General features: G+C 38.5%; 2 protein-coding genes across 7 annotated transcripts; one reads left to right on the top strand and one right to left on the bottom strand.

Annotated features, from left to right (window-relative positions):
* Window positions 1-8,213: 8,213 nt before the first annotated feature.
* DEUP1 (deuterosome assembly protein 1) lies at window positions 8,214-49,956 on the top strand. Its single transcript, XM_027895428.1, is given in 14 exon segments — window positions 8,214-8,502; window positions 9,250-9,314; window positions 13,201-13,372; window positions 14,706-14,801; window positions 20,019-20,153; window positions 22,863-22,970; window positions 25,412-25,624; window positions 30,221-30,366; window positions 30,967-31,072; window positions 32,730-32,927; window positions 33,933-34,019; window positions 36,584-36,783; window positions 43,070-43,388; window positions 49,481-49,956. Coding segments are annotated over 14 exon segments (2,196 nt in total). The 5' UTR covers window positions 8,214-8,322; the 3' UTR covers window positions 49,652-49,956.
* Window positions 49,957-57,388: 7,432 nt separating this feature from the next.
* Window positions 57,389-85,782, bottom strand: SMCO4 (single-pass membrane protein with coiled-coil domains 4). 6 transcript variants are annotated; one of them, XM_027895423.1, is made up of 3 exons: window positions 71,484-71,619; window positions 71,067-71,178; window positions 57,389-58,479 (listed from the first exon to the last, which is right to left on the bottom strand). In XM_027895423.1, exon 3 carries the CDS (start codon window positions 58,345-58,347, stop codon window positions 58,168-58,170), a length of 180 nt encoding a protein of 59 aa, XP_027751224.1. In that variant the 5' UTR covers window positions 58,348-58,479; window positions 71,067-71,178; window positions 71,484-71,619; the 3' UTR covers window positions 57,389-58,167. The 6 variants fall into 6 exon arrangements, with proteins under 6 accessions (XP_027751224.1, XP_027751223.1, XP_027751225.1 ...); XM_027895422.1 differs by lacking the exons at window positions 71,067-71,178; window positions 71,484-71,619 and adding an exon at window positions 85,647-85,782; XM_027895424.1 differs by lacking the exons at window positions 71,067-71,178; window positions 71,484-71,619 and adding an exon at window positions 85,597-85,782.
* Between the last annotated feature and the right edge of the window lie 23,487 nt (window positions 85,783-109,269).

Here is a 109,269-nt window from a genome sequence, read left to right on the forward strand (position 1 = left end):
AAGCTATTTTTAGTCTGCAGTTTTATATTTGGTTTTTCAATTTAAACTACTGGGAATGTGGAGGGCTGAAAATATTGCTTTAATATCTCCCCAGCTGTGGACTTTCTCTGATAAGATGGAAAATACTAATATCACCTTATATGTATGCAGCTGCTTTCATCCCAGAGGATCGTAGGACATCAACAAGCTATTCATAAAGAAAAGTATATTCACTCAATCATAGATTGCAGCAATCAGGTATTTTTCAGGAATACAAAACCAGTTAGAACAGGAGACTAAACAAGGACATTTGGGGCACTGATTTCATGCACAAACCCCTGCACTTATGGCGCATGATTAGGCAACTCTAAAAGTCAATAATTTATTATTCAACAGTTGAATTTGATAAGTAAGCAGCACCAGAAAGGGAACAAAAATGGAGCCTTTCCTGAGATGGTAGAGGATACAGATTACACCATTTCTAGTCAAAGGTAATTTTTTTTATCTGAATGGTCCTAAACAAGAAAGAGCAAGACAGCTGTGAATGATACAGAAGATTTTAAAGAGATGAATTGGAATTGTTTTAAGGCAGAGAAAGAATATTCAAGATCATGAAGGGATCACTAAAGAACAATTCCACAGTGGCTCTAACATTACTCAGTAGTCATGTTATTTAATGACATGGTAATAATCATGTCATTAAATAAATAAATTACTAATTACTAAGTCATTAGTAATAATTTAGTGATTAATAATAACCATCTTATTTAGTTATTCAGAAATCAGTTAAGTTCCTGCTGAGCCAAAATCTTCTCTGCAGATCTTTGTTCACAGTACATCTGGTTTTAGTACCACGTTACGAGAGTAGCTAATAAAGTTCTGAAATTCCATTCAAACTTTCTCCTTCATACCTGTTGCAAAGCTTTGAAAGGAAGATTGATTCTCCTTTTTTTTTTTTTTGTCCATTCCTCTGTGACCTGTAATCCTTTCCTGCTCCAGAAGCAAGGGAGCCATAAATGGCAGTGTGCTTGCATGTAGGATGGACTCGATAATCAATTAAGGAACACTGGTATGTCATAAAATTGGACCAGAAAGCATAAATGTTGTATTATGGATACAACTTCTCCATCAAATGCTCTTTTACCCAACATCAGCAAGCAACTGGCATCCCAAACAGCTCCAAATATACAAAGGTGATATGGGTCCTCACTGTGAGAATCTCCTTCCTCTTAACTGTTCTCCCAACTCCTTTCCCCATGTGCTCTGTATCTACTTTGCCTTCTTCATCTACCTAGTCCTTCCTCAGCCTCTCTCAGCTCTTTCTTTAATTCTGGTGTTTCTCACACACCACAGTGGTGTCTGTAATGGACTGCTTCATTCACAAGTCTCATGTTTCAGGTAGGAGAAAGCAAAGACAAAATACAACTCATTTTTCAAAGGCCAGAGACACAAGTAAAGCCAGGGCTGACTTCTTTCCTACTTTCTTGTCACCACTTCACATCAGTGGTATCAGCTTCTAAAGTATGCACATCACAAACAAACAAAAAACCCCATATCTAATGGCGGTTTCCTAGAAAGAGCAATGCAAAGGATGATTTGTTGGAGGTTGAAGTTCATGAAATTCGACAGTGATGTTTCCTGTTTTCTTTTTTTGAAAAACAGGCTCAAACTCTGGCCAGTTATTAACTGGAAAAACATAAAATATGACAATGTCCAGAAGAATCAGAAAACCCTTCCCTGGATATACACTTTCCTGTTGGTACCTTCGTTGCTTTGTCTTAAGACCTGATCAGGATCATGCTGGAACCAGCGAGTAGCAGAAGGCAGCAGGTTTGAATGTACCAGTGGAGAAAAACTAAGCCCTCAGTCCCAAACTGACTTAACCAAGTTTGGGCAGGGAGGCCAGGAAGAGCCACTGCTTTGAAGAGAACTCTCACTTACGGCCCAGAAATGTGCAGCAGCAACTTGGCCAAGCTATCCCAAAACCATAAAAGAGCAAAGGCCTGAGTCAGTCAGCTGCTGTATTTTTCTTGCTGCACCTACTGAGCTGAGAGATTGAACACTTCAAGAATACCTGTCCAAGAATATTTTGCCCTGGCCAGTCAAACATTCAAAACTAGTGTAATTCAGACCAAACATTTGTGTTTCTGCATGTTTGTATTACATGTGCCTAGGTCTTTCCCCACGGGTCCTACACATTTTTCCCCACTAATTTGATCAGCTACCCTAAATAAAAAATAACCTGACCATGGCTTATATCTCTCTGACCAGTTAACCTTTTGGATAATAGAATAGTACTTATACTAGTATTATTTACAATAATTAGCGATGCCTGCAATAAAATTGTAATGTAGTCTTATGAGGTGGTTGTGTCCAGGTTGGGAGGGAAAGTCAAGGATTAAGGCTCCACCCTTAGAAGTAATCCAGTTACTCTGAAGAAGAATGGGAGAGCACTCCAACCCTCATTTTCAGCTTGTAGAAAATATTTCTGCTGGCTCAAATTCCATAGGAAAGCTTTGCTTGCTTTTGCTTTTACCAGAAGCTGAAGCAAAGTTTCCATGGCTGCTGTTGCTGTTATATATCTGGATGCAGTTGGCCTTGCAAGAAGCATTCACACTTATTGAAATTTCATCACTGTAAGATGCCAATTGTTAAGCAGAACTTGATGTTCAAGTAGGTGCAGTATTTGCTTAGCCCAAAGTCTGCCTTGAGCATGTAAATGCTCAGAGCAAGTGTCTGCACAAGGCAAAGACAGCAAGCAAATGTTGTGATGCTGTTATTTGCTCTCTAAATAGAATTACCACTCTCAAGGTCAGAAGGTTAAGTTTAAATGTTAGACTGATAAAAAGCTGTTTTCTGTTTATAGAGAAAAGCCAGACAGTGACATAGCCAGTATCCTATGTGCCTCTGAGCCTCCAGCCGGACTGACCAGATACCTCTTCACAGTCAAGTTAAAATAGGAGCTTCACCTTGCCGGGCAAGCCAAATAGCTCAGGCCTCATAACGAATTTCTGTAAAAGGCAACACAGCAACACTTTTTAATTGCTCTACCACTGTACTTCAATACTAATTCTAAAAATTAGTACATGAGTAGAAAACTAAACAGTGAACCCAAAGGTAAAAAAAATAAAGTTATTTATGTCAGAGTACCTGATCACCCAAGCATAACCTGAAAATACCATCTTAACATAACCAATACAGTGCTGCATTCTATATGAACACATTCTTATGCAAGTGAGCAACATGGACTCCCATGACATCTCCTCAGTTGCTAACTCCGAAACCCCGGCTGACACCTTAAATGTCAGCACTGTTAATTATTTCTCTGCAAGTTATTTCAGCAGAATATTTACCTAATGTGCTTGCTTCAAAAAAGAAAATCTTCAATCTATGCAAGATTACAAAACTTCCAATTATCTACTCTTCAGTCATCACATTTAAATGTGACCAAAAGTAGCTTCTATAGTTGTTCACACATTTTGTGCCACTGAAAATTAAATTTTAGACCAATCATAATTTAAATTCGGGATGAAAACAAAGCACAGTTTGTGTCCTATAATCCCTTCAGATGGTACAAAATTAAATTCATGCTTCTAGAGAGCTTATGTTTTTTCTATAACGTGCCTATTTTAACCAGGATAATTTTTCATAAATCCTTATGCTGATGTGGCACAAAATAGCAACTGAAACAACTGTGGCAGGATATATAGCAACAGATGAAATGCACAATCTGAAGAGTTTTTTCTCTTTTTTTAATTGAACATAAGATCACAGACAACAGACTATTTCATTTTATAAGTAAAAAGAAGTTAAGGCAGAAATATTCTTGGCTATAGAGCACTAGAAACCATTCACAGGTTGTTAAACCATAGAATATTTTTATGCTTCAGTAGCAATAACTACAAAGGAAAGACTATGCCGTGCTAAAAGACGTTGCAGTAACGCTATTATGAGTTTCCAGAAAAACATAGGCAGCAAACTTTAAAAAACAGATTGTTATTTCGTGCATACAATAACTAGCATTATATAGGTAAGATTCAACAAAAATCTTGTGTCACAACAACCCCACGCAACATCCCAGGCAGAGTGGCCGGAAAGCTGCTGAGTGGAAAAGCACCCTGGGATGCTGGTTGACAGCAGCGAGTCCATGTGGCCAGGAAGGCCATTGGCATCCTGGCCTGTATCAGCAATAGTGTGGCCAGCAGGACCAGGGCAGTGATTGTCCTCCTGCACTTGGCACTGGTGAGGCAGCACCTCGAATACTGTGTCCAGCTCTGAGCCCCTCACTCCACGAAATACATTGAGGTGCTGAAGTGTGCCCAGAGAAGGGCAACAGATCTGGTGAAGGGTCTGGAGCACAATTTGATGGGGAGTGGCTGAGGGAACTGGGAGTGTTTAGTCTGGTGAAAAGGAGTATAAGGGGTAGAGACCTTCTCGCTCTCTACAACCACCTGAAGGGAGTCTATAACTAGGTGGGAGTTGGCCTCTTCTTCCAAGTAACGAGCAATAGGAGAGGAAATGGCCTTATGTTGTGTCAGGAGTGATTAAAACTGGGTATTAGGCAAAATGTCTTCCTGGAAAGGGTTGTCAAGCACTGGAACAGGCTACACACAGAAGTGGGGGATACGATGCTTAGGGACTTGGCAGTGCTAGGTTAGAAGTTGGACCCAATGAACTTTAAGGGCCTTTGCCAAGCTAAATGATTCTGTGATTATATTTTGTTATCCTTAGAGATTTACACAGAAACACTAACTTGTAACTGTCACAAAAAGAGGTCTAATAGCACTTTTATCTCCTTTCTGCATTCTCCCAGAGCATTACCCTTAATTTTCAGGTTTCCTCTAACAAGATTCTTACAATTCTCCACTTTTAGACTAGGTTCCAGCCTACAGCATGACATTTCAATTGGTTTACTTGACAAATCCTACTAAATCCAAACTGTTTCTCTTCTTCCCTTCAGTGATTTCATAGACTGCTTAAGAAAAGAGTAGTTTTCAGTTTAAACTAGAAACAAAATATTTAGAAACACTGCTTTTCCTCAGTGTTTGTATTATGTCAGATTTATCAACTCCTGGCAGTAAATTAGTTAGGTCCTTTCAGAATCTTCAGGCACATTTTACACCCGTCTAATTCTCACAAGCAGAAATCTCTCTTGCAAAGGTTCTTTTTAAAATGTCATTCTTCTCTTTTTGCTTATGTCTTAAGTATTTTTTACTTAGATTTAATCATGTCTCAGTTACTTCTGCACCACTGTTGATGGATGGCTTATACTGAACTATTCCTTTTCCTTTCTCTAAATTTTGTAAATTAGGTTGGTATGTTCATAAACATTCAAACTAACATAGAGAATGCAATCAATAAACTATCATAGAGTTGATATGAGTCAATCACATAAATATCACTATACCCATGTGGTTTCTATGTTAAAGAAATCAGTGTTTCTTACGAGAGCAACACTGAGCTTACTGCAACAAAATGTTCAATCAAATCTGTCATCTGAGATTGCAAAGTAAGGTGTGAATATATCCTGTAAATATAAACTGAATTTAAAGCTAAATACACGAATGCATTTAGTTTTTACCTGCCATTATGTATCACGCTACAAAACCAACGCACATCTTTAAGAATTAAAGCGACAAATATCTAGGAAGGATAACCGGTAGGCATATAATCATTTATCACTTAGATTACATCTACATTATGCTACCCTTTTAATGCCACCACTTTCATTCTACTCTAAAAATATGCTACATTAAATTGTGTATTATTGCTTTAGTATTAGAAATGTACCAATCTCTCACCACCCTAAGTAAAGAATCTGGCATTTTGACTTCTTAAATTTCATCCTATTAATCATTGCCCAATACTCCAATCTGTCTAGATCTCTCTGCAAGGCATCTTCCTAGCTAATGCCTAGTCCCCCTTGTTTTTATAAATGTATCGGAGTTGTACCTTGTCTTTTTTTGAAATTTGTTCACACTCTGTTAAGTTCCTTACCTGCCCTCATCTACTTTCTTCTTTTTTTCTGCAGAAATGCACTTATAGCTTTTCATTTATTTCAATCTATAAAGTGTTTTGAAAATAACCTGGGCTCGTTTTGTTGTTTTTTATGGGGTCTTGGAACTTGTAATGCATATGTAAATCATGTTCTTTAAAGTCACAAATAAAAGTTTTGAGTCTCATAAGGCAAGGTCTAGCCAAGAGATGATGTGGATAAGCCAAAGCAAATAGGAAAGGTCATCAATTTGATATCAGATTTTTCTAATATAGTGAATGAGGTATTTGAATGTACATCAGAGAGTTAGAAGCGCAACTCTGGCTAGTGGCAGTGGAATTGTCCTTCTAAAAAGCTTTGAAATGCAGATAGGTAATTTAAAGATTATTTTTCTGTACTTTTTAAGTTGCCCTCCTCCCAGTTCTATTTGTACATGATAGATGAAAGTTAAACTTCTAAATACTTCCTTGTCCCCAGTCTGCTCTTCTGGCTAGGTGCTATGGGACTGGGTTGTGTTGGTGACAGCACTGCCCTTCACCTCACCACTGCTCTCAGCTCTGCGCTCACCTGCCTTCACTCAGCAGCTTCTAAGAATCACAGAATATGCTGAGTTGGAAAGGACACAAAGTTCATTGAGTCCAACTCCTGGTCTTGCGCAGGAGACCATCCCCAAGAGTCACACCATGTGCCTGAAAGTATTGTCCAAACACTTCCTGAACTCCGTCAGGCTTGGTGCACTCCACTTCCCTGGGCAGCCTGTTCCAGCACCCAACCACCCTCAGGGTGAAGAATCTTTTTCTAATATCCAACCTAAACTTGCCCTGACACAACTTCAGACCATTCCCTCAGGTTCTGTCACTGGGCAGAGAAGAGATCAGTATTCCTAGAATACTCCTGAAATGACACAAAGACATGAAAGAAGTGCAAATCAAAAATAAAAATATTCTAGTCATCTTTCAGAAAGGCTGCAAGGGAAAATTGTCTGTTATTTTCCAGAGCGAGTAAGCAAGCTTTCTCATAAGTTCCTGTGTCACCTGCTCTACATGACCTTGCCTTGGCAGAATGATTGGACTAGATCATCTCCAGAGGTCCCTTCCAACCAGTTCTGTGATCCTGTGACTTTCTTGAAACTCTGCATATAATTTTATTTTAGTCTCTCATTTATAAAAGGTATTTTTCATATTTCATAGCTTGAAACAGCGTTTCTGCTGGCATGAAAACCATCTCCCTCAGCACAGTATGTAGAAACCAAATAAAATAAATTATTCCTTAAAACTGATATTAAAAATGTCGCTCACTTGCCTAATTTCAGTAAACATATTAGATAAAACAGAACCAAAGCCCAAAATTTAGTGTACAGAAGTAGACTTGCAGCTCCCAAAAATGCTTCATGCAATTTCAGAACAGTAAGTGCAAAGTAAATAGTACAATCCTGGTAGAAAAACTCACTGCTGTTTGAGGAGATCTAAAAACCCGAAATTATTCCTGTAAAAAGCTGAAGCAGCTATGATTCCTGAAAGCATTTTGTTGTTGAATAAGACAGACTGAAGGCCACAAGTATGTAAAGAGAAATGTCATCAGGTCGAGGTCGTTTGCAAAATAATCTGAAAATCATTTGAAGCCCTTTTATAAGAGCATAGTTAGTCATTCAGGAAGGAAAGGATAATGTTCAGCCTTTTCAATATCTAGTAATAACAGTGTTTTAAGAGGAGGGAGAGGGGAAAGAAAAAAAAAAAAAGAAGAAGAAGAAGAAGGGGAGAAAAAACCCGAACCACCTTGCCTACTGATTTCTTAAATTATGTTGAAGTATATATTCTCTACCCCAGGTGGTATTTCCAGAGGTGAAATTCACGCCAGCTTCCTTCACATCGATGGGCTGGCTGCTGGAGGGACGCCGGGCCCTGCCAAAGTCACCGGGAGTGGCACCGGGCGTGACACCGGGATACCCTGGGCTCCCCCTGCTCCCTGCTGGAGCCGGTGCCCGCCTTGTCCCTGCCCTGTCCCGGCCGCATTCCCGCCTCGCCCGCCGCCCTCCGCGTTACCGCGGCGACGGCAGCGGGGAGCGGCGGGACGGGCGGCAGCTGCGGCGGGACGGGACGGGACGGGACGGGACGGGACGGGACGGGATGGGGCGGGACGGTGCGGGTGGCCGGGCTGCGGGGCTGGTACCGAGGCCATAGCGACAGCGGGTGCGGAAGGAGCGCAGGGGGAACGCGGCAGGTAACGGGAGGGGAGGGGGCGGCCGCGGCGACCCGGGGGGATGCCGTCGGTGTCCCGGTCTCCTCAGGTGTCCGAGGACCCGGGGGGCGCTGGCAGTGCCCCGGTCTCCTCAGGTGCCCGGCACAGCCATGGTTGCCCGTGTGCCTGTGTCACCTCAGGTGTGGGTCTCCTGTGGTGTCATGGGTGCTGGTCCTGTGGCAGTGTCACCTCAGGTGCTGGTCCTTGTGCAGCCAGTGCCCCTGTGCCTGTGTCACCTCAGGTGCCCGGTCCCTGCTGGAGCCAGTGACCCTGTGGCAGTGTCGCCTCAGGTGCGTGGTCCTTGTGGAGCCAAGGCTGCGGTGCCCTGTGGCAGTGCCCGCACACCCGTGTGTACTGGTGGTACCTGCGCTCTTGAAAGCCCGCACTGCTCACTCCCACGAGAAATTAGAGCTGCTTCATGCTACCCCATCACCCAGAGCGTGGCTGGCTCCCGTTCTTGCATGCAAGCAGGCTTGCCCCCAGATCCTCCTGTCCTGCTGGACCCACAGAACCTGTAACTGGTCCCAGTAACAGCCTTGTCCCATTCGATCTGTCTGCTGAGGTACTTCAGGGCTGTTTGTTTCAGACCTCATCTGCCAAGCAAGGGAGTAAATAATCAATAGGAGTCCAAAACTGTGTTTGAGAGCAATTATAGACTGGGTGTAGGTTAATTACGGTGCTCAAAGGGACAGAAATGTTTGAGGCGAGCAGCCATGGATCTATGGCAAATTTAGGTTTATGTGTCTCAGAGTGTCCTTCATGGAAATCCAGGGCTATGCTCAGGCTAGCACCACCTCTACTATGTCAGTGCTGCACCAAATGCGAGAGCTGCTGTCTCAGAGCTGAGCTTATTCCAGAAGTCTTTGTCTTGCCCACTCCAGCCTGTAACTAGAGCTGCATTCCCCCATCCTTGTTGTTTGCAATGGAAAATTACAGAGATTTAAAGGAAAGTGTAGTACTATCCAGTATGCACTACTTGGCTGCGTAAATGCATGCATTTAAGAATCTGAATTACTTGATTTTTGGTGTTTTAACAGGTTAAAACGACGATCAGTATTATGGAGGAGGCCTTAGAATTGTTCCAGGAACAAGCTGTCACTAAGTAAGTAATGACTTAGTGTCTTGGGAGTTGAGAATATGATGGAATTGAATTATGTAGGTTTTTGAAAAATGCAAAACAAAATATTAATGATTTTAGAAGCAAACTTGACTCCCAATTTCTTTTTATTTCCATGCAAACTGGAGAGGTTACTGATAATTAAGACAAGGCATCTTACTGCTTTAGCTAATACTCTACTCACTGTTTCTGTTAGTTACTTTAATTTTTAAAATATTCATACCTGAACAAAAGGGAAGGAAATGAAAGCTATGTAGGGTTTTATTAAGATGTTAAGAAATGTTATTTCAAACTGTTTTAAAAAACAGTTGAAGTTGCTAGGCTACAGCAGCATAAACTTACATATCACAGTTCCTAAAACATTAAAGATCTTTTAAAAAAAGACTATTAATTGCTAAAGCCCTAGTCTTATTTTGCACAGATAATAATCACAATTGTTCTCCCCTAGTATGAGGTGCACTTTTCACCACAATTCATCTTTTTTTTTTTTTTACACAATCCAAGTTTAGTTCCTTTAATGTTAGTCTAAAAAAATATGTTTGTACAGCATAAAGTCTTTCTAAAGAAGTGAAAACACTAGTGAGATTTGATGTAGGACCTCATCCCATCCAGCTTCTTCAGGGAAAATAGAAATACAGAAAGTATTTCCCCATATTAGAAGTTAAACAGAATATTTATATATCATAATTTCAAAATAAACTTGTTACCTATTTTTCAAATTAACATATTTATTCTATCATTAATACCAATAAACAGTCCAAGGAAATACGATATATATTATGTGTAAAAGTATTTCTTAAAATGATAGAAACAGGCATAATCTATCACACCTTTTTCTGGCCCAAAAAAGTTTTTAATAGGATTTGAAAGTGGCCTTGTTGTACTAATGAATAATGAGTGCACTTTTCAGGACAGATAAAAATTGCTGTAGTAAAATATTATATTCTGAGCAGTGTGGCCCTTTACTTCAAGTGGCATGCTTTTTGTTAGTTATATGATTGGTAAATGTAGTCATATAAAAACCTTAGTTAAAAAAATCAAGGTATTACTACTCTTTGGATACTGTTTTACAAATCAGATTACTACTCTTTGGATACTGTTTTACAATTCAGAAGCCTATTTAAAGAGGTCAGATTCTTCCTTGACTGTGTTTTAATCACCATATATGAAATTTTAGGCTATTGCAGATGAATCTAGAGTGATATATCCCATCATCAACCAGAATTCTTGGTAGTTATTTATTTCCATTAACTATACAAAGAATCTGGAAGAGTAGTTTAGGATATATATTCAATGAAAGGAGACATTCATTTCAGTCTATGCTGACAGTATTCCAGAGATAACACAGAAGCTGTAAAATTTGGGAAGATGACTGAGTAATGGTGGTGGAAAACATGACAACTACATTCCACCTGCAAGGACTCATAAATAACAAATAATCCATCCACGTCTAGATTTGTGTGCGGCTGTATAGTTGAAAATTGTTAACTAAATTAGTTTTAGTTCTTAAAATGGAACTTTGGGGTAGAAGATTCTAATGGACCATTTACAACTGATGTACATATTTCCTATTTTTAAAGCAAGCTTTGTGATAATAAAATGAATTATTATCAGCTCTACAATCTGGGTTAAATGCCAAAAACTAATGAATGTTCTGCGTAAAATGGAAATATTTGTTAACTGCATAGGTTTTGCTTATGTTTGTATAATTATGGCCATACTTATTTTCCTATTTGTGAGCAAACCTGAATAATAAGGGAAGAAGGCATGAAGCAGAGACAGACAGCCAAGACATTTCTTAAAATGTCAGTTTCTAAATTACAACATTATTCTAAAGTGTATGGGCAATAATATTCTTTCTATGTCTACTAGGAAACAGTGAGAAAAATACAGACCTGTGCAGAACTCCAAAGCAAAAGACAGATAAATAGGGCTAGAAAGGTCTAATGAGTGAGTCATTTGTGATAAAGGCCTGGAGTGGGTAAAACTTTTTATCTAGATTTTGGTTTGTCTAAAGTTGGAAACATTTAGTTTTACATGAGGATAAATAGTGATTAATGACAGCAGAATATGAATCATGTCTATTTTCACCTATATGGAAAGGGAATAAAAGAAGATTAAGAACTTGCCTACATCGCTTTAAAAAGAGTTACCTTTAAGTGTTTTGAGCTGTTTCAAAGTAAATGAATCCAAAAAAAAAAAAAAAAAAAGCTGCCATTTGCTCAAGTACAAGTCATTACTTCCCTGTATGATGATCCATTTGGTGTATGCATTCTACAAAGCGGGAATGCCGTATCCATATGGGTAAAAAACCCCATGCATACTTCTTTGCTTAATGAGAAAATTTATTCTCTGTGTGTTTGTTTACCTGATGGCATATTACACAAAAGAAACCACTGCATTCCACATCCAGTGATAAAATAAATTCTCATGACTATGACACAACATGGCATTGATTTGCTGTATTTTGAAGGGGCTAGTTAGCATTCTTTTCAAAACACTCAGTGGACTAAAATATTAGTTACAGCAGCAAGTAGTACCTCTCTGCTAGTAGGTGGGGATAACTGCAGGACTGTCTGCAATACCAGTGCCATGGTACAGACTAGTTTTAATAGTGGAACAGAAGCAGTAATCTGCAGTTTCTTCACATACAGCTTTCTTTTTGCAGCTGCAAGTGTACTTAGAAGATCCATGTAACGAGTTAGAGAAAGTTAGATAGACAGAGAAACTGTTTCAGAAGGGATTTTTCTTTCATCATCTCCCTTTTATGTATTGGTGGGTCTAGGTTCAAGAAGCATGCAAGCATCATTGAGAAAAAAATTTCTAACAGGGGCTGCAGAATTTGCCTTTTGTAGAATGATTTGAAAGAGAGAGGTGAAATTTAAAAGGGAAAGGTGTCAGCCAGGATCTGAAAGGGTAATCTAGGATTATCTAGGATAATCATAAGGATGATCTAGGCTAGAAGTTGCTTTTTCATTTGCATCATAATATTTAGATGATCCATGTAATGCACAATAAAGAAAGTACCTATTTCTGAAGGCTGAAATAAGATGTCTGAGTCATTGCTGTTGGTTCACCAATGTGTTGCCACATGACATTACATGAGTCTGGAAGGGCACAGGTCCTTACAGCAGTATCAAAGAAGGGGTAGTATGGCTTTTCTTCCTGTTTTCAAAATCTTGTTTTATATTCCACCCAGAGGGGATCAAAGTTTACTGTATCATTAATGCTACTTTTGAGATGAGTTTCAGGCACTTGAAAGGGGGATAGTTTTATTTAGAAACATGAACATCACAGTGTACTACTTGCTTGGGCTTTGTTTATTATCATCCTATGTTTCATATTAAATTTCAAAATGATATTGTGGCATTGCAAACAGTTTTAACATTAGTGCCTTTTGGCATTAAGATTTATGTCTGTATTTAAAAAGTGTTTCCAAGCTTAATATTGATGATGTTATAGTTTCAAGGATTTGTTGATGTAAAAGAAGTTTTAGAGAATTTGACTTTGAAAAATCAGGTAGACTTTTAATTATGACATTACAAATATAACAAATTTGCTCCAATTTCCTCTAATAATTATCAAAGCAAAGGATATGCACAATTTAGGCACCAGATAACAGACCTTTTATAAACACATATCCATACTAAGAAGCTGTTTTTTCAGTTTAGTGCAGTCAAAACTTGAGCATGCAAGTAAACTTAAGATGGATGAAGTTAGGTTCCACCTACATTTGAAGGCATCATTTACCTTTTCTTTCAGATGTTGAAAAGTGGTTAATCCCATTAGAATTAAAATAAAGTCTTAGCAATGTAAAGAAAAATCTGTTTTCTCTCTTGAAAAAATAAATCTCTTCTTTTTATGTTTTTAGACTTTCTCCATGTGAAGCTGAACTTCAGGAATTAGTGCATCAAATTGACGTCATGGTAAACAGAAAACAAGTGGAATGGGAAAGAAAGATGAGAGCTTTAGAAACAAAGATGGATATCCAGGATCAAGAATTAGCAAGCGCCCAAAGCAAACTGGATCAAAAAGGTCAAGAGGTATTTAAGAATATCACATTCTATAAAGAAAGTATTTATTCTGGTACTTATTAGTATGCTTTAAATTCTCTATAAGGAGACCCGTTTGTTCTATTATGTAAAAATGCCAAACACCCTTTAAAGGTCACTAATTATCCTTAGTGTTTTGTTTTAAAGTGTGTTTCTGTTCTGAAAAGTGATTGTAAAAATGTCATTGAAAATCTCATATTTCTTCTGTTTCCCTAAAGTCTAAATCAAATATCCTCAGTTTAACTGTAAAAAAGATAATTTTATGGATCTTTTCTAAATGCCAGCACTTCTAGTTTCATCAGAAATTTTAGATGGAAGTATACAGTTCAAAAAGGTTCACAAAACTATGTCTTTGTAGTTCCTTTTTATACTGATTTTCATCATTTTACATCATATACTGTCCTTGTACGATAATTTTATTCATCATGAAGATTCAAATTGTATTATTACTACTTTGACTTTCTTATGAAACTGAAAGCCCCCCTGTACCTGGTGTTGTCTGTACTTCCCAGTCTTGTCTGCTGAACTCAGAAGCATCAAGAAATCCTTGCACAGCATTCAGTTCTAGTTCAAGGCAGCTGAATTTAGGTGTCTACACAAGGGCATTGCTGTGTGAGCTAGGTGTCTAAACTGCCAGTGGCAGTTCTGAAAATGGAGTAACTCTCCCTAATGAGCAATTAGGAACTTGCCCTTAGTCATCGCGGTCAGAGGAGCCCAGAGAATAATTCAGGTAGCCAGTCCTCAAAGCCTCAATTTATTTGCCTGTACAGAGACATTATCTGAAATACTTTAGCATATTCTGCCTAGCTTCCAACTGTCCCTCCAGAAAAGCATAAGTGTCATGTATGCACCGTGAAACTCGGTAATAATTCAAGTTATCTCAAATGGCACTGTACTTAGGGAGCTGAAATGAGTCTACAGTGTCTTCCTATAATTTGTACATAAGTAGTGGAAAGTCTCTTCTATGATTTATTAGCCATTCAAGGAAATTTTTCACAATGGGGCACAGCAGTTCATTCACATAGCTGGGTCAGAAAAGCTTTCAGAAATTATCTTTTATGACAGCCTTGTACAATATTATCATTAAATCGTAACGTAAGCATACACTAAAACTTTTTATTATAAAATCCCCAATTTGATGTTGATACCACAACCTGGGTTTCTGGTATCCAGTTTTATTATTAAGTTACTGCATTAAAATATATTTTTAATATCTCTCCCTTAAGCAATGGTCTTCTTTTAAAGTTTAAAATTACTTTTCCAAAAATGACCTACTTTGAAACACTTCAGAAAAGGTACATTTGAGTGCTTATTCTAACTGTAGGTGGAACTACTTCAACAAAAATTGGATGACTTACAGAAAACTAAATATGAAATGGCTCAAAGCTATGAAACTCAGCTTCAAGCACTGAAATCTCAAGTAAGAAAAATGTCACTTTCATTATTTTGTGATTGTATTATAAAAAGCTTATACATGCCAAATGGTATAGATGTAGTATTATGGATTTGGGAAAGATGAATCGTGTCATACAAATGATGACGACTACAGCTTCCTCCCAGACTCCATTATAATTTCTGTACTGTCATGTCCAAAATCGGATGGATTTTGATGTGATTGTGACATCTGTTATGAAAACAGATACATGATTTCCTGACTTCAGACTAACAAAACCTGAGAATGAATAAAATAGATTCATGCTGTTAAGACTCTGATACACATTAGGAATTTTAAGATTTAAACTGTTCTTATGTTTTTGCTGTACATTTTTCTGCTTTTAAGGGACTATTAAAGTGATCTGACAGCTTTCCTTAATGTATAGGTTTCCATAGTATCAAAATGGGAGTAAGCCAAATTAATGATACTGGGAATTTGTTTGAGCTTTATTTATTTCAGAGCGTGCTCACAGCCCAGAAAGGCAGTTGTATCCTGGGCTGCATAGAAAGAAATGTGGCCAGCAGGTCGAGGGAGTTGATTCTCACCTTCCACTCGGCTCTGGTGAGACCCTGTGTGAAGTGCTGTATTCAGCTCTGCAGCAGCTGGTACAGGAAAGACATGGACCTGTTGGAGCGAGTCAAGAGGAGGCAACAAAGATGAGAAGAGATATGGAGCGCCTCTCCAGTGAAGAAAGGCTTGGAGAGCTGGAGAAGAAAAGGCTCCAGGGAGAGCTTAGTGCAGCCCTTCAGTAGTTAGAAGGGGCTTATTAGAAAGATGGGGACAGACTTCCTATCAGGGCCTGTAGTACCAGGAGAAGACACAAGGGTTTTAAACTGAAAGCTGAGGAACAATTTGGGCTTTTTTCAGTGAGGGTGGTGAAACACTGGAACAGATTGCCCAGAGAAGTTGTGGATGCTCCATTCCAAGGCCAGGTTGGGTGGGGCTTTGACCAACCTGGTCTAGTGAAAGGTCTCCCTTTTCATGGCAGGGAAGTTGGTCTAGATGATCTTTTAAAGGTCCTTGTCAACCCAAACCATCCTGTAATTTCATGATTCTGTTTGGCTGTGTTTGCTCTGCCACCTGCATTTTTGTTTCTTCACTATTTTCTGCTTCAATCATAAATCAACATTTTTTATGAAACTTCAGTTGATTCTATTTCTCACATTCGAAGAAGTTAACGTACACAATTCTGTATTGTTTTTCCTGCCATTTTTCTGTTCCCTTCACTGGGTTCTCGTACCAGAGACTTGGTGTTGTAATTTCCAGTCATCACACTTACTATATAATCATCTTAGATTGCATAAATTTGCTATCATTATTTTCATTTAGAAATGATAACACCACCTGAATACATCAAACAAATAAATGCATTACTTATTTTTAATGTTATGTTGTCTTTAATTTATATTTTCTTTTATATATGAAAATTGATTTGGCAAACAGTTCTGTAAGTAAGCAGTGAATGCTTTGGTTGTTTTGTAATTAACACTTCTAATCATTTGGGAAAGTAGGTAGAAATAAAAACTGTTTTATAATTTACACAAATTACATAAAAAGAAACATTTTAGCATGATTATTGAGAAGATAAACATCACACAGTGAAAAACAGTGTGGTGTGACTTTTTACGTATAAGATGTAAGCTACCTTTAGCAATGCAGAACTATCCTCCAAAATATAGTATATCTCTCTCTTGTCCTATTCTTTTTCACATTTGTTGTAGTATTTTTCACTTTTTAATTAATTTTTTTAATCACATGCTAAAAATTATTGGGTTTATGTTACATGTTATTGTTAAGATCTTCAATGAAATTGAAATTTTTATTTTTAAAAAGAAGAAGTTGATGTTTCCTACCTACAAGTTTTTTCTTTAAGCCTGGTTATATTTTTTGTCCAGCTCCTCCTCTTTAGTTACCACTTAGATCACCTAACCTTTCTTTGAGTTTCTTGATTGCTTCTTCTATTACCTTTATTCAAGAAGTTTAAGATTTCTAGCTCTTTAGAATATACATCATTTTCCCAGTCCATGTCTCCAAACATTTCCTTCTCTCTCAGTCATCCTGCTTATTTTGACCAAGGTTTCAGCACTGATACTCTTTCCATTTTATTTTCTGATCCTCATTCTTTTCCTTTTGCCACACCATATTTCTTCATGAAGTGCCCATCTGGTACACACTGACTGAAGAAGCAAACTGTTGAATGCCTATGTTAGGAGGTCTGCCTGGATTCTCTGTGATAAACAGAATTCTGCCTGTCAGAACAATTCCAAGCCCCTATGCTAGACAGGACTATCCTACTCTTCATCTCTAGCTTTTACCAGTCTCCTTATTAAGTTTCTTTCCTGAATTACAGTGCTGCAGTGTCTACAACAAAATTACTTTAATGTCCCCAGTTTTCAGCTACACAAACTCATATGTAAAAAATATAGAGCTTCCTTGACAATACTAATCTTTGCCCTATCTCCTTTGACTCCCTTCTCTTTTGGTTCTTATCATCACTTGGAAGTTATACCACCTTCTAAACTGTATAATCTTAAGAGCTACACTTTAGTTTTGCACAAATGGTATGTTACTATTTACCAATAGCATTGTAGCTTTCTCTGCAGATGTATTCTAAAAATTACTCCCAAGATTTGTTCCTCCCTAATCTCACCAGAAATAGAAAGGATCACTTTTTCTAGTTATCAGAAAGCTAGGCTATTCCAAACAAATTTCCCTTCTGTGATTCTCTGTGCTTTTTTTCCTTAGTACTGCTGAAAGCAGCTGTTTAATGAGCAGTAGTCCCACTGAACTGATTATGTGCCGGTTGAACGCAGTAAAAACGATGCTTTTTTCCTGTATTAGGGAAATAATGCCTGGTATGTAACCTGAAACTCCTAGGCCACACTGTTGCACTCATTCAAATGTACAACATTTTGTCATAATTAAACAGCAAAACTTTAGAGGTTCATCTTCATTACTTGCTCCTTCCTTTTTTTATTTTTTATTAATGTCTCATAGTTATTCTCATTTTGAAAATGACAGAAATCTCTCAGCAAAAGAACAAGAATCTATTCTTGCTCCAAGCACTTGGCAACTAATTGCTTTGCTGAGACATTTAAAAGCTGGATGGCTATGTCTGAACAACCTCAGGCTCCCTTTAGAATCAACAGAGAGAAATGGACACCCCTAAAATACAACTCATGTCAGTGTATGACAAGAATTTAAGACAGCTGAAATGACTAAGCATTTGCAGGCAGCTTTTTCTAATGCAGAGTAGCTCAGGCTTGTATGTCTAACTTTCAGAAATCTGAACTTAGATTAATTCTACCCCAGTTAGTTAAAGTGCCTCATATTTTGGTCTTTTGTTTGTTTTTTTTTTTCCCTCCAACATGTATAACATGCAGAGAGAACAACTTGGACGTTTTAAAGTGAATATCTAGCATTAAATTGAATGATTTTTGGCTTTTAGTCTAGTTTCCAGTAATGATAACATCCAGACTCTAATCTGTCTGTAATACCCTACTGTCATTAAATACTCAGACTGAATTTTCTGATTTTGGCCATTCTGTGCCATTTTAGACTGATGTCCTGAATTGCTGGATCCTATATTTCCTAGTCTTTTTAGCATGAACATTCTAATAGCTGTCTTATCTGAGTTTGCTCTTCCCAGGCAGTTCACATATGCCATAATATATTCAAGAGCAAAACTGTTATTTGAAAAAGGGTGTCTTTCTTCCAAGGACAATGAGTTCCATGTTGTTTGAGCCTATATACTCTTGACTCATTTTAAATATTTCATCTTAACTGTGTTCTCTGGCAAGGTCAGTTTCAAATAGAGGCAGATACTCTGCAAGACTTTTGATTCGGTTTTGAAGGTGGTATCTCAGCTCTGTAAATCCGTGTTACAGAATTGCTATTCAGACATTCCAAGCTGGTCAGATCTATCCCCAGGCCTCCCCATTTCATGAAACTTTCTAGTCCAGGACAATCTATCTTCTTGTCATCTTTTCAATTAGTTTTTGCTAATTATGATTCCCAACTTCATCTCAAATGTCTCTAGGAAGTTTCCAGATGATTTTTTAACTTCAGTTTCTGTATCTTTTCTAGACTTCTTTGGCCATCTTTGTTATCTGCACAAACCTCAATTGTTCACTCTATGTTGATTCAACAGGATTCCATTCCATTTCCAATTACTTCCTTGGAAGTAATTTCTTTTCCAAACAGTAGTTCACTTTGAGCAGTTAACAAAAGTATGAGATTTTATGGTTTTTGTTTGGTTATACAAAGAACTTTATGTTAGAGTCAGAATTTTTAAAGTCATATATACCTAAATTTAAAGGAACTTAACAACAAGAGACAAGTTCAGTAGTTGTAGTTATAAGGTTCTTTTCTACTCAACATTCTTCACGAAGTTCTTTTGCTCAGCCTTTCTTAAGACCATATTTTTAGTGTTTCCTTTGTCAATATCCTTGAGTTTGCTTGTGTTTTTTTTTTTCCTACATAAACATATTCCTACCAGACGTCAGTTTTCTGTATCAAACCTGTGACAGCCACTAGAGAGACACTTTGCTTTAGTACAGTAGAATGAATTGTTGATCAGACCAGCTGTTTTTCTGAAGAGGCTGGTGGTACTTCCTTGGTGCCTTCCCTTCTCTGCCTCTATCTCCTTTCCTCTGAGTCCTAAGCCGGGTTTTCATGGTAAGATCAAGAGTCAGTGTCCTTTGTCTATTTAGTGTCTAATTCTATGAGACACTCTGTGGTAGTTAACAATTCCAGCAGGATGCAATCATCACACATCACAACATTTCCACAATTTTCATCATAAGAAAGAAACATGCAAGTTTAAAGTACATTAATGATTATCTGTCATTCTTACTGGTGGAACATCCTTTAAAAATGTCAACACAAGATGGCAGTAAACAAGTACAGAACATTCCATATAAATATTGTAAAGGAAGTGCCTCTAAGGATAACAGCTATGAAGACTTCAGCAGGGTTAAGTAGCGATCAAATGAGCCCATTCCAACAGTTAGTTAATATTTATGTGAGAGCTTAGTCTTGTTCATCTATAATAGATTAACTTTATTAATTGATTTTTTTGTTACATTGATTAAACATTCAGAATGCTGAAGCTGTAGTTGGTGTTTCTAGTTTAAAGAAAACTTTTGCCATGTGGTCATCTTTGATAGATTTTTGCATGTTCAACTCTGCTTTTGTTTTTAGTTTTCAAAGTTGACACATAGTTATGAAAAGCTACAATTACATCAGTTTAAACAAAAAAAGGGTAACAGTAGAGAAAAATGTGAGGAAAGCCTAGTGACATCATCTGACCCAAGAAATTTATACAAGAAACTGAAGGTAAGAATACTTTGTTATTATATTCTAATTTTAATATGCCTTTAGAACTAATCTGTGATTTATAGTTGTAAGCTTTACTTTTCTCATAATTTTACAAAAAAATTATATTATTTTCTTGCTCTGGCAAGAAAGATGCATAGTTTAATATTAATATTATTTTTTTCTAAGTGTAGCTATAAATAAATGTTACTATTTTCCTGATCAGTATATGTGTACTGGATTATATGATCTCTTGAGGCATCAGACCTTTTACATATGCAGGGTACTGTCACATAATACCTACCATTCATTCAAGTTTTATAAACCTCAGGACAACCTTGACCATGTTGGGTTACATAGTTAAAAAAAGGATTTAGGGTTGGAAAACTGCTTGTTGCACATATATCTTAACAGCACCCATGTAGCTGAGACAATCCACAACCCTGACCTCAGTGCCTGGTTTCCCAAGGTAACGCCTGAGGAAAGATTAGGCACTTAAAAATACATTCCACAGAATCCAGTATACGGATTGGGGGACTAGATAATAGGTGCTGAGGACAGGATCCAGTCACATTTCCTATCCCTTTGGACACAGAATGGATTGTAGTGAACCTGTTCTTGGATACAGGACGATACTGATTTCTGATCATAATTCCAAGCCTTAACTTTTCAGAGTTGGAGTTTAATCCAATAAATTTGCTGGTGTTCTGTACAAAGTGAAGCAACTTCAAAAGGAAGAATCCCAGAGCCTGTTAAAAAATAACGTGTTTGTTGGGTAGAAAATGAACATGGGAAAATTCTACTTCAGATCCTGTCTGGAAGAATTATGAAATAGTCTTCCATATATGGGAAGAACAGTCTAATCTGTAATCTGATGAAGCATAGGAAGATCACAAAAAAAAAATTTATATTTTCTCTGGCCATCCTTTGTAAAAAGCATAATAAAGTAGTTTGTGCTTAGACTGCTTACTAAAATGGATCCTGTAGGCAAAACAAGCAGAGGAATATCAAAGTGAGAGCTAGTTGCCTAGCTGCTAAGCATTGGGAAGACTTACATGTTTATGATGTAGACTTATGATGTAGATGATGTGGACACTGAGAATTTGCGATCAACAAATTAAGCCCTAGTAGATTTTAAGTACTTTCGTACTTTAACTGTAATTAAGCGAAGCTTTAGAGTTTATTTTGGACCGGTCTGTCTTTTATATTCTTCTATAAAACACAGGATTAACTTCTGCAACCTTCAGGTGGCTGTACCTGCATAGATATCCTAGACACATTGTAGTTCTACATGATGTTGCTGTCTCTTCCACATGGAAGTTCTTACCATGGGAAAAGCTACTACACTTTGGACAGCAGCATAGCTGCCAACAGCTGCTACTGCAAGAATAATAAATGGGCTATACATCTATCACTGACTAAATATATCACTGCTGTAAAACTGTCTGATCCAGCTAATTTGAGAATAACCTTATTCAAGACTAAAATTTGAAAATAATGTAAGACAATGCTGTAATTTTATTAATTATGCAGTATGAAAAATGAGTGCTTGGAATATATTTAGCAAATTCTAGTATTCAGGAAATAATTACTGTGTTGAAAATCTACTATGCTCAGCAGTAAGGCTTTGAACCTGCAGTCCTCATTAAGTAGTCTGAAACTCCATTTGTATCATGTTTTATAAAATAGGAAGATATTTATTGTTTTAAATACCAAAGCAGATATTAAAAAAGCTATAAAAGAGGACTTGTATTAATCTATGTTGAAAAGCATTCAATTTTGTTTCTGTTGGAAAAAATCTTTATTTTTTTAAATTTGGGGAATATGCCAGTGTAAATTAATTATAAAACATCATCTGTCTTTTTAGAATAACATTTCCATTGTGAAAAAGGACATTCTCATAACAGTTTATTAGTTTTCATTGTATAAAGGATTATACTGTTATTTTGCTAACTTTTCAAACTAAAAGAGCAACAGTTCTAGTAATGGGAGTTCTCCTGCTTATTTTGTAGGGTACTGCCTTTAAAGTCTATTTGTGAACATATAAGACCTGGTATGATCCAAAAGCAAATTCGAATACACTATAAATATGACTATAAGAGCAAATACAAAATCAATATTAGATAAATTTGATGTAATAAAATTAAAGAGGTTTTTTGTTTAAACTAGGTGAACTCAGAACCCAAAGTAGCCATTGTAAAGAGGACAAGAAGTAAAATTTATTCAAAGGAGCTGCTGTTCCATCTGCTGTAGAAAAAAAAGAAGGCAAAAAGCAAGCACTCAAAATGTGTCTGAATATTAAGGGTTTGATTCCCTGTTGATTACTCTGATTGACATTGATATGGCTTTAAAGTCACAGGAACTACCATCCAATAAAACGAATATATTATGGTAGTAGTCTAATATCTACAGCAATTATTTAAAACATTTTATATATTTTATAGGTTTTATAGTGTTATAATATATTTTATAATTTTTATTCAGGGATTATGTTTATCATCCATTTTTGTCAGATTACTATCCCTTAAGACTGGATTTTTTCCTGATGGGTATGACTGGATGACTGGTTTATATAATTGTTCTTTTTTTCTTCTTTCCAAAATTATGGAAACATTATGTATTAATTTAAAATTCTTTTTTTTTTCAATCTATACAAATTGCAAAAATATTTTGATTTAGGAAAAGAGATATTTTCCCTATGTTTTCTAGTCTTGTTTTTCTGTCTTTCAGGAATTTAAATTGAGAGAAGGGGATAAGAATGGGACAATCTGCCAAAATTATCCTGTTTATTTGGATGCTCAACAAAAATTATTACCCAAAAAATATAATTCATTTCAGGTAAAAGTCTTACCTTCCTTCTCTAGGAAGAAAAAGAACTGTTTGCTCAGTTAGACTTTTTTTTAACTTAATTTTTAAAAATTAAGCTTACTGTGAATCTGATAAGGCATGTCTATATTGGCAGTGAATATATTGCATTAGGTAAGGCAGGCCCATACTGGAAGACCTAATGATACATACAGTTATTTTACTTCAGTTTTTCTCATGAAAATGAGAAAATTAAAAAGTATCATGATGAAAATTACAAAATTTCTAAAAAACAAACAAAAAATCAGTGAATATGCCTTTTTTTACTTTTTAAATATATTGTGGAGATACTTTTATCTTCTGTGCAGTTTACTGATATGCAATTAATTATGACAAGTTATTTAAAAAGTTTAAGAAGTTTCTTACCAAGTAGTATGTGCCATTACTAGGACTCAAATATAAAATTCCTTCAAATCTGTTAGCCTTCATTTTTTTGAAGGTCATAAATATATACTAATACTGATTATGCAGAAAAATGAATTTTCATATGCTACTCCAGAATCATATTTTTCAGCTTTCTTTATATGATTCAGTCCTTGGTTGACTTTGTGATTCTTTTTTACTTGCCAATTTGCTTATTACATTTTTATATCATGGCTAGGCTTCGCCTAGATATAGCCTATTGATCCAGCATATTTTAATCTTTTTAATTCCTTCCAATCCAGAAAAAAATGTTGATTTAATGATGTCTTGATGACCTATCCTGCAATAAAAAAAAATAAATAAAAAAAAATTTTAAAAAAGGAGAAAAAAAGAAAATAAGTCACAAATTGCCTGGGCACCTTGAAAATTAAGTAAGGGGAAGCCAATTATGTTGCTGACTGGTAATTCGCTTTTCCACTGTTACTAAGCTCATTGGATCTTAATCTAGTGAAGATTTCTCTTAACAATTTCTGTTAGACTCTACTCATATCCAGAGTTTCCAAGAATGGCAGTTAAGTTTTGGTTTTAGCTGCTGAGAGAGTTATATTCCAACTATTCAATTTCCATACAAATGTGTTAAAACCCCAAGTTGATGATTAGACAAAGATATAGACTGATATATACTGATTATATAGTTAGACAAGTCAAAATAGAGTACCTGGTGTGATCATTCGCATTTTTTTCTGTTGAGATTTTCATTGCCAAGAGTCACCTTTCTTTGAAGACAATTTTCTTCACAACTGTAACAGAACACCAACTATTTTTTGAAATAGAAGTCTGATGTTAGCCCTTAACTGTTTCAAAAGTGTTAATTGTTCCTGTGTCTTTGGCTCAAGCTGCTCTTTTGTGAGGTCTTTGCCAGTTGAAGCCTTGCACTATAATTTTCACAGGATGAATTGACACTTTGGTATATCAGACTCCATAACTTAGATGTTGAAGGGACCTTAATTTGTTATCTATAGGAATGAGACTTACCTGGAAATTTCTTTTGGCTTTTTATTTGATATGCAGCCAATGGTCCATTCTGCTTAGGTTCTCAGCCAACACAAATTCCAGGAACATAGTCAATAACATCAAAAACTGTCTAAAGCACGACTTCTTGCAGTCCTTGTCAGTGAAATATGGTATTTGTAACCCTAATTATTTTTACTATATATTTTCTTGCTTAGCCTGGTGTCTGCACATGATATATGATTTTCAGGTTATATTTTGTTGTCATTTTTCAACTAATTCTCAGTCTTCTGAAAGATTAGTACTGCTTTTAAATCTCCCAGTAGAGGGGTCCATGTGGATAGTTTTTTAAACAGCAAAAACGGTTACCATAGTAATTATGCTTCTTCACAACGCCCGTGAATTCAGAAATACTGGCAAAACCAGTTTTCTGAAGTTTTGGTTTTAGGAGTTTAATTAGTACAAGAAACTGAATGAAGTGTACGACTTTACAGAATGTGCAAATGATTCTTCCCCAGGTTTAAGGATAATGATCTCAAAAAAGTACAGTTCCTGTAGTAACTGAGCTGTTTATACATGAACTATGTAATGCTAGCCCCCTAGTCAAAGGTTAATATCTATCCTGAGGCGCGCACACACACAACTCCTACTGAGTTCAATGAATCAAAGAGGAACATTTCTCTCAAATTACTTTTTATAGGTAACTGCTTTGAGTAGGTCATCATAATCACCTTTTTCACATTTGAGGATTATTAACATTAAGTACTAGGAAAATACGCAGCACAGGAGGAAAAATCCTTGGAAAAATTCTATGCCCTTGAAGGTTTCTGAAACATTTTTTTACTGAGGGCAAGGAACATGAGACCAAAATAAGGGAAGTATCCATTAGAGGAGTAATTAAAACTGTTCCAGTTGTGCCATCTTTCTAAGCAAATCCTGGTGAAGATGTAAATAGCTTTATGATTTCAGTAGTAACGGTTTGGTCCCAGCAATTTACATATAATTATTGAATTCATTTAAAATATTCTCTTGTTTTATAGAAGCAGACCCAGAATTATCAATTCCAAATACACAATAAGAAAGAAAACCAAGAAGAGGTATTTACCTATGCCCAACCTGAAAGTGAAAAGGATGATTTGATTATTGAAAAACTAAAGGCAACTGTGAATGAAATAGCAAGGAACAAGAATAAACTTGAAGAGGAAAATCTGAAGCTCCATGAAGATCTAAAACTGTACCAAACCCAGTGCCAGGTAGTAATAGTTTATCATGATAACTGTGGAATTAATGCTGGAAAATTAATTACTTAGGAGTATACTTTAAAAAGTTGTACTGAGATGCCTAAGTAAAAGATCTGTACATCAGGTGTATTCTTTGCAGGAACACAGAATGATCTGTCAACAGTATGTTTATTTTACTTTTAGTAAATCAGAAATAGGTTTGATTATTAGTAGTATATTTTTTCTTGTCTGTTTATCTAGGGGTTTATAACTTTCCTTATCCATAGCATCTCCAGGAACGTACCCTAGTTCACTTGGTTCCTTGTATTCCGATGACTTCTATGAAATCTCTTTATCTGATTTATGCCTTGTTGCACACTGTGCCATCTAGCTAGTAAATAAGTATATAGAAAAGTGTACAGTATACTTTGTTATTTTTGAGGGGAGATTTTGCAGTCAATGAATTTTTAAGTTGCTCTCCATGTAAAGAACCATTAGTTTTTATCTTCCCCCTAGTTCACTGTTTTTCAGCATAGCACTGATCTATGAAGACAGCCATTTGTGCCTCTTCTTTTGGTCTTGGTATATGAGTTCTGACACGATTGAGATAATACAAGATCTTTACAGCCTTTTTTATTAGCTGTGTTTGAAACAGATCGGTAATGAGATTCTTGTTGCTATTGTTTTTCTGGTAGCATATATCATTTATGCTTTTGCTTATTTATTTAAGCACTTCTAGCTTCAGTAATATATATGGATGGCCTCTAGTAACTTCATCTCTTTCTGGAGAACCATTTCTGCTTACAGACAGCCTTGCAGAATTAAAACAGTGTATGCAATAAACCTTATAGGAATTAGTGTATATGTGGCAGAGGTTAATTTCAGGTGTTGTCAGAACAGCCAAGTCATATTGTTTGCACACTAGTTCACTTGAGTCTTTTCTCTGTATTCAAGTTATCAGTATACAAAGCAAACCTTCTGTTTTGGTGCTTGTTAAAAAGCCTGCCACCAAAACCAGCAGTACTAAAATACGGAGTGGAACAAACCATGGCAATTGGAGCAAGTGGATAGATGCTGTAAGATGGAGAGAGTAGTTGTCATGTGCTGTAGCCTTTAAGAAAATCTTCAAGCAGGAGGAACTTTGGAATCCTGAAGAAAATGCAGGAGATATAGGAAGCACTGAAAATGTTTTAAGTGGAGCTAGATGTACATAACATTATCACCTAAAGGGCAGAAAGTTGCAGCGTAACTGTGTTGGTGGTGTGGAACACTGCTGTATTAGAAAAACCACGTTTGGAAGTAGCTGCAGAAGGTAAACACTGATGTAACGTCAATTTATAGTGAAAAGAGGTAGCTCAGAGGAAATAATTTTTTTTAGGAATGTCTATATGAGAAAGAAGGAAGTGTAAAGGCTGCTGTCAGCCAGAAACAGTAAGCAGGTTTGCGTGAAGGAGAGTTAGGTGGAGGATGGGAATAGTTGATGTAGGTAAAGAAGGAAGCAGTAGATGAGAATTTTGGTGTGAAGAACTCTGATGGCAATGAAAGCAAAACTTGTACTGTGCCTCATATACCCTCTATGCCTATGACCGTCTTATGTGTGCTTCTAAATACTTCTTTCCTGCTATTAATTAGCAAGTGATAAACTGAAATGTATGGAAGACCAGTTCATTGGTTGTACAGAAAAAACAAAGCTTGGAAGATCCAAATGGACACTGCAGTCTATTTCTCTACCTTATGAATTATCTGACAAACTTATCTGCAGACATACATGGGAGGGAGCCTGGACACGTCACACAGGGGGCTTGGTTCTTGAAAAGCCTGCATTAAACTGATAAAAAGTAATTGACATAGAAACACATCATATTTAAAACATATTTAAAACACTGAACAGTGGGTTGGCGTTGGGCAGGGTTTGGTAGTTGGGGTGCTCCAGGGGTGGCCTTTGTGAGAAGCTTCTAGAAGCTTTCCCTGTGTCTGACAGAGCCAGTACCAGCTGGCTCCAGGATGGACCCACCACTGGGCAAGGCCAAGCCCATCAGTGACAAACACCTTGGGGATAACATATTTTAGGAGGGAAGAAAAGAGCCCTGTGCAACTGCAGTCAGGAGCAAGGAGGGAGAGTATACGAGAGAAAAAGCCCTGCAAACCCACGGTCAGTGCAGAAGGAGGGGGAGGAGGTGCCCCAGGTGCCAGAGCAGAGATTCCCCTGCAGCCCGTGGTGCAGGTCATGGGGAGGCAGCTGTGCCTCTGCAGCCCAGGGGGGCTCATGGTGGAGCAGAGATCCACCTGCAGCCCCTGGAGGACCCCACGCCAGAGTAGGTGGATATCCAAAGCAGGCTGTGGCACCATAGGAAACCTGTGCTAGAGTAATCTCCTGGCAGGATGTGTGACCCCATGGAGAGTGGAGTCCACACTGGAGCAGGTTTTCTGGCAGCACTTGTAACCCCACAGTGGGGGACTCACTCTGGAGCAGCCTGTTCCTGAAGAATTGCACCTCGTGGAAGGGACTCACATCGGAGCAGTTTGTGAAGAACTGCAGCCCATGGGAAGGACTCACATTGGAAAAGTTTGTGGAGGGCTGTCTCCTGTGGGAGGGATCCCACACTGGAGCGGGGGAAGAGTGTAAAGAGTCCTCCCCATGAGGAGGTTTAGTTTTTATTTCTTATTATCCTGCTCTGATTTGATTGTCAGTAAATTAATTTCCCCAAGTTGAGCCTGTTCTGCCCGTGGCAGTAACTGGTGAGTGATCTCTCCATGCCCTTATCTTGCTTCACCCACAGGCCTTTCTCTCATGTCTCTCCCCTGTCCAGCTGGGCAGGGCAGTGACAGAGTGGCTGTGGTGGGCACCTGGCGTCCAGGCAGGGTCAACCCGCCACAAAACAGCATCGAGGAGAACTAGAGCTGAGCAGGAAATTTTTGAGGCTCTTTATTAGTTGTATTTCATTTGATGTTCTCTAAACAAAACCTAAAGCTTTCTGATTCAAAATTAATTTTAGTTTTGGTGTTTTAACTAGATGCAATAAATATTTCCTAAAATAATAAGTGGTACGTATCTGTATATATTTAAGTGATATGTGAAAGGGTGAAACTCTTGACCTGAAGGACTGTTTCAATTATTATTGCAGCTGCTTCTGTGACTGCTGTTCTTCCTGCTACTATTATAATTCACAGAAGAAAATACAATTTATGTAAATATGTATGATGACTACAGTCCGCCACAGACAATATGACTTCTGCCACACAACTGTGCAAAATTCATTTTCCTTATCCACCCCAGAATGAAATCAGAGGGGTAACCGTCTCCCAGTTTCATATATTATAAAATAATTGTGGCTATTTCTTGAATGTTGAAGTCATGAAGATGATAATAAGCAAGTCTTGCAGACAATTTTAACAGTTCATTAAGCTTTATTTCACCTGAATATGCCCAAACTTGCTTTTCAGTGTTTAAAAAAGCTCTCTTGGCCTTAGTGTAACAAAGGATAAGATGAATTAATCCATATAAGCAACCCCTAAAAAAAAAAAAACAAAAAACACAAAAAAACAATGTAAAAGCACTTCATATCTGTCTTCAGCAACCCTTTCAGCCAGAAGAAAACCACAGGTGTCTTGGAAGGAAGGTCATTCTCATATGAGGCTCTAAGGGAAATAAACCTTTGAAGTTCTTGCTTGCAGTCATTTCTGGATTCCAGTTGTCTTTTGAAACTTTAAAGGCTTTATTTTTGCTTGTTAAGTTGGAAAATATGTACAAATAAAATTAAGAAATTATGAGAAATACTAATGTTTTCAGTGCAATGGTTTTAAAAGTAAAGGATCAACATAATCCTTTTTTTTTAACCTGGAACATGCTTTTCAATCTTAGGTGACAAGAAATAATATTCTCTGGATATTATTATTGCAAGAACTGATTATTACTGCTACTTTTGTTATTCATGGATTATATTTCCAAGTCCCTATCTTTATTATATTTTCAGTATATTTTTGTGGAATTCTAATTTTTTTTTTTAATCATATTTCATTATGCCAAATGTAGCATGTATTCAGATTGTCTATCACATCATCACTCAGAAATTAAAGGTAAAGCAAAGATATGATTTGTCGAGTCTCTAAGAAAAATCTTCTTGTGATTTTTTTGAAAATTTTGTGATGTTAATTTAAATAAGCAATTAACACCATGCAGATGGAACTAGTTTTGGAAATGATTTCTATAGCATTGTTACTTTCAGTGCTTATAAATTTGGAAATGCTGTTAAGAAAAAAAAAGTGGAATCTACTTATGGCACTAATTCCTACAAGTGAAACATGTTCTATGATGCAGAACCTGCTAATATAAGCAAACTATGTATTTTAGATGCATTTAGTACAATAAAGAACGTCTGAATTATGTTTCCTATGATAGTTTCAGAAACAGATGCATTGGAACATTGCAAGAGCTAAAGAATATTCAGCACCTGATTTTCAGATGAGATTTCTGAAGAAGGGAACTGACATGAAAGCACAACCTTTTTCAGAAATGAAAATCATGTATGTCCTTTCATTCAAATTATACAGGTCTCAAATGTGTTCCAATATAGCATTTTAAGCTGTCTGATTTTATTTAACTGTTTATGCATTTGCTTGTTTCTGTAGAACATGGAGGCAGACTTTTCAGAAATGAGATATGAGCTGCAGTCACGGGATGGTCTCTGGAGAAGGATGTAGCTGGAATGCCAGCAGTTGCACACAGAATTATTGAAAATCAAAGAGTACAAAAATACGCAGGAAATTCAAATAAAGTATGTATGTTGACCACAATATTAAAAGTAACAAGTACTTCTCAGCTAATAACTTTTTTCTTGCATTTTGTTTACATCAACTCTGGATTCAAATATCAGATCCTAAACAATTTTAGACTGAGCATTTTCACTGACAATTATATATGACAGGATTTCAGGCAGTGGATGCAAACTGTTAAAAGGTTGTAATGATGCCTAGATCTCTACAAATCAATGCATTTGATATATTTCTACCAATGTGTTTACAGTCTCTAATTTTCTCACCATTAAAATGCCATGGAAATAGCACAATTAAGACTCTCCCTAACCTCCTTTGAATAAAATGTTTGTGTTTTTATGGTTTGTCTAATCTGCTGTAGCCATTTGAGATTATATGAAATACCAGTGTACAAGAGCTTTCAGGATTATTCCTGTATATACTTGCAGTGTCCTGAACCTCTAGATGTCTCCCACCTGGTTTAGGCCAAATGTTGATTGTGGTTTGTTTCTTTTCATCAGCAAGCAGGTGTTCCACAGCATTACACTATGGAGAGGATCCTGTAAGATAAAGAGTATTAAAAGTTCTGCTTGTTTCATGTCTTATTTATTTCTTCTTTAAAGGCATCAGTCATCTCCTGTTCAACTTACTGAACCACTAGAAAATAAAAACACTGAGTTATTGCTGTTTTCAGAAAGTCAAGAACACCAACAAGAAGAGCTGAACAAGGTATTTCCAGATCTTAACTGCAGTATAGCATTTTTGGGTGAGAGGAGAATACTGACTGAGGGTATGTACATCTGTAGAAGAGAGCAGGAGAATACTCTGTAGGTTTAGGAGAGCACAGAGGTTTCATATATGAAAAAGATTTCATGTATGGTTGCATTTCTGGAGGTAGTTGTGTAGCTGTAAAATTGACATTCTGATTCCTGTGCAGTAGCTACCTACATCATTGGAATAATGGGAGAGAGCATGCCTAAGCATTACTATGATTCAGATAATGCCATGCAACTAATAAAGCCTGCAAGGCTATGAGTAATTAATAACCTGTAGAAGGTAAGTTGTAGCTTGTACGTGGTCTCAGAGGTAGGATATGCAAACACATCAACTGATACAAGTTAGTTCAGCAGATACTCACACAAGGTTAAGCTTAATCAGGAACCTGCTATGCAGTCTGGGGCAGAGCTCTTTAGTTTGAACCGTACATCACATTGCATTGCACGTTTCAGAAGCGCTGTGAGCAAGCAGCCGTGGCATGGCACTTGTGGAATGGCAGATGCCTCGGCAGGCCAAAATACTTTGGATGTAGAGGATGCCCAGAACTCGTCTAAGAGGCATGTCGCGGTTTTGCTGAGCAGCAATGTAAGCAAGAATTACAGAATCAGAATTGTTTGGGTTGAAAGGGGCCTCTGGAGATCATCTATTCCAACACCCCTGCCAAGGCAGGATCACTTAGAGTGGGCTACACAGGAATGCATCCAGGTGGGTTTGGAATGTCTCTGTTTGGATGCAGCTGACTTGGATGCAGGAATTTTGGCTTGACAGTCATGATCAAGCTCTTAGGGTTTTTGCATTTACATCTTTTTGTTTACGATTCTAATATTTCTGTGCAGTTTCCCATAAATAAAAATGAAATGCCATCTGTTGCTCATTGTGTACAGTACTGCAAGGAATTGTTAAAATGGGTTCAAAGCTTGTTAGTCTGGGGTTTGCAGTGTTGTTTCTTAGACAATAAAAAAAATCTATCAGCACTAAACTGTTGGTTATAGTAGAAGGATTATGAAAACAATCTTTGTGTTGATACTTTGGCGAACTCTGCACAGGAGATGGTACAGAAAGCTTGACCTTAAATTTTATATGTGATGGCAGGAAAAATTCTCATAAAGTGATTTACCATGTATACTCTTAATTTCTAATATAGTTTCTTATTAAAGAGTCTCTAGATCAATTTATTTACATCACTCCTTAGTTAATTTAGGCTTCACTAAACTTATTTTTAATTAACTTAGGAGCAATATAAAAAAATCATACTTAAGCTTATTGAATGGATATTTTCTTGGATATTTTCCATAAATTCCAATACTTTACATTATTTTTATTGCTTTATTTTAAAATGTTAATCGAAATGTGTTGTATTTTGTTCATTGCTAATACTAAATATGCAAATGAAAGTCCAAAAGAAGTGCTGAAAAAAGATGTAAAAATAAATAAAGCTCTGTGCACTGACTCATAAAGACATTTTATTTTACAATCTCAAAATCTCTGATTCAGTTAGAAGAGTTGGTGTCTTGGAAGCAACAGCAAAAAAAAGTCACTGATAAGTAGCAAGTGATGCAATGATATTTACTGCACAACATTTTTTCTTTTTGAAATGTATTTGCTATAGATAAGAAACCACATTTATCGAGAGGAGCAGTCCCATTGCTCTGAGCAGGAAAGAATGAAGACAGAAATCTCTGACCTGACAGAGGAGCTTCATCAGAAGGAGATCACTATAGCAACTATCATGGAAAAAGCTACTCTTCTGGAAAGACAGTTAAAAATGGAGTTAGAGACAAAAGACAAATTGTTGGCAAAACAACAGGTATGCAAGCAGGCAATAACAGTTTACATCATTTTACTCCACACTATTGATAATGACATTCATTATTGCTGAAAAAAAGGCATTACATTTTTCATGTAGTTTCCATCAGTAGTGCTGTAGTATCCGTGTAGTATTACTAAAGCAGGCAAATTGATACTGGAACATGAAAGCACTAGTAAATATCAACAGTACATCCAAATTGCAATTTTTCCTATTAGATTTCAACATGAAAAAGATCTTGAAAACTTCCAATTTGTGGTTATTGTATGTGCTTTATCACTAGAACTGCTTATTTGTTTATCTAGAAAATTCTAATTTTTAGTGTTTTATAAAGTTTTTGAAGGATCTTAAAAATCTGCACAGAAAATTCTTGTAATTTTAGAGCTAAAAACTCTTAAGATAACAGTGTTTTAATAGCAAATTACAGTTTTAAAAACAAATATATTATCTTCATTATTTAGTTTGTAAACCAAAAGGATTTTTAAATTTAGAGGTTTCTGGTTGAATCAGGGTTTTCTGAGAGGATCACTACATAATGAAAATTGTGGTTAATGTAATAGTTTACTTTTGACAACAGGAAAGTTAGTGTTTGGGGAAGATTAGAGATGTCTCCTACTGCGTGGCAGTCTTTACAAGGTCACGTTCCTGATCATATCACTAAAAGAATAGATGATGTTTCTAGACATCATGACTAGGATTTCATCTACTCTCTGTAGCCTGTAAAATCTGTCCCTCTTTGTATCTCATAACTGCATGCAAACTTTCTTTCTTTCATAAGTCATTACTTCTTTCAAGAAGGTAAATAAAATCAGAGGCACTGCATTTGTAAATCTTCTAAAGATGGCTTAATGCTTCTTTCTGCTTTATTGTTGCTCTATTTAAAAATATTATAGTAAGAATTGTTACTGTTTAATTAAATAAATTAAGATGAAATATCTATACTCAGTGTTATTCGAGTTAACAGTAATATTCTTGTATTTAACTAAGAATTTAATCTTTTCTTAGTTACTGGAATTCCAATACCAAGTTATCAAATCTGAAAACACACATCTAAAAGAGATGGTGGAAAACCAGGAGCATGAAAGTTGCATGGTAATTTTTTTTAATCTACGAAGTATGGAGAATATTTATATACACTTACTGTAAACATAGACTGAGACCATGGCAGATTTAGAGATTTCTGGCTTGCATAAAGTAAATAAATAAAAATAAGGTGTGCAACATAATTGGAACCAAGTGGTGTTCACACACAGGCTGAAGATGGCTATAGCTAGGAGTAATTTGTATTAATTGTATTAAACTAGAAATAAGCTAAATTTTTCAGTAACTGTCTAGACACTAAACAGTTTCTGGTAGTCTATTTTTTTGTAAGTGATGTCACTTGCTTAAGTTTAGACAGTCATCCTCACAGACACAAAAATACGTCCCTTTTTTAATATTTTACACCCTTGCTCATATGTTATTCACCTAACAGTGTAGAAAACTGACACATTTTGCTCCACCCAGCTTATTTTCAGAGTTTAGTATTTGTTTCTCTCCAAACAGGGGATGTTTAAAATTTAATTCATAAAAAGTGTGCCAAAAGGTTATGTAGAACTTTAGTTTATAAAGATACCTGCTGCCTACCACAAAAACTTCAAAACGCCTCCTGCTTACAGAACATCTGCAGTTACTGTATCTATCATTAAAAAAAAAAAAAGCAAAACACTGAAATGTTGTTTTTGTTGTTTAAGTACTGAGGTAAATACATTTTGGGGGGATTTGTAGCCTGTTAATTGTCTTCCTGTGTCTGACAAATGCATGAAAGAACGTCACATATATCCACACCCTTAAAATAGCATATATATTGGTCAGTGATTTCTTACCTATATATACATATACTCTACTATATATATATATATATATATATATATATATATATATATAAATGATATGTTATTGTGGAAACAAAGATGGATGTGTGCATGCATGTCCAGCTCTTCTCTACAGTGATACTCTCCTTGAAGATTGAGAAGAGCTGTCTGCTAAGAATTGTTGGACACCTCACGTGTTTTTTAAATTTTAGCAGTAAAATCCAGTTACTACATTTACCAAGGTCAATACACTTTTCAGTGGATTTGTGGATTTAATAATTCTTTCCTGCTTTACTAAGTATTGTGAGGATCTAGACATTAAAGATTGTGAAATATTTGATGTTCAGATTGTGAAATATTTGATATTCAGATTCCAGGAATTGGGGAGATTTTTATGGATGTGTTTGTGCTGTAGGGTGGAACACTACACAGACCTGTCAGACTTGTGTCAGCCTAAGTCAGTATGATGTAATGCATTATCAGGCAAGGTTACTTTCAGGGTGTAGATTTCAAAAGCAGTGTAGCTGTGCCAGCTCAGTTTTGGGGTTACATGCCATTGTAACTTAACTGCTGATTCTAGATCTATTAGGATGAGTTAGCGCTCTCCTTCTTCCTCTGTTCTTCCACTCCTCCCACTTGTAAGACATAGCTGAGCCCCTGCTCCCTCATCGTTGCACAAAATATTAAATTTTCTTACACTTTCTAGCATTTCCATTCCAGGTTGGCTCATAAGTTTCCCTTAAAGGCAGCTAAGCAAGGCAAGGTTCACAGGAAGAGGTGGCATCAAATCAGTTAGTGCAAGGAACAGACAAGGTTTGAGGTGCAGGAGCACAGTTGTGCTTAGCAATATACTAAGAACCAAACCTGTAATACTCATGAGTTACTGGGTTCCAAAAGAATAAGGTAAAGCTAGAAATATATGAAAAAATAGCTTAATAAAATGCAAGGGATTTTAATATATTGTGTGCAATCTGATAAACCATTTGAGAATTTCCTGTTGATGACAGTATACTGTTTTGGCAAATAGATTTGGCAATGCAGTACTCTGCAGAGAGACAGTTCCAAAATAGTTAGCTCAGGTGTGCAGTGTAGGCTTCATGGAATAAGTGATGGGAGAAAGAAAGAGCAGAGTGTCCCGGCTAGACAACTTCCAGAGCTAATATCCATCATTCCTTCTTGGTATCCTAGTGCATGGGCTCTAGCCCCTGGTCACAGTGCACATGGGGCTTGCACTTGGGGTATTTTGACGTGTATGCCATGTGGGCTGACTCAGTGAGAAGCGGGGTTTAGTAACAGAGCACTCTGTGCTAATGTGGCTTTACTTCACTGCCTCTGAAACTGAAGGTGACTTTCTCAACACAGGTATTAAATTGTGCCTGTGCACATACCCTCTATCTAGTATAGTAATGAGCTTCTATAATTTTTCTTGTTATTTTTGGAGGAATTGTTACTGGAGGGAGCAATACAGTCTGCAGCTATAGCTGTTATGGTTGCTTTTATGTCATCAGTTTTACAAAGCAAGCGATGAATTTACAACAATAATATTTTGAATGCATGTTTATTGAGGAATTTTAATTTGTTTTATTGTGTTATAGAGGCTGTTTTTCTTTCTTTTTCGTTTATCTACAGTGATTTTTTTTTCTGGAGGCAATTATCTTGGTTTGCTCTAAATGTTGCATGATTATATATGGTAGCTAGGTCTTTCTTTAGCGTGGAACATTGTTTTGTGTTTGCTTGTTAAAAATACAGCCATTTATTGTGGAAAAAATAACTACTTAATGATGGTTTTATCTCTTTTCACAGAATATAGATTTATGTAACAAAGAACATGGAAATTTCACAGCTTCTGTTCACAAAATGAAACATGAGAATTTAAGACTAGAAAATAGTGTTGCTAAACTACAAAATGACACAGAAATATCAATGCTGGGTTGCACAGATACATATGGAGAAACAGAGCACAGCTACCAAACCCATTCAAAGATGCAAGGAAAGGAAGAGAGGTAATATTTAGATTGTACACATATATCAAACTTCCTGTAAGTGTTAAGCTTTTTCTGGTTTTGTTCATTCAGAACTCCCACCAACATAAATATCGGACCTATTTAGTATATTTGTATGCAGTTCCTACAGTTTTCTGGGTGGCTGATGGAATTTGGCAATAAATGAAGTTCCAGAAATGTTTTATCCCTAATTTAGTATTTAGTACATGAAACAACTTCAAAAACTTTTTGTGTGCTGCTCAAGTTATTCTAAGTTCCAAGTTTTGCAAAACAGGACAGACTGTATTTTTACTGCCAAAAAAAAAAAAAAATAAAAAAAGACAAGGAAAGGATATAAAAACCTACACGAGAGGTAGACTGCTCCATGGGAGGTTATCTTAATAAGCAGTTTGAACTACAACCCCTGCTGGAAAGGATTGTGTCTTTCACTTTAATTTGTTCGAAGTTTCATTAAATGTATTTTAATGCCTTGTCTGGTTTTGGTGTTCTGGGGTGACCTGATTTTTAAAAGAAACATAATTTCAGATGCTCTGAGTAAGTCATTACTACAATAAACTCCTTGTTAGGGAAAAATAATGAGACTTAAGAATACTCACACTCAAAGAAAACCTTGTACTGATGACTTTCTTCTTATTTCCCTGTATTCAGTGAGGCACTGAACTACCTTCATGGCATTGCAGGAAAAAAAAAAAGAAAACAAAGTCCCTGCTAAGCAATATTTCACAGTACAGGAAAGTAAAAAATAAGAGGAAGCTAAAGGTTTTGATCAGTTGTAATAAAGAACTTGCATTATAGCACTAACGTAAAATAGCTCTGTGAAGCAAAGTTGAAAAGGTTGGAGCCAAAACTGTACATTTTAAGATTCCAAACTCATACATACAGTTTTTGGCAAAATTTAAAATTATTTTCTTTCTGCAAAATAGAGTAGCATCACAATATATTTTTTCCTAGAAGTTCCTTTTAAAGAATGTTGTTTAGTGTTAGACATAGTATTCATGTTTATATAAATAAATAGATATATTATATGTATGTATATATATGCATATACATAATGTGCATATGTATATATATATATATATATATATATATATATATACACACACAAGCAGAAGTGGCAGTTATGGCTGTTTTCCTATGAAGTTTCAAATGATGTTGAAGGTTTTGCAGGAACAAATAATTACAAACCAAAATACAGACTATTCTGCATCCGTAGGTCTCACAACTTCACCAAAATTGGTCAGTGCAATTTTAACACATGCTTCCACTCTTCTCAAGTGAGAAAAAATAGATTTTTTCCCATTTGCTCAGAATTTACACTTGTACATAAGGGACTGTGAAATTTCACTTATGAGAATGTGCATGTATTGGCAATAGAACTATGCACGTAATTTGCAGGATTTTGATTTCATAGCCATTGAAGACCAATGTTGAACCAAAACTGGGAGAGTTAACCTTTACCATAGCAGAAATCTTAGCCACACTACAAAACACAATATAAATTATAAATAATACAATGAAACAGATATATTGAGCCTGGTTTTCAGAGTCTAAACCACACATTGACATATTTGAATTCCTAAATGAAAAGCTATCTAGCTAAATAAATACATACACATACAGATTTCAAAAATGTGTAAATTTCACATGCACTGTACATGCACATCAGCCAGACAGTCTTTTTAAGATTGGGCCCTCTCTATACTATCAGTTCTCCGTTCCCAGACAGGGGCCTACCTCAAGATTTTCCCAGAAAACTAAAATTAAATTTTCAGTCATCAAATGTATGCAGATAAACCAGGGAATTGATGTTGGTTGAGTTAAAATCTGGGGTATGTTTATTTTATTGTGAGCATAAACCCTGTTATTTCTGGTTTAATTTGCAGTTCTGTTTCCATGGTAATTATGGCACTGGAGAAAGGGCACAAAAACTTTTTTTACATAGTAAAAAAATAGAAAACATGGTGTTTATGCAAGAGAGGGGTATACATATATATATATATATATATATCTTCAACAGTATTTTTCAGTCGTGTCTCTCAATCAGTACTGGAATCCTGGGTATGGGCACCATGATGACTTAAAAAGGACACCTCTAAAGAAAACACAGGAAATTCCAGGAAGTTATATTTGCAGTTTTAAAACCAATACGATTTCTTCTTTCTTTCAGCAGACAGTGAACTTCTAAACATTACGAAGTAAGATATGAAGGAATAGCATCTTTTTGATAAAAAAAGGACTGTGCCCATATTCTACCTATGACCACCTCCATTAAATACTGTTCTCTTATATGATAATTGCCTTACTTCTAATTGCCATTTACATAAGTTTTTCCCACCCTCAAGATTTCAATCCTTTATTTGGACCTTAGCCACATACAGCTGATGTAAATTTTGGCATAGTTGAAGAGGACTTTCTCTGATGAAGCTGATGTGTTTAGTTTATTTCTTCCAATATTAAAACACGCATGTGAGCTCCCAAATGAAAAGCTACCTATTTACCATAAAAATATGCACAAAATACATAATGGGTCAACCCGGAGTGCACTTTCATCATATGGCAAAAGTGAAGGGTAAAAGCAAGAACTGAATGGCTGCTAAGGTAGCTGGGGATCACTTAAATGATGTGTGTTGATGGTGAAGTATCTGTGCTGAGGAGGTTTTCACCACCCTTTGGATGTCACACTCTTAGTCACGCTCACCACTATATCAGCTATTGCAGCAGATGAAGTGGAAGCAGTGAAAACAATCTCTTAATGAAAATATTTTTTATCCATTTTTAAAATATAGCTAGCAGTTATACTTGCAAGGTAGAAGCATCAACACAAATTCTTGAAGACATTCTGGTCATTAAAGACCTGTTGTTTTCTTTCTCAAGACTAGTTATGTCAACCAGAACAAACCATGTAAGGAATTTATTTTGCATCACTTTAGTCATTGACCGCATAGGGACCAGGCTGATTTTATATATTACTCTGGAAAAGATGATGCCTGTCTACATAAATTCCCTTTGTGAGGACATAATTCTTTCTCTTCTTGTCCCATATGTCACCATGTCAACAGTGATATTATTTTTGTGAAGTATGTGTGCATGTTAAATACCCTATGAAGTAATCTCACTGAAAATTATTTATTTGCATTGCTAGTGTTAACAAGTGGACAGTTTTTTACAAATTTGCAGATATTTGCCTACATTTGCATTTGTATTCATAGTAGATCTCTGGTGTTAGATATTATTTTGCACTGAAATGGTAGAAGTTTAAACCCCAGATGTAAATACTGTCCAAAGTAAAGGCATAGTATCCGTATTGAAGCACCTCAGTGTAGGTGTCATGCTTTTCAAAAATACGAAGCAGCCCCAGCATGGATTACAGTAGGAAGTGGAGTTCCTTTAAGTAATCAGTCCTTTTTTGGGGGCAGGGGCAGGGGAGGGGGGCAAGGGAGCAATATCTATTTTCACTATCTACGGGCTAGCATAACTGTAGGCACTCAAGTCTGAAAATTCTGCTCTTAACGGAGTAAGCTATATGATAGCAGTAATAATTGTTATTAAATACATAGAGAAGCAGGGAAAAAAGAACATAGATCATATAGACTTTACTGTAGGTTTAGAGAGAAAATTACTTCCAAAAAGGTCAGAATACAAAATGAAGAAAACCAATCTGTGATTTTATTATTCATGCCATCTATCTTCAATTGTGGCAGGTTTTTTTTCACTGTGCCCTTCATCCAAACAATATCTGGAATGGACTTTAAAATGGGGGGGGGGGGGGAGGAAGCAAAACAGTATTCACCTGTGCCCAAGGAGCAGAGAGTGTTTATGTAAAGAGAACATGAAAGAAGAAAACTCTGCCTCCATAAAGGTAAACATTTTAGGTGATTTAGAAAACTGGAAGGTTTGGTGAATAGTCTCAGAGAGTTTTATGTTAGAATGTATAATAATATTATTATAGTAATAACAAAATTATAGTAATATTAATAATATAGCCCTGTGCTTATAATTTCCTTTCCTGTAGCATTCAGAGTATCTTAATCACTGCCTCTTTTATAATCAGAGAAAAAATATATTCTTCATTCGTTCTCTGAGTTGTTCTACACAGTCCATTTATTGAATACTCAGTTTCACACTTCAGGGCTGTCATGGCTTAACCTGGCAGGCAGGTAAACACCACACAGTGACTTGCTCACTCCCCCACCTCCAGGGAAAGAACTGGGATAAAATAAAGTAAAATTTGTGTGTTGAAATACAGTTTAATAGGACAGAAAAGGAGGAGGAAATAATAATAATAATAATTAATAATAATAATAACAATATAAGAATTAGAAGATACAAAACAAGTGGTACATGGTGCAACTGCTCACCACCCACCAACTGATGCCTAGTCAACCTTCTCCCAGCTTTTTATTGCTGATCATGACACCATATGGTCTGGAATATCCCTGTGGTCAGCTGGGATCAGCTGTCCCAGTTGAGTCCCTTCCCAGCTCCTTGTGCACCCCTACACTCCTTGCTGGTGGGGTGGAGTGAGGAGCAGAAAAGGCCTTGACTCCATGTAAGCACTGCTCAGCAGTAACTAAAACATCCCTCTGTTATCAACACGGTTTCCAGCACAAATCCAAAACACAGCCCCATACCAGCTACTTTGAAGAAAATTAACTCTACCCCAGACAAAACCAGCAAAAGGGCATGAGCAGGTCTGTTAAGGCTGCACAGCCACCCTCTTCCAACAGCAAAAAATTCAAATTAAGATTAGAAAATGATGTTATGATCTTTCTGCAGAAAACAGGCTTTTCCCTGCACTTGGTGAGTTCTTGTTTTTATTTAAAAAGAAAAAAAAAGTGTGCAGCACTGCATACTTTTGAATATTTATAATTATATTTTAGTGGTAGAGACCATGCTCTTTAAAAGTTTTTATAGCTGCATTTCAAATTAGTGAAGCGTTTTAGGATCTTTGCAATGATAGAATCTGTTCAGACAGCTATCATCTTTTACTAGTTACCTCTCAAGATTAAAATTTCATCATAAGCACAGGCCTCAGTACAACAAAAATTTTTACCTCTATCAGAAATATTGTAACAGAAATTTATTATTATCTGAAATTAATTTTTTTGCATGTTTTGACATATAATACAAGGAATTATGCCATTGATAATATTAGTGCAATTCAGCAGATATTGGGCCAAGCTAGTCTCAAAATTCTGCTTTGATCAATACAGTATCAGAATTGTTCAGTTAACTGTCAGAAAAAGAAGATATTTTGAATGGGAAGAAAATAGCTCTTTTTTTTCTAAGTTGCTGTTAACTGTAACAGTTCTAGCTTTACAGAACTCCAAATGAATGCAAATATATACATAATATATGTATATATACACATATGAATACATATATATATACATATATAATACCTTAATTCTGATCATTCTGATCACTCTAAAGGAGATACAAGAGTTATGGAACATCATAATAAAACACTGAAAAATTCTTTCTTAAGCTTAAAGATTTCACTTATAGCTGCAGAAGCATGTTCTTGTACAATTTTTTAGCAAGTATATTTTAAAAATCTAATTTTTTATATTAATCTCCAAAGTGTTGTCATTAAATTAGTGGCAAAATTAGCATTGCCATAAAACTGCAGGATCAAATATTCGTGTACTATTTTTATTTATTTATTCTAAACTCTAGCTATTTGAACACGTTTAAGGTGACATTACATCAACATTTACTAATAATTCAACCACTAATAACAGTTTTTGTCTCTCATCTCACACTTTCATATTTCATTTCCTCTATTTGTTTGGCTAAATTCACTCTAGTTTCTATCATACTATAAGCTAGGACATGGCTGAGGAGTGCTTCCACAGTTTGTTCTACTGAAAAGCTAAAGGAACGATAACCTTTAGCAGAGGATGGGTAACAAACACTTAAAGAGTATGGGCATCTTCAACACCTGAAGTGAGTTTGTGTTTTAGCTCTTGTCCTGCCACAGTTTATACCAGCCCAGGCAAGGTTCCTCAACTTATGCTCCAGCAAAAGGGTTTAAATTAGGGTGATTTAAGTCACAGCTGAAGCAGAAAGAGAATGAACACCCTGGCATTTACGGTAATTTAGGTGGAAAGTTGCTAAATTGCTGCAACTTGGTAATGCCCACAACTTCATGCATGAAGCAGTTGGAACAGCTAAATAACCAAAACTGTGGAAACAAAGAAAAGAAAAGCCTTTGGCTTTGCTGTGATAGCTTAATAGTTTTAACTGGTTTTCACACTTTGTTTTTGTTTTTTTTTTCTTTTAGATCATTCCAAAATAAAGATGCATGGGAAATGGAATGTCAACAGACTGCTATGCTTACTGCCAGTGGACACCACAGAAATTGTAGTCCTGCTTTATACGGCCAAGGCAATATCAGTGGGTCAAAAAGTGATAGCATTTTATCTTCTCATCCACTTCACAGATGTCACAAAAAGAAAACAGTTTATAAATCTCCATCATCACCATTGGGGTATCCTTTGGGCTTTGGTAGGCCATGTCCTAAAATGGGCAGAACAGGCACTTTACTGAGCCCTGCTTACAGTGGAGAAGAAATAAAATTATCAGAAGAAATCAATTTATCAGTAAGTAACTATTTTCCTCTAACACATATATTTTCAAAAATCCATCTGTGGACTAAGTGCAGCCTTGGAGGAGCCAAAAATTAGATAACCCTTGTTGTCATTATTATTTATACAGTGACAGCCCAGCAAGAATGGAAATACCTTACCCTAACAGAAATGTAGTTTTTCTGGAGATTAAACATCCCCTACTGAGCCATACCTCGAGTCTTCTAATAAGGATGATGATAATTACCTGCCATTATGTGTCTGTGAGAAAGATTTCTAAATTTTAGCTTATTGGCTTCTATATTGGGGCACTTTGCATCATATTGCTTCTGTAAGAGCACTCTGCTCTAAGTGTGTATTTCCATGATGCCTGGAAAGTTACTGCTCTAAGTGCTGCTAGACAAGTTTTACAGCATCTGACTGATGGATGAAATCAGAGGAATCACAGCAACTACTTTCTATATATTAGTTTTTTTATCTTAAAAGGAACAGAAATTATAACTGCTGTAATCCTAATTTTTCTTAAATGAAAGAGAAATAGCATAGCACTTTTTCTTTTAGTCTTCATAGGCTGGAGACTGTCAACCTCCATGACAAGTGGGACAAATCCCACTTTGCCTAGGACAACTTAAGAAAAACTTTCCATAGTTCTTTGGCATAAGATTTCTCTTTAAATTTGAGGTTTATCCTCTTCCTTAGTATCTGCTATTCTTCCTTAGGCCTCCACTACAGGCCACTATTTTTTTGCACTTGAAAACTTAGCACGCATTTTCCTGACCTCAAACCATGGAACTCTGCCATCATTAAGTATTGGAACTAACAAGGTAAGGAATGAACTGTCAGCATCCTTCTGTCCAGCTGTGATACATGGATCCTAGTAACCAGGAGATCCTCAGCTGCAGGGCTGTGGTTGAACCTGCAGAAGAGGGAAGACTTCAGCATTACTAGAGGAACTTACAGGCAATTTTCTTGCCACTTTTCACCTTAAGTAGGAGCGAAGAGGATTGTTGACACCAACAATCATCGTCAAGCAGTCTGTGTCTGTTGTATCCCGGTTCTGCTGTCCACTTTGGAAGAAAACAGACATCCTTCCTATCAGAGCCACAACTGCTGGAAGACTGTTTCCACATTCCAGAATCTCACTGATGATAGGAAGGACCACAGTAATGGCCTGCCTAGGAAGCAGGGATTGCAGTGCAGCCCTTTGCTGACTGTGGTCCCATCATCTGTGTCCCAGTAGCCTGAGAACAGTGAAAACCACCCAGTAGTTCTGGGTGTTTGACCTCACTTCCATTTTTTTATATTCTCATGTTCCACAGGAATTTTAAGTAAATGGCTTTTGGTTTCTCATGGCTTGAGAGTTTTCCTCTTTAAAGTGCTAATCATGAAAAGAGTTGTTTGGACTTTTTCAGAAGAGCCTGCTAAACACCAGTTCTTTTCTCTTCTGTCAGAAGTTTCAGAGATGTGAAACTGCTAAGCTTCTGTTTTCAGACAGCCTGGGAAAAATGTCCATTCTGAGACACTTCTTCAGTGAAACTATTTCCCAGCTGGCACTCAGGACAGGGTCAATGCTAAGGCAATTGACTAGGTTATAGGGAAAGCACTTTCCAGCTGGTGTGTGGGCAAAGTACATAACAAAACTATTAAGCAAGGGACATTTCCCATACAGAGACTAAGTCCAAATCAGTGGCATTGAAGCAGGTACAAGTTCAGACCACTGAAATAAAATCACCACTCAGATTGATGTTGGATACCACAGCTTTACTGCTGAAATCATTCAACAGTCTGTTACTCTAGAGTTCTGTGTTCAAATGGAAAGCCATTGCATCAAGGAGAAAGAGGGGAAAAAAAACATAGTATGTTGCAAACCAGAGTTCTTTGACAGAGTTTTCTGGACTTGTGGGGAAGAGGACACAGGGACAGGACCCAAGTGAAATCTCCAGTATGTTCAACACTTCTGAAAATGTTATAAGGCACTATTTTTCTGAAGCATATATGTAGCACAAATTGAAAACATTAGATTTCCAGGTGATGTCCTGATAAATACCAAAATTACTCTTGTGGTATTGAGGGAAGAGAGAAAACAGTCTTTTGGGCTTTAGACAAAGACTTACATCTCTCCTCCTGGTAGAGAGTGTTCAGACAAAGATTAGTAAATGTTCCACTGGAACATCTGCCCTTTCACATACTTACTTAGAGGTTGCATGTGTAGAGTAATTCTTGCCTTAGAATAAACTAGGGAGCTCAGCTAGAATTCACTGGAAATAACTCCACAAATTCTTGTTTCTGGGCTTTCCAAATCTAGGGAAATACTTTTTCTCTGAACAGTACTTTGGGTTGTGCTCTTTTACTGAAGTGAACAATTTCAAAAAATGATTGTCTCATCTTTTAGTCACAAATACCTTCTCATGTTTCTTTTCAGATGCTGGACAGATATTTTTTCTTGTTTTCAAGGCTTGGAAATAAAAAAAAAAAGAGTTGAGATGGAGCAATGAAAATTTAAATTAGGCATTAGGAAACTTTCTAGCGTTATTGTGGGAACTTGCTTAATAAATAGATTATAATGGAAAGTTGTGGAAATTCTACCACTGGACATTATTAGGAGTTATTCTGACAGTTGTGATCCTACCCTGAGGCATGCTGTAGTCCATGCCTCCCAGTCTTAGGTATTACTTTCACCTAGCTGATTAGGTACTTAGACCCTCTAAAACTCTTCCTAGCAATTTCCTAGCCATCTCAAATTTTATTTTCATATTTGAGCAGAAGCATGTTTAACACAGGCATCTGTACTTGCGGCTTAAGATGTATTCCAGTGTAGGGTTAGAGGAAACGACTCCCAAAAGCTGCAACATTTAGTCACAGTGAAACTAAAGTTAGCCAGACCAATTTCTACTTCCAGTATTACAAAATCTTTCCTGGAAAGTAGAAGCATTTAAGCATAAGAAGACTATGACACTGTGGTCTGACCACTCATAATTTGGAACCTAAATGTAAAAATATCCCAAGTGTTAAAACATTCTTGCTGCCCTGCTGAAGGTGCATGCAAGAATGCTGGGACAACTCACAGGGCAAATAAGAGATTAACTCTAGTCAAATTAATTAGGCAGTCTTTGAGAGAAAACAGCCCTTCCTGAAGGGCTTCTCCCTAGCAATTCAGAGTTAATTCATAACCATTGGGTAGTTCTTATTTAAGGAGAAGACATATTTCATATGTAGAAATACACATCTCTGTCAGGTGCCCTTCTTCATTTCCAGAAAATAATGAGGCAAAAAGGTGGTTCTCATTAATGGCATTCACCAAAGAAATATGAGATCAGCTGCAGTGTGGAAGTGAAAAAATAGAGGCCTTGTTGCCTAATTACCCAAACAAGTTAGATGGAAAGCTTACAATGAACCCATTTCTATCCAGATCCTGTTAGAAAACCAAAAAACATAAAAGCGGTGTCCAAGGAAAAGAAATTCAAAACCAGGGACCATGAATCTCACCTGAGGCATGGATTAAAGCAGCTTCTTTACGTTTTTTCTTCCTCAGACGCCAAAAGACAATAAAGAACATAATGAGAGAACAGACCAGAGGCTTGGAAAGCAAAGCGTAGTTGCTAACAAGGAATGTTGCCTTTTAGAACTGCTTAGATAAAACCTTCTCTCAAAGTGCAGGAAAACCAGTGCATTAGGGACGTATCTAAAATCATATTCTGTGATGTCTGACCCTCAGTGGGGAGCCATGACCTGCTTATTCTAAGTGATAAACATTCTTCTCTCAGCTGTGAGGGAATTCAGAAAAGTCTCATTAGGAGTTTACAGTGCATTTCAAGAAGAAACACATCAAAGTAAGTACCAGTTGAACCAAAGGACATCAGCAGTTTAGGAAGGTGGCTTGATCATGAGGCCAATCTGTTTCCAATGACAAGTCAGTAACTGTAAGCATTGTTATAATGAATCTCTAAGGATCTCTTGTAATTTGATGCAGTGTTTCTAAAGACTAACACCTGTGTAAACCTACTGTCCATATGGAAAAGTCCGACAAGACTCTTTTCTCTAGGTGATGACTCCTATTAAATTCATATTTCAGATGGAGATTTTCCCAGTTTCCCATGCTTCTCACTGCAAGTATTTGCTCAGTATGGAATTGGTGATTGCAGAGCTGGTATTCAGTAAGCGAAACACATTCCTTAAGTAAAGCCTCCAAATCCAGTGTCTTCTTCATAACACGAAAGCCTGTTTCAAATAATTTAAAACAGTACTGCCAACTCTATCAGTGAATCCTAACATCACAGGGAGATGTATTTGTGATCTAGCTCATGAAGGAATACATGTGCATATGGCCATGGCATTCAGAATCTCAGAAAAAACTCTTCATGTGAAAAACATTGATAATTTCTGGATGGGAAATCATGCACGTGTTAATGAAGAAAACCAGAAGACAGGTGATGTCCCTCCAGTTTCTCAAACTTCAGAAGACTGGCATTCTTTCTTATTCCTGCTAGTGCATAGATTGATAGAGGACTGTTGTGACACAAAATGATCCAATACTTTTGAGTTTCTTCTTCGTACATGGCAAATTTTTCTTCCCCAACCTTCTTCCAAAAAAGCAAGATTCTGCTTTATCTGTGAATTTCATTTTAGGAGCCCTATAAATCAGGAAGCCTGTCTCACTCTAGAAGGATGGTATTAAATTCAGAATTAATTTCCAGCTATCTCTTACTTGTTGTACTTTGAAAAGAAAAGGGGTTTCCTACAGGAAATCTCTAAATTTCATCTCAAAGTCTCCTGCAAAGAGTTTGAATAGAATGGTGCTTTAAAGCATTTCTCTACCTAGAATCTTTTGGACTTACAAGCTGCTAAAGGGTAGTTTTCATTGAAATTGAAAACAAAACCCAAATTTGTCTCTAGACAGAATACCTCATTTTGATACAATGGAGCCTAGAGTAAAAGCTTACAGGTGTAATAAAACTGGCCTTTAGCACAGAGCATTTGAATAGCTGAATTCTTATTTGATGTACTGAGATATTAACTCTCTAAATTCTAGAAAAAGCAAAACCCAAGATTCCAGACTAATAACTCAATCAGTAACTAAAACTATTTAAGATATGGTTTAATTTAGATTATTAATTATTTTTCTCAATATATGACCATATATAAAAAATAATATTTCTTTTAATATTAATGCAACTATACTAAGTTTTTTCCTTAGTCAAATTTTAAAAAGTCATGCCACAAAATTGTATTTATGTATACAAATAAGCATTGAATGTATTTAAAAAAGCATAGTATCTTTAGACAAACTATTTCATATTTCTTTTGATAAAGACATTCCAATGAATGCATCTTAAGCATTAGCAAAAGACTTAACAAAAATTGCTGCTTAAAAATTTAGAACTTGTTCCATCAAAGACTCACTTTGTTTCATACAAATCTGCATCCCATGACAACCATTTTAAGGCTGATTTTTGGTATGGTTTATGTCTGAGGCTACTAAATTCTCATTAAATGGAAAGAAGATTTTTCAGCTGAATTCCTTGCAGTGAATAAAATTTAGTAGATTTTTCAGCTGAATTCCTTGCAGTGAATAAAACTTAGTACATTCTCCAGGATGTCAGGGCTTGGAGTTAATAGTACTGGAATGAGCATAGGTTTTCTTCCTTTCCTCAGAAAGCATCACATCACAAAAGGAGAGAGCTAAAATTCCAGTAGGCAATCAGCAGTATCCAACACTAAATATATTTCGTAACTCCAAAAAAGGTTATTGTCCTCTGCATTGGTCTACATTATACAAATAACCAACATAACCTGTAGGCGATCCAAAGAATTTGGAGGTTCCGCAGCAGCCTAATCCTATCTAATGGAATATTTAAATTTTTAATCCTAAATCTACATTCTAATGCTGTGAATATCAGAAATAATCAAACATCATGTTCACTTTATGTCCTTTAGGCACATGGATGCCTTTAAAAATTTATGCTCAAATTCATGTGTGAGGTATAAAGTGCTACAGCATTATTAGCTGCTATAGGTCAAGATGTTCTTCCTATCTAGAATCTGATAATGCAAACATGTTGTAGTATTCGCTGGCTTTTACTAACCATGATTTTCTGTTCCTTGCTCAGTCTCCCCATGAGATGTCCTTCCTCGCAACAACAGAAAAGTTCCTTCAAGAGGAAGATAAACATGCAAGAGAGTTTGAAGAACGTTTAAATTCGCACCTTGAAGAGCTGCAAAGACACTCTGAAAATATTCTAAAAAAACATGCCAGGATACAGCAAAGCAGACATACTTAAGCCAGTCACACAATTAAGAAAAGAAAACCAGGTAATGACCCACGAGTTTCTTTAAACTAAAATCTGCAACTAGGTGTTTAATGTATTTAATCACATTGCCAATAGCATTTATTTTTAGTACCAAGTTTTCAATAAGATCATCATTATCCTATGGGTTTAAGTATATTGTAACTAGACTATATTACAAAATAAACTAAACATATTCTAAAATATGAAGGTTGGTTTTGCACAGTTAAATTGTGTGCAGCAGAGACCCTGTTGCAACTCTGTAAAATAAGTAAGATATTAAAATTCTGTAGTGTACAGAGGGCTAATAAGTGGAATTATTCCCTTGAAATTGGAATCAGCCAAGAGAAATTCTCTAGATTGTAGAGAAGAATAATAAGGGCCTTAAGCCATGTCACAGCTCCGGGCATGAAGAGCTTATCTATGCTCTGGTTATTCCTTGGCTGTGGAAGTAGCCCTTGGGACTTTGGAAATGAGAAGTTTGATCTCTTTCTTTATTACCCTCTAAGCCATGTCAGTCCATTAGAGGAACATGAATAGACAAATCACATATTTTAAAGACACCCATATTGCCCCTTTTACCAGACTTTTAGACTTCACCTGAGGCAGAGCCTGATCTTTTCATTAACATTTTACAATTTTTAAACCCTGTATTCAAAAGCATCTGTTTGGGTATTGATGTTTTGGCTCCTTGTTTAACTACATCGGAACAGGAAAAAAAACTTTCACTTCAGGCAACTTGTGATCTGTCTTAGGTAAGGGCCTAAATTCTTTACATTTTTCTACAACATGGGAAGAGTTATATAACTGAGCAGAGTTAATTCAACTCCATGTGCCGAAAAAATGCATAATGTTGAGATTCCTTTTATTTGCAATTCATACTGAATTCTACTGCTGTGCAAGCGAAACAGAAATTACAGACACTGTTGATGAACCACCAATTTTAGTGAATGAGATACTGAAGAACTGCTTTCTAGCATATACTGTTGCCAACTTCCTGGGAAAATCTGGATAAAAATAATACCAGGCTGTCAAACTGCTCCAGTTTGTGAGTAAAAGAAGTGTCATTAATATTCAAGACCATGGCTAAAATGTAAATTCTTTTTCGATGCGATATTTCCATTAAGACAAACTACACTACATCACACTTACACAAAATACCAAGATTTTAAATACCAGTTTGGCTCAGCTTGCAGTAAAATGAGTAATGAAGATGAGGACATCAAAGAACCTTTTACAGGAAAATTCAGGAAAATTACTAGACTCAGCTGGAGGAACAAGGACTGAATAAAAAGATGACGGAAGGACATCTGAACAAACTAAATATGTATGCATCCTCAACTTAAGGGGAAATGCATCTGGGAGATATAAAAGAACTAGTGAAGAAATTCAGGAACCTCTGAAAATGAAGTTAAATTTTAAGCCAGGCAAGATCTGTAGAAGCGAAAAGACAGCAACTTATTGTCTTTCAGAAGGATAAGAGAAAAAAAATTACCAGTTAGCCATTTAAACATACAAGACAACAGTATGCTCCATGTCCAGTCCAGGTATGAGGATACCTCTCAAGGTCTGAGTGATGATACAGAGTGAGTGAATGAAATTATCAAAAAATGAGTAAGATTTGTTTTTCCTAAAGCTTTTTAAGATCTTTCAAAGCTACTGATTTTGGCTAATGAAATAATAAGAGTTAATTTCACCTGGTTTTTGTGCAATGCCATATAATAAAGTCCCTCTAAAAAGCACTGAAAACTGCAAAGTACCTGTATCTGAACAGCCTACTTGTTAGCATTATTGCCTGCCCAGAGTATATTATGCCACAAATGGGCTTAGACAGTATGGATCAAAGTGCCATTTTTTGAACACCTACCTACCAGAAAGGTCACCCTTCTCTTTCCCAGCCAAACAGCCTACGTTGCTCATCTGACAATCCCCAATTTAAATGAGCCCTTTGCTGCCACAGTATGATTGGAGCCACAACACTGGTTTGAATACCTTAATTGTATTAAAAGGTAGAAACTTGACAGAGCTGGTGAGAGGTTGCTGAAGGAAGAGACATGTTTCTGATATTATCATGGCAAAAAAACTTTTTAAAGAATGATGTACAGTGAAAATAATAAAGACTGAGAAATGATACACCTTATAAACAGGGGTTGGGAATGTATGCATATTGACATAAAAAGGAATAACCAGAAGGGTCCAAGGCTATAAATGCATGAAAGTACAAACAAAAATGAAAAAAAAAATTTAAAAAGAATTATTAATCATTAAGTTTGACAGGATAAGGCATAATGTTCAGGAGCTATGGAATGCCCAAAACATACAGAAAATTTCTATTCTACTTCGTGAATAACGAGGCAATGGAAAATTTTTGTAAGCTGCTGGACTTTGATGATTTTTCAAAGCTTTACTGAAAAGCATTTTTTTTGGCTCCCAGTTGAAAGACTTGTTTTAAATACAAAGAACAATGGTTCAGGCTGCCACCAGCTTTTGCTGAAGGAAAAACAGAGGTCGTGCATGCAACTGCCAACATGTTTCATCAAGATGTAATTTTGAAATAGTTGGTGGCATAAGTGCTGCCAGAGCATTGCTGTCCAATTCACTCCCTGAAACTTACTCTGAGGGGCCTGAAATGACAGTAACTGAACAGAACCATTTAAAGGAGCCTCACATGAAAGTTGGGTATTTAGTGCATTTTCTTTCACGCCTTACTCTCTCCTTTTATCTCTGGGAAATTTTAGAGTGTAAGAATGGGAGTGTGTCAGATGATGGGTACTCAGAGCCACACAGAGAGGAGTGCAAACTGCAGCAGCAAAACACAAGTGCCAAATGAACACAAAAATGAACAACTAGAGGCACAGCTTTCTTGCTTTTTCCAGTAGGTAAACTTAAACTATGAGTTTAGCTTACCCAGTCAAAGGTTAATAAATCTCTGCTGTGATCAGAGGTACTACAGAAAGTGCCTGACCCTCCCAGTTTCACCGTTCTGGCTTTATTGTAGTGCAGCGGCTTATAATTCCTGGCTTAACGGTGGTACAACAGTGCCTAGAATCAAGCCCACCAGCAATTAATAATTCAAAGCTAGACTAAACACCAGCAGTGAGAATGAGAAGGTAGCCACCAACAGAGACTGCCTAATGAGGTGAGCCTCAGGTGACTTTACAGCTATGGTATATCATGCCAGTCATCAAAGCTTGGATCACACAGCCAGCTCAGGTATGTACTGGACCCCATTCAGTCCTGCTGCTTTCTGCTCCTGGGTCTCCCAGAGACTCAACACCTGGGAGAAAGCAGAGGGCACTGGCAGAAGGTCCTTGGCCTGTATTATAAGATTACATTCTTCTCTGGCTTTACTACCTATGAGAGCCAATTATAGCATTCATAAGCACATTTTCCCCCATTTAATTCCATTCAGAATAGCTATGCACTAGATCTTACACTAACTGCCTTGTGCTAGGGAAGTGTTTCGGTTTTTTCTTCTCAGACATAGCAGTCTGCTGAGAAAATGCAAGGCTAAGGATTGTTCAAAGCAGAGTTTGTTGGAACTGGCCAAACCAGTGTGGGAACTGTGTGCTGTTTCTTCCTCACTGTAGGGATCAGATCTCAAAGTTCACTGTGTTGGAGTTTCTATTTAATCACGTGGACACCCTCAAATCCATAAATAGGCTGTAATTTAATGTAGTGCATATAAATTTCTGCTAATGGGTTCAGCAGTGCCCCTAGACACTGATATTCTGCACTGCAGTGTCCCTTTCTAAATCAACAGACTGATCAGTTTGTTCTTCTGATCTACTCTTAACCAAACTACCAGGGACTTCAAAAGGGATTTATGAAGAAAAAATGCCCAGTTACCTTATGAGAACATGTTTGTATGCAAGGAACAGTCCTGAACCATTCTGTCACCAAATTTCTTGCAACAGATGAAGAATTTATTTGATGTTAACCCTTGTAAAATTACACATGGAGCAAGAAATCCTACAGAAGTCTTGGTCCTCAGCATCCCATGTAAGCACCATAGCAAAAACTTTTTTTGCTTGAAGCTTCACCAAATAAAGGTGGTGTGCAGAAGACAACATCAGCTAAGAGCTCCAACTGTAGTGATGATGAAGACGCTCAGCTAGGGCACGGATGGCAGAGCTTTGCTTCACTGGTGCATGGCGTGTGAACTGGAACCCCCTGCTCTGGTAAGAAAGTTCTCCTGGTAAGAATCATAGAATATCCTGAGTTGGAAGGGATCCACAAGGATCATCAAAGTCCAACTCCTGGCCCTGTGCAGGACACTCCAAGAATCACACCATGTGCCTGAAAGTATCATCAAAATGCTTCTTGAACTCTCGCAGGCTTGGTGCTGTGACCAGTTCCCTGGAGAGCCTGTTCCAGCGCCCAACCACCCTTGGTGTGAAGAACCTTTTCCTAATATCCAACCTAAACCTTCCCTGACACAACATCAGGCCATTCCCTTGGGTCCCATCACAGGTCACCACTGAGATCAGTGTCTGCCCCTCTTCTTCCCCTCACAAGGAAGCTGTAGACTGTAATGAGGTCTCCCCTCAGTATCCTCCAGGATGAACAGACCGTGCCCTCGGCCATTCCTCACACGGCTTCTCCTCCAGGCCCTTCACTATCTTCGCTGCCCTCCTTTGGATGCTCTCTAAGAGCTTCATATCTTTCCTATATTGTGGTGCCCAAAACTGCCCACAATATTCAAGGTGAGGCCATCCCAGTGCAGAGCAGAGAGGGACAATCCCCTCCCTCAACCAGCTGGTGATGCTTTGCCTGATGCCCCCCCCCCCATCATTAAACTCCATAAGATTGGTGATTGCCCATCTCTCTAATTTGTCAAGGTTTCCCTGTAGGGCCTCTCTGCCCTCAAGGGAGTCATCAGCTCCTCCCAACTTAGTGTCATCATCTCTGTAGTGCAGGTCCAAATTAGAGTCAAAGTGCAGGCTCCAGTTCACCTCTTCCAGAGCTACAGGAGTGTTCACACCTGAACATAAACAGTCTGGAAAAAGAATAGTTCTTCTTCTCTGATGTACGTATTTAAACTGAACATCAGGATGTGAATAAGTAAACCTCTCCAAGCTCTTAAAGTACATGTGGTTCTTCCTTCAGACCACAGGCAGTGCCACTGGCTTCTCTCACTTGGCTTTGGGGAGCTGGGTCCACCTGTAGCACAGACGGGCACTTAGCCACTGCAAGAATGCTTGACACGATTGCTTTGTTTTCTTAGCACTTTGCAGACATTTATAAAACTCCATTCAAACCTTGATGTTTAAGTATTTGACTCAGATGTGATTTATGCTTTGCCAAATTGGGTTTAAAAAACTGCTTCTATAATTTGATAGAATGCAATGGCAGGTTTTTAATGACTTCACCTGATAATGAGCACTCTTGGAAACTATATCATAAGACACTGCTGAAGAAGAATCTCAGCATGAGTTTTCTGGTAAAATGCTTGCAATAAATCATTCAGTTTTGCCCACAAGCTACTGTATGCTGGGAAAAGGTTTGAAACCCTATTTCTAAAACATTTTTGAAGGCAACTGACAGTTAGAGTAATACATACTGTTAAAAAACCAGAGACACAGTTACACCTTCAGATGAGAAGCTCACACAAGTTGACATTTGGACAACTGCCAATTATTTACTTCCCCTTATTACCCAGTGATTTTTGACAGTTTCTGTCTGCAGAGGCTTCATACCTTTTATACAAATGCACATTCTCATATTCAATATTAGTAAAAGGGAATTTGGTAGAAAAAGTTAGAATCCAACTTCACTGTTTACTAGAGAAAAAAATACTTTTTTTTTTAAGAGTTGAACTGTGAAATCAATTCCAGCTTCTGCATAAGGAACCATTCAGAATGTGTAACACTATTTTCCTCTCAATTAGCACTCAGTAAAATTGCACATTTCAGGGAATTGAAATACACAATGTCTCTTATTAGCATCAAGCTATAGGTTCATATTAATGGACATTTGGCTCTGAAAAGATGATTATTGTGACCTGGAGAATTTGCAGGTTACAAGAGACAGAGGGAATAAGAAAAAGCAGCAGAAATGAAACATCTCATTAGAGGACTAATCATAAATGTTATCTAACCCAACTGACCTTTTACCTATTTAGTTGTTATCAACCAGTACATCAGTTCATTGCTCTCATGTGTCACAGACGCAACTCTTGCAGAAAATGAAAAGGGGGAAAAATCTCATAAGGACTCTGAACAATTTCATGGAAAGCTCTCCGAATTATAAAATCATTGCCTGGGCTCATAAAAAAGCCCTGCAGGTGGAAGGGACTGAAATAAGCCTACTACTCAGAGATAGGAATGTCACAGGGACTTTGTTAAAGCCATCAGAAAGTATCACAGAACAAGCAGGGACATGAAAATCTTGGTTAAGGATCTACAAAAGAGAAGGATGAGGAGGAATCTATGGAAGTGATTAGCAGAAACTCTGCTTCAATTCTAGATGCCCAAGACACCAAGTACCCCAGGACACACATATGTAAAATACACACATTTTTGTTTGCATCCTCAGGCACAAATTGTATTCAAGCTGAACAGCTCCACTGAAAAAGGTGCAATCTACCAGAGCTCCATTACAGCTATCCCTGACTGAGGATAAAATAAAAATAGGACAAGGATTTGGTGCCTGGGAGAACAGAAACAGCTGGGAGATGACACAGACTAAGCAATTACTTTTACAGATGCATCACTTTCCAGCTGAAGGAAGCAGTTCTCAGTGCAAAGCACAGATAATTTCAGTGTCAGCACACGGCTCACTGAGCACATGGGTTCCACAGCAGACTTGCCGCTGATCACTCGTGGGCACACCACAATGGCCATCCTGTCTGTGTTTGTTGGGCTTATATCCCCAAAACTATGATGCAAGCTGAGCAGGTGAACAAACTAACAGTTCATCCAACCTCTTCCTTTTAGCTTTTAGTGAATTTTGAATTTCAAAAACACCTTAGTCCGCAGGGCTGGTTTAATTCTAGACACTCTCACCAGCAGTGGCACAGCAAGCGTCAAGAGCCGTGGCCATCCCTGCACCACCAGGTATCTGTGTCATTCTGACTGGTGTTGGTCTATAGGCTGGCCATAGGCTCACCCCACTGTGGAAACACAGGTCTTAGGGCAAAGTGCACTACAAGGACCTGCATTTGCTTGCTTAAATTGGGGGATTTGTACAGTAACTTTGGCTGGCAGCAGCATTCTGCACAGCAGTACACAGGGGTAATGCAGGAAGCACAGCTAGCTCCCCCTGTCACTGGAACTCTGTGAACAGTCCCGTTGACTTAGCTGGGATGATCCCCGTGCCAAAAGACAACATGTGAGGGAAAGAATCGAGGGGTCTTTGACTTTCCACACAGAAATATTTCCTGCCATGCTTCAGTGCCCTGTAGCATCACGTTCTTCCTTGCTTGGCCTGCATTTAAGCAGCAGTGAAGAGTTCTCAAATTCCCTCCCCAAAGTCTTCTGAAGGTTAATGCCTACTGAGTGCCTTAAAAGACTTGGATGAGAAAGGGCTGTAGTAGAACACAGGATCAGTGAAGCATTTTGATGAGAATGTATAGTATGATTTACTAGAATAAAACTGCCTAAACTGTGCTCACAGCTTCCTTCAAATGAGGGGATGAGACATGTCACAGGACAGCAACTCACTTCAGCAAAGAGATCAAAGTTACACTCACGTTACTTTTCTTTCCTTATTAAAAAAATAATCGAGAGCTGTATCCAAAATCGCCTTTTTATTGCCACTTATACAGATTTAAATATTGAACATTCAGATAAACAACTATCTGTATTTATGCAGATTGCTATTAGTTACTTCACCATAACCTGGCAGAATCTCCCTTTCCAAATTCTGTAGGATTCCTTCCAGCAGATCCTGAAATATTCGCTTTGCATGTTGGCATCTCACACCAAAAGGATATTCTTTTTGAGTGAGCTATATAGTGGTTAATGAAAAAATTATTACACAATGTAGACTTTCACAGTAAGTGACTTTTTTTGCAAAATAATTTGAAGATTCCAAGTAAGACTTCTCTCTTTTATTCAAAAAATAAATATATCCTTTCTGAATCAAAGCACTTCATATGACATTAAGTACAAAGAAGAAATGTACTTCTTTGGAAATTCTGAAGTAGACATACAAGAGCTCATGGGAGCAACATTATCCATATCAACAATAAAAGCTGAAAGCTGATTTTTTACAAATTTATAGCAGAACACAATTTCCTTTTACAATATAGAGCTTCAAACAGATTTAAGAAAAACACCATTTTAAAAGTCTGAAAGGCACATGAACTGGGCCATAAAACGTACTGGCACATTCACTAATACGTTTTATGTTACATTCCTAAAGAGAATCCGCAGGACCCTAACCAAGAGAAAGACTGAAAATACCAGCAAGTTCCTTTGTAAAGTACTAAAAGAGTGGCAGAGAGTTCCTTTTGGCTCTTGGTAAAATTATTAATACCCCAAAGCTAGAGAGTCTGAAAAGATGCATCATTCAGTTGTATTTGGACGAGTCGCTACATAAACAAACACAACAATCAGCAGTACTACGACAGCCAGCGTGGGAAGCACGACCGTGGTGATTTGTTGCCGAGCCTCTTGCATTGCCTGTTTTCTCTCCTTTTTATCTTTGGAGGTCTCTTTTTTGGGTTTTCCTCTTAGCTGCCTCATCCTCCTCCCCGGATCTTTTGTTTGCCGAAACGTGGGAGCAAAGGGAGTGGAACAGCAGGAAATAGTCCAAGGTCTTTTGAAATAAGGGGCTGAAGAATTCCTTCTTCTTCAAGTGGTTGGCTGTGCAAGAAACTGCAAGAGAAAGAACAATTCATATTCCAGTTATTAAAACCATTTACTGTCCCACTTGGTAAATCTTTCATCCAACAGACACTAATGCAGCTTCTTTCAAGGAAAGAGAATTTCAGTAAATTCACTCAGATCATCCACGTAACGCTTTCCCCTTAAAAACTAGAGCAGTTCATCATGGTGTGTATCTGTCCAAGAGCCCTGAACTTGCACTCTGTTAAGCCAGAAACAGAGCCTGGCACCATACATTTTATCCTCCAAGGCAAACAAGGTAACACACCTGAAGACTTAATGAAAATAATATGAATTAGTCTTGTGTCAACAGAGGGTACCAGCTGCCCCTTCTTTCAAACAGCAGCAGGGCCCCTGCTCAGGGGCTGTAGCTCCCCACAAACCTGCAGAATGAGGACAGGCAAGCACACGCCCTACCATAAGTGTTTATCGCCCACAACAAGTATTTATTGGAATAAAGGGTATTCTAACAGGAAGAAATGGGGAGAAAGATCTGCCTGATTTAATATTTCTGGTTCTGCTGCCACAGAACAAAGTCTAAATCATAACATGACTCAGTGCTGTCACTCTTATTGCAGCTGTCATTAATAGAAGAAAAAGAGCCCAAGCGATAACCAGCCTGCTTACAAATCACCGGTGTAGACAAGCAGTCATTAATAAAGCAGAAGGCTGTTGCTCTGAAGCATCTACTAGACAATTTTTAAAAGCAGAAGTATCTATAATGTGAGATTAACAAAAACACAGCATGGTACAGAAGCCTGTGAAATCAGGCAAATTAGTAGGTGCTTAGCATTTCCATACCCAGTTTTTTTGCTCCTGAGCTGCCTACAGAGGGGCAATTCCCTGACTGCAGTGAGGGCGGGTGCCAGCCCTTGGTTACACTCCTCTTTGCTACATCCCTGGGTTCTGCCGCGGCACAACAGCTGGACACAGGCCACACGTCACTAAAAACAAATTTGGACAGTAAGGATTACTGGTGTCAAATCCTGAGCTGAATTGAAGTAAATAATGAACTCATTTTTTTCCATCACTATAACATACCCAGAATAAAATGTACACAGAAATCGGTGGGTTACTGCAACTCCCTCTTTTCTTTCCCTCTTATTTCAAAATATAAAGATGATTTTAATGTGCTGCTGTAGGTGAGGAGCACATGTCATCAAGCAAAGCTACAAAGCTCTCTCAGTTCACCCCAGACACAACTTCCTCTTGATGTCTCATCTCTGGTCAATGCTACAAGTTGTCTTATGACTACTTTTTTTTTTAAATAGCAAAGAGGTTTCACTGAAAATTGGATGCTTTCTGGTGGTGTTAGCACTCAACCTGATTTGTCAGCCCAATCACAAAAGCGAAACTAAACTAAAACATACCAAGCAACAATCGTCACCTCTAGGTTATCTGCTGCTACAAAGGAGTTTTCACCCTTTCTCATAACAGCAGCAACCTGCCTGCTGTGAATCTCATCCAGCCAATTAGATTAGTGAGATACTGCAGCATTTAAGGTAAAATGTGGAATAACTCTGCTAAATTGAACTGCTGGAATCAACCAGACTATCAGAGCACAAAACCAACAACGGATCAAACCATCAGTATTTCTGGCTTTAAATGGTCCTTCCTGGATACAATCTAAAGAAACAAACAGTGAAAACAACAACAAAAAAGCACACCCTCCCAAAAAAAAAAAAAAACAAAGCTCAAGCATGACAAGATCTCAGTGTTCAGCTGGATTCATCGATTCTGCATCCCCTGCGCACACAGGCAGTTGTTTTGCAATCATAAACTTTGCAAATTCAACTTATGCTTTAACGCAAACTCTTCATTTTGGTTTTGATAAAGCACAGGAGGGAAATTTTGATGCTTGGGATACTTTTCAAAAGAGGAAACAGTAAAGTGAGAGTCATGGAAAGAATTAGTTCCTTCTACACGCTGCACCATTAGAATCAAAATATGTAACAGATTTAGAGACCAGAAGTGGTCAGTGAACTTTGTGATGGAAAGGTAAACAGGAGCTGGATGGAGAAACTAAACACAACACCTTGTATCGATCTTTTAAGCAAATGGGCCTACTTAATTTTTAAACTTTCATAACTTTCTTGCCAGCAAATAATCAACTCTCTTTGTGATTCAGGGCAGAGCTTTTGGTATTCCACCTTCTGCAAACTATTGGTTTCTAGTTTGGTTTTGTTGTTTATCACTTCTCTAACTAACTCCTGAATTTCCTCTAGGGCAAAAGAAATCTGTTTTACCCCTTCCATTTCCATTCTCTTCTCTTGCTCTGGTCACAAGCTTTAATACCAAACTCTAGAAGAACTGCTATGCAAAATAAAGTTTTACATTTGTCCTTGGGGATAATCAGACTACCACAGCATTTCAGGCTGTATTTTTGTATTATTTTCTGTCTCCACTGTTAGTGTACATCAGTGGGTTTTGTATCCTGATTACTCACAAGACCCAAGAAGTGACAGACAGTAAAAGCCTTTGGGACTTCCTGTGTACCATAGTAACAAACAGGAGTTGCCATGAAACCAATCTCTCTGACAATAAATGTATGCCTTGCTCTAAGCAGCATCACTTGCTAGCCAGACATTAAAAACATCAGGATGTTTTTTAAAGTCTCTTTTGAATGAATATTTCATTCTGAAGCAAAATTATACCAAGTTAATTACATACACTAGCTAACATCTGACAGCTTAGAACAGAAAGCCTTCCCGCAAATGTCAGCACCACTTGAATTGCAAGCTGATGCTCTCCAGTTTGGGAATCTGGCATCAATTTCCAAATATGTTTCCAGTAGATTGGGTTGCTTGGCTTTGCTACTGGCAAAGATGGACTCGCGTAGAAACTGGCCCACAGTTTTCAGAGCAATGAGCCTTAGGGTTCATCTTAACTGAACCATAAAATGGAAGCAGTGAGTCTCTGCAAGACGCTGCCAGGCTCCTGCTGCCACCAGGCGCCAGGCTGTGACTACCAGGATCGGGTAGTTGCTGCAAGAGACAACACTTCCCCACAGGAAAAGTCTGGCATATTGTAGATTCTGCTATGTTCATCTTGGTAGGAAACAGCACTGAAAAACCAGTGCTCAGCGGGATATGAGGAAATTCCATAGCTCGTTGTTGTACACAAGCACAGTAAGGGTGCCACAGCTATCCCCTTCTGCTGCCAAGCCTCCTGCCAGCCCCCATGGACTTCACTGACTACTAAAAATTATGGAAGGTAAGGAACAGATCCATAAAGCACATGTAGTCAGTGACAGGGACAGGATTACAACATTAGGGTCTTGCTTCGTATAGCGTACACAGCCCATGAGAACAAATTATCTGATGTTACTGAGCTATATCCTCCTTCAGCCAGTAATCACCCGGCTTGTGCACTGGGAAGGCTGAACTCAAGTGAAGAGAGGAAGGAAATAATGTGGCATTGGGATGGGTGTAATTAACAGATTCATTAGCACTTGCCCATTTAAAACATTTCAGAGCAAGTTGCTATCAAAAGGTCCACGAGAAAGTGATGTCCCATGGGTACTTCAATTTTGTGCAAGCTCTAACCATCAAACAGCTGCAGTAGAACTGGAAACTCACCCTTCCTCCTCTAAGAGAGCCTGAGAGTCTCCTTTCCATTTCAGTCTAAACTGCACAGGAGAGGGCTCAGCGCTGTAGATTGTACACATCCTTCTAAGGCTCCTTCCCATCTCTATTTAAACTGCTCAAGCATCAGCTGGATGTTTGATCACCAAACTGGAATCACAAGGCTGGAAATGATCACCAAATTAGTTCAACTACTGATTTAACTGGAAAGTAAGCAAATCCCTCAACTGGGACCTAAGTAGAACTCCAACAGAAGGTACAAAGAGACTCTAGCGAAAGTAGCATATGTGTAGTCCACAACACTGTGTCAGCAGCCTGGCACTGGCCAGAGACTTTAACCCCACCTTCCTTTTATTAAATTTGCAATTTAAAATTTGACAATAAAATTGCATAGGGCGATGAGATTACTTTTAAGGTCACTATAGCAAAGTTTCCCCCCAAAGCAGGAATCTGCTGGCTAGAAATAAACAATCTTGATTGCCAAGTCAAGAAAATGAGTGTTGACTTGGTATAGTTGTTTGAAACACCCATTTCACAGAGCCTACACGAGCTTCATCCTGAAAAACTAAGGTTTCAAGCAGAATAAAACATTAAAAAGTTTAAGCTACTGAAGAGAAACCTAAAGACATCATTCTTCAAGGTAATAAAAATCCACAAATTTAGTAGTCCGGCCTGCCTGCTAGAGAAATTACACTCCTCCTTGCCCATCATCCACATTGTTTTTTATATACAAAAGTGCTCTTCATTCTATCTTCTGGGTTAAGTTACTCTAAACTGTTTTTGCAGAGCTAACATCACAACTCAGAAGCATGAATCAGCTGGACTCACTAAAGTCAATCATATCAACATTGAAGCGTTTGCCAGCATTTTAGAGCAAGTCAGCTGTGGCTAAGCAGCGATAATTTTGTACCAGAAGTCTGTAGTGGAACCTGTAGGGACTGGTATCCTTCAAAACATGTCAGCAATCTTCCAGTCAGACTTATGGCAGTCTGTCATCTCCTTTTTTTGGTAAAACTAACTCCGACCCTTAGTAATCTGCAATTTAAAGCTCTGAAAACCACACATGGCTATTCCTGCGAGCCTTGAAAGGCATCCTTGACTCCAGCTACACCAGCACTTGAGGAGTATGGCAAATCTGGAAATCACTGTAGATGCAACACACACACAAAAGGTTTTGTTTATGTGCACTTGGTGTAATTGCACGTCTCAAAATGTCTAAAGATCTTACTATCACCAACGTTACAGCATGAACATACTAATCATGTGTCTTAAACTGACTAATTTTTTTCCAAATCCAAAATTACAAGTGTTTGCAAGCCAATTTGGATCAACCTGGCTTCGTGATCCTGAAACTGACGATGTAACGTTTCTGGAACAGCAAAACAACTTGAAATTCAAATAAACAATCTGACAAGAATTAATTTTTATAATTTAAATTTTCCCCTAGGGCCATGGATGTTACTGAGACATTCAAAATAAAATCAAACAACCAACCAGCAGACAGTCTGGACACACTGTATTCAGATTGCCTGCCAGCACTAGGGAGAAAGGACACAAGGCATCTGAGCACACAATACTCTTCAGATTATTTGAGCATTAAAAAGCTCTCAAGCCAGTAGTTCCCAATCACCAGGACACACCGCCATCAGAGTCAAGAACCCAAACCAACAATCTTATCAGCTTGTTCCTTATTTTTGCTGGGGGGTTGATTACTTCATGGTACTGCAGCCAAAGCTGCTGCACACAGGGTGGAAGAATTGGATCTAAGAGATGGGAAGAGAAAGAGGAGGGAACTAAAGGAGCAAGAGGAAGGCTAGTTAGCAGGGAACCACTGCTCAGCATTGAGCAGTCATTACAACTGGAGCACTCCCCATCCTCAGGACAAAGACCACCCTTCCCACCAGGGAAACAGGATTGTTCCTTGCAGGCTGCTGAAGCCCCTGGCCATGGCACAGAGCGCTCTCCTTGCATGGTCCCAGCAGGACGGAGGCAGCAGCTCTGTGCAGCCGGAGCAGCAGTGCAGGGTCTCCTACAGACAGGCTTTAATCCCCCCTTACCTCATGCAACTTCCCTGCAGCTGAGCCAGTGCCCAGCCAGTGAGCCGCAAGGCAGCTCTGACAGAGCAGAAGGAAACCTGACGTGCTGCCCCAGCCAGCACAGGGAGCCCAGAACCAACAAATTAACTCAAGTAATATCAGTCTTACTTCTAGCTTTAATTAAAGTGGGGTCCAAGCATCAGAGACGTGTTATTTCCTACCTATGAAACCAGGGAAATAGTTTGGGTTTTAATGAATGACTGAACTGCACGTAACACGGTTACATGAACCATGGGTACCACTTAATGAAGGACAAGTCTTATTTTAGGCTACCCCATGGAACCCAGATTTATTTCTTAATCACTACTCCATAACTGATTTTACCTCGAGGTGACATACCACATTTTGGATGAGGAATTTTTTTCCTGCAACTCTAAGAATCTGGCCATTGCAGGAATAGCATCAACAAGGTCACAAATTTGTAAGGTGATTTGGCCAGTTTGGACATGAAGCTAAATGGGAAAAGTATTTCAGCAGGAGTTTGGAATACTGATGCTTGGAGCTCTAGATGGGATCTCCAGAGACGAAGTTCTGCACAAAGCCTTTCCAACCTCTCAGGTCCAACTTTGTCCCTTGTTTTTTACCTTGTGTTTCAGTTTTGGCAGGTGTAAGAGAGAAAAATAACAATCCTGACATCTTCTCTGAAGAACACACTCATTACTTTGTGTGGCTATTACCTGGGTAGGATTTGCAGAGGGCACTAGGACCAGTTCACACCCAACTCCCAAGCAGAGACAGAAGCTAAACCTGCCCCTTTGTTTGAATCAGACACGTTATGCACCTAGTGCCTCACCAAACTGGCTCTATGCAGGGAGCTTCTAGAGGGAAAAAAGGCAAAAAAGCTTGACTGCAACAGTTTTAGGCAACTGCAGTAGTGATTGTGCACCACTATTTCCATCACATTCAAGCCCAATTATGACACTTAATTTTAAACACTAAATGTAAAATTATAGTTTAAAAAGTCTTCATTATTTGACTTGTTCTGTGTAATCACTTGTGTGGGTGACAAAGACTAGAAGCAGAGATTTGCCAATTTGACTAAGAGAGTTGAACCCTAAAGAGCAAGCCTGCCCAGAGCATTAGCAAAACACTTCAATCCTAGTCTCATCCTCCATCTCTTCCCCGTGCCTTCCCAGCCCAACCACTCTGAGCAACACAAAAGCAGGCCTATGATTAAGTGAATATTCCTACAGCTACAGGACAGCTTATTTTGGTACTGAAACACAGCTCTGTGCAACCACTAAAGAAGAGAAATTATCACCTGTTTTAAAAAAAACAACTTCTAATTCTTACAAGCCATCCCGTACCAAACAAACTAGGACTGCAACAATAGCCACACAAATAACTTTGCTTCTGTATGGTCAAATGCTCTGGGTCCTCCATTCCTTTTAGACTGAAACAGCACAGCAGAATTGATGCACAGCTGAAGATAATGCTTGCAATGCTAAACTTGAGATCTTCTGTTTCAGTGACACTGTCACGATTTCAGTCTGCTAAAAATGAAGAAAAGCATTAAGAGAAAATTTTTTGCTCTGTGAAAAATGGATTTTCATGTTACAGCATGAGGCCAATTCTTAATACCATAAAAATTTACCTCAGTCTATTTGACTGTAGCAAGGAATTACAATTAGCAAATCAAAAGAACCCTGTTTTCAACGGTAAAAGCTTTTAATTATACACATAACAATATGGAACTATTAAGATTCTGTTTGAAGTCAGTTTAACATTATTTTTTAGTGAGAGGTGGTGGTTTTTTTTCTAAATCTGAATTGACCCGTCATTACTGCAACATCACATTTACTGTAAATGTAGCTTTGAGAGTCTCCAAACTACTCACAGCATTTGGAAAATGAAAGCCAGCAGTGAATGCTGCCAGAGAGTCAGGGAGAGCAAGGCCGCCAAAGCAGAAAGCTATTTCAATATGATTTTCACAATTCTAAGGACCTGGATATAGCGAGCAATCTCTATTAGAAACAAAAAGCTGTGGATCTCTGCATTTGGGAAGGCATTGTTAAACAGAGGCGAGGTGACGGTGGTTTTGGCGCATACAGCATCGCAGTGCAATCCTATCTGCCCTGAATACAGCAAAGAAACAGAGCGGCATTCAATTAAAACAAAATAAATAAAAAGACAAGTAATTTTGCTCCATGAACAGGTGGATAAATAACCCGCACTTCTCTTTGCAGATAAAGAACAAGCATCAACACAACTTTTGCAACAGGCAGTCCAACGAAGAAATACAACTAATGTTTACTGAAAACACAAGAAAAACAAACATGTAATTTCTGCCACTGCATGAATTCGATTCATAGGGGAGGCTGTAAAAAAAGAGCTTGCCATTCTCCATCTCTACAGCTACAGACGATCTTGTGCATAAATGCAGCAAACCACAACACCTAGCATGTGACTTGATATTATGTGTTTGCTCAGCTGGTTTCTTAAAAAGTAATTTTCTCAGCTGCTTCTAACAATGTTCCTTTGGATGCAAAACATTTATCTCTCCAGTGTATTTACAGAAATTCAGTCACTTTCTAAATAGCTACACTACATAAATAATTAAAAAAACCTAGTCACTGGTGTCAGAGTTCCTCAAAATTGAAGTGCTGCTTTCCTAGACCAATCCTAAGAATGTGGCAGCTGCAAGAAGGGGCAGCATCAGGAATCTGGTGTGAAAACCATGTTCCTGTTCTCCAGTACATCTGTGCCAGCCCACTGAGACCTCAACTGTCGCTGCTAACTCACACCTCAAGTTGAACTGTCACCAGAAGGTAGCAGCGCTCATCTTCTGAGACTATGACAACCTAGATGGGAAACACACTTTTCCTACGATCCAGCATGAGGTCTGGCTGATACTTCTGTTCAAACTACGAGCTTCCCAACACAGTCACTCTGTGAGACAGCATCACTATAAACGTGTTGGACACAGATCCCCGAGGCATGCGCCAGGAAGAACACCAGCCAGTCCGAAGCCTGATGTTACAGTTTTGTAATGCAAACAGGAGAGTTGAGGGACTGTCACTGCTTTTCGTGATAATTCTACCATCATTAAAGCTTTGGCACTGAAAATTCAGTCCAGGCTAAAAGATTGGCAGGCAGAAAATCCATGCCCACAGCAACAATGGAATGTTAAAATTTAAAACCACAAAACCCACAGAGGCAAGGGCTGAGCCTGGGGTGGCAGGGGTATACGCACGTGTGTGCGCGCTGGAGAGGGGGACAATGGAGAGTGACCAAGAGAAGAGAAGAGCTGAAAGAACAGTCCCAAGACACCAGGGCAATATCTAGATATGTGTACTTCCTGACCACATGACAATCTGTGTATGAGAGACTCAAAATTATTCGTGAAACTGTTTCTTCAGAAGGCACAAAGGGAAATCTTACTCTTCTAGCTCAAGACACTGAACTTTCTCCTGTAGGAATAAGCAAAAGCACATGTAGCCGGGCTCATGAAATACTCTTGAGACAGTCCTGCAGGGAAAAATGGACAGCACCGCACCAACAACTGCACTTATTTTATTTTATGTAGTAACTTGGAGGTATTCAGTTTTAAATCAAGTTGGATGCAATGCTGGAGCACGCTCAACAAGGAGTTCAGATGTCAAAACTCATTCCCTTCAGGGCTTGTCTGAAGTTCTGGTTTTTCAAGTTTTTTTTGGCACGTATGGTTTTCCAGTAGGAGGCTGAGGAAAGACTGCTGGCAACATGCCTGTCTCTCCCTGCTTGTACATGTGCCAGGAAAGGACTGTATGACATTGGAAAGTAACTAAATCACACAGAAATCGACCCAAATACAATCAACGAAGTGGGTGCCTGTGTCACTCCCTTCCTTCCTTGTTTTCCAAGCAGGGCAGGTGTTTTAGAGCTTATGCAGTGCTTGGCTTTCATTCCCACCTCTGTGGTCTTCTGCATGCTCTCATTTGATCTGGGTAATCAAGTTATCAATGAATACATTACATTAGAACAGCACCATAGGTGTAGGCTAGACCTCTTCCTCTGGCAGCCAGGAATCTATATCTTTCCCAAATTCCTTTCCAATTAGAGAAATGTTCTCAACATCTGTGTGACAACAGTGCAATCAGGACACCTTTTTTTTGGGGGGGAAGGGAAGATAAGAACTGAGACTTGCAACACAGGATGGGTGGAGAATTTTCTCTTCCTATTACTGGTCTCAGTAAAATCTCATTCTGTTTACTCCCCAGCTTAAACCTGAAGTCTTATTACATTTCACTAAATAATCCCACATTATAATAAAGCAGTCGGCTTTCCTGCCATGATTGATAGACTTTTTGCAATTATTTAAGGAGAAGGCACATAATTACATACAGCTGGATTAGGATGATCAAATCCTTGTTAGTGTCTGTCAATATACACGTAATAAGACAGTGTGACATTAATGTAAACTAATTTAAATGCAGAAAGTTTAATTAAGACTTAATAAAATTACAGATGGAAAGAAACAGATTTTGCACAGTCTAACCAAATACAGTTTTCCAGCAAAGCCACCCTCTAAACATAAGCCTATTTTGCCTCATCAGTTCCGCAACACTGGCCCTTGCACCACCTATTCATGTACTCCTATTTACAGTTCTACTGCCAAGACTTTCCACCAGCTCAAAAACTCAGAAGCAAAATGCTGTGGATGGAGCCGTGTGTGTAACAAAGCCCATTACAAGCAAGCCCTTGTAATGTCTCTGAGGTTTCTCTGCACCATTCAGCAGCTACCGATCAGTACCACAGTTCAACCCCTGTAAAGTACAAGCGACCTCCTTTAAAAGCACTTACCAAGACTAAAACGTGACCTCTCCCTATGCAACAGTATTCACAGTGACCCTTCTCATTGAGTCCTGTACAGCCTTCTTTTCCACTCGGGTTGTTTTTAAAGCAATCTGCTATATCCACAGGGCTCTGAGAGTCACCAATGATACACAGCATTCCATTAACCCAACAATCTTAATGCAAGATACCAGCTTCATTCCCTGCTGAATTTTTCCAAAGGAAGAGGCGCTCGTGCACTGGCTAGGTTGAGTTTTTCCTGCAACTCACAAGCACGTGGATGCAAGTGATTTCCTAACTGTAGGCAAAAATATGTTAAATGCTTAGTACGACATACTAGCCACTTTAACTCATGTAAGCCCATGTGTGCAGTGCCAAGGAGATAGGGGTATGTTTGCCAGGAGTCCTGTTGTGTTCCCTTTCCCCCTACACTCTGTGATAATGACTCACTCGTTCTGCACGTGCACACGTGTTATCACCATTCCTAACCTGGATGTCCGCGCTGTTTCTGTGCCAGCCATTTTCCAAGACAGTAACCATGTGATGAAGGTGCAGGAGCGACACCGTGCCATCGCAGACCTTGTCTCCACCAGCAAGCACGCCTGTGCTTTGCTACTAAAAAGCAGTAACTGCAGATCTCACATGGGACAATTCACTGCTCCCCAGAGCACTGATTTTCCCACACTAAGATTTCCTGGTGTACTCCCTGCCAAATTAAATCAATTTGAGTATCTTGTTAAAGAAAAAAACATTGCAGATCTATTTTTATTAGTCTGCGAGTTGAGCCTTCTGCTCTGATCTAGTTTACTAGATGATTTGTTAGCTGCTCCACTCAGCCACTTCTCTGCAGAGGCCCCAGAGCGTTTCAAGGATTTTAGAAAATGCTGGACAACGTACAGGATTCTCACCATGGCCTTATCCGAAAGTCAACAAAAATTCTGAACGAGTCCATTTCACAAACACAAATATTTCCTGCAGAATTAGGTTTTGTCAGCCGGGGGAAGGAGAAAAGGGAACTAAGGGAAAACTTGAGAAACAGAAGTGCTACAAAGGATTACAGTGCAATCCCCTGGAAGATATATTAAAACTCAATACTGTATTAAAATTGACGAAAAAAATTAAGCCCTCCTCTGTTCAATCACATCCCTCCAAAGCTCTTGGCCAACCTCTCCATGTTCAAGACAAATTGCTGTTAGATAACCTTTTCTGAACAAGTATATCACTTATTCTAGTTTATGTCTGTTTCCTTTGGCAGCACAGCTATTTAAGTCATCCTTCTAATCCAGAGCCTCTGGTAATTTTTCTTCTCTATTCTATGGCAATTCTTCAAAGCATCATAAAGGCAAATTTAATAAGCACCTCAATTTGTATTGCTTTCTATTTATAATACTGCAAGCACCTGCTGCTGCTGAGATCTAAGCACACATCTATCTTACTCTGTATAGATTGATTCAGATTAATCTTAATAGTTCCATATTTTAGAGCAATTTCAAGAAACATTGCTACAGGCTGCTGGGTAGATTGGTGGTAGGGTTGTTTCTCTTTGGGGTGTTGGGGTTTTTTTTATGTTTGTTTTTGGGTTTTTTGTTTGTTTGTTTGTTTGTTTATGGGGGTTGGGTTTTGGGGGATTTGGGGGTTTTTTGTCTTTAATGTGGGGGGTTTGTTTTTATTGTGGTACAGTTAGTTCTCCTCCCACCCCCCCATTTTTATTAAGACGCTGCTGACCAGATCTTAAAAATACGACTCATTTTACTTCATTGTTTATATCAGCCACATTTGATATGTGTATTATTATACATTATATTATTTTACTGGAGTGTTCCGTAGAAATCTCTTGTCAGTGCAACAGCAGGCACCCAAGAATCAAACTAAGTTGTTCCCTGAACTCCTAACCGTGGAAGTCAAGTCAGTGCTGGGGATGGTTTTGGGAACTGTGCATGTTCAGAGAATGGGTGTTTAAGGGTTCCTGCCCGTGATCCAGAGTTTGAATGTAGAGTTTGAATCGTGTATTATTTGACCTCCTCTCAAAACAGGGACATATTAGTTTTTAATCTTATCAAAGTGCTTGTGAACACCAAGTGACAGCTAAGGCTGCACAGTACAGAAGTTAAGTCCTACGTCTGACCTTTCAGAGGGGCTGAGGAATCATGTCCTTAGGCATCTCTTCAGAGCCAGCCTTCCACAGCTTACAGGCAGAGTATTAATGGCTGCACTCTGGGCTGTGGACATCCTGGTATCTACAACATCAACACCAATTGCTCTTGCTGTTATTTCATTTAACAAGATCACAGATAGGAAGTTTAATGAAGGGGGGGGGAGTGAGGGGGAGGAAAAAAGAATGATGCAGTGCAAGTAGGTGAGCAAGACAATAAAGCCCAGACCGAAAGCGCAGGAAAGCCCCCTCAGCGCACAAGAAATGCAGCAAAACGAAAAGAAAGACAAACCAGTGCATTGGAGAAAAGCTGTATGGAAGTGAAATAATGACTGAGAGAAGTAGAAGAGTCCATCCATCAGAGAAGACAGACATCAATGATCGCCTCACCTCTTCACTGTGTTTCTTTGCTTTTAGTGGCTGACAGCTGAGGTTTCTACTTCTCATCCATCTCCTACGTACATATTTAGGTGTGATATAGCACACTCCTCCACAGCCAGTCAGGAGATGTCATGGAAGACTTCACAGGACACTCTGTGGACAATTTAATCTCAAGAGTGACTCTCGTTCCCTTAAACTCCTACTCCAGAGGGGCTGTGCTATTTGCCTCCCTGCAGTATTTAATACGGGCTTCACAGGGGTAGGATTTTAAGTGTTCCCATTAAAAACACCTATCTTTCTCAACAAGAGAAGAAGTCTCATTGCTATTTTTATTCACCCCAATTGTGCCCAGATTGCCATTAATTTCATGACAAAAGCATGCTCATAAACGTGTAAAACGAAATTTTCAAAACTGTTTTTAACTGCATTTGTTAGAAGATTAAGCAAATGGAAAGGCGCAGAGATACACAAAAATGTCACTGTAAGGTACTCAGTATTATGCACCCCTCTTACTTATCTATCAACAACAAAAGCTCAATACAGCCATTATCCTGGGAATCCATAAGACTTTTAATTTTCTATTACGAGTGAGATGACGATACAGATTTCCTCAGAAAACAAACGAGGCACAGGAAGACCTGGCATGTCATTTATAAAGAGGATATGCCATGTATCTTTCAGACTCTGGCTGTAGCTTCCAAATTAGTGTCCAAAGCCTCTGTAACCTTCATGCATTCTCATCCTCTTCCACAATTACTTCTTATCACGTGGGGAGGTTCTGAACTTTCGCAACAGCTATACCGAGTAAATCAGCTATAAAGAGACATGCTATCGATACTCCAAGCTGATAGCTAATCGTGATTTCTAGTCTTTCAAGCGAATAGGACAACTTAAAATGGCAAACATTGCTCTATCTACCCATCCATAAATTAGGAGTGACAATAGCAGATTATTACTCATTCACTCAGAGCATTTGTTTGGCCCTAAGAGAACTGGCTTTATTCCAAGAGCTGGCAAGCATTGGTTAATATACATGTAAATGTTTTATTTCTCTTAGAATAGGCAATTTCACAAAGTGAAATACCGAATTAAAGATGACCCTAGTTCTTCTGCTGATGCCTGCCTCAGCTGCAGTGCTGCTGAAAGCCTTTTTTTTTTTTTTCCAGAAAGCTTTGCAAGCTTTTTCACACCAAGTCAACAGGGAAAAAGCCACCTTTTCTTTTCAAAGTGAGACAATTTAGCTGTGGAAACATGAAAGCTTTTATATAAATATTAATCACCGCAGTTGTTCTGGAGTTAAAGTGGATGGAGACTGGCTTATATAAGGTTGCAGTTCTGAGTTGGTAATAGTGAGATGCACTGAAATGGTTTTGCAAACACTGCTCCAAAGAGGCTTTTCCTCAATACAAGAACTATGGTGCGAGAAGTAGATTAGCAACCCCAATATTTAATCTGAGGGTACTATAAAATAGCACTTCACTCCTAAGAGTGGAAAAAGTGGCAATTTGTCCTTTGAAGTTCTGGTGCAAGTGTAAAGGAAAAGGAAAATGTTCATTTCCCCAAACACTGCCACTAATTTGAACTGGGAAAAAGAGGGGAGACTAAGTAAAGGGATAGAGGTTCAACACAGTGAGGCAAATAAACTGAATACCTGGACAGAAAACAAGACAGTGGTTTCACAGAGCCTTTTACTAACCAGTCCAAAGCCTGAATATTCTAAATAATGCCAAGTGTAATGCATCCATACTCCAGAGCATGGGCTCTCCAAAACCTAAGGGAATCAACAAGCACATTCTGTGCGTTTCAAGGAAAGGACAATACACACTACCTCCAGAAGGATTCTCAGAACCATCTTTTTCCTACAAAGGGCTAGAGGTATCAGATCTGCTTATTCACCCTGTCATATAGGCCATCAGCCATTGCTCTGTCCAACAGTGAGATTTCTTTTCACAAATTATCCGAGACTTGAAACCAGAACTATAACCACAAAGCAGGTTTTTGAAAAAGTGAAGAGAGAAGCATAACCTTTTATCTACTGTGCTGTACCATAGGCATCATCTCCCCTTCCTTGAGAGTACACCAAAGTTCCAATCAACCGGGGACGCTAACAACAGGTCAGAATTTTTCATAAACCTCTAGACAGAACTGAGACAATAGCAGTATCTTTCACAATAGCAAGTTTAGAATGAAATACAAAATAAGGTGCAAAGCATGGCTAAGATCACACTAACTTGCTGGAACCCACAAGCAAAAAGCATATAACAATTTAAAAAAAAACCAACCATCATAACAGCCAAAATTCCCCCCCCTTTGAGTGAAAGAAAAGAAGAACGACGAATACAAACTAATGGGAAGCAACTACCAACAGATGACACCTTCAAAAGATAGAGGACTATGTTCATGTGGCAAGAGTTGATGAAAAGTTCAGTTCCCATTTGGCATCTTGTCTCAATTGCTATTGCAGTGCTCCACAGGTTTCAGCCAGGTCTCTCCATGGGCACAAACATCTATGGATCTGGAAAGGACACCAGGTCTGTATTTTTATGGAGATAAATACATCAAGGACTACTGACATTAGAATTGCTCTTCCTCACATTCTCCATTTTAACAGGAAAATGATTTAGACTTTACAGGCTATTACATTAACTAAAGCTACTTTTGAAGTATTTTTGATATTTACTTCCCAAAACTACATGTCTCTTTTTTTTTTTTTACCTGCAGAAAATTACCACTGGAGCAAGCCCACTGGCTAGTACTTGACATTACGTTGGCACTTGAACCTAATGCTGCACTTTTTCTGTGCTGCTCTCACACAAAGCCCACTCTCCCTCCTCTTGCCTGCTACCCCTTACATGGCACTTAGAGACCTCGCAAGGAAACCTGCTGAAACGAAGGGCGACACAACAGAACAAGACGGTGCCAGCTTCAGCTCTGAAGAGGATTTTAAAATTTATTACAGGGTCTCACTTCGACGCTCAGTGTTGTACGTGGCTGAAATGAATACCCATGCCTGGCCGAACTGCAAGGGAAGGCGCCTCTATAAAAGGCGACAGCGCCATTACCAGATAAGCCACCAGTTAGACATCACTGATTACCACACTGGACAGAGATTTTAACTCACCTAGAGAGCAGACAGCTAATCGGATTTCTTAATGGGCTTCTCTCAGTTTCACTGGGGCTGATGCATTCTGCATATAGGATTTGGAAAGAGATTTTCCCCTGAATAGCACACTCCATTCTACTACGGCATTCTATTATCACCTTGGCTTATGCTTATATAAAATACCAGATGGAAGTTACATGAACAGTCATTAAGAGGTTAATCATTAAATTCAAGATATGCCAGGGCAGCCAACAAAGCTGACCCCTTGAATAAATTGAGCTCGGATAAAGGTAACATTGATTTTCCTAAAGAGGTTTCATTACTTAACTCTAGATTTGTGATTTCTTTTGAGAGTAAGAAGTTAAGAGCTAATACAAATTTACTATTTTTTTTCTCCCAAAGAGAAACCAACCCATTTAAAATGCAGACATTATGATGGACTTCACTGCCTTTCATTGTTCTCCCCTGAGAGAAACCGAATTTCCACAGTACTTCAAACCTCAGGGAGGAGGAAGGAATACACAAAAAAACCCACCTAAATACCTTAAAATTAAGCAGTTCATCTTTGTTCTACAAGCTTTTCCTCCAGCACTTAAAATCCAATGTGTGTTTTCTTCCAACTACTTTTATCTCTGTATTCTTAAAGCTTTGCTAGAAAGGAGGTTTTTTTAGCACACAAGTGAAAAACTTTAATTTCATGAAGGGATGGGGACTGACTGGAGCCCAGAGTCAACAAAAAGGTACAAGGTAAACATTTGGATATATTACATGATCTCACGCCTGTCTTTCTAACTCTGATGCTCTTGTTTTCATTTTTTAAAAGGTATTAGAATCAACCAGCTAACTATTACAAGCTATACCATTAATCAAAGAGTTATCTCTTCCCCTCCTTCAAGTATAATAAGGATCATCCATAAGACCAAAGTGATCCCAGTTCTCCATTTCCTAGAGGTACTCTAAAATATTTACTTAACTATGTAAATACTGTTTTGACTCACATCTTTAGGAATGTGAAACTTACTTAGATCTAAGAAAAAGCAAGGAAGACGAGAGAAACTAAATTAATCATTAAAAAAATGTAAACTGTATATCTTTTACAAGGAAAGGGACAATTTCTTAGGCTCCTATTCTGAAATCTTGCCTCTTTCATAGTTAAGTAAAGTTTCCACAAATCAGGCATCACCTGCATTCATTTGGAATTTTTATGCAAACAATGCTGAAATAAGAAATGGAAAGTCAAAAAAGGATATTAAATCGTGGGATATATACATCCCAGAACCTTGCACACATTTGTTCAGAGAGCAGAAACAACAAAAAAAATTAGTCATGAAAAAGAAATAACAGCAGGCAAGAATGTGCAACATGAAAGGCTTTTTGCTTAAGGTCCCTAATGTCTTAGGAATATATTAAAACATTGTGTTAGAGCACCTGAATTTCAGAGAATTACTTCAGAGATGGCTCCTGTTGCAGCAGTTTCTGCTGGAATATTTCACTCTGGCTGTCAGCCAAATCTTTGCTATGCTGATGCCAAATAAATGATACCCAATTTCAACGACAGATGCTGTTGTGTTGACACATAATTGATACGTTTATATTCAGGGCTCCCTGGAATTCTAAAACAGCAACACTTTATTCACAGGAAATACAACTGACAACAGAATTCAAAGGGACTTGTATAGAGCTGGTGTTGCTACACTGCTGGTATTGTGAGACTGGAGGGATTGCTAACTATGCAGAGTGGTCAGGAACAGTGGAGACCACAAATTTTCCAGGGAAAGGGAAGATATGGAGAGATGGCCCAGCAGTAAAAGTTAACTTGCTCAGCCAGAAACCAACTTGCTCAGAGAAATAGGAAATCTGAAAGTTTTCAATACAAGTTGCATAAACCTTTCCTGCAGGGCTTGTAACTGTGCAGAAGATAGAATTCAGAGAAACAGCACAGCATTGAATAACAGATATGACCATAATCTCCTTTTCTCTTTGAGTTCCTTGGTTTTTCTAGGCAGGAAACAGATTACCAACCTTTAAAAATACATTTACCAAAAGTATGTTCCAAAGAAAACATTATATTGCTTGCATGTTCACTCTCCTGTAGATAACTTGAAATAAACTTCCATAAATAGCATTTATTTTGGAAAGCAACTATATCCCTCCTCAGGCTTAACAAGCCTTTGCCATCTAATGTAATTCTTACAGGAAAAAAATGCCAATGACGTTACAGTATATACCTGCAATCTGATTTTTTTTCTGTTTTAGAAACACAGCATCACATATTTTCACACAATGAGTAAAAACATTAATGGAGTGGAAATATTCAGCAAAAAGTTCATATACCCATTCATTTAATAAGAAAAAAAAGAACTGGCAACAAAAAAAATTTGGCATGAAATACAGCAACAAATAAATACCATGTGGCAAAGTTTTCAGTCATTTGTCCAGATAGTATATGCTGTTCAACAAACATGCAACGTGGGATATTCTGCCACGATGCTCTTTCTAATTAAAATAAGGTTAAGCTGAAGAATACTTTTGAATTGCATTATATGGGGATTATGAAATACATACAGATGAACAGGATTCACTAACTGGAAGTCTTTTCAATCCCTGGGAAACATATTTTGTTGACTGTTTCTTAAACTGTATTTTAGAACACTGATCACAACCCAGAAAGCTTCTGCAGTGTAATACACTTCTGCTGCTTCTGAGGTCTTATCTGGCTCTCAAATACTGTCTGTGCTTCTCTACCAGCACCACAAGAAAGATTTCTTCCTCCAGTCAACTCTTTCCTTCCTTTATATGAAAAAGGGAGACTGATGTTAATTCTTCAGACTTTGCACACTGCAGCTCCTTCCTTTAATTCTTCCTCTCCTGTGCTTTTGAGGGTTGCTAAGGGCAAAACTGTCAGAAGACCTCTCTTCACACTGAATCTCTCCTTGAGGAGTGCCCAGCACAGAGAATACAGATAAAGTTATACAGGGGGGGAAAAAATCGTTTATCATCAAAGCTCCTATCTGTCAATCCCCCCAAATTTGTCATTTAGTTCAGTAACATGGGATATGTAAAATACCCAGGTTTGTATCTTTGCAAAAGCACAAAGTAGTTGAAAAGGTCAAGGAAGTGCATTAAGTAGGAAAGCTTTAGGGACCCAGTGGGTTCTTTTCACTGTTCTGAGAGGCACTGGGGGAAAAAAAACCCAAAAATAATCTTTGCCAAAACACATTCAGAAGTTAAAAGCTTAGCACCAACTGCACTGATACCTTCTTCTAAAAACCTCCAAAACACCCCAAATCAACAAAAAAACCCAACCAATCAATCAATCAATCAATCAAAAAACCCAACACCAAACAAAGAAAATAACTCTCAAAAAAGCCCACCCCACAGAAACCACAGCCCTCCCCAAACCCCACAGAAGTTTTTCAGTCACAAAGGACAGCTGGGATTGACCTCGGGCATTTGGGTATCTTAGGAGCATATACAGAGAATCACATATTGGTTTGGGTTGGAAGGACCTGAAAGATCGTCTAGTTCCAAAGGGAAAACATGAAAAAATAGCTAAGGCAGCTGTCAACAGCTTTGATTTACCAGAACCAGTCATGGGGCATGACAGGGTGGAACACCACAAGCAGATCCAATCTTCCTCACTCCTGTTCAAAGAGGATAAGATGCAAACCAGCTCGATATGCTGTGCCTGTGCTAAAAAAGGCCAGTCTCTCAATACTGTGTTTTACACTGAGTACAGCACCAAAACAAAGCTCAAAGGTTTACAGACAAGATCCTACTCCTGCCTAATTATTTGAAAGAGTGGGCAGAGAAGTGTCAATCAGTCTGCAAGGCACTGTATAGCTATACCCTGTGTGTGTTAGGAGGGGCACAATTAGTCCAGGAGGAAATCACTGTTAAGATATACAGACCAACTTGAATATTTCTACTTGTTACTGAATTTGCTCCAAAGATTTATTCCTACAGTTTTCTTTGCGTGTTTGGAACTCCCCTCACTCCTCCATTAAGCACATGTTAAATTTAATAACTTTCTTTTTTTAAAAACCCCATCATATTCAATAGTAGTAACCCATCCTGTTATTAACAAAGGCAAGGATTTGAAAACTCAAATGGATTCTCACTCCTACTTCTTCTATTGGCTTCTACGTTTTGTTCTGTTTGGATACAAAACAGAAAGGTCTCACTTTCTCCCACGCAGGAAGGTAGTGTTGTAGTGGTAGACATGGGGAAAAAAAACAATAAAATTATTTTATACAAGTATTTCTATCTTCCTCACTTTATAATGCAATTTCAAAGAAAAACAAAAGTGTGTTTGTTGGAGATTACTGTACAATGAGTTCATTCAACACCCTAAATAAGTTATGAACAGAAAGCACTAAGTCACCTTCAATTTTTAGAAATGTAAAAGACTTAGCAATAGTTCAGGCAATCAGATTTCAGATCAAATCTTACTTCTACAGACAGTTTCCTGTACTGTTAAATATTTCTCTTACAACTGTAGGACTTAAACAATGGAGGGAAACTGCTTGCTCTGCAGACTGAAATAATAATTCAGCAGCAAGAACCAGCAGCAAGACTTCTGAATAACAGTATCAAACTCTAGCCAAAGGCAAAGAGCTGGCATGCAAACTTTACCTCTATCCTAAAGTACTTCACCACAAGTAACTCCAAGTCTCCAAGCCTTCAAACATACTTCATAGATCATAATAGTATAACTACAAGCCTCTCCTTTAACAATTATCAATTCAGTAAACTTGAGTTTTTCTGACGCTCAGCATCAACACCTAAACCTCTCAAGCCTCTTCAGACACATTGCTGATCCTTAGTTTCTGTCCTAAACTACTCTAGAGTTTAACTGTATGTTCTTCCATTTGAAGTAGGCTGCATTGTGAAGCCTGAGTCGATGGCCAGACCCAGCACAGCAAGTGTATTGGTTTGTTCAAGCAGACCTAAATTTGCAAAAACAATCAACTAGAGGTGAATTTCCCGAGCCTTTCTGTGGCATGACTGCAAGCTCAGAGCCATATTTTATACTGGCACCAGTAACGTCCAATAGAGGGCTCTGGGATCTTCCTTCTTATTTGTATCATGACAGCCATGTACCTAAGGTGTGTTTGAGGGTGCATTTTTATAACTAAAAGCTGTATCCTGCTTTTTGTTATTTTTCTAGCTGGGTGTCAAAGTCAAGTACAAGATCTTTCAGATGCAACAATGCTATTGACACGTAATTACCAGCAAGCAGCCATACTAAGAATAAACATTTAAGAGGCAAAACACTTCATTGAGTTTTAATAACATATTTATGTAACACCCCTGCCCTCCAGACCTGATACTAAGCGCTGTACCGTGTTTAGAGAACTCCTTCCCAAATACACAAACAAAGCCAAGGTGTCGAACAAAACAAAATAGACACTGGGTGAAAAAGCAGTGAGGCCAATTTATAAACCCAAAGCAGTCTGATGGAGATGGGATATACATCCTGAGGTTTGGTACATCTAAGTCATGATTATCCATAGCTCTACCATGATACAAAGCCCAAAATCAACATGACCCAAACACAAAGGTTTTATACTTAGCAATTAGTAAGGCTCGAGGAGCCTTATTAGAGACTCATCAAAAGAGCCTATCTGAAGGCAGATGGTAATTCCAGTCTTAAAGTCTCCCCAGCCACCTCCTCTAATTTAACTTTTTCCCTCCCCAAGTTTACCATCACACAACCACAGCTCTTCAACTCTTTAACTGTAATACATTTTTACTTTTCATAATTTTTTCTAGACCTCTCTATAGTGGAAAAAAAACCCCACAAAGTACCAAGGCAGTACACAGTCACAATCAAAATGGGTTGGATTTTTTACTGCCAGAGTCTAAGGGTTGCCCACGTAAGTAAATACAAGGCCACATCATTCTGCACTCCCCTCACCACACCAGCTCATTTCAGCCTGGAGAAGTCATTTGTGCCTGCAGCAGGGCAGGCCACATTTCTGCTCTTTCTGTGACACAGACACAAACACATTGGTTTAGGCAGAAGCAGCTTTTGCACTGATGCTACTCTTTATTTTCCACTCTTTTTGTGCAATACAGAGACAATTTCTGAGCAAAGCCTTTCGGGAAAGAGCTTTACTCAAAATCACTAGTCCTCTGTCTAGCACAATAAGAGTAGAGAATGCAAATTAGTTTCAATAAAAGCAGCTGGCAATCAATACGAAAGGGCTGGTCTCCAAGAGTAAAACTGGTTCCTCTAAGGATAAAAGGGGGAAAACATAAGAAGATGAATAAAGGANGGAGAAAAATCTAACAACGCAATTTAAAATAAAATCAGATAAAGTGACAAAGAACAGCTGGGCATAAATAGGAAAGAAAAATACAGATAACTACAGTACAAAGAAAAGTATCATGAGAAAAGTCTAATGAAAAACGTGCAATCCAAACAAGACAAAATAAAAATCATGAAAGGGATCAGAAAAGAGACAAGATGGCACTAAGGCTTAGGGCATGAGTTCACGTTCTAGCCTGGTTCACAGGCTTTAGTAAGTCCAAAGTAAGTTTCAGCATTCCTGCTACCACAGATTGGGCCATTTAGCAAAACCTTGTACGCTTGTCTCCTCTGACCTCCTGCCATAAAGCAGAAAGTCAATATCCACCTAACTGGCTCAGAACCTATCCACTCTGCATGCAGTCAGACTCCTTTTCTAAATCCCTTTACCTCCAGGTCCACAGGCACCTGCAGAAGACTGAGAGAAGCCCAGCCTTATTGTTATTACCTATTTAAAGAAAAAAAAATTCCTCAAGGTTGACACTTTCACTGCATTTCTATATTACTGTCTTATTTTTGTAAGCCTAGCAGAGAATGCATAATGGTCTTGGAAGTAGCCTTCCCTTGCAGCTGTCAATAGATAGGGGCAAACAGAAGTGTTGTAGCACTGTTAGCAACCTCCACTCAAGAGAAACTCAAAAATCAAGTGTCTTGCATATACTGCAAGTCAATGTCACAAATCACTTACCCTGCATGTTCCACCTACAAGTCCAGCTTCAGTTTCTGGTTCTATCAACATCTCTCACTTAATGCTCGGTTAATTACGGTCCCTGTCTTGCCTTTAATACTGCATATGAGCAAACAGGAAGGCAAGCAGATACTCTGCTCAGAAACTTTTTATCCCCAAAGCATCTCATCACAAAACTACACAGTGTAACTCCTTTGACCCCCAAGAATGTAGCCCCATCAATGACGCAGCTACTTAAATGGCATATATTAATTACACAGGGCGGAAAGTGATGTTTTGTACAAACACATGGAACTGCAGTGGGAAGTCCTGTCACCGCACACTATTTTATTTACATTAAGTTTTGACCAGCATATTGATAGACTAGAAAGATAAGTGTCAAGTTCCTAGTATACTTAAAATTATACTTACACGTTCAGAACTTTAATACTTTGATTGGGGTATGCCCTATACTACATTAGAAATTCGACAAAATTTCTAATGACAGCAGGGGTCAGAAACTTCTAGGTACACTGACATCCAAAATCACAGAGCTTGAACTTTGAAGAGAGAAAGAAGTGACTAACTTCTTTGCACCTAAAATCAGTGTACAAAACAAAAAAAAAAAGAAGGATAAAAACAAACAAAAAACCCCCACCAAACCTAAACAACCCTGAAATTAAACTAGTGAGAGGGCAAAAGACAATACCTTTAAGATACACGTGTGCCTAAAGAACTCACAAATACCTGATCTCAGGCTGTTTGCCCCATTCAATATACAAAGCCTGGTTCCTCTGTTGCCTACAGCAATTATTTTAGGGTTTGTCTTAACAAAGAAAAATATCTCTCTCCCTCTAAAAAAAAAAAAAAAAAAAAAAAAAAAAAAAAAAAAAAAAAAAAAAAAAAAAAAAAAAAAAAAAAAAAAAAAAAAAAAAAAAAAAAAAAAAAAAAAAAAAAAAAAAAAAAGGCAGGATTTTACATCTTCGAATTCATGGCCTGTCACTACCGCTAAGACAATCGGAGCATTTTAACACCACATTTCCGTAAGGTGGGGAGCAGTTAAGACCTTTATATACTGAAAGAGATGCCCTTCCACATTAGAGTGGCCTATTAGCCACAAACAGGATTAAGAGCTCAGCAAATCCTCACAGAGCCTACATCTGTCAACATAACTCTTTCCCATAATGAGCAAAAAGGAAGGTAACTTCTCAGCTTTATGGAGCACTTACTCTAAAGCTGTTACTGCTATAATTAAAAAACAAAACCACCCCAAACCAACCAAAAACCAAAAAGGCAGCAACATAAAACAACACTATCATGGAGACTTCTCGGGATCTCTCACCCTGTGAAAAACAATCTCACATAGTGACAGAACTTGTGGTCTTGCAGCCCTGCCATTGCCCTGGTGGCCCTGTACAGCAATCAGCCCTGGGGGAATCTCCAGAGAAGACAACAGTCAAGATCTCTTTGTTGAACATTTCTCCAAGCATGACAGGATTTCCATAATCAGTCAAAAACTAGAGAAATCCATACTGGCATGCAACACAAACTGCACGTCATGGACAACAAGCCACCCGTGAGACATCAATGCACCCACAGATGCTTCTTTCAATGCATGATGGAGAGATCAGTACAAAGATCATTTTATTCTGGAGCACCTGGACCAAAGTAGCTGAATCAAGAGGTGCCAGATCCACTCTTGATGGGCTCAGATGGCTTTGGGAGTAGCTGGAGCATAGCTGTAGCTGTAAAAGGAAAACCCAGCCCAGTTCAGCAGAGAGAATTAGTGGTCAGTTCCCTCAAACCCCAATACCACTGTAGAAGATCAATGTATCTCTCTGAGTGCAGTCCCTATGACAGCAGCGCTGCCTGCTGAATCCAGGCACCTCATCGAGAAATTCCTTCATCATCTCTTCACCACTGCTTCTTGGTGGGACTCCACCACCAGGACAAGCCTTGTTGAGTTTCAAGGTGACAGCCAAAGGAGAAAGACAATGGAGGAGGAAATTTTGTAGCAAAAACAAAAAAGGAAACTGCATTACATTGCCATGGTCACAGATTTAGTGCATAGTTTATGTACCATCCAATAATAAGGTAGGTCATATCACCTAATCAGCATGTATATCTTATATAGATATGCAAAAGCATTTCCCTGTTCACTTAATACATGGAAGAACATAATTTGATTTTTAAAAGCATATTGAAGTTATTTTGCTAGCATATGGATATAGCAGCAACCAGTGTGCACATAGTCCTCTCTCTCCCTGTTACTGCACACACACACATATCCAAACAAGCAGTGATGAGCCCGTGATCACCTAGGGAGCATGACTGAGGGTTGCCACCTCACACAGGCCAACTTCCACCTATCTCTGATGCTCTGGGGTAGCTACAAAGCTCTGATAGTGTTCCACAAAACAGGAGGTGTGGACACGCAGCCACTACTAAACATCTTATGTCTCGCACAAACCGGACCCCTGTCTGTAACACCAATCATACCACAAAAGGGTGTTATGTGTGCTAAGGACTCCCTAGGAGAACTTCCCAATGTCCACCCTGGCAGCATCTGAAAATGCTTGGCCCTGCTAATGGCTTGTCTTTATTTCTGATGTCTGCCAGTGCTGTTCATGCTCTCCTGAGCCACGGTGCATTTGGGGCCAACAGCTCCACCAAAATCCTCTCGAAGAGCAGAACAGAGACCTGTGCAAGTCCACACTAGAAAAAGCAATAAAGAAACAGGTAGTTCCTATTTACCCCAAAATATTGGGGGATATTTGACAGCTGCACCCAAAAATCCCGTTGGTAGATGTCCTTTCTATGTTTCCCACTAAACATAAAGGAAACTAAGGGCTAAAATTGCTGTGACAAGGAGCAGTTCATTTATCTGACACAGACCAGTGAAATCAACAACGGTTGAGAACGATCTAAAATCAGTTTTCTTCTTATCTTCAATTTAGGAGGCCTGCATGTTATAAATAGGCCACTAAAAGGCAATTAAGAGAGTGAGGGAGAGCAAAAAGTTATTAAAAATGTACCAATGAGAAACTAATTTCACTCTTTTTTTAACAGGGCATCAGGGAATTCCTATAAGACTTCTAGTTCATTTGAAGGAGGAAATTCTGAACAAAGCTAAAAATAACTGACAATCAGATTTCCAAAACTGAGAGAAATAAGGAAGCCCCAAGAGGTCTGGCCCAGGGTGGTACCACAAAGACCGATAAAAATATCATACTAATTTCAGGCAGGATAGGGACCACGGAACGTAAATCTCTGTGACACAAGAAAATTTTTTAAAGCAGTAAAGCAAATAAAAGAAAGCTCTGAACCATAACCGATTTATAAACAGGAGAAAATAAAATTTTTTAAGGTAACCAACAATAAAAAGAACCACAAAACTATGCACCAAACTCACGCCAGCTCATTGCAGGGACAAAACACGCACAAATAAAGGCACGGTGCTTAAAAGAAGAGACAAACCCCACGTTTTTATATTCAGAACAGATTGTTTTGATTCTTTCCTGGGTCACCTTTTAATGCTTTCCTGAGATTTTTTTTTTTTCCCAACACGCTGCTTAAACACAGGTCTCGGTCGTTTCCCGGCACAACTGTACTCGCGACTGGGAACCGAAATTAAGAATAATTAAAAAAAAAAAAAAAAAGGGGCAAAACCACACAAACCCCGAAAGTCTTCTGTGAGTCATCTCAACAGGCACTTTCCTCGTTAACCCCTCTCCGGTGGTTCTCGGGGGCTCCGCAGCGTGGCCCGGCGGCGCCTCCCGCCCGCCCGCGCCGAGCCAGGCTGGCTCCCGGCTCTCCGCCGCGGCACCCAGCCCGCCCACCGCCTTCCAAAACTTTCCGGGCTTAACCGCGGCGCCCCGGACGCCGGGACGAAGCGCTCGGAGCCAAAGTCCGCGGGAAGTTGTCCCGCCCTGGAGCAGAGCCCGCTGCCCCCCGCGGCTCCCCCGGGACACCGCGGGCTCGACCCGCGCCCCGTCACAGCGCTCCCCGCCGCCCCCTTCCCAGCGCCTCCCGCACCCACCGGCCTCTCCCGGGATAGCGGGCGGGAGCGGGGCCGTCGCGCGCCCTTACTTGGAGTTGCGCTCGCCCGAGGGACGGGGAGGGACGGGCAGCGGCGGGAGAGGGACAGAGTCCGCAGCGCCGGCCGCCGGCAACTTCCCCGCTCCGCCGCCACACGTGGGGCTGAGGCGCGGGGCTGGCTCTCCCCGCCCGCCGCTCGGCGCCGAGGACGTGGCAGCTCCAGCCCTCCCTCCTTCCCTCCGTCCCTCCCCGACCCCGCCGGAGGCTCCTCCCGGCCACGCTCTGCGGAACGCGGGGCGCCCTCTGCCGCACGCCGAGGGACCCGCCGGCCCCGAGCCGCGCCCCGGCCCGGGTCCCTCCGGAGGGAAGCGCGGCGGGGCTGTCACTGAGCTGTGCGAGGCACACCCGGCCCCTCGGGCGCCGGCCCGCTGGCTGTGTGAGGTGGGGCAGGCACGCAGGAGGGGTTAGGGAGGTTAAAAAGGAGGATGCCAAAATAAGGCGAAATCACAGAGGTTGCCTTCTTGCAGTATCAGCAGGGTGGAAGCGCCTGTTGAGTTGATCAGTCTGCGATTATGGGCCTAAAATAAAAATGGAGAGCAGGCTCCCCGTCCTCCAGTAAAAGGGACATGCTGCGGAGAGCAGGAGGACTGGGTCTGGTGAAGAGCCCTGTCGAATGCAACCTGAATTGCTGTTACCTCTGTACCAGCAAGACTCCAAAGCACCTTCAGCTGCTTCCCAGTTCAGGCTCACTCCACCACAGAGACGCTCTGCTTTCTTACTTAGGAGAAACATCTCACTGTCACACTAGCTGTAACTGATAGAAAAATAGAAGACCTCAGACATCTATTTGCATTTTCGTCTTGTCAGGATTACGCATCTTGAAAATAGAAGATGTTACTTGGGCTTCATGGTTGCAGAGTGCCTGACACATGGGTTTTCACTGAAAAGGTCAGTTGGTAGGAATCTCACCCTTCTTCGAGGTTAATAACTACAAAACTGTTTCCAAGCTTAGTGGTTTTCGTCCTCTATGTGTTTCCTGCGACAGTGTTCGTGACAGGCACCTTAGTGTAGCCTTAATATACCTTCTAATTGAGTGATATTAGACTGTTGTGTTGTTAACTCCTATGGCTCTTCTTTCTGATGAAAACATCCATTTCTTACAGTGCTGGGCAGATTTTTAATCTCGAGGTGCACTGCCAATTTGAGGTTAGAATCTGGCTTTGAAGTCGTAAAGAACTGCTGTTGCTGATGTCGAATAATGCTGAACCGCTTAGGGCTAAAGCAGAGAAGAAATAAAACTGTGTTTTTCTAAAACATCTCTCGCACTGTGGTTATCTCAAAAGGCTTTATGAAGTAATGTCAAGTAAAGGTGCACCTTTAAGCGTAGCAGCCATTCCATGCACAAATGTACCTCTGAATGCAGAAAATGTTGGCATTAGAGCTATCTACTCATTTAGTAGGGCTATTATGTATGTTTAATGATCACTTGCAGCACCATGAGAAATGTCCAATAATGGTCACCGCTTAAAACCATTAAGGAAAGATAAATTATGTGTACATATTAAATTCCTCCTTGGGCTGACTCTAGGTAAAAAAATGCAGCCAAGTAGATTTAAAGTGAACGTGTGAATCTTTGCTACATATTCCAGTAAAGCTGCTAAACTTAGAAAGTATGTAATTTGTTGGCATTAAGTTATGTCTGTATGCTTAAATACTCCAATAACAAACTATACCTGAATTCAGGTTTGAGCAACAGATCTGTCTAATGCTAGCTGGCACATAGTTGATTGCTACTGATCACTCCAGCTTCAGTGATGCTCAGCAACAGGATGTTGCCATTTAGGAAACACAATATCATTTCTAAGCTTTAAGCAAAAGGCAATATGTGGGCCATGTAGGATTTTCCAATCTGCATCTGTCCAGAATAGATATGATTAAGTGCATTTTTGTTTAGCTATTGATTTATTTCACCTGGCTTCCTCAAATGTCAGATATATGTATGTTTCTTGTTCAAGAAAAATAGGGCTCTTTGCAGTATTGATTGCAGAAGTGGAGTCTGCAGAACACCTCAGTAAAAGGTTTGGTTCACATTTAAGACATTGGACTGTTCTCTCATAAACTGTGGTGCATTGACCTTGGCTGGACACCAGGTGCCCACCCAGCCACTCCATTATTCCCCTTCCCAGCCAGACAGGGGAGAGAGTAAGACGGAAAACAACTTGTGGGTTGGGATAAGACAGTTTAGTGAAAGCAAAAGCAAAGCGGAAGGTCGCACACGCAAAAGCAAAGTGAAAGATAACACGGTTTATTCTCTATTTCCCATCAGCAGCGATGGTTGGCCACTCCTGAGCAGCAGGGCTTCAGCACGTGTGATGGTTTCTCAGCAAGCAGCCATTGGAGACAATGAATTCCTGCCTTTCTGCTCCTTGCCTCAGCTTTTATACCTGAGCTGACATCATATGGTATGGAATATCCCTTTGGTCAGTTTGGGTCAGCTGGTCTATTTGTGTCCCCTCCCAGGATCTTGCCCTTGATTGAGGAAGGAATGTTATAGTGCTGGTGCTGTGCTCAGCAGTAGCCAAAACACTGGTTATCAATACCCTACAAGGGCCCTACGAGGCCCTTTCCCTTGAGAATTTTTCCTTCTTTGAGAACTTGGAAGGCAAAACATTCCAGGTTATATCTTTCCCAATTTGAAAAATAGTTCCTAATAATAAGAAATGTTGTTTGCCAAGGCTCTTTGGATTTGTGATTTTCATAAACTCCAGCATTTCTGGCTTCTTTTTCTCAAACTTGTGCTGGAGCCACAAGCATTCTTACGGCAGATACTTTCCACCTCTGTGTAGTTGCACTTCTGAGTTTTGCTGGTATCTTTGCCCATTAAGAACTCCTTTACCTTTCTTTGATTTCTTTTTGGATCTATACTTTCTTTAGATTTACGCTGGACTCTTGTTTTCATTATTTCTGTTCATACTGTACTTCTGTGGAAGTACTGTGGGATGTTCCCTAAATCTCATCATCAAATAGAGAGATTTAACATGGACATCTCATAGGCAGTTACCTCAAACACTCAGACTAGATGATCTGTCAAGTTTTGGGTGAGGTGGGTGTGCTATTTATCTTTTACTGACAAAAAAAAGTACATATAAAGTAGATCAGATTTAGATATTTAAAGCAGGGTGAGATGAATTCCATCTTACAAGACTTCTCAGTTGCCAGTAAAGTCAAAGACAAATTCTGAGTAACTTCAGTACTGAAAGATAAGGCCTAGAAATTTTTATGTCCTGTTAACAATGGTACCTGAGATGATGGACAGTGAATGCCTTCTTTTCTAGCTCAGCAGCTACTTCAGAACACAAGTGACAATTAGTTATTACTGTCTGAAAGCAGTTTGGTAGTCTTGGAAAAATGAGAAATCCACTTGGCTCTTAATCTGTGTTCTCAGAGATGGTTTCATGATAGATATCACTTACTGTATGGTCCCAGAGGCCAAAATGTTCTTTCTGTTCTGGAGAGAATATCTTTGGAGCTCAATCTAACTATAGTAGAACAAGTGTATCAAAGAAATGCTTTATGGAGCGCATCAGCTATGAACTGGAAGTAACTATGTAGGGAACAAGGTCTTAAGAACAGACTGTTTAACTAAAGTTAAAGCTCAACATTTGCACACTGAGATAAAAAAAAACATGCAAGCAAATAAACAAGGAGAGTAATATACATCTGATATGACTTAAAAACTGTCAATACTAATAATGCCTAAGTTGAGACAGGACGCTTTCCTGATTTGGGCCCAGAAATTATGATGACCTCTACATATACAGAAAGCAAGAGTAAATGATCACAGCACTCATTTCTGACTTTACAAACTATGGAAAAAGCTCTTCAAACAGAAAGCCATGTCATATTGACAAGGTTAAAAAGTTGGTTTGTACTGTCACCATCCTGCAGAACTTTTTTTCTGGATAACAGTTTCATAGTCGCAACAGTTTGCTCAGTGTAGAGCCTCAAATAAGTGTTAGAAGAAGATGTGAGTTTTTATAGAAAGCGAAAGACTGAATTCATCTGTTGCTGTTAACTAGGCATTTGAAACTAAGACTAAAACACACTAAGATACTATCCTTTTTCCCTAGTGCTCCAGATCACAGCAGAACTCTTGGACTTCAGAATTCCTTTTTCAGCAGGACATGATGTGTAACATTCTGGAAGACATTATAGAAACGCAAACTTAGCTTGAACTTACCTGAAAAATATAAAAATATTATTCAGAAACTCCTGACAGATAATTTACACTGTGTATGTTGGATACACTATAGTGACTATTATATTTTGCAGGCTAATTCTGTGGTGCAAGTTTAGTCTTTTTACATTTCATCCACTGTCACAAGTGATCAAATGACAGATAAAAAATTTACTTGATAATAATTGAGTCTGTCAGCTGCTTTCAAAGGCTCACAGTTCCAAAACTGAGGAAGACTGAAAAAGGAGAAATGTATGGTGTGTCATTATACTTTATCTTTCAGGTAGCTAAATATTGTGACTAAAAGTCAGATTAGACAGTTTCATCTAGTGTCATGTTTTGCAGAAGTAGAAAGATAAGTCACAGACGTTGACAAAGCTTTCTTCAGTACAGACTAGTGAAAAAAAAATGCTTTAGTAGATCTGCTTGTAATTTTTCACGCTGTGTCCTCTTTTGGCACTGAACCATATGAAATTTACAAAAGCAACACCTGCAGCTCTCTAAATCACAGCCATTTGGAAAGTTCATGTCTACATATAACATTCTCAATTCAATCAACCTAAATATGTTAACAGTTAGGTGATTTACAGTGAATCCCTGAAGACATACACTTGAGAAAAGATTTTCTTTGTTTCAAGATGTCTTTCTCTCTGAAGAATCTGTCATACCAATCAGACTTTCAAACTCTGCACTATAAACACTGTGGTGTAGTGCTGAGCAACTTCCTGAAAGTTACTAAATGCTTTCAACTCTTATTATCTTTTAGGAATTGAAGGAAGTTGACTATTTACAGGAAGAGCCAAGACCTTTAAAGAATAAAGTGCAAATTAATTCTATTAGTTTACATGCTCGTAGTTACTTTTAGATATATTTTGACATTTTCTATTTTTTCTTCTTGACATAAAAATATACTTAACTGGCAAACACTTGCTGTCACTTCCTTTAAGATTCTCACACCAGCCATCAACTTCTTCTGTTGCTGTGGATGTTAGAGGACAAAATGTTTTGGAGGAATTTATGTGTAAAAAGCTTTAGTTCCAAAAGTTAATGTGAAGCTCCATGTATTTCAGCAGATAATTTGCCTTCCTTATGCATATAAATGTACTAATGCTGTGAGCGCTTTTATATTTTTCCAAAATCATAGCAGCCAGATATCCAAAAGACCAATTTGGTTGTGGACTTTTCTCTAAACAATCAACCTATTTCCAGACCAGAGCTGTTGACTACTCAATGATCTGTTGAAAGATTCAGTAGCTTTCGGCACATAGATGCATACAGCACGTCCTTTATTCTTTCTGGCACATAATAGAGTCTTCTGCTTCCTCCTACTTCCCTGATTATCACCTTACAGTGACTGGGGAAGTCAAATAATATTATTAAAGGGAGTGTGGGTATCTCCAGGTATCATTAGAAAATCACATGGCAGTATTATCCAACTTTGTGCTTAGTTGTTTAGCAGAAATATGGGTCCTGTGCTTTTTTGACATAGATGTCCCTATAATTCTTTGTGATGGGTCTTCACAGTTGATGACATTGCAAAAGTGGAGTGAGATAGATTCAACCTTGAAATAAAGTGCAGTCTGTGAGAATAATTAAACAGTAGAGTGCTCTAAAAAGAAAGTGGTAGATCATTGTAACTTAGCTTTTTTCAAAGTAGGAGTTAATACCTATTACAAAATATGCTTAGATCATCTGGAAGAAATCTACAGCCCCTGTGGCTGAGGTTATCACCTGGAGACACTGCAGTTGATTTTGGTCTCAGGAACCATGAATCTGTGAAGCATTTCCTTTCTTTGTGGATCATGGCAAAGTGAGCAAAATTGTGTCCCCAGTCCTTGCTTTGCTCATACTACTTGCAGTTCTGTAATAGGCCAATGTCTGTAATTAAATGTCATATCTCAGTGTTTCAGATGATTTTCTGAAGTGCTTAGGAAGTTTTCTCTTCCTTGCCTCTCACTTGCCTGGACAAAACTGGACAGAGGTACTTTTATGTATATGCTTTCCTCCACCAAAACCATCAAAAGCGAGATGCTGGGTAGCGTGGACTGCTAGCTAGAGAGAGGGTGTAGATTCTGGACTGGCTGGTGGAATGTCTTGTTCATGAGCCAGCTTTTGGCCTAGGAAGAGAGATCAGTCAGGCTTGGACTGTAAGGTGAATGTATGTGTTTATGTCAGAAGGGAAGGGTTGGGAATTTATGCTTATATTTGGGTGGAGGAGTGGAGTAGACTCTGGCTGTAGATCAGCTGGTTTTAGTAATATCATTAATGATGGCACTATAAAACATTTCCATACATAACATGATAAAAAGGGGATGTTTGGTTCCTGTTTACCTGTCACTGAAAAGTTTGTAACTTGACTGTTAAGACCTTCCCAACTACCACATTTCTTGAAAGCAGTGTGAGGGTTAAGAGTGTGAGGGTTATATTGCCATGCAAATTGAACTAGGCAGTAAAGACCTGTCCCTCATAAAACTATGTAAGTTTAATTCCACCCCCAAACCTTTTTATTTATTAATATCAGACTTGGAGATTTTAGGAGAAGCATAGGGAACTGTGTTGTATAAGCAGTTCTTTCTGGGCTCAATTCCAAAGTCTTTCTCCACATTCTGTCTGTGAATATAATATCTAACATTGTATCTGTGGCCATTCTTAATAATTCAGTTCTGCAGATCCTAGAGGCCAAGTTCATAACTTTTATTTCTTTCCCTCAAAGTTCTTTACTTATAATGCAGAGATACGTATTACACTTCTTGTTTTTCAGTGTTGTGAGAAGTGAAAGGGGGAGATACTCTTACCCTCATTTTCTTCAGTCTATTAACTTTCATGAGCAGGTGCTACTCAGCATAAGGGACAACAGGAGCAATCTCACCAAGCTGAGGTGGGCATGAAGTTCTGTTTTGAAACTGGACCCACATGGAAGCCCATACTCAGGGGTGGGGATATTTGAAATAGTACATTCCTAATGGCTTGAGATTTAGAATTTTGGCTTTGGATCTTTTTCCAGTGGAGATAAACATGATTATGCACCCCAGCAGTTCAAATAATCTCTACTTACATATGGATTCACTGCTATGTATGTTTCATACTTCCTTTCATGCAAAATATTAGGGATTAGACCTCTTCACATCCATCTATATAGCTGGGGTTTTTTTCCTATAAAATTCAATAACAAGAAAAAATCCAATGCATTTATACTCACAGAAAACCAGTCATGCAAAGCATTCGTTTATGAAAGAGAGATGGTTACACTGAGTCAATACCAATACAATTACCTACTTGAACATGCTCAGCTACACAATGCATTACCTAATTCTGCCTTTTGAGATTCTTGCTGTTTTGTTTTTTGTTTTTTTTTTCCTGTAAGGTTCTCTTTCTGTATTCTCTTATTCTTGTGTTCTCAAGAACCACCAGTAGCTGGAAATGTAGAAATGCACACTGTTGTCATGGAAAACCTGACTTACCTAGACAGATACCTTACCATCACTGTAAACAAAAAACAGCTGCAAGATTTGCAAGCTGTATTTACAGCTCTGAGACACAGTAGTCTATTTAGTAGAGCTGGCTGGGAAGTATTTTTTTTTCAGTCTGTGAAAATCTAGAAATAACCTTTTCTTATTCCAAATGGGAAAGAAGCTTTCCTTATTCCTAGTGGGACAAAAGTTTCTTCTTTTTCTGATGAGCAGGGAGATGATTGGGATGAGAACTGGCTCTGTTAAATCTTTAAATAATAAAAAAAAAGTCATTCTAGATGACTTACCATGTTTTACCAAACTGTATTCCAAACATTTTGTTTCAATTTGATTTTTTTAAATGAGCTTCATTACTAAATGGCATACAGTATTGAAGTAAAACATTTCTAATTTGAAGAATACTGAAAGAGGAAGGTTTTCTCTATTTCCTAATAGAAATTGTTTTGAAACTGATAATTTGCCATGTCTTGACATTGTTCCCCAGTAGTGGAACAGGAGCTGATTTAAATGACTGCATAACCCTCTTTGCATCCAAGGAGCATGGAGTTGCCTGGTTCTTCCCGTTTAGTTGTAGTTAGAGGAAAATGCTCCACTGCGTTACACCTGTGTGGTTGCCCTTGATCCTCCAAAAATGTGCATTATCCCAGAGTATTGCACCAATCACAGTTTGAAGTCACTTCAGAATCCAATTGTGATCCACATCAGAGAAGTAAGTGGTAAAAATGCTCCTTTACCGCAGCAGTTCACCTTTGAATAGTGTTAAGAACAAATTTAAGAGTGTGTCATTGTACATTGCCTGCCTAGCATTCATCTTTAATTTTCAATAACATACTTGCTAAATTAAAGCTCATATACTCCCTGGAGAACAGATAAGAAACCCCATGGCGTCTCTAGTGCTCGCCTTAATCACTGAGTTACAAGTCATACTCTCTCAGGTCCCTGTTAATATCAAGTATTCTATATACAGGGTAATAGCTTCTGCAAAGGTGGTGAGACAGACATTCAGAGGGCTCTCTGACATTATGGCACTTCCAAAGGAAAACAAGCACAAACCTCTAAGGCAAAAGAAGCAACTGGGGCACTTCTGTCCTGGGCTGCATTCAAACTCAAATCCTTATCAGTGAGCTGTTAGGTAAAGCACTTATCAGGAGCATCCAGCAGGCACAGCAGAGCTTAGCCTTGAACCGAATCTAAAGCAGTTTGTAGCAGTACAGTCGTCACAAGACCATGGCTGATATTAGCATGCCTTCCTCTGGTGTTAATCGTTATTTAGAACTAACCACTGCAGTGGTTTGTGTTTTATTCACACAGAAGGAATGAGGGTAGATCAGCCCTAACACTCACTGTGTCGCGAGGGGAATGTGAAGCAGTAGCTCCTTAGCAAAGCATACTGCTGGAATTCTGCATCGCCTCAGTCACTCTGCAGCTCACCACGGTGAAATGGCCCCTTTTGTCGAGCTTGTCAGCGATGTGCATCATTCAGTTGACAGCACAGAAAGCTGGGGTTGGCTCATGCACGGCAATTTCCAGATGATGAGTGGGATCAATTGATATATTCACTTTAGGAGATACAGTAGGAATATTCTCAGTTTGAGCAAGGCTACACTGCATGAGTATCTCCCTCATCGAAAACAGAGATGATGTCTGCATACAAGACAAGGCATGATTAGCAGGAGGGTAAGAAAGAGAAGTAATATGCCTTTTGGAGGGAATTGATTCATTCATTATTCCTTGATCTTTTTGAAGGAGATTTTTTTTTCTGTTATTGTCATGTATCCCATTTGAAGCCAATGGGAATCTGTGCTTCCACCCTTTTCCTTTTTTCCACATACACTGCATAGACTGCACAGCTATGGGTATAACTTAACAGTTGTGCACAGATTGTGTTTATTCTCTAAAAAAGAGGGCCCATTACTTTGCAAATATAGAATTAAAGACTTAAGAACTAATGACTCTTTTTGAGAGTAAAAGAAGTGCAGCTAGGCATAGAAGGGGATCAATCCCTATAAGGTTGCAGGATACCAAGGGCAAAAGAACAGGAATGATGGATCAGGTGCCTAGCAGTAAGCTTCACTCCATTGCTTAGATTCTGAGCCTTCTGGAGCAAAGCAGGTTGTTTCAGGTTTTTTTATGGCTGCATGATATAGCATAAATAAGAGCAATTCATGGTTTAGTACTGCACTTCTAGTTGGTACCTAATTTTTTTTGGTACTGGGAAACAGTGAGCTCTTGGCTTTTTTTTTTTTTTTTTTTTTTTTTTTTTTTTTTTTTTTTTTTTTTTTTTTTTTTTTTTTTTTTTTTTAATTTTTATTTATGTGATGTGCATAGAAGGAATTCTTCATGTTTTAAATATTCTGTTGCTGCTAGTTTTTTCTGCCACTGGCATTCAGTCTGCTTAGTTGTTGCTACATCTGCCACAGGTCTAAATGCATAATAACAATGCCATACATACTAGCAAAAGTATAGTGGCCTGTCACTATATAACTTGCTGCTATAGCTGCTGCAAGAAGTTTTCTCTTCCTGTTTCCGCTATGGGGAGAAACCGTTCACCAGGCCCAAGGGGTTGTCCCAGATGTTGTAGCTGATGTCATCTTCCCATTGGGCCAGCTCTACGTTTGTCTTATATGCCCCTTGGGACAACTCTGGGTGTCTGTTGGCTTCCCACTGGGACAGCTCTTGGACTCTCACATTTCCTCACTGGGACAGCTCTTGGTATCCCTTACCTATATATTGGGACAGCTCTTGGTATCTCTCATCTTCCAGTTGGTACAGCTCTTCAACTCTCATTTCCTCCCACTGGGACAACTCTGGGACTCACATCCTCTACTTTGAACAGAGTATGTGCCATCAGTAGCCTTGCAATCCTGCAGTATTAATCAAACCATCCAAACAAAGGGCTTATTTTGTTTCTAGTACAGATACAGGTCCTTAATTACTCCAGTATTTTTTTAACTACCTCAGCAAATTCTTATCTGTTTTGCCGCACTTCATTGCATATTACACATTTCTAGTTGGAGACTTGACAGGAGGCAGAAGCAATCAAACCATATTGCCTTGCATAACAGTGGGGAAACTGCCATGTCTCTCATGCAAAAGATTAATCATAGACTGTGTGCTGTCTTTGTAAAACAAAAACATGTCTGGCTTAAACAGCTTAAAAGTTACGTCCCGTGTGATGCTGTCAGTGTAGGGACCAAAAGTCAGAGATCTAAAGGAGTCTAATCTTTGAAGGAGCAGCTTTTTATTTTCCTTGTAAATCATTCCGTAAGTTCCTGCAGTTGATCTCAGAGCACGATGTTTACATGAGGCTGTTGCTGCAGATAAGAAGGGAAGGGACAAACTGTTGCTGGGCAGATTAGTGGGGAAAGCCACAGGTACCACAGGTGGAGAAGGAATAGCCTGTTATTGCCAGGCGAGGGAGCTGTTTAGGTGCAAGCTTGAATTTTAGATTCAGACATTATCTCTGGAATATAAGGAACCTGATTGAATTACTGCTGCCCTAAAATACCTGTGAGGGCCAGGCACTTAATTGCTACGTCTGACAACAGCTTGGGAAAACCTACATAGGTGCTGTCTCCCTCTTTACTGTGTTTAATCTGAGGAGGTAGGGATATGTCCGGAATTATTAACTGGAAAAAACAGGAGGAGTAGCGATACTTTAAGAACAGGCAGCAGAAGTTTTTTCGGGGAATCCTACTCACAAATCCGTTAAGAAATACTTTGGAAATTCATGAAGTCATCCTAGGGACTGATTTTCAATCCAGGAGTATAACTACTCCATATTGCATTTACTGTGATCCAGCTTGTCATAAAGATCTGAATTGAAAGTAATGCAGCACAGAAGCACTGGATTTTATTAACCTCACCAAAGTACAGGGAAATGGCTAAACATAAAATTTGCAGGTGGTGGGGAGAAGGCAAATAGAAAGTCCCTGGTGCAGGGATTTATCCTATGCTTGCAGGGAATGTAAAATCTTTGTTAAAAAATTCAAAGCCTGCTTGGCGTGCATCCTAGCTGTGTAGCAGTTTGTTTAGTGATGATGGAAAGTCACTCTACAATAATTCCTAATGGTTTATTGCAAAATGTTCTGTAATGATGACGTGCTTAAGCTGTTAATTGATTATGAAATGCCTAGAGAGCTTTATGAAAAGCACAAGATAGAATTATTATTGGATCTTGCTGCTCATTAACTTTAAAGAAAATAAATGTGCTGTAATTCCAACTGGCCTAAAAATCTCTTTTGTTTGGAAAGAAATTCACGTCATCCTTCTTTTCCCTGGTAATATCAATGTTTTTTGCTTGTTTGAATGGAAGTACATGCAGGGAGATTAAGGGACCTGAACCAATCTGATTGAAGTCAACCTGAATTGTTCCCACTGACTACAGAAGGAGTTGGAGGAGTCCTTGTTTGATCTGTCCAAGTCCAAAATGAAAGTCTGTGGAAGAGTATAGCAGCCATGAGACTCTCTGAAGAGAGGAGGTGTGAGAATTCTTGTTTCTCAACTGGGAGATTTACTTCATCCTACAGCTGTTTCAAGCTCCTTTTGTTGTCAAAATAAATTGTTATCTTTTGTTGTCAAAATAAATTCTGCATAAATGGGAGGTGTAGGAGATTGGGACCACGTTTGGAGTGATAGAGCTCCATTCATTTGGAGACTGCTGCAGTACTTCTGCAAACCACTGTCTTACAGCACTTTACATTTTGTTTTGTAAGGAACTGGTAAGGTAAATCCCATGAGTAAGCTTAACTTGGCAGCAAGCATTGTCCTCTGTTCCTGGTCTGTGCTTTTGAAAGATGCAAGGTCAACTAAGAGAGTGCAATTCTGAAGGATTCCAAAGCTTATTCCATTGGTTAAGCACGGGCCTGATCCTGCCATATCCCTGATTGACTTACTATTTTATGTTATGGCAAGCATCTTTTAGAAAGCAAGTTTAACAGGAGGCTGGGTGCTTTACGTATGGGTGAATGTAAGCCCAGGGAAGGTTATTCATGCTGCAGATCTGGTGATACACTGACACTGAAAAAGAACAATCTCTCACCCTGTGTCTCTGTGACAAGTGTGGGGAAGAAGGCAGAGAATGGACAGAAAGTGGGATACCTCCCTGATCCCCATAAGATTAAAAATCCAAATGTAAATCATAGATTTCCCCTAGAAAGACTATATCTCATCATCTGTATCTCTACTTTTAGCATCTAACCTCCACTGTGTTTTACTAGTGCAATAATTAAAAAAAAAAAGGGATATGCCTTACTCTAAATAAGCAAACATCAGCCAATGAAATAGAATTCACTTCCATGGTTATTTGATAATAAATTCCATGAACTAGGAAATTAATATGTTTCTAATGTATTGTTCAGGAGGGATGTTATTGCTGTTTAAAAAGGAAGTTTTCCCCACAAAATCTGTTAAACTTGCCAGCATCTCTCATGCTTCCAAGTGCTGCCATGGGAGACAGATAAAAATTACCCTGATGGTAAACTGTACTGTGAAAGAGGCATCTCTGAGGCATCTCCATGCTTTTTTAAATGTTGCCTTTGATTTTTGAGATTAGCAGAGTTTTCTCAACCTCTGGCTCTTTGTAAATTTTTGGAAATGGACTACAGCCTCTAGAGTTCAGCTAAAATCTGAATGGATTTAATTTTCTGCCTCAAAGTTGGTCTTGCAAAGACTTTTACATAATTGATATTCTTATACTCTTACCTTTGGAAGGAGTTCCATGTGAAAAAACCAGTTTGGAGGAAATAAATGTTTTATTTCCAATTTAGATTTTCAGATTTTAAAGATTTAATTATTTTAAATTTTTCAGAAGATTATCAAACCCCATTGGAATATTAGTTTTAATTTCAGCATACCAAATTCTATAAGAATTTCCATTTGAGTACAGTCAGTGTTCTTTTGCTTTCAATTAAAAAAAAAAAAAAAGAAAGAGAAGAGAGAAAGAAAAAGTAAGAACACCCCTCCAAATATAATTAGGTGTTTGCATATAAAAGATCTTTAATTTACCTTCTTTGCTCATTGGCAGCCTTTGGAAGCCCATTATTATTTTCTGCTGTTAAATTTACCCAGAAAAAACCCACACTTTTGGACAAGTAGGAGTTAATAAAAAAAAAAAAATTATTGTTGTGAATTTATTTCCGTAGGATGCAGACCTTTCTAGACACAGCAATCATTTCTAGACACAAGTAGGAGAAAAATGTAAGATTCTGTGGTGTGTGTGGGGGTTTTTTAAACATCCTAGTTAAAGGTTTATAGATGCTGTTTCAGTAGAAAGTCTTATTATAGCAAAGGAAATATGGGTGTCTTCAGTTTCTCATCTTGAGTATGCAGCTTTGTGACTGGATAACTCTGAGCAAATGGCTTATTCTTTTGAGGACTAATGTTAGTCTTATTTCTACTGATGTAATTCTGGAATAACTCCTCAGAAGTCAATGGAGTTAAAATACTAATCCAATGTTGCCTCCTCATCTATAAAAGAGGTTAATGACATTATCCTCTCTTGGGGAATATGTCAAGGATATTTAGTTAATGTTGACTCTGTAAAATGCTAATTAATTTTTAGTGCAAAATTTGTACTGTACAGGTGAAAGAAACAGCGCACAAGGTACTCATGGTTAACCTACTGTGCTAAAGACACATCGTGATATATTGGCTTTCATTATAACATCTCAAGCAATTTTCCCATTATCACTTTCATTAGTGAGGGAAGACTGCTCTATTCTATTAGGAAAGCAACCAGATGCATGTAAACAAATTAACACCAAAAGATTACCAACCATGGCATGTGCATATGTCCTACACTGTGCAGCTTTGCTTATGCACAGGTCAAAAGAGAGCATTATAAGTTTAAAATAAGCAGTTTTGATTCTGCTGAGTAATTTGTTGTTCCATATAGACTGAGAGAGAATAAAATATACTAAGACAAAATGCTGGACAGATAAATAATTATTGCTTGAAGTGATCTGCAGCTTTCAGGCAATCCTTTTAACATTTTTCTATCTCATTATTTATGTATATGAATGAGAAATGTCTTTGTAAAAAGTAGTAAGGATATCAGTCAGGCATGAAAGCTTTGGTATGTGTCTATCCAATGCAAGCAGGAACATAACTATAATTCTTAGTAACTCAGAATTAGCAATTTATGGAGTGATCATGGGACACTGTCACAAAGCAAGTAGAAGCACGTAAAACTGCAATAACAATAATTTCCACTCCTGTTCTGAAGTTCATGCTGGTAATTCTTTATGCATTTTTCAAAAATGGGTGCACTATTCTCATTTTGCAGATATGGAAAGTGATTACACTAGGACAGGTGCCATGCCTAAACTAAACAGCCAGTGAACCAGGTGTGAGGAAGCCATGCAGCTGAGGGTAGAGAATAAAAGGCCAGGAGCAGGGGTCCCATTTCCAGCAGCAGCCATCCCATGGATCCATTCCGATGCCTGCTCTCACATTTGGAAAGAGAAACTTGGCCTACCAGCTCCCATCATCTATTCACTAACATTAAAGGTAGAAGATCATAAAGATACCACATAAAATAGTATCAGCTTGTTAGAGTACTCTTCCTTGTGAATGACTGTCTCGAGTGTTTGGATCTCCTGTTTTGTTCCAGATGCCACTCTTCTCAACAATGTGTTAACACTGACTTTTTGCATTCCACCTTCAACTATCAACTTACCAGTCTGCTTTGTTATCCCCTCTACCAGTGCTGCAATGATGAGAAGGCTAATTGAAGTCCTTTCGTGTTCTAATCTTTCCAGGGGCTCAGCTGTGTTCTCCTGAGTTATAGTGCACAGCTTTCCACTGTGAACCAGCTCAGGTTTCTGTTCAGCTTGCAAGGACTGCTGAAATCAGACAATAATGGTTAAAGCTTCCTTCTGTCCTAGCTAGCATGACTGTGTCCAGTGAGATAATTTTTGAAGAGAAAAACATTGTTAAATCAGTTCTATATAAACCAAGAATGTTTTTACACTGAACTCTTGAGCTGGCAGTGTAGCTAGAGTAGCTTGGGCACCAGCTGCCAAATATTTACACAGGATTTCAAGCTGGCTTGTTCAATCATGCTGTGATAGCTATGTTGCTACCGGTTCCTCAGTCATCATGCTACATAGCTTAGTTTTAACAACATGACATGAGAATATGCTAGACTTACCTTTCTTGCCAAAACATTTTCAAGAAAAAAACGAAGACATTACCACAGTCATTGGAAATCACACACAGAGAAAACATTTTATTTCCAAAATTAGGCTTTTGTATATTCACATGCTAAAAGAAAAAGAAGTGACAGTATTTCCTGTAAAATTTTAATTTAAGAAAGAAAATAATCAAGTAACTTTTTCCGCAGCCTTTATAAATTAGCAATGGCATTAGTTTGGCCAACTTGTCCTGAAAATGAGTTCATTAAATCTAATTGCACACACTGTATGGCAAAGAATCATATGAAAAAGAAACCTATGAGTCTTATGTCCAATTAGGAAAATACTCTGTGGTGTTCAGCACTGATTCCAGTGGATGTCTGCCAAAATAGATTTAGCTAAAATTGATACATTTTAAGATAGCATCACTCCTGACAACAGGGAAATCATCTATTAGAGGCAATAACTCAAAGATCACAGCAAAATTGCTTGTTGAAAGAAATCATAAACTAGTGAAAAATATCAATGTTTATTAAAATTTATTATCTCTGAATAGATGTCTTAGTAGAAGAGAGTAGGATATTCTTAAGATCTTGTAATTTGACTATAGTGAATCAAAATGAATGAACACATGCCTTACAAGTAGAAAGTAGGGCTCATACCCTTCCCTACAGTCAAAAGCCAAGGGAAAATGCACACTTAAATGATGTGAGGATGCTATCCAGAGTGTCTCTTTATGTATCACAAAGTCTGGGCTCAGCAGAGTGACTCAAAGAACTGAAATGATCCATGTAAGGCCCATATTCTCAAAGAAAATAATTTGACACTTTCCAGAGTAGCTCAGAATGCCGCACAACGGGCTTAGCGGCTGGCTGGTATGAAATACTGAGGATAACAGGTGCCTGAGCACTTCTCTTTCCCTGGATCTTGGAGCTTCTTCCTGCTCAGAATACTCAGTGCAGAGCCTTAATCTTGGAATGGGCTGCCCAGGGAGGTGGAGTATTCTCTGTCCCTGGAGGCTTTTAAGAAGAGACTGGATGTGGCACTTAGTGCCATAGTCTAGTAACTGTGGTGGCAGTGGATCAAAGGTTGGACTTGATGATCTCAGAGGTCCTTTCCAACCCATCTGATTCTATGATTCTATGATTCCCTCCACTGCAGTGGCCTAACTGTGCAGGCTCATTCTTTTTAGGTGAATGTAATGGTTGAAGGACAAACTTAACCTGGAGTCCCTACTCATTCATTAGCTTTGAATGTTCGTCTCATGACTGCCTAATGTAAAATGCTATGATAGATCAGAGCACAGCAGAGAATTCAGTCTTTGCCTGACTTCCAGATCCCCTCACCTTTCTCTCTGGGGACCACCATCTGCTTTCTTTCCAGTCTCATTCCTGGATTCACAGCAGCCCAGTTGGCACAGGTTGTGACCCTAAGAGACCTTCCTAGCCTGAGACAGGGCATTTGCAAGCTAAGAGTCACCCCAGATCTCCACTGCCCTGGGCAACTGCTTTGACCACTAAGTAACAGCACTGAAGAAGCAATAGAAGCACCACTATTAAATGGGCCAATTGGCTGTCATGCTTTACACTGAAAAAAATACAGTCCTTGTGTGACATGTATTTAAGTTTATGGCTCACCTAGTCATTCCTGTTTGCATCATGGTGGACTTCTGTTTTCACAGAGTAGGCACCTACTTTCACAGAGAAGAGCAATACACAGAAGTCTCATTTGAAGCATCGAGAGAGCTTCCAAGTCAAGTAGGGGTATGCCATCTCCAAGAGTAGGTTTTCTGAAGAACACAGGATTTTGAAGATTAACTTCTTATGTTCTACCCAACTTCTTGTCTCTAGGCACGGAAGGGATGTCCCTAGAATTCCTCCGAACTGCAAGGCATGAGATGTCCTAACAGTCCAGGATTTGTTTTGCACAGACATTCAGAGTATTGGATAGAAGGAAATGGCTCCTTGAGATCTTGGCACAGGGTAACACACAGTGAAGTAGTTCTCTTAAACGGGACAGTTGGTTGTTGTTGAGATGACAACATGAGTTGCCATTGCAAGGAGTCTTACAACAGCTTCTTAACTGGATCATGTAGTCCAGCTTATTAAACCTCTATTTTGTTCAGTTCTCACATGATCTGACTGTCCTGTGATGCAATTTGACCACTCCAGTATATGATCCATTTCTACACATTACGTTAAACTCCATACAAAAGATCTGCTAAGTGTCATAAGTATCTACAAAGGTCCTATGTGACTGTTTTTATAAATGTAGGTAGAGTTTCTACTGCTAATTTACAAATGTCTATGTAAAGACATGTCAGTTCTGCAGCAAAAACCATGTAAGGGTGTCTCTTGACCAGACTCTCCACTCAGAATGTTAACAAACACACACATGTAAATTAATACAGGGACAGCAGGAGCTGTCTGGGAAAATCTCTAGAACTGTCCAAAATTCCTACCTGGAGAGCTGCTGTGAAAGTCAAAATTTTAACTGTGAAGGTGGCTGGAATTCCAGTCAGTTAATCATATTGTCTCAAGTTGGACCATTGTTTTAAATCAGTCTAAATCCTCAATGCAGGTGACTACCTGGGGAGCTCCTAGGCCACCCAGGAAACTCAGGACTTAAGGGCTCTGGGTGTGCATACAGGTATACACCCAGCTGTAGCACAGTTGCAACTAAAGGACAAACTTGAGTTTCATACAACTTTGGCTCCATAGCTCTTGTCATCCTTCATTAGCTCAGTGCCCAGTCTGTATGGCCAGATGTGGGCAGTATTCTTCAATATACTTCCCAAATGCCTTCTTTGCTGGATCAGGATTTCTCAAAACAAAACCTCATATTAAATCTTTAGTAGGAGAACCATGTATTTTAGAATAGAGATTAAAATACCATATCCAGTATGGAAGCCAGCAAACAAGCAGGAAATTTACCTTTTCAGTAAATGTAGGTATTTGTGCATCTCCCATCACTAGAGTACCTGAAGGATTCATTGTCTTTATATATCATTAGTATTAACCTCATTTTATACTTAGGTAACAGAGACTCAGATTTTTTGAGTCCCAGTCCAGTGTCTTCCAGTAGCTCAGGCATTCTGTTTTAACTTGATTATTGTTTTTTCTACTATTGTTGCTTTTACAGATAAGAAAATTAAGAGCATAAAAGTTGACTAAGTCTGTCTCCTTCATTCTTAAACCAGTGTTCATTCACATGGCATAAAATTTAACTTTCAGCAGAGGGCTGAGCAGTGTACCTACAAATACAGACAAGCGCTGATTGGCCTTGTGTGCATTGAATTTAACCTTGGTCAATCTTTCCATCCAAAGAATATCACTGTCTGGCACTGATTCATGCCTATCTGTTCTTTGCCATCTGCAGTGGAATAAGATGCCTGACCAGCCAACCCAGCCTATTTGTGAGGAAGTTAACAGATAATCTGCAATGGAGCTTTATTGTTTCCTCAGTATGTGTTTACTCTGCATCACAGAGAATCCATTTGTCAAATATTAATTGAATTCTCCGACATTTGGCATATTTGCATAACTATTATGAAACGGAGCATTATCTCCCCTGGTATTATACCCACTTCCCTTAGATGGTGTCTCTCTGATCCATTAATCATGTTTCCTGTACCCTCCCACGGAAACTTAATTGCTCACATCCTGCACAGCCCACTCACAAAGAAAGAAATTAGCTCTATGTAAATCTAAGGTTATTACCTTGCCTCTATAAATGTAAAACAATTAAATTATCCTCTAAAAAGGACAGTGATAAAATTCCAGATGAGCACTGAACACCCAAGGAAGCAGATTGAGGCAATTTTATTACACCAGTGGGAAAAAAGCGTTTTTGCTCTACCAAGGACATTACTGGGGCAAATGATACTACTGTCTGTGTCTTCCTCCACTCCTGCTGCTCTCCTCTTTACATACTTCAGTATTACTTTCATATCTGAAACAAAGGGTTAGATTCAAGAGATACCTCCAATTTTAAGGTTGATGTGGGTTTACTAATGGGTACATCACTTAGGCTTTACTGGAACCTCAAGGTATGACCTAAAGATGTGAGCACACCATTAGGCAACCACATAAAGTCAAAGTTGCAGCTACCTAGCACTAGCTTATAGAAAATACTGAGAAAAGGAATATATTTTGAATTCCACCTCTCAGATCTACAGAGATATGATTTTCAGAAAATATGTCTTTAGCCTCAAATCTCTACTAAATATAGCAACCCAGGCTAAAAGGGCTGGGTGGAAAACTGGAGGCTTGATCTCCAACTGCTTTTTCTCTCCAACCACAGAAGAGAACAGTAGCATGTTTTATAAAGAACTCTGTGCAGTTGTGTTGCATGTCCTTTGAGTACACTAAATGTTGACATGTATTAAAAAAAAAAAAGGTAATTCCTAAATTTCATTCAGGTTTAGATTCTGAGCCATTCAGTCCTGTCAATATTAGAACAGCTTAAGCATGTAAAGATCAGAAAATATAAAAGCTTAGGGATCTTAGGGATTAAAAAATTTTAACAACTTCTAGACTTCAGTAGCTTAGTTCAGGATCAGGATTCTGGGACTAAGCTCAGTTTATCAGATCAATCCCAAAGAGACTAAGCCAATATCAAAGGGACTAAAATCTATGATCTTTTAGAAAACTGAAGCCAAGAATCCAATTTACCAAGCTAGCATCTAAGTCAATAGCTTCCCTTCCACGTTTGTTTTTCTCAGACTTGACTCTAAGTTTACCTCTTGGCAATCATTAAAGACCCTTTGTTCTTTTGTTCCTCCTTAGTTTCTATAATAATTAGCAAAATCATGACAGAAAATGTCTCCATGTCTTTAGAGAGGTTTCTGTTAAAAGGACAAAGTGGGAGCAATAAGAATCAGTATATCACTGCTCCATGTTCACTGATTTCTTTTAAACTCATTTGTTCACTTTGAAGCTTTTCCTAGTTTCTCCTCTTGATGCAAATTCATTCTCACTTCTTGTAAATCTTCCTTCACCCTCCATTCCTTTCATAAGGTTATCTTTGAAACAAATTTCATCCATAAAGCTTTTTAATTACTTCATCTTTATAATCAGTTTCTTTCTACTAAAGAAAACATCAAAGTTAATTTGCAGTATAATTGTAATCTGGTATATCATAGGTCTGTCTGATCATATAGTCTCTTTGATTTAGACTGTGAAGGTCTTGATCAAACCAGGATCCACTCTTTTACAGTGTGAACATTTTTGCTGGTATTCCATAAACTATATTAAGATATTATAAGAGGTATCCAAGAGTAATGGCATGTACTTTCCCAAGAGGAGACCCACATCCTGTATCTTATCCTGTATGTCACCCACTGTGGAAGTAAGTTGTCCGAGAGGTAGCAGAATCCAGCATTAAGGAAAGGGAGTATCTGACACACATTTTTAGTTGCTGTATATATAAATGATTATTAGGGCAGCAAAAAGGATTCTGAGATTCCATGACTGAATTGGTCATTAAGTTGGCAGGACCTGAACATTTACTTCTTTATGATTTCATCCAGAACCCTAAACCTCTTCTTTGGAGACTTGTAGACGTAACGCCTTATGCTATTCCTCAAGATGATTTTGCATTATGGCATGGTATTTGGGTGCTCTTGTATAAAATGTAATAAACATAAGCCACCAAATGGAGGAGGTAAACAATACAAAACAAGCCAAATTATACTGGAGAAAAAGTAATAATTTTAAAATAAAAAAGAAATTAAATTTCTCCTTTCATCTGTACTACAGCTGAAAATACAATGCTTACTACTAATACAGGACTTAACTAAAAAAGCATTTTTAATCACATAAGGAGGGCTTTTTCTACAAGGTAAAATTTGAAGCCATTTTAAGCCATTAAGAGATCTTGCTGGAGTAGAATCTGTTATTTAAAGGAAATGTCAGAAAACCCAGCACGGTTCTATCTTCTGCTTGAAACTACCTGCAATAAAGAAAGGAATGTTCAATATAGTTTCTAAAATTGAATAAAAGTAGTTATTACAAGAAGAAACAGAGGAAGGTTAGCCAAACAAGATATGGCACAGCAGTTGAGAAAAGCTGGCAAAGACCATCTGTAAACTCACTGAACTGAGCATAATTGGCCTATTAGTGCACACAGTTACTATGCATATTTTTTAATAATTGAAGAAAATTCTGTGTGTGGTTCCCATATATTTTAGAAGGCCAAAAGCAGGTTACAAGAATTCTACCAAATTAATGTGCACACACCAAGTTTGTGTTGTAGAATTCTAGATACGTTGGCATCACTGAGTAATTAGGCAGACTAGGTTCTGAGGACATGCAACAGCTACACAAGGCTCTTTTTTGTCTGTAAAAACCTGAATCCAGCTCAGTTCTGTTGGCTTCAAGCTTTTTTTGAGAGAGTTTGGGGGCCCATTTGAAATGACCTTAGGCAGCACCGTGGTTCATGCATGAATAATAAGTTCTTAATCACTTGTTGTTGCTCTTACCACCTCAAGGCTGGTTGTTTTCCAGAGACCCAAACCATTAAGCTGGGCTAAGGATGCTGGGAGAATTCCCAGGAGCATTTGTGACAGAGAATGGGCATTGCTTAGGGTTGCTGTTCATTCCCTAATAAGAGCTTCTGGATTAATGCCATAGGATGGGTTTTTTTCTGTAAGACAACACCATTTATATCTAAAACCACATGTGAATTTACAGCTATTTCTTTGTCTTTGCAGGACAATAATTTTAGGATGTCCATTGTATTTAATTTAATTACACATAATTATCCTTTTTTCCAGCTACATAGCTTTTTATGCCTCATATTTTACTTCATTTTTTTTTTTTTTTAGCTGTAAAATCTTTTTTTAATAATAGAATCTGCACACTGAGAATTTTTACAGGCACAGCTCTGAATACAGTTGCTTTGGTACTGGAAAGTGTAGCTTAGCAGCTTTCTATTACATGACACAGAGTATAATAACAAAAGCTACCCTTCCACATCTGTCAAGAAAATTTATCTCCAAATCAGGCAGAGGCTATCACAGGCTGGGCTTGCACAGGCTGACCATAGTAGATTAGTCAGTCTCAAAGATAAAGATTAACCCTTTTTCCTTCTTAGGAAACTCCATCTCTTTTTGCAAAGCCTAGACATAAACGCACTTAATGCAAACTCTTTAACAAAAGAACTTTGCAGTTTTGAAAATGTATAAGCTGGAGGATTACTAACATTTGTAAACCCACATCCTGTTAGTTCCTGGCAGTCATGATAACTAGACATCAGGTGTCAGGTACTAAAAAAGAGAGAACAGCATGGGAGAAGTAATCACAGATCAAAACAAAATGAGACATAGCGGAACATTTAAAACTATATGACAGTGTGTTATGTGACATTGAGGAATGCTGCATGCAGAGAAAGGCCAGTTCAAACTGAGATAAGTTCTCAATTCATTCTGATACTTCAGTTATGAGCAAGGAGACAAGAAGCAGAAAACTGCAGTACTGTCTAATGAGGTGTTAGAGGACTCCGGGCAGAGGGGTTTAGTGTCTGAATATGACACTTTCTTTAAAGCTCTTCCTGCACGGTTTTTCAAGGAGAATACTTAATTCATGCAGGATGCCAAGTCCTGCACAAGGGTGAGCTGTCAGGTGTTTGTACTTTTCCATTACGAGATCTCAGAAAACCTATAAAACCAGTGCCTCTCTGCTGAAGATGCAGAAAAGCCTACAAGGTCATCCTTCCCTTGTGCGAGTGAGAGACATGAGTGGACAGTGAAGAATTTCTAATGAAGAAAAGGAGCAAGTGCTTCTATGTGGCAGTGGGAGGTACAGGTTACATATGCTCAACCTGCCCGTGAG

This window comes from Empidonax traillii, unplaced genomic scaffold, assembly GCF_003031625.1.
Source record: "Empidonax traillii isolate 1590-97213 ecotype Southwest subspecies unplaced genomic scaffold, ASM303162v1 scaffold460:size473327, whole genome shotgun sequence".
Taxonomy (NCBI): domain Eukaryota; kingdom Metazoa; phylum Chordata; class Aves; order Passeriformes; family Tyrannidae; genus Empidonax; species Empidonax traillii.

Bases quoted from the DNA above. Each gene is read 5' to 3' on its own strand.
- SMCO4 (XM_027895422.1), bottom strand. From the start codon at position 58,347: ATGAGGCAGCTAAGAGGAAAACCCAAAAAAGAGACCTCCAAAGATAAA.